The sequence below is a fragment of the Scyliorhinus canicula genome, chromosome 4 (genome assembly GCF_902713615.1).
Source record: "Scyliorhinus canicula chromosome 4, sScyCan1.1, whole genome shotgun sequence".
NCBI classification, from domain to species: domain Eukaryota; kingdom Metazoa; phylum Chordata; class Chondrichthyes; order Carcharhiniformes; family Scyliorhinidae; genus Scyliorhinus; species Scyliorhinus canicula.
This window is the reverse complement of record NC_052149.1, coordinates 162,937,136-163,080,030: the sequence shown is the minus strand read 5'-3', so window position 1 is coordinate 163,080,030 and position 142,895 is coordinate 162,937,136. Positions and strand designations below refer to the sequence as shown.

The window sequence follows — 142,895 nt, the reverse complement described above, 5'->3', positions numbered from 1 at the left end:
TTCCTTAATCAATTTAAGTGTTCCTCTTACCTCATGACCAAAATTTAGTTCAAAAGGACTGAATTTGGTTGACTCATTAGGTGCATCCCTAATTACAAACTGTACGAATGGAATTCCTTTATTCCAATCTTCTGGAAAATCTTGACAATAAGCCCTCAACATTGTCTTTAATGTCTGATGCCACCTTTCTAATGCTCCCTGCGATTCTGGATGGTATGCAGTGGATTTAAATTGTTTTATTCCTAAACTATCCATAATTTCTTTGAATAACCTTGATGTAAAATTTGATGCTTGATCTGATTATATTTCTGTGGGTAGTCCATATCGAGTAAAGAATTTAAGTAACTCCTCCACAATCTTTTTAGCTGTATTATTACGTACTGGAAGGGCCTCTGGAAACCTAGTGGACACATCCATTATCGTCAAAAGATATTGATTCCCACTCTTCGTTTTAGGAAGCGGTCCTACACAATCAATTAGGACCCTTGTAAAAGGTTCCTCAAATGCTGGAATGGGTATTAAGGGCGCTGGTTTTATCACTACTTGAGGTTTTCCTATCACTTGACATATGTGACGTGATTGACAAAATTTAACTACATCTTTATGTAGTCCAGGCCAATAAAAATATTTCTGAATTTTAGCTTGAATTTTCCTTATTCCCAAATGACCTCCCACTAGTACCTCATATGCAACTCGCAACACCTCCTTTCTATACCCTACCGGCAATACTACTTGATGAACGTCTGCCCACATTTCATCCGCCTGCATATGTAAAGGTCTCTATTTTCACATCAAGCCATCACTTTTATAGTAATAACACTCACATACACTCAGATTCCTCTTCTGTGTATGCTTTCTGATACATCCGTTTTATTTCTATATTATTTTGTTGTAACTCCGGCAATTTTCCTGAACTGAAAATATCAGCCTCATCCTCCACCTGTTCTTGTTGTTTTTCAACCATCTGATCAAAAATAGTCTCTGATAATTGCACTTCAACCTCATATTCACTCTTGATTTCTCCTCTTGACTTAACCTGTGACTTTGTGACCTTGTTACTGCTCAATCCGTAAAAATCCCAGGATAATAGTCCTTCAACAATTCAGTTGTCTGATTTTCCACTGGTTTATCCACCACAGTAGGCATCACTCCCAAATGCGATCCAGCTATATCATTACCCAAGATAAACTGTATTCCTGGACAAGATAGTATCTCTATTACTCCCACGATCACTTCACCACTCTTCACTGGACTTTCCAACCTTTCTTTATATAATGGAACACTACTCCTCTCACCCTGAATTCCACATATTACCACCTTTTCTGGTAACATTCTTCCCAAACTACATAACTCCACATCTCTTACCATTAAAGATTGACTAGCTCCCATATCTCTTAAAATTGTGACTTTATCTGCTCCGCCTGATACACATGAGTAAACTTTACCCACACAAGTAAATTCTTTAAAGAGATATGGCACCTTCTTATCAATCACCTCATGATCAGGCTGTACAGTCTTTTGCACCTCTTTCACTTCACTTGGGCTTTCCTTTACCACTTTAACAAACCCTACTGTCTTGTCCTGTTTTACCACATCCGCCTTCCCAGTGCTCTTCTTCAACCACCAACACTGTGACTTTACATGGTCTAGTTTATTACAGTGAAAACATTCTTTTCCACCCTCCTAGATTTATTTTTTAGTCTGAGGTACACTCTCGTTATTATCTCCCATCAGATCACCTTTACCTTTACCACATGGGTATTTCTCATGTCCCCAGTTTCTATCCCTCACAGGCTGAAACTGATGTCAGAAATCAAGCTTTCATTTATGAACTAATTTATAATCATCTGCCATTTCTGCTAACCTCGCAGTTTTAACCCTCTGCTCTTCCACCATGAGTTCTCACTACAGCAGGAATTGAATTTTTATACCCCTGCAAAAGTATAATTTCTCTGAGAGCTTCATATATGTTTGGTCTATTTTCAAAGTTCTTATCCACCTATCAAAATTACTCTGTTTGAGCCTTTCAAACTCCATGTTGGTTTGACCAAATTCTTTCCTTAAACTTCTAAACCTTTGTCTGTAAGCTTCAGGCACTAGTTCATATACACCCAAGATGGATTTTTTCACCTCCTCATATGACCCAGATACCTCCTCCAGTAGCGATGCCAACACTTCACTAGCCCTACCTATCAGCTTTGTTTGAATCAGTAATACCCACATGTCCTTTTGCCATTTCATTTGTTTAGCCATCTTCTCAAATGAAATGAAAAAGGCTTCTACCTCCTTCTCATCAAACCTTGACAATGCTTGGATATATTTAAATAGATCCCCACCAAGCCTTCGACTGTGACGCTCTTCTCACTATCAACCAACTGTACATTTGCCTTTATGTCTGCCAATTGTAACTGACTGTCATGTTTCATGGCCATTTTCTGAAGTTCAAACTCTCTCTTTATCTCTTTCCCTGATCTGTATCTCCTTTTCTCTTTCTTTTTGTTCTGCTAGGGCTATTCTTTCTGCTTTCCTTGCTTCTCTCTCTTTTTCCTCTCTCTCTCTTTCGTATTCAAGCTGCCTTAATTCTTTCTCATGTTCCATTTGTTTAATTTGTAACTTAATTTTTGCCATTTCCAATGAGTCAAACTGTATCTCAGGCAACTTTAAATGCTTAGCCACCGCCATAATAACCTCATCTTTTCTCATTTTGTCAGGTAATGTTAACTGCAATGTTTTTGCCAAATCTAACAATCTGCTTTTAGTCTCTGTCCGTAAGGTACTCCGTGTGACCGTCTCCACCCCCAAAAAATTTGGAGCCTCTGAAAGAGCCATTGTCCACAACACACTCCCCACTTAAACTAGAATACCACACCTGAAAAGCACCCAAAATATGCTCAGCTCTCACAGTCTTTAAGTTCACAAAGGCAATCCAATAAATAGACTTTTATCCCCCTCGAGCCCCCAATTTGTTATCGGCCAGGGTTTAGAGAACCCCAAAGTTTATCATGGAGTTCACCTGACCCACAACGTTTACTAGATTGTGGTATTTGGGAGCACACAGCCCACTCCACAGGTGTGGTACAGCAAAAATGGAAAAGTACATTTTAAACCAAAACAATGTTTATTCTATGAACTCGAATTAACCTTCTTAAAACATAGTGAACATTTTAGCATCCATTAATACAAATACAACCCCCGAAGTATATAACACGAAGTAATCCTTTAAGATTTCCTTTGAACATCCATAAGACTTAAAACACACTTCACCAGAAGCACATCAGGCTAAAGTCACTCCTGTTATTAGTTTTAAATCACCAGGATCGATTTACAGTCTTTAGATGACAGAGAGAGAAACTCTAATACACCTTCTGGCTGTGACTGCAGCTATCCAGCTCTGAAAATGAAACTAAAACACACCCTGCAGCAAACAGACAAAAACAAAAGTAAAAAGCTGATGAGACAGCCCAGCTCCACCCACTCTCTGACATCACTGCAGTAATAAATACCCATTTCTTAAAGGTACTCTCACTACAGATATTTATATACACACTCATTTCTTAAAGGTACTCTCACATGACAATATGAAAGAATAATGTTTTAAAAGGTAGGTGGCCACATGCCCCTTTTAATTTGCTCTACCGTTCAATAAGATCATGGTTAACTTTAATCTTATACACTTTCCTGCCTGAGCTCCATATCTCTCAATTCTCCTCGAGCCCAAAAGTCTCTTTTTCTCAACCTTATATGTATCCGACAGTCAAGCAGCCACAGCTCTTGGAAATAGACAGTTCCAAATATTCAAAAGTCACATATTCATTCAAAGTCTCTTCCACAGATGTTTAACTTTCTAAAAGAATTAAAAATAAAAACACAAATAATGCTGGAACTACTCAGTGTCACAATACACACCCAGGTATATGCTGGTGTGCAGACAGGCAATGATTGGCACACAGGATGACCAGTGGACACAGCAGCCAATCACCAGACAGGACCCAACCACAATAAAGCCAGAGGGCACTAGTTTTCCCGCTCTCTCGGGATCCAGCCTCGGAGACAGTCAGAGCTTGTGAGCAGCAACTAGAACACACACCATGTGGTAGTAAGATAGTCTGGTCAGGTTAGCCTCAGGTCTCCAGTCAAGTCAGCATAGTGTCAACCCACAGTTAAAGCATGTATTATAGTTAAGTGTTCAATAAAATCGAGTTGAATTTCTTCAAGTGTTGGAAGCCTGTCTCTCTCACTACTGCAGCAAACGCTGTCATCGTAGACCCAGCTTACCCAACATATCACTCAGATCAAGCAGCATCTGTGGAGAGAAATAGAGTTAACACTTCAGGTTGAAACAAATAGGTCTGGCGAAAGGGCATCTTGACCTTAAAACGCTAATTTTGTTTTTCTCTACAGATGGCCTGCTGAATATTTTCAGCATTTTTTTCTTTTCAAATTTATATTTCCAGAATCCATAGTTTTTTGCTTTTGTCACCAAAATAATTTTCATATGCAAATTGAATGTTGAATGTAACCAATCTTGGGTCTACAGCTCCTCCTAACATTTGATATTGAAATTAATTAGGTAAACTAATTACCCTACCTTATATAATTTATGTATTCCCTCTTAATTGTATTGTGCACCATTCCCCAGCCAGACAACCACTGACCTATTCAATGGGCTGCTGCTTAATGTTGCTGTATACCACCAAATGACCTCAGCTCAGGGTGTCATGACACTAAAATGTTCACTCGCTTCCATGAAAAATCCTCTCTTGAAAACTGGCGTGTGTCAGTTCTGGCTCAGTTGACAGCACTTTCTCCCTGACAGAAGGTTATGGTTTCAAATAACACGCCTGGACTTGAACTTTGTGCTCCTAACCCGTGCAATAATGAAGAAGCGTTGCACTGTCAGAGGGGCTGTTTTTTGGATGAGACATTAATGCAATATTTTCCCCCTCGGATGGGTGTAAAAGATTCCACAGCACTATTTCGATGAAGAGCATGGGAGTTATGCCCAGTGTCCCCAATATTAATCGCTCAATCAACATCAGAAAAAATGATTATCTGGTCATTTTGGAATGGATGTGCGGAGTACAGGAGTGACTATACATCTGCACCACGCCAGTATGTACAGCACTTGGCACATCATGGATTCCTGAGCCATTGTTCTTAAGCAAGTGACAATCTGAAGAATCAACCATTCAAATAGTGCAAATTGGAGTGGCAGTGTTTCCTAGGTGGCTCCGTAGTCAATTTTCTGTTGCTTTAAAGGGCAGGGTGTAACCACAAGTCTCTTCTTAAAAGAAAACAAATTTTATTTTGGAACCTATGTGGCGTGTGTAGGAGCAGGTACACATCCGCACAAAACCCGTCTTTCAAATAGCACCTGGCATATCATTGATTACTGCATCATTTTTGTTCTCATGCATGTGACAATGTTAATAATCAATCACTCAACAGATAATGGTTCAAACCCACTAAACAAACTAATCACTCCGATTCAAGTATGAGACGCTATGAATATATTAAAATATTTCCTTGTTTGAGTTCAAAGATCTGTTTTGGTTTCTATTAGCCTATGTTCTCACAAAATAAATATTGCCTTAGAAATCCAGCTGTGACATACAACGTCACATGTATGAGACACAGAAACTATTTAACCACATGGCTCCATAACCCTAAATCATTTGAAGGGAAGACAAGTATGGATTTTCCAGCATCTGTCAGCTCAAATGTCATCAGCAAACAGAGGGTGATGGTAGAAATATGTTTCTGTGGCTGGAAATTGGTTTCCAGTGGGGCCCTACAGGGCTCAATGCTGAGGGCCTTGCTATTTGTGGTGTACATATGTGATTAGGACTTAAATGATCAAGAAGTTCACAAATGACACAAAAATTGGTAGAGTGGTAAATAGGGAAGAGGATAGCCATAGACTGCAGGATAATATCAATGGACTGGCCAGGTGGGCAGAGTAGTGGCAAATGGAATTCAACCTGGACTTCTGGAGGGCTAAAAAGTCAAAGGATTACACTGTGAATGGTCGGACCCTGGAAAGTACTGAAGGTCAGAGGGATTTTGAGTGCATATCCCAGATCGTACACAAAGTCCAGGGTCCCAGATGCGATTCCCGGCTTGGGTCACTGTCTGTGCGGAGTCTGCACGTTCTCCCCATGTCTACGTGTGTTTCCTCTGGGTGCTCCGGTTTCCTCCCACACTCCAAAGATGTGCAGGTTAGGTAGATTGCAAAATTGCCCTTCGTGTCCAAAAAGGTTAGGTGGGATTACTGGGTTATGGGGATAGGGTGGAGGTGTGGGCTTAAATAGGGTGCTCTTTCCAAGAGCCGGTGTAGACTCAATGGGCCAAATGGTCTCCTTCTGCACTGCAGATTCTATGATCTATTTAAAAAAAAAATAATTTTAATTGAAATTTTTACAAAATATAAACATCTTAACTCTATTAACAAACAACCGCAGTAACACCCCAAGAACAACATCGCTGAAGGTGGCAGGGTCGGTAGATGAGGTGGTTAATAAGGCAAAAGGAATGCTTGCCCTTTCTAGCTGAGGCATGGAATACAAGAGCAGGGAGGTCATGCTGGAACTGTGTAAAATTGCTGGTCAGGACGCAGCTGGAGTACTGTGTGGAGTTCTGGGCACCACATTATAGGAAGGATGTGATTGCACTGCAGGTGATGCAGAGGAGATTTACCACGATGCAGCTTGGGCTGGAAGGACTGAGCAATGAAGAAAGATTAAATATGCTCGGGCCGTTTTCCTAGGAGCAGTGAAGGTTGAGAGGAGACCTGATAGAGCTGCAAAAGATTGAGGGGCATAGAAGGTACTTTTTCCATTAGTAGAGGGGCCAATAATCAGGGGGCATAGATTTAAGATGTAGAAGGCTAGGAGGGGGGTGGAGGAAAAAACTTTTCACCCAGAGGGTGGTGGGAATCTGGAACTCACTGCCTGAAAGGGTTGAAAGGATCAAAAATTCTCAAACATTTTTAGTATTTAGGTTTCCACGCGAGCTGCCATAACCTCCACGGTTATAAGACAAGTGCTTGAAAATGGGATTAGCATAGTCAGATTTTTGTTGACCAGCATGGACATGTTGGCCTCCTTCGATGCAGTCAATGTCTATGAATCATCAGGTTTGATGCTTTAATTTATTGGTGAGAATCTGAAAGAAGGTTTCCCCCCCACTGGAAGAACGCATTCTCTGCAATGACAATGAAAATCTACTTGACTGGCAGATCAGGAATAAAAAGGGTTGGTACCTGCAGTCCAGCATCCTCTGGCATGAAGGAATGCAAAAACATCACAATGATCTCCATTTTGCGCCTCTTGGGCAATTCAAGTGAATCTGTTCCTACAGTAATTCAGCAAATGCGACAGTGAATAAGCCAACCAAATGGAGATATTTTACTCAGTTTGGATGTGGTCACATGCATTGAAGAAGGAGAAATTCCAGGATTCGCTCTTCTCATTACTCTCCAGCAATTTCCAGGCATGTGCTCATGTAAACATCAGAAAAGAGTCATGCTTAGTTGTGCTGTCCTCCTCAATTAAACAAGACAACCTGCTAATTCTTCTCATGTTATCACGATAAAATGTGAACAATTCTGATGCATAATTCATGACTATAAAATATAATTAGCTTATAAAATACATCACGTCATGTACCTAATAAACATTTTGCAAATATTTTGCAAAGAAGCTTTGCAACAATGCAACAGTAAAAATAACAGCTGGGATTTCCAAAGATGCACAATTCACACATTTTAACAGGAACTTAAAATGAGAATAGATAAATAACTCAATTTATAGCCTCCGGCACTTCTGTCTCTGTTGACGTGCGAACATAATGGCAATAAAAGTTTGGGGAATGAAACCAATACTAGTAAATACAAAGACACATAACTGAATTTTCAATGCTCACTCCATTATGGATTGATGGTGTCCTTTAATTAGCTTTGCCAGATACCTATTTTTAAAATTATTTATGTTACACAGCTTGAAAAGAAAGGACTGATTGACAATGAATTAATACCCCCAACTGTGCAAGGGATTGCCCCTCATGAGATGACCTCTACAGCTACAACATTCAATCCAGAGGTGACATGCAAGTCCATCATCTCACAATGGATGGATGCCTGCTCTGTTACATATAACTTGGGAAGTTAGAATTTATTGACTCACATTCGATAATCCCCTGGACCTGTACAAATCATGATTGGTCCTTCCCAATTTGTAATTTGTCCTTCAAACATCATCCTTCCACCAGTTACACACACACGCACACACAGACACACACACCATATCCCTGACACTAGACAGAAATACCATGCTTGCTTCCTTAATCTCTCTGGATAAGGCATAATTAAAGAAACGGTCAGACCTAAAGCCCTTTCAAACTAAGCAGAAAACAAAATTAATTTAGGATCTTGCTCTTGTGGCTAACTAGTATTGTCATGAATATATGAATCTCAGATATGGTACTATAGGCATTTGGTGAAGTAATGGTATGATGTTCAAGATATTTTATGCTATGTTAGGAATAAAGTTTGTTATAATATACCATTGGTTGGATTCTCCGATTTTGAGGCTATGTCCGGAGGAAGTATCAAGTTTTACAATGAAAATGTTGTCGCCGCTCCCACACCAATGCTCCACGATTTGGGGGGGGGGGGGGGGGGGGGGGGGCGCGGTGAATAGCAGCCGTGCCACATAATTCCCTGACATAAACAGCTGGAGAATTGCCGGGTCCCTGGCCACACATGTGCACAGTGTCACAGCTGCACCTGCAGCGGTTGTGCCGTACAACATGGCACCGGCTGTGCGTGGACCTGGCCGGCCAAATAGTGTCCCCTTGGACAACACCCACCAGTCCCCCCCCCCCCCCCCCCCAGCCCTCACCGAAGACCTCCTTCCAGCAGCACGGCTCCTGCCCGACTGTGGTGGTGCTGGACACAGTCCGTAGCTGCCACCCTGGGTTTAGGAAAACTCAGACCACACGTGACACTCACGGTCAGGAACTCAGCCCATCGGGGGCGAGCCTCGAAGCAATGCACTGACGCCATTGCAATGGCGCGCGGCATGCGCTTCGATGATGCCGACTTGTAGGGGCCAGAGCTTCCGAAAAACAGCACCAACTCGATCGCAAACAGGGATCCTTTCCTCAGTCTTACAAAACTAAAATAAAATATTGGGGTTTCAGGACAGTATCCTAGTCACTGTCCTACCTTACATAACATTTTGCCTAAGCCAGACCTAAAGGAAGCTTGAACAGTTCAGCACCATTAAGCCATGATTGTAACGTAACCAGAGAAAGCAAAGAGCAAACAGCAAAAGGAAAGGCACTACATGCTTTCCAGACAAGTTTTGATATTTGTTTCTAGAATCGTGAAATTAGTGTGTTCATGCTGATGTTGGAGAGTTATTGCATTGTTTATTTTGCTTCTGTGAGACATACACGTTAAGTCAGACACTTACTGTAAAACCAACATGTCAACATCAAAACCCTTTCTACTGAACTCTTGACCCAGTTGCAGGGGTCTGACTGCTCTACCAATTTTTGACAGCAAGCAAGCCAAAACACTATGAAATTTCTTTTCACCATTTATTCTTCAAAGTCAATTTGCAAATATAAACCTTTGGAAAGAACACAGCTCCAATATCTGGACAATAAGGAGTTTAGTGAAAAGTTAACGGGCATGTAAATAAATGAATCCTGGAGTTCTCTGATGATTATGTTGTTCATGGCTGAACATTTTATTAGTCTAGTTACAAATTTAATTCTGCCTACCAGGGTAGATATAAATTTGCATACATATGTTCTCAGGTCCACTTGCAGGCAACAAATTTTAGATAAAATAATGAACATTTATGAATGTAAAAGGTTAAATTAAGGACAGTCAGCTGACTTTCTTAAAGATAAGTTTGGATTTGTTAAATTCATTTAGCTTTTTTTTGGAGACGTGGTTTTAGATATTGGATTTTCGAAGGTTGTCTAAAAAGCTGGTTAGAAAAAAATAAGCGTTCAAAGAAATGTAACATCACTAGAAAATTGGTTGATGGGTCGGACCAGAGAACTAGGGTAAATTGGTATCGCTTGTACTAATGAAGGATTGGAAGTTGTGGAAGTTGTGTTCCCAGAGGTCAATATGCCAGGTGTATATTGATAAGTAATTTGAACATCAACAGAAACCACAAGAGAAGGGGGGGGGGGGGAAGAGGAGGGGGGCGGGGGGGGAAGAGGAGGGGGAAGAGGAGGGGGGCAGGGGAAACGACGACACCCCCTCCCGGAAAATACAAGAAAAACAGCTGGGGGGGGGGGGGGGACTATAGACTGATCCAGAGGGCAGCGAAAATGTACATAGAGTCAGTTAAATGAAGGACAAAATAAACCTCTCTGTACAATAAAGTAAATTAACGCGGGCAAAAATCTAATGTGTATACACAACGGTTTATAAATGAGAAATGCCAAGAAAAAGATATCCCCCCCAAAAAAGTACAATCTCAAAATTTGCTGACACTCCAAAAGAAATGATTTGACAAACAGCAGAGAGGGGACAGAGCAGAACTTGGCAAACAGCAAATTGAGCTGAGTAGTCAGAGTATAACATTTAGGAGTAAAAGACAGAACCATATATATTGTACAAAATATAGGTTTAGGTCACAAAGGTTTGTGTGAACGTTTGAGCAACCATTGTAGAATGGGCTGAGAACGAAACTATAGGTTTGAGAGAGTTTCAACATCATAAATATTTCTACAGACACAGATCGCGCCAACAGTCGTTTTTTTCATAGCGTGGATTGACCACATAAAGAACAATTTCTTCTGCAAGCACGGGTAGGATTGTCAAAAAAAAAGAATCCAAACAAATTTAGGGGAATTTCTTTTCATGCAAAGAGCTTGAGATGGAACTGTTTATGGAAGACATGGAAAGGGATTCATTTGTCTTTCAACTGTCCAACATCGTGTCAGCAGCCACATAATCTCTTGTGTTGCTGATATTAATAGTTCATATAACAGCTTTCTTTAAATCACTCCATTTAAAATAAGAGTATAAAATACATTTATAATGGAACCAGCAGCCAACAAGTTGTATTTATAAAGTGCCTTTAATGTAGGAAAACATATTGAAGTGCTTCACAGACAAAAATAGATACCAAGCTAAAGGAGACCTCAAGAACTTGAACAGAGTGTAGACAGGCTAAACAATACAAGACCAGCTTGACACCACAATAAATTTCTATCCCATACAATTTCAAAGTCAAACAGTTGGTTGTAATCTCCTTTAAGGATTTCACATACCTACATTCTGGAGTGAGATTAAGAGTAGGCTCCATTGTGGTGCTCTCATTCTCGGTTGAGATACATGATTGTACCTTAAAAATCATACTGGGAATGTTTCTTTAAAAATTCAATGGGAATGGGCATGGAAAAATGAGATCAACTATTTCACAAAGACATCCAAGTTATATAACACAATGAATTTTGAGCGACAAGTATTACACTTTACTTCCGACTGATCCCCATTTATGGAACACATCTCAGGACGTTCTGTCGCATGTATTTTTGGCTGCGTTGTTCTTTGTAAACATCCCATCGAAAAGGCCATGAACAATTTCCCATGACGTTACACAATGTCCCCGCCATCCCCATAAAATAATGGCCAATTCTCCACAGATTTTAATTTGAGAAAAAGTAAACTATGCAATAAGTTTTAAAAAAAAAGAGAACTCTTTATTACAGTCAAACCACATTCAACAGCAGCTATGTCCGACAATCAAGTCATTTCCCGCTCCTTTTGCTGGTTGGGCTGTGGGGCGTCTGCGCGATTTGACGTGAAAGTGTGGCTAGCTGTGTATTCCGCCTGATGGTGGGGTCTGACAAATTGTTATTTTGGCAATCACTGGTCAATATCTTACAGCCCATTATCAGACAGAACGCTCGCCGGAAAGATTTATTGAAGAAAGCGTACAGCAAAGGATTGAACATTGAATTAATATAACCCAGCCACAAAAATACTTCAAGGAGGACATGGGGCATTGAGTAGCCAAGCAAAGGGTTAGCTATATTTGTGGTGAAGAACGGCAACCAGCAGAGGAGGAAACAGCCAATAATGATGCCAAGGGTTTTGGCCGCTTTCCTTTCTTTCTTCATGGAAGCACTTTGGCGCGTCCTCACAGAGTTTCCTTGGAAACCATTTCCAATGCTGTATATCTGTTTGGCTTGCATCCTGGCTACTTGGAAAATTTTTCCATATGCCACCAGCATCACTAACATGGGGAGGAAGAAGGAGACCAGGGAAGCAGAAACAGCATAAGGAATATTGACGATAAACGTACAGCTATGGGTATCAAGCTGTAAATCCAATCCCCTTAAATTGGCATCCAACAATAAGGGCACAACTGACACGGAAGCGGGCAGAATCCAACAGATCAGGAGGAGGATGGTCACTCTTCTCTGAGACATCCTGAATCGATACTTCAAAGGGTAGCACACGGCATAGAACCGATCGAAGGCAATGCAGCTGAGGTGGAGGATGGACGACGTGCAGAGCAGCACATCCATGATCGTGTGGACTTTACAAAAGGTCTTGCCAAAGTGCCACCCAAACACCACCTTGGCCATGCTGAAGGGCATCACGGTGACGCCAACCAGGAAATCTGCGGCAGCCAGGGACATTATAAAGGCGTTAGTTGGTGTCCGCAGTTTGGTGAAGTAAGCGATTGAAACAATTATCAAGAGGTTGCCAAAGATGGTCCCGACTGTGATTATGGCGAGAATGCTGAAGGTGGCAACGTGCTCCATGGTTTGCCATATTGTAAGCGGCGTGTGTCCTGAAGAGTTACCGTGTGTGCTACAATTGTAAAGATGCGCACTGTTCATCTCCTGTGATGAAATGCTAACTGGATAAACTCATGTTGCAATGATCATTTACTCCACTCATCTCTCCTCCCCGTCCCTCCACATTTCAAATACTTCTTGTTAAGTGATTCATTCTTCCTAGTGTTCCTTTTTTGAGCTCTTCTTATATCCGCTCAACATGGGATCCAGGAAAAAACCTGGAGTTTTCAAATAGTCAGCATTACCCAAAACACCAAGGATTACTGGTATCGTTACCGATCTGCTATCATCGCCTGTTTAACAGACCCGGCTGGGTGAAGCGAGGCTGTAAATCATTAGCCTTAGTGGCAATTAGTTCTCTCCCAGCCTACAACAACTGGTTTAGGAGATCATAAATGACTGTTGGCGTTATCCCTGCTATATAAATGGAACATCGAGAGTTAACAGTGGCCAACACACTAATCAACACACACACCATACAAGTCACCTGCACAATTCGTCCTCGAATAGTTTGCAAATCAATTATGTTGGGAAAATACTTAAAACGTGAGCTTGAAATGGCAGCTGGTTGAAATCAGCAGGGAAGCCAAAGTTAATATTTGTAAAGTTGTAAACTTGGTGTCGTTTATTCAGGTGCATCCTAATGAGTATGCATAAATTAAAAATCATCCACATTTCAATTTATAAGATTTAAAAGGGAAACATTTTCAACCACTGTTCAGGGGCTGGCAGCTGTTATAATCCCAAAGGAGGTCCAGGGAGAACCATATGGTTTCCCATAACTTCCCCAGAATATGAATTTAGCCAAGGGGCGGGGCTTCCCCTTAACAAAGAGAGCCCCAGGGTGTATACAAAAAGGCGCCTGGGCATAGGTTGAGGAAGGAGGCTTGGAGTGGGGTGGGATTGGATTTGAATCGTAATAAACTTTGTTTATTCATTTCTACTCATCAACTGTGATTATGGCGGCACGGTAGCATAGTGGTTAGCATCAATGCTTCACAGCTCCAGGGTCCCAGGTTCGATTCCCGGCTGGGTCACTGTCTGTGTGGAGTCTGCACGTCCTCCCCGTGTGGGCGTGGGTTTCCTCCGGGGGCTCCGGTTTACTCCCACAGTCCAAAGATGTGCGGGTTAGGTGGATTGGCCATGCTAAATTGCCCGTAGTGTCCTAAAAAGTAAGGTTAAGGGGGAGTTGTTGGGTTACGGGTATAGGGTGGATACGTGAGTTTGAGTAGGGTGATCATTGCTCGGCACAACATCGAGGGCCGAAGGGCCTGTTCTGTGCTGTACTGTTCTAAATTCTAAATTCTAAACTATGCATTCTTCTTACCGCAAATCCAACACTGGCGATGAGGATTCAGTGGAGCTCCCATTGATACTGGTTGCTGCGCGCCTGGTCCACCTTGTCTAGGTTTTGGGAGGCCCCACTATTAACCACTGAAATACCTCATATTGGAAACTTGGATCCTTTTAACGCAGGTACAGACGATTGGGGACAATACATAGAATGCAAAATATTTTTTTAAACAAATGTGATTACTGGTGATGAGAGATAAACTGTGGTATTGCTAATGGCTTGCGGAGGGCCTACCTACAATGTGATAAAGAGCCTGACTCCCCCCCCCCCACCCCCCATCCCCCAAATACCCGATCGTTCGCTGACCTGATGGCCCTAGTAGGGGAGCAATTGGACCCCAAACCACCGCTCATCATGCACTTCCGGTTCCACACGACTGCTCAGACCCAGGGTGAGTGACTTCTGATCCTCCTCCGAAAACTGGCTGAGTCTTGCGAATTCGGAGCAACATTAAATAAAAGACTCTAACACCGTTTGGTATGTGGACTCTACAAAGTGGCCACGCAGAGGAAATTACTAGCTGAGGCCCACCTGGATCTGCAACATACGGTGGAGGTAGCAAACTCCAGAGAAAGTGCCAAACAAGGAGTCCAGGAACTCCAGGGAATGGCAGTGCTCAGTCTGGGATGCCAAAGCGAGCACCAGTCTCACTCGGCTAGACCTGAGGAAGGCAGCAGCTCCTGCCTTTGTGACACCTACTGGAGGAACACTGTCCATAATAAAGACCAGGAACTCTGCCGGACGTTCTCCCCTGACTGTAAGGAACAGGAATACGATCTCCGACCAGCGGGGACTACAATAGGCTGCAAAGACCTGGGGAACAGGAGGCCCCGCGAGGATCTATACCCCCCCACAGAGCAACCATCCCCACATGATAGGACTATGTGGGAGACGGCGACAGCACCTACCAGCAGTTACACTGTGTGGCTACACCCAGCTTGGATTCCACCCAGATCTCTCTGCAAATGAATGGACACCCAATCTTCATGGAGCTCAGCACTGGGGCAACGGTGTCTGTAGTCAGTCTCCGTATGTTTGACTGCATCCAGTCTGGCCTTCAATAACTGACCCTGTTGGACATAAACACAAGGTTGGCCACCCATATGGGGGAGCCGCTGGCAATAGTGGGCACTTTGACTGTTCCGGTTGAGTGCAGTAAACAATCTGCAAATCTTCCTCTAGCGGTGCTCCACGGAAATGGTCAGATCTTGCTGGGGCGTGACTGGTTATGCCATCTGCTCTGGGGCCAAGATTTCCCATGCCGACGCCTTGAGCCGACCAGGCCACCTACACCAGTGGTGGCCGGTGAGGTCATTGCCACCCTCCATTTTATGGACTTGTTACGTGTCACAGCATCCCACATACGCAGGAGGACCCAAACTAACCCTCCACTATCCCGTGTCTGCCATATGGGGCAGTATGGGGTTCAACACTGGTCTTTATAGCAGGACCTGAAGGCCTAAACCACAAAGATGCAGAAGCTAAGTATAGAAGACAGCGTGCTCCTTTGGGGGGTCCGCATGGTAGACCCCGAACGTCGATGTGGCCCGTGGATGAAGGTCCTCAAGATACAGATGATGGCCCAGGCTACCATAGAGAAACTCCGGCACATTTTCAGCACGCACAGCATAGCCGAGGTGCTGGTATCAGACAATGGTACGGCATTTACGAGTGTCGAATTTGCGGCATTCATATCCGTCATGTGAGGAAAAGAAGAAAAAAGATGATAAAGGAAGGATCACCTAAATGCCCTCTAATCTTTGACAAAGAGTCATCCAGACTCAAAACGTTGGCTCCCTTCTCTCTCCACGGACGCTGTCCTGTATTTTCTGTTTTTGTTTTTTGCAAAATTAGTTCCATAATATCTGAACCTTTTCCTTCTCACAAACAAATGGTTCTAATCTGCAGCTGGGTCTGTATCTCACTCAAGGATTTAGTTCAAGAATGCCAAATAAGTGCCTCTATGAATCAGACATGGTGTCAGAAATCTTCTGCATCATCAAAACATCTGCATAGCCTATTGGAACTCCTGGCACAGGCTCATCCTGTTTAGCTATGCATCTTACATCCCCTCTTAATTTTTCAAATTCTTCTCCTCTCTTATTTTTGTTACTATGCCTGATTTCACATTTAATTCACCCACCATTTCACCCCTTCCTCTGTTTATGTCCCTAATACTTCAATCTTTTTAGTTAAGTGATATATTATTTGTCCCGTTGTTCACCCAGTCCCTGGTGCTACCCTGCCTTCGCAGCGCAGTTATAAGGTTACACTTGGGCAGAATTTTCAAAAACCCAGACATACATGACAAGCCTAACTATTGATGTGTTGGGCAGGCTGGGTCGATGTGGACTGCACTTGATGCAGTGTAGTGAGAGAAAGACCTCCAACACTTGTTAAAATACAACACGATTTTATTTAACGTCTCAACTATTATACATGTTCACTGTGGGTTGACACTATGCTGACTTGACTGGAGACCCAGTACTAGCCTGACCTGGCTCAATAGCTACTGCATGGTGTTTGCACTGGCTAGCTCTCGAACTCTGACTGTCTCAGTGGCTGGGTCCAGAGAGAGCGGGAAACCTGGAGCCCTCTGGCTTTATAGTGGTAGTGTCCTGTCTGGTGATTGGCTGCTCGGTTCTGTGTGCTTACTGGTCATCCTGTGTGTCAATCATTGCCTGTCTGCACTCCAATATATACATAGATGTATATTACAACATCTTCCCCCTTTTTTTTAGATAATAAATATTAAGGTGCGTGTGCGTGTGGATGTGTACATGTGCGTGACTATATACAGAATGTGCTAAAATGAAATTGTATACATAGGAAGGTGTCGCTAGTGCAGATATAGGGCAGATTAAACGGTAAAACGACATTTACAGAGGTCAAAACGATGAGATAACAAGATGTACAAAAGTTCAGCCTATAAAGTTAGTCTTTGTGGCGGGCGACAAATTCTGGTTGATCGCCGCAAGGGTGGATCAGGGGCCGCCTGCACTTGGATAGGCCGGACCGCCGCCAATGCGGTGGCCGCAGGGGTTGGCAGGATTGCTGGTGGATCGGTGGCCTCGTGGTAGGGCACGTCCGGAGGAAGCATCGTGTGTGGCGGGGCATCTCGGTCAGGTGGCGGGCGTGAAACTCTGCGCAGTGCCCTTCTGTTGCGTCGTAGGAAGGAGCCATCAGCCATGCGGACGAGGAACGATCTCTGGGCCACTTGCTTGACCACCACAGCTGTGGCTGACCAGCCGCTGCCAGGCAACTGTACACGAACACGATCAGTTGGGACAGCTCGGGGAGATCCGTGGCATGAGTGTCGTATGCTGATTTCTCTTGGGCCCGAGACGGCTGCATCTTTGGTATGACCGTGAGGTGGTCAAGGTCTGGAACATGGATGGCTGGAACCGTGGTTCGCAGAGTGCGATTCATGAGCATCTGCTCTGGAGACAACCCAGTGGACAGCGCGGTTACCCTGTATGCCAGCAGGGTCAGGTTGAAGTCGGAGCCTGAGTCTGCAGCCTTGCACAGCAATCTCTTAACAATATGGACCCACTTTTCGGCCTTCCCGTTTGACTGCGGGTAGGGGGGGCTGGAGGTCACATGACGGAAGTTGTATAAGCGTGCAAAATCAGACCAGTCCTGGCAGGAGAAACAGGGATCGTTGTCACTCATCACCGTAAGCGGTTTCCCATGCCTGCCGAACGTTTCTTTGCAGGCTTTAATCACTGCCTTAAACGTGATTTTGGACAGTTCCACCACTTCTGGGAACTGGAGAAGTAGTCGACCAGGAGGACATAGTCATGCCCCTTGGCATGGAAAAGGTCGACACTGACTTTGGACCATAGGAAGGTCACTATCTCATGTTGCTGCAAAGTTTCTTTGGGTTGAGCTGGCTGAAATTTCTGACATCTAGCAGTCTTTGGCGCACATAGTTAGATCTAAGGCCCGCTACGAAAACGTCCCGCACAGCAAGCTCCCTATGTTCAGTCATGGTAACGGCTTGATAATTACAGTCATTGGAAAGATTGTTCAGTTCCCATACAAACTCAGCAAGCGTTTCTGTAGGCCGCTGATGGCGAGTCGTAAACACGTGGCGTGCATAAACCTCGTTAATGGGCCTAACGTACATTTTGTCCAATATCGCCAGCGCTGCGGTGTAAGAACCGGCCGGATTTAGCTGTGTGGAGATTCTGTGGCTTACCCTCGTGTGCAGTAGGCTGAGTTTCTGTTCCTCCGTTGTTCCGGCGGTGCTGGCTTCTGCCAGGTAGGCTTTAAAACATCTCAGCCAGTGGGAAAAAATTTCCTTAGCCTCTGCATCCTGTGGGTCGAGTTCTAGGCGTCCGGGCTTGAAATTTTTGACATGTGGGGCAGTTGAGGACCGTGTTGGCAACGTCCTGGCTGCTGCCCGGCCAATAGACTGCTTTCCGAGCTTTTTCTCGATGCCCAGGTGACCCTCATGGATTTGGCCGAGCACCATAGCTCGCATGCTCTGAGGAATCACGATCCTGTCGAGCTTCATGAGGATGCCGTCCACCATCATCAGGTCGTCTTTGACGCTGTAGAACTGGGGACACTGTCCCTTCTGCCAGCCATTTGTAAGGTGCTGCATCACTCGCTGTAGCAGAGGATCCTTGGCCATTTCCTTCCGTATTTGGATGACCCTCTCATCAGAGGCCGGAAGGTTGGAAGCACACAATTGTACCTGCACCTCGATTTGGCAGATGAAGTCCGTTTGTTCACAGGGTGTGGTAATTGACCTGGAAAGGGCATCTGCAACAATGAGTTCTTTGCCTGGCGTGTAGACAAGTTCAAAATCATAGCGGCATAGCTTGAGAAGGATTCGCTGTAACCGAGGTGTCATGTCATTTAAATCCTTCTGGATTATGTGGACTAGTGGCCTGTGGTCCATCTCTACCGTGAATTTTGGGAGGCCATAAATATAGTCGTGAAACTTGTCAATTTCCGTTAGGAGGCCCAGGCATTCCTTCTCAATCTGAGCGTACCGTTGCTCAGTGGGCGTCATCGCTCTGGAGGCATACGCAACTGGAGCCCAGGACGAAGAGTCATCCCGTTGGAGGAGCACCGCCCCAATACCATCCTGGTTTGCGTCAGTGGAAATCATTGTCTCCTTGGTTGGGTCAAGAATGCCAGAACCTAGGCTGTGGTGAGCTTTGCCCTCAGCTCACACCATTCTTTTTCATGAGCCGGCAGCCACTGGAATTCCGTCGACTTTTTGACGAGATGGCGGAGGGCTGTGTTGTGGGACGCCATGTTGGGAATGAACTTCCCGAGGAAGTTGACCATCCCTAGAAAGTGGTAGACTGCTTTCGTGTCCTCTGGGGTCTTCATGGCTTTGATCACCAAACGTTGTCAGTATCTGGCCGCACGCCTTGCTGCGAGATGTGGTCACCGAGGAATTTGATGTCTGATTGATTGAACGAGCACTTGGCCCTGTTGAGCTGGAGACCATGCTCATGGATTCTGTCGAATACCTGCGTGAGGCGATCTATGTGTTCTTGGGGAGTTGTGGACCAGATTATGACATCGTCAACATACACTCGCACCCCCTCGATCCCCTCCATCATCTGTTCCATGATGCAGAGATGATGCCAAAAAGCATCCAGTTGTAGCAGTAGCGACCGAACGGGGTATTGAATGTGCACAGCTTGCGACTGGATGCGTCCAGCTGTATTTGCCAGAACCCCTTGGAGGCGTCCAGCTTCGTAAAGAATTTGGCATGAGCCATCTTGCTGGTCAACTCTTCTCGTTTTGGTATCGGATAATGTTCCCTCATGATGTTGCGGTTTAGATCCTTGGGGTCGATGCATATCCGAAGCTCCCCTGACGGCTTCTGGACGCAGACCATGGAGCTGACCCAGTCCGTGGGTTCTGTGACCTTTGATATGATGCTCTGGTCCTGGAGGTCCTGTAATTGCTGCTTGAGGCGATCCTTGAGAGGTGCCGGCACCCGACGTGGTGCGTGAATTACAGGAGTGGCGTTTGGTTTGAGCAGGATTTTGTATCGGTATGGGAGCGTGCCCATTCCGTCGAACACTCTGTGGTACTGTGTGATGATGTCATCAATTTCAGCCTGGAAGTTTTCATCAGGTGAGGCCGTTGCCTGTGACAATGACATGGTGTGGACTCGCTGAACCAGGTTCAGGAGGTTGCAGGCCCGAGCACCGAGCAGGGATGCTCTGTCAGGTCCTACGATCTCAAACCTCAGCGTCAATTTAATTGACTGATTGGACACTCCGAGTTGGCACGAGCCACTGGCAGCTATGGCATTGCCATTGTAGTCAAGGAGCTGGCAGGCCGGTGGAAGAATACTTGGTCTGAAGCGGATGGTGTCGAGATCGAATTTTGAGATGAGGTTCGCTGATTCGCTGGTGTCCAGTTTGAACCAGATGCGAGCCTTGTTAACTGTGAGAACAGCACACCACTCGCGTCGGGGTCCACGCTGAGGATCGAGAGGTGCCTCACTATCTTGGAGAGAGGCAGCGATGCTTCGTAATGATGCCCGCCCGGTATGGGGATTTGAAGCACTCAGCATCAGGATCTGTTGAACTGTCGGGATTGGAATCTAGCATGGCCTGCTGTATTGAACGGACGCTTCTGCGCCATGGCTGGGATTGCTGGTTGTTGGGCAGTGGAGCTGATCTGCAAAGGGCTGCGTAGTGGCCAAGCTTGCCACACTGTAGACACCGTCGTGATTTTGCTGGACATTGCCGCTTTAAATGGGCGGAGCCACAATTCGGACACATCATGACGGCAACGACAGCGCGTTCTGTGTGCCATCGCGCATGCGCAGTGCGGTCGAACGACGTATGCACCTGCGCAGTTGGGTCGTCTGTCTCGCTGTCCCCTCAGTCGTGGCGCACATGCACAGGGGCCCGGGAAAAGCACGCGAAATGGCCACTCTCGTCGATACTTAGGCCCTGCATTTGTGCGATAGCCTGCACCCGTTCCGCCTTGTGGGAGGTTAGCTTTGCAGTTTCTGCAGCCTTGATGTGGGAGTACCGATTGTTAGCATGTTCGTGAACAACGCACGTTTCAATGGCATTGGTGAGGGTGAGCTGCTTGACCTTCAGGAGCTGCTGGCAAAGGGAATCGAAGTGGACCCCGAAAACGATCTGATCCCAGATCATGGAATCAGTTGTCGTGTCATAGTTACATGACTGCGCGAGGATGCGGAGATGGGTCAAAAAGGACTGAAAAGGTTCATCCTTATCCTGAAGCCTCTGCTGGAAAACGCACCGTTTAAACCTCTCATTCACCTCAATGTCGCAGTGGCTGTCGAACTTCAGCAGGGCTGTTTTAAATTTTATCTTGTCTTCGCCTTCAGTGAATGTAAGGGAGTTGTAGATATGGATGGCGTGGTCCCCGGCTGTGGAGAGGAATAGTGCGATCTTCCTGGTGTCCGATTCGGCCTCGAGGTCGGTGGCTTCAAGATAAAGTTGGAACTTCTGTTTGAAGATCTTCCAATTTGCACCGAGGTTGCCGGCGATGCGGAGCTGCGGAGTAAGGTGGACGTTTTCCATGTCACCAGATGGCTGTTTGCTGGTCAACGCTGATTCACTCAAGGTAGGTCCATCAAATTTCAGCATCACTCACTGGTACCATGATGTGTTGGGCAGGCTGGGTCGATGTGGACTGCACTTGATGCAGTGTAGTGAGAGACAGACCCCCAACACTTGATAAGATGCAACACGATTTTATTTAACGTCTCAAGTATTATAGATGTTCAACTATGGGTTGACACTATGCTGACTTGACTGGAGACCTAGTACTTGCCTGACCAGACTTACTGACTACCGCATGGTGTTTGCATTGGCTAGCTCATGAACTCTGACTGTCTCAGAGGCTGGGTCCAGAGAGAGCGGGAAAATTAGTGCCCTCTGGCTTTATAGTGGTAGTCCTGTCTGGTGTTTGGCTGCTCTGTAATGTGTGCTTACTGGTCATCCTGTGTGTCAATCACTGCCTGTCTGCTCTCCATTATATACATGGATGTATATTATGACAACTACCAGCAAGCCTAAACATGCCCTGCTCTCCCAGTCTTTGCATCCATTTGTTTAGAATCAATCCCAATCTCCTTTCTTCTGTTGGCAGTGTAGTCTTCTGTTGTTTAATGAGCAAAGACGTGGAAAATTTCTGAGCAATATATTGGAGTAACACAACTGGCTACTCATTCATCTCATGCCATGCTTATGACATCATTTTGCTGGCTATAACTATGTGATTGTGGGGGTCATAGAATCCCTACAGTACAGTGCAGGGATATTTGACCCATTGAGTCCGCATTGATCCTCTGAAAGAGTACCCTACCTCGGCCCACTTGTCTGCCCTATCCCAAACCGCACATCTTTGGATACTTCAGGGGCAACTTTGCATGGTCAATCCGCCTAACCTGCACATCTTTGGACACTTAAGGGGCAACTTTGCATGGCCAATCCACCTAACCTGCACAACGTTGAACAGTGGGAGGAAAGCGGAGCATCGGCAGGATGTGGTGAATGTGATTCACACGGGATTATAATCTGTATATATACGTGTCTATATTGTAAGTGCAGTTGCACTACCTGACCACCAGGGGAGTAGCTCTGGGAATACTCGAGAGTTGTACTGGGCTTCTCCCTTGGCTCCGCCCAGGACTCCTCCCCCAGGAGCTGCTATATAAAGATCAGTGCCACAGGGTCAGCCGGCCAGTTCACCGAAAGTTCAACGGCTAACAGGCTGGCTCTGCTGTAAGTATATTAAAACCGCTATTCTAATCCTACAAGCACGTGTCCGTAGAATTGTTGGTTCCAACAGAGGAATCCCACCTAGACATGGAGAGAATGTTCAAACTCCACACAGACACCTCGGGCTGGAATTAAACTTGGGTCCCTGGTGCTGTGAGGCAGCAGTGCTAATCACTATGCTGTCATGCCACCCCATCAGGGAGCTTGTTCAACCTGGAGCCAATAGTTTCACATGCAAGCTAACCACAGAACACACAAGCTGGGAGCAGATGCCATAATTCAGCGAGAAGCATTACATAGAGGTGTAAATGAGCCACAACTTCTGAATTTGACTTAAATAACTTCAAAAAAGTTAATTTCAATTAAAGAACTTCATAAAATGGGTTACAAGAAATCTCTGGAGTCTGCCCAACCCCCCTTTACGTTGAGATGCTGCAAGAAGAATGTAAGAAAGGATCTATGTGCCCTCTTAGATGAGATGGAGTGTAGCGAAATTGGCTGCTGGGGACTGCAAAGGTGAGGGCCAGGATTCTCCCCAAACCGGCGGACGGGCCGTACCGGCGCCAAAGAGTGGCTTGAACCACTCTGGCATCGGGCTGTCTGGAAGTTGTGGAATCCACCGCACTTCCGGGGGCTAGGCCGGCGCTGGTGTGGTTCGTGCCGCGCCAACGACGGTTAAGGGCTTCCACTGGCCGGCGCGAGTTGGCGCGCGCGTTGTTGCGTCAGCCTATTCTGGCGCATGCGTAGAACCGCTGGCGTGATCCCTGCGCAGGGGATTTCATCTCTGCGCGGGCCATGGCGGAGCTTTACAGAGGGCGGCGTGGAGGGCAGGAGTGCTCCCATGGCACAGGCCCGCCCGCAGATCGGTGGGCCCCGATCATGGGCCAGGCCACCGTGGCGCCCCCCCCCCCCCCACCCAGGCCAGATCCCCCTGCGCCCTCCCGAGGACTCCGCAGGCCGCCCTCAGAGCCAGATCCCGGCGGTATGGACCTTCTGTATTTCATGCCAGCCGGACCGGCCGAAAACGGGCGGCCGCTCGGCCCATCGGGGCCCGGAGAATCGCCGGGGGGTCACTGCGGCCCCTGATCGGCGCAATTCTCCTGCCGGGGGTCGGAGAATCCCACCCGAGGTCTCCTACAAGATGAGTCTGATGGCAATGAGAGAGAGGAGACCAAAGCATGAAATAGGCAACCAGCACTGAAAACAATATGACAACTTGACTAGAGCAAGCAAGATAATGGCCGGGATTCTCCCCTACCCAGCGGGGTGGGGGATCCCGGCATCATGGAGTGGCGAGAACCACTCCGGCTTCGGGCCTCCCCAAAGATGCGGACTTCTCCACACCTTTAGGGGCTAGGCCCGTGCCGGAGTGGTTTCCGCTCCGCCGGCCGGCGCGAACGGCCTTTGGCGCCCCATCAGTCGGGGCCGAAAGGCCTTTGCCGGCCGGCGGATGTCCGCGCATGCGCCGGAGCGTCAGTGGCTGCTGATGTCATCCCAGCGCATGCGCGGGGGAGGGGGTCTCTTCTGCCTCCGCCATGGTGGAGACCGAGGTGGAAGAAAAAGAGTGCCCCCACGACACAGGCCCGCCTGCTGATCGGTGGGCCCCGATCGCGGGCCTGGCCACCGTGGGGTGCCCCACAGGACCAGATCACCCCACGCCCCCCCCTCGACCCTGGCGCCCGCCAATCCCGCCGGCACCAGACATGCTTTGATTCCCGGCGGCGGGAAAAGCTTGTCAGTGGTGGGACTTTGGCCCATCGCGGGCCGGAGAATTGCGGCAGGGGCCTGCCGACCGGCGCGGCGCAATTCCCGCCCCCGCCGATTCCTGAGTGGCGGAGAATTCGGGCCACGGCGGGGACGGGATTGACGCCGGCTGCGGGCGATTCTCCGACCTTGCGGGGGGTCAGAGAATTCCGCCCAAACATTCTATAGGCTTCAATTCAGAACTCATTGTTTTAATAGATGATCAAATGTTGTCTTCCTTTGTAAACTTGCAAATTTGTGACATACATCACACAAGTGCCAAGCAATGTCCTTCTCCAATAAGAGTGAATCTTTGACATTCTCCTGCAAACGCTGAATACGCATTATAGACATCCTGGGAGTTACCATTGACCAGACACTGAACTGGACCGCACATATAAATACCAAGGCTACAAGACCAGGTCAGAGGCTAGGAATTCTGAGGCGAGTAACTCGGTTTCTGACGTCTACTATTTACAAGTCAACAGGGTGATGGAATACTTTCCACTTGCCTGGATGGGTGCAGCGCCACCAACACTCCAGAAGATTGACACAATCCAGGACAAAGTATCCTGCTTGATTGACACCCTGTCCACCGACATAAACATTCACTCCCTCTACCACCAATGCATCGCAGCAACAGTGTGTACTATATACAAATGCATTGTAGCAACTCACCAATGCTTCATCGACAGCACCTTTCAAACTCACAACCTCTACCTAGAATGAGAAGGTCAGCAGACACATGAGAACACAACCACCCGTAAGTTCCACTCCAAGCCCCACCATCCTGACTTGGAATTGTATCATTGTTTCTTCACTGTTGCTGGATGTTGCTGTTGCTGGATCAAAATTCTGGAACACCCTCTCTTACAGGACTGTGAATGTACCCATGCCCCAAGAGTCGCAACGGTTCATCAAAGCAGCTCATCACCACCTTTCCAAGAGAGATTAATGATGAGTAACAAAAGCAGGGCTCACCCATATCCTGTGAAAGAATAATAATAAAGAAAGAAGGGCATATGTCAAAAGACATTCGTTCAAATTGAGTGTTTGTATAGTGAAGGGAGATTAGATTCCTTCAAGATGCAAACTTTCTGTTTGGTCAAATACAAATCATAAAAAGTCTGTTACTGTGGGCGACTGAGTTGAAACTGGCAGCTTCATATCTCTATTGTCACGTACTGTTTTAAGATGTTTCCTTTTATTGTCCGTGATTGAATAGACTTGTATATGGACCCTGTGCATTTTATTACCCTCAGTATGATTGAGTCAATTTAAGTACCTCACCAGCAAGCTTTTGTATTTAAAAAAATTAAGAATGTACATTCATTTCTCACACACTTGCCCTGGAGGTTAACAGAAGGCCTAATCATCCACACAATATTACACACGCAAAAACTAGATAAAACAGTAAAATGGAATTTAATTCAAGTCTCTGATGTTTCGTAGACTTTAGCTTAAGTAAAGGATTCAAAAATACTGAGATTTCTCAATAGTTATGCTGGTTCCTAGAGTTGATCTGCTTGGGAGTTGTTTTCACAGGTGGGCTTGAAGATGAAACACGCTGGAAGAGAGGAAGTTGTTGGTATTTGTTTTGATGCTTAATTGTCTGCAGCAGTCAATGGTCATGCCTGTCAGACCCTTTCTGTCTGCCTCTCCCTCCCTCTCTCTGATAGAATTTGTCTGCTCTCTGAAGATGCTTCTGAAAAGCATTTGAATTTCCTGTTATATCTTTAGCAGGGAGGCAAGATGGACACGGTTGTGTGACCTCATATCAGTGTCATGTCATGGTCCTAAATAATGAATTGTGGTAATTTAATTAACAGTCTGAAGCCTTCTTCCACCTCTGGTTTTCTTTAGGTGGCCAAAGCCTTGAGATTTGACAAGGCAAATTAAAATTTTTACAATGAAGGTTTTGATAGAGTTTAATTTATCTCCTAGCCAAAATCACGTGAGTCAATATTCAGAAAAGTATCTTTGTCCTCTTGAGAGGTAAAGTGGTTTAATCCACAAAAGGTGCCGGTCATCTTACAGAGTCATCTGAAGAGTCATCTTATATTTCAGTTTTATTTATTTTAAAATGTAGGGTGGAAGTTTCTACTCTGGAGTTTAAGAGTAATGGTGGGTGAGATTACAGTGAGTTTCCTGTTGGTGGGTCAAGTACTCATAACTATTGCAACTTTGTTAATTCTGAATAGGAGAGCTGCTCGCTGAATCACCAGGGCGGGCACTGATTCACCTGCCTGCCATTAACTTATGGAGTCCAAGATCCTGGTGCTGTATATTAAACATCACCTGAACACAGCTATTACTCTCTGCAGTCCAGCTGTGTGTCGGAAATTCCATAGATGGAACCAAGGAATGAAAGGATTGCATCAAGGTTTTGCCCTGGCTTCCCAGAGGCTTTTATTAGAGGTGTCTGCTGGCACTGGGAGGTTCATTTTTCCAAGAATGGATCCAGGCAGGCTAGTAATCTCACCTCACCGGCCATAGAGGCGGTTGCAAAGGAGGTCAGCTCCACAGGCAATCACCAGAGAAACGCCATCCAGTACTGGAAGAGGATGAATGATCTCATCCACTCTGCCAGGGTAAGTCGACCTTTAGCTCATTTCAATTTCACATTCTCATATTGGCATTACTCACTCAAGTGTCACAGAGCTCAGGAAACTCACGCAATATTAACAGGGGAGATATCAGTACTGAAAGCCTATTCACCAGCATCTCTTCTATCATCCTGCACAAACGGCTCTTGAACCCTTACTGGGGAGGGTTCAGTACACGCAATTGGCATGCATGCTTGTCAATCTCTGTTCCATCCCTTCTCGTCACACTCCATCCCTTTGTCTTCATGCAGGCCAAGCCTGCCTACAACAAGAGGGAGAGATTCCAGACTGCAGCAAGGATGGCCGACATCCAGAAGCTACCCAAATTCAAGGAGGTTGCCACTGAGTTGATAGGGGAGGACAGAGATTTCTCCTGTTGCGAAGGCAAGTATGGCTTCTCCCAGAAGGCAGTATGGATGAGCCCTCCATGTTGATCAGATCCTGACATCCACAGTGAGTGACATGCAATGTTGTATTGAGGCGGTTCGTGAACTAAATGTATTTTTTTATATCTTACAGGCAGTAGCAGGTATGGACAGACCACACATTCAACATAAGCCCCAGATCTGGGCCATCTCAGAGGATAATTCTGGAGATCCATTTGAAGAAATCCTGTCACTGCATTCATCTTCACTCTGCACCAGTGTAGAGACACACACTTCAGTGGATTACACATCTGAATTAGGCTTGGGGATACATTCTAGTCAACACCTCACTGACTCATCTCCCCAGCAGTCAGAGGCAGTGACAGCCCAGATCTCTGGCACTCAGAGGACTTCTGGGGAACAAACCCCTGCTGAGTCCGAGTCTGATGATGAATGTCTGGGAACAGCTGTGCCACAGATGCTGGAGATGCGAAAACAGGTGGCGAAAAATCAGTTGCAAGAGGCAGTCAACAGACTAGTGTGAAGGATGGAGGACTCTGTCCTTGTTCTATCTGATGTTTTTGCTCTAACATGCGAGCTCCTAGAGGTCTCCATGTGACGGTTGGTAGCCACCTTGGAGATCTTGGTCTCGCAGCTTCTGCTGGATTTGTGCTCGGGACCTGCGTTGCTTCACCCTAGACATTGTGGCATCTATCAGTGGCTCAGTGAGATGGAGCATGGGCACTTCAACCTCACTCTTGGTGCCCCTTCTTCTAAAGGAATCTGGCAGGGGCACCTTCAGGGAGGAGGACTATCAGCTGGACACCTGGGGCTTTCCACTCAGGTATCTCCAGGTATGTCCAGTTGAAACCCAAGCCCTTGCCAATGACCCGGTCACCTCCAGCTCTTTATGCTGAGGAAAGTGCACCTATCTCAAAGCAGGCCAGGGCCCTAAAGGCCTCGGCCATCCAGAGGACACCTGCCAAGGTCATCATAGATGTCAGAATATTGCAGCCAGCAGGCTGCCTCCACATTTGCAGCAGGTGTCAAGGATGCACCTAGACATAGCGGTAGGGTTAGAAAAATTAAAAAACATTGATCTCACTATCACGTGGGGCAGCACGGTAGCATGGTGGTTAGCATAAATGCTTCACAGCTCCAGGGTCCCAGGTTCGAATCCCGGCTTGGGTCACTGTCTGTGTGGAGTCTGCACATCCTCCCCGTGTGTGCGTGGGTTTCCTCCGGGTGCTCCGGTTTCCTCCCACAATCCAAAGATGTGCAGGTTAGGCTTCTGCTCCACAGTAGCAGAACCGCAATCAAGAACACAGCATTGAGCACAGCCTCCACTCTGCAATCCTCCTTCCTGTGCACAGAGAGATCCAACCGCTTAATGAGAAATGCCCAACTACAATAGACATCTCACACTCAACCGGAAATCCACTGTCATGCCCTGGCAATGCATCTGTTTACTCATCTTCCCCTGCCCCAGCTTGTAGCGGAGGTGCTACCACACAAATCCAGGTGCCTAAGAAGCCACCCCCAACAACAACACAGCTCAATCCCATTGAGGTTGAAAGAGCTAAAGCACAGCCATCCCATGTTCATCCTCACTGAAGGCAATGCAAGGTTGGTGTACTAATGATGCCAAACTTGCACTTTTAGAATGAGTGAAAGTCCTTTGGCCTCTGAAAGATGTCAATTGGACAAAACACTTCACAGGGTTTCAGTGATCACCATGCAGGTATCCAGCGGCCGTTCTCCTTTAGTGGTTTGCTGTCTTTTCCTTTAGGCGTTCCTCTCCTTAAATGCTCACTTTAATCACCTCTAATGTGACATAGATACATAGAAACAAAAAGAAACATATACAATTATGAAGGGAATAGATAGGATAGATGCGGGCAGGTTGTTTCCACTGGCAGGTGAAAGCAGAACTAGGGGGCATAGCCTCAAAATAAGGGGAACTAGATTTAGGACTGAGTTTAGGAGGAACTTCTTCACCCAAAGGGTTGTGAATCTATGGAATTCCTTGCCCAGTGAAGCAGTTGAGGCTCCTTCATTACATGTTTTTAAGGTAAAGATAGATAGTTTTTTGAAGAATAAAGGGATTAAGGGTTATGGTGTTCGGGCCGGAAAGTGGAGCTGAGTCCACAAAAGATCAGCCATGATCTCATTGAATGGCGGAGCAGGCCCGAGGGGCCATATGGCCTACTCCTGCTCCTAGTTCTTATGTTCTTATGTTCTTATGTGACCATCCTAAGATCATTATCCTTTTATTTTTATTTATATATTTTCTTTCCCTTTCCACCACTCTTTGGAGTTTGGAGCAAGTTAGGAAGGGGGATTGGGAAAGGGTAGTAGATAGTCAGTTACATTTTCTGTTCATTTAATTATAATAGTGTACATAATAAAACATTACTTGTATTTTGAAGCTACAAACCTGTGGGCTCAATCAAGGACCTCGGGTATTTTAAATAAAATATAATTTCACTTGTGTTGGGACTCCAGAACAAGTGGGGCTGAAATTGACAGCTCTCTAGCCTAGGGTTAGCATCATTTGGGGGCTCAGTCGTGAGATCTGTGGAACGGTAGACCGTGACAATTTGGGGTACGGTGGCACAGTGGTTAGCACTGCTGCCTATGGCTATGAGGACCCAGGTTCAAATCCCAGCCCTGGGTCACTGTCCATGTGTGGTTAGCAATTCTCCCCTTGTCTGCGTGGGTTTCACCTCCAGAACCCAAAGATGTGCAAGAGAGGGTGGATTGGCTACGCTAAAATTGCCCATTAATTGGAAAATAATAATTGGGTATTCTAAATTTGAAAAAAAAGACAAGTTAATTGAATTTGCAGGTGAATTAAAAGTAGAGGTTCTGGTGAAAGCTAAGAAGGCAGAGAAATAAGATGTATTAGTTGAGTACTTGGGTCTGTTAAAAACACAGGAGAGACGACGAGCAAGTAGTCCAGATAATATAGTATCAGAAGCACTTTCTGGTGAAAAAAATGATCTGGAGAGAATTCAGTTGCAGTTCAAGCATGAGAAGGAATTTTTAAAAATGGACATGCTACAAAGAGTTGGAGAAGTGGGAGAAATAAAAAGAAAGAGTTTTTCAAAAGGAAATTGAAATGAGGAAACTTGATGTGGAAATGGAAAGATTAGCAAGAGAAGAAAGGGAAAGGGGGAGAGAGAGATTATCAACTTAACATGTTTGAGTTAAAGACAGAAGTTGGGGAAAGTCAAGAGGGAGGGAATAATCCTTCCCAGTCCAAAACCTAGTGGGGATATGTTTAAATATGTAGAGGCTCTACCAAAATTTGAGGAAAAGGATTGAGGCATTCTTCATGGCATTTGAGAAATTAGCTACTCAAATGAAGTGGCTGAAGGAAAAGTAGGCATTACCCACGCAAAGTAAGCTGATGGGGCGGGTGCAGTAAGTTTATGTTTCCCTGTCAGAGGGGATATCTAAGGATTACAACAAGGTATAAAAGAATATTCTGAGTGCATCTGAATTAGTTCTGGAGGTGTATAGGCAAATATTTTGGAATTTTAGGGAACAGCAGGGACAGTTTATGTTGAATTTAAGAGGGTTAAGTAGAACAATTTTAATAGGTGGGTATGAACATTGGGAATTGAAATTATCTGAGTCTGAGATAAATCAATTTCTTGGAAGAATTTAAGAATTCACTACCTTCTGTGATAAGAACCCATATTGAAGACCTAAGGGCAATAACTGCGACACAAACAACAATAATGGCTAATGATTATGAGCTGATCCATAAATTTAACCCTTTGTTCTATCACTCCCATAATTTTGAAAATGATAGAAAGTGGGAGAGTGAAAGGAAGGCAGATAGCCAAGGTAAGGAATGGATAGCTGGGAATGATCTGACATCCTTCTTCAGACCAGGAAAGAATACACTGAGGGTGGAGGTGAGACTCGAAGGCCTAAGAGTTACAACTGCAATAAAGTGGGACACGTTCGTTCAGCAAGTTAGAAGTTGTGAGGAAAGCCCATGGGACTTCTTAGTGTTCATAAGGAGGATTCTGAAAAAAGAACAAAGGCAGAGAGTACTATAGGGTAGACTGTAGTTTTAGCTAGAACTAGTTTACCTAGCGGGAGCAGGTGTGGTAAATGAGGTAGATGAATTAAATGCAAGCTTTTTGTCGAAAATGATGTAGCCAACCCCATAACTATTTTAAGGGACACAACAGCTACACAAGCTCTCTTACTGGAGAGGGGTTTGGTTTTGCCTCCAGAGAGTTCAATGAAAGCTAAGGTGTTAGTGGATGGAATAAATGGGGATTATATCCCAGTTCCATTGTATAAAGTACAATGGAGAGTGATTTATTATCAGGTGCAGTTGGCAGAATGGTTAAGAAGTTACCAGTAGATTTACTTTTGGGGAATAATTTGGCAGGTGTGAAGGTTATAGCTTCACATACGACTATAGAGGGCCTGAGGTAAAATAAGGAGACAGAACAGTTACAGGAAGAGTTTCCAGATAGTTTTCCGTCATGTGCGGTGACCAGGGCAATGGCTAAACAATGTCCACCACCAGAAATTAAAGTCACACCACCATTGTATAATAGAAAAATAATAGAAAAACCGGAACTATCCTTGAGGACAAGTGTTTGGTAGGACTTCATTAATTGAGTTCTGTGGTAGTATGACTAGGGGTATTACGGTGCCTGGGAGTGTGAGCTGTGATTGGTGCAGAGGGCTCGCTGCCCATTGGCCCAAGTATTGTGTTCTCTGTATTCTTATTAGTCGAGGGGAAGGTAGCTCCACCTATAAGGCAGGGTATAAGAACCCGTGTTCCCCAACAGCCAGGCCATTTCTGTACTCCTGTTGCTGGGCTCACTTCTTGCTGATTAAAGCCACTTTTTTTTGTTCTTTGTTTTTTTCTTTGTTCTTTGTTCTTTTTTTCTTGGCTACCTAATATTTACAATCACTAGGTTTGTAAGTTGAATCACAATTACTGTTTATTCATAACTTGAACCATAATGGAATATGCAACAAAACAATGTTAACTATTGTCTAATTCCTAATTCCCCACTTTAACTTGTCCCCACCCTCTACACCCACACCCACACACTCAGACACACACCCACACACGAAACAGACACAGAGGGGAATAAAGGAGGTAACATAAACATAAGTAAAAGAGAAAAAGAGTTTTTGTGTCAAATGGTTGTTTCCAGAACCTTTGCTTTCAGTTCAAGGTTTTTACTGTGGATTCATTCAGGCCTCTGTAGTTTCAAGAATACAGCACTCACAGCTTTTCTAGAGAGATTGAGATAGAGAATTCTGGTCTTTGCTTGCAGCCTGTAATGGTTTTCCTGTAGATTCATTTATTCAGGCTCTCTGCAGATTCAGGAATATAACACGCAATGCCTTTCTGGAGAGGGAGAGAAAAGCAGGTCCTTCTCATTCTGTGTCTAAAAACTGAGCTTCTTGGGTCTCTGAAAACCATTCAACTCAGGCAGGATCCTGCCACCTCTGGTTACCAGGCAGAGTAGGACCTTTTGGTCAATCAATCAAACCGAGTCCCACTGCACCTCGCTCTCCATGCCAAAAAACCTGATGCTCCTGTTGAAACTAGCAGAGGTTAGTAGAGTATTGTCTCCTGTAACGTCTAATTCCTCATTTTCTCTGCTGCTTGACTTAAAGACATATGTCCATTATTCACCCATGGATAAAAAATGATTTTGTTTTTTTAGAAATTTAGAGGAGCCAATTATTTTTTTCCAATTAAGGGGCAATTTAGCGTGGCCAATCCACCTACCCTGCACATCTTTGGGTTGTGGGGGTGAGACCCATGACCCTTGTAGGCATCAGGGAGAATGATGAATAAAAAAAATGATAATGACAAAGGGGGAATAAGGAAATAAACAGAAAGGACTGTTACATGTATCAAGCAAATGAAGTCAACCATCTATCACCCACAAACTTAGGAGCTTTGGAGAGATATCATCAGACTCTCAAAATCATGATTAAGGCTATTGCTGTAAATTAAGTGCCTGTAATTAAAAGCTCATGATAAGATTATTTCCCCAGAAAGATAAACCTTAGCATATGCATCCCGGAACAATGATAACACAGATCTATGAACGTCCACATAAACAAACAAAACACAGAGGACGCGATTTAATGGCTTAGTCGCTCCCGACTTGGTGACGTGACAAGGCTGTTGAATCAAGCAAGAGGACTCTTACGTGATTCGCGATGCTCGATGCTCGAAACACCTCGTGAGATTTAACAAAATCCCTCCAGATGTCACGATCTGGCTCTTTCTCACGCTGCATGAGTTCCAGAATAACATATTTAAGTGAGCCATTAGGTTCATTTAAATAAGTCTGTGAAGTATTATCCCAGGGCCCGGGAACTAACGGCCCATGGACTAGGGGTAAAGGCACCTGGAGGGTTTTCCCAGGCCTTTAGAGATCCCTGGATGATTGAGCTCTGGCCATGGTGGTATCCTCGTACCCCCGCTGACACCAGGGCACCTTGGCACTGCCAGGTAGGCAGGGCAACGTCAGGGTGCCAGGCTGGCAGTGCCAAGATTCTCAGGTGCCAGCTGCTCATGTCAGGGATCGGGCATATAAAAATGGCCGCCCGATCCTCGAACACTCTTCCTGCACTGGCGAGCAGAGCCCATCAGTGCAGGAAATGATGTGAGTGTGGACTGGATGGGGCGTTTCTCACCAAGGGCCAAAGAAAATGGCAAAGAGCCGATAAATAGTGGCATCGTTCTTGGTGGTGCAGGTCAATTCTCAGCTATAACTTCTGAAAGAGACATAGCACTACAATCTCACAATATCTTGATTAAAATAAAAAAACAGGATCCTCCATTCACCTTCATTATAACATTTAAGCATTTGTTCCATTTAAGCTAATTTCCAATGCTTGATTTTATCACCTATTTTTTTGATTCAAAATCTCAAACGCATTCTCGCCCAAACACGTTATCACTTGCAACCATGGGCGGGACACTCCGGCCTCTCAGTCAAGTGTTTCCTAGCAATGGAAGGTGGCGTGCCGTTTGCAGGCAGTGAGGTTCTCCCTTCCCGCTGCTGCCAATGGGAATGCCCATTGAAGCCACCCCACACTGCCGGGAAATCGTGGACGGGGGTGCACTGCCGACGGGACCTGAGAATCCTGCTGCCAGCGAATATCCTGTGATTCCTGGCCCTGAACTATCAAAACCTTACTGCAACTTAATTTGCAAGAAGTTACATGCAAAAATACAAAAGCTGTTTGAAGATTTTAAAACAAATCAACTGTCTGCTGAAAGGGTTAACTTTGCTGCAGAACCTAAAGAGGCCGAGCGAAACATTCTTGGAGTTACACAGCCGCCGAACTCTACGTAACTTTCTTTTAACAAGTTCTAAACACCATATTGAACTCCACTTTCGGAAATGTTATATTTATCCCTCCTATTGTAATTTCAACATTTTTTTATGAATAGGGAATGAAGGCGGGGGTTCAGCGATGATACCTCTTAAAACTGAATCGTTAGCACGCCACTAGAGTAGTTTTACATAAGTTAGTTTATTAAGGATTGAGATGAATTATAGGACTGAGTAATCATTATTAACCATTAAACATGTATTTATAGGACATAGCAGTAATAAGTAATCAAATAGGATTTAGGATAGCTAACCTGACCAAAAGGACATTACTTCTGACAGCTTGGGCGGAATTCTCCGACCCCCCACAGGGTCGGGGAATCGCCCAGGGCCTTCGTAAATCCCACCACCGCCGTGGCCGGACTTCTCCACCACCTGGGAATCGGTGGGGGTGGGAATCGCGCCCCGCCGGTTGGCGGGCCCCCCGCGGCGATTCTCCGGTCCGTGATAGGCCGAAGTCCCGCCGCTGTCAGGCCTCTCCTGCCGACATGGTTTAAACCACTTCTGGTGCCGGCGGGAGCAGGTGGCGCGAGCGGGTACCGGGGTCCTGGGGGGGGGGGGGCACGGGCGATCATACCCCGAGGGGTGCCCCCACGGTGACCTGGCCTGCCATCGGGGCCCACCGATCGGCAGGCGGGCCTGTGCCATTGGGGCACTCTTTTTCTTCCGCCGCCACCACGGCCTCCACCATGGCGGAGGCGGAAGAGACCCCCTCCACCGCGCATGCGCCGGTGGTGATGTCAGCGGCTGCTGACGCTCCGGCACATGCGCGGACTCACGCCGACCAGCGAAGGCCTTTCGGTCAGCCCTGACGCCGGTTGGCGGGGCGCCAAAGGCCGTTGGCGCCAGTCGGTAGAGCGGGAGCCTAGTCCCTAAAGGTGCTGAGAATTCCGCACCTTTAGGGAGGCCCGACGCCGGAGTGGTTCTCGCCCCTCCGGTACGCCGGGACCCCCCGCGCCGCCGGGTAGGGGAGAATCCCGGCCCTTGTCTTTGTGAAACAATTCAGGGTGCTGGATCTGTTGTTCTATTCCTCACAAACAGTCAACAAGCTGCTGGGATTGTACACAGCTATCAGGATGAGGATCAATCATGCATTGCTTGCAATTCTATTGGGTGAAGTTTAAATACTGTTTGCGATTCTATTGGATAAGTTTAAAAGTAGCAGCTTCTGGGATTGGATCGCGTCCAACTGGGATGGGCTATTGGTTTTTGAACGTTGTAGAAGTACTGTGTTTTTTTATTATAAATTTAGAGTAGCCAATTATTTTGTTTTCCCAATTACGGGGCAATTTAAAGTGGCCAATCCACCTAATCTGCACATCTTTGGTTTGTGGGGGTGAAACCCACGCAGACATGGGGAGAATGTGCAAACTCCACCCAGCATGACCCAGGGCTGGGATTCGAACCTGGGTCCTCAGCATAAGTACCGTATTTTGATCTTTGTTCGGCAGAACAGGTCTTGGCTGATATCCAGACTGTTCTCTGTGTACAAGTAACAAGCTTGATTAAATAAGCCATCTTTGTCCAGGTTGTCGTGTTTTTTCCTCTCTGTACTGAGCTGAGCCACAGGGAATAACCCCATGTGGAAGCTGACTCAATACACAGGTTTTGAAACCGCTTCTACATCAGGGAACTAAACACAATGATGAAAGTCTTACTAGGTATTAACTCAAAAAGAAAACGATAAACTCATTTGTTACGTTTTAGCTACAACTGACTCAGCAATCACAGACATTTTCTATTTACTTCACATCCTTAACTGTTCCTGTAACTGATATGAGACCCAGAGAGACTTCACAAGTCGACTCAGAGCTGGATTCAAGAATTATTTCATTTACAGTTGGCCAACCTAATTTTTACATTTTATCAATCTACTGTATCCCAGGTCACCTGATCCACTTTCACTTGAAGTAGGCCACAAGCCTATTGCAGCTCATGTATTTTCTGCCAGAAATCTGTTTCCACTATTTTTCTTCGGGATGGGTAAGTCCTGTAATAATATTTGTCTCTCTGCAGTAGTAAAAGGCACTGTTACGACATTCCTTATCTGGGTCCTGTCATACCATGCCTTCACCACTGTTTGATAAGGGCCATCTGTACAAGGGGTGGGGGAACAGTAGGTTCATTACACAGAGGTGGATGCCCCCCTCTGTTTGTCAATTTTCCTATTGTTCTTCATACTTAGCTAAATCCCAATCAGTGTCAGCTATTTCTGGGACGAATTGGTCAGCTGCAACGACCTCACCGGCAGCTAGGGGAGCTTAAGTTCCCATATGCTTCTGAATGAGTTTTATTTGTTGTCAATACAAGCTCAAGATAAGCACATTGGTCTTCTCAGTTTTTATCACTTGTTTGAGCATTCTATAACTTTTTACTGTCCCATGGCACGTCTGTTGGAACCCATCCCTGTTTGTGCATTTTGCTGAATAATTTCCGACACTTGTGAGCGAGATGTAGTGACATAGTCCATCTGAGATTAGCTTTCTCAGCACATTTCGCCATTGTAAAATCTGGATTTCTGAGAATAATCTCATGATAAATGCCCCTTTTCAAAATAATGGCCGTGATTCTCTGGAAACATTTCTAAGTGTGGTAGCAAGCGGGAACTGCCGTGAGCTGCCCGGCGCTTGGCCCAGTGGGGCCAGCAACGCTATTCAACGTTAATTGGTCCATTTAACGAGGCCCCACAGGCTTCTCGCCGCATATGATAGCTCGCCAGCCGATTTGCCGGCACCGTGCTCGCCAGCCCCACGCTAACAAGTCAAAAAGCATTTAAGCTGCACTTGCTCAGCTAACCTTAGCTAGCTCGCAACAATGGCGCTGAGGACACTGGCCCCAAGATACAGGGATGCAGACTTGGGGAGGCTGCTAAACGCAGTGGAGGCAAGAGGGATGTCCTGTTTTCCCAGGGGGTCCCAGAGGATTGGCCATAGAACAGACAGAGCTGCCTGGGGCGAGCGGCAGCTATGAGCGCCGGGACTGTGATGAGGAGGACTCTGCAGGAAAAAGGTCAACGATTTACATTGGGCAGCAGGAGTGAGAAGGTACCAATGCCCCCCCCCCAGACCTTTCTGCACCCATGTGTGTATCCACCCACCTCTCCATGTGACCTCCAGTCCTCCCTTCATCCCCACTCTCCCTTCAAACCCCCCCGAACCCTTTTGTCCCAACAACGCCCCTCCCACAACTGTGAATGCCGCATGTGGCTAATGATGCCCTCTCTGTGTCCCCACAGGAAAAGTTCTCCCACAATTGCTGGGAGAGGGCCCAGACTAGCGGAGGCTTATCAGACATAAGAATCCTCCCCTGCTTTGAGGAGCGTGCCCTGGAGGTGACTGGTGTGGCTGAGGAATGTGGAACTGGCGGATGCCGCAGAGGTGAGGATCCACTGAGCCCAGCCAAAGCACCTGTCAAAAGTGAGTTGTTATTCCCTTGCTGACTGACCCACATGTCCATTCTCCCGCAGGTCCTCCAGCCGGTGGCGCCGGCCCCTCCCGGGTGGTCCCCTCACCAGCCTCCCAGGAGAACACCGCGGATGATAGCTCTGAAGGTGCCACCATTTTAGCCGCGTCACAGCTGTCATCTCCATCCTCCACCAATGCAGATAAACGCACCTCGGTGGGAAACGTTAGTGGTCAGGCATCTGTGGCACAATCTGGTGAGCACCTTACTGCTGTTGATACACATCAGGTGGTGACAGGAACCCTCAGTCTGCTGGATCCCAGGACCCAGCTGGGTCCTGGCCAGATGATGAGCCTGTGGAAGAGGTCACCCCAGAGCTGATGGGAACGTAAGGGTGCAGCCAGGACATTTAGAGAGAGGTGCCAGCACCTGTGGGCTGTGGCCTGTTAGATGCCACACAGGTCTCCGCTCGAGCCCTGGAATGATCCTGAGGCATAAAAGATCAGGGATGCAATGACCTTGACGGGCACTGGGAGTGGATGTCCATCTTCTCCACGTGGTGCCAAGCCCGCGAGGATATGGCACAGGTGTCGCACCATCTCCTTGTTGAGGTGGAGCCTCCTGCAGCACACGCTGTTCGTCATCTGTTCAAACAACCAGCGACGCCTGTACACCCTGGGCCATCGTGTTCTTTGCTTGTGAGAAAAGATAGCTACTCACCTCCTTGGCTCCCCACAGAAGCTCACTTTTTTCAAAAGAATGCTAATTGGCTCCAGCATGAGCACTTGCTGGGAAGGCCTACGAATGATCGGATTGGATATGGGGTGGCTCACGTTAATTGTATGGAAATAGCGCTTAAGTGGTGATAATTAGTTTCTCGCAAACTGTTTGGCGCCTGGCGCGGTTCTCGTTTTTGGCCTCTTCCGCTATTTACCGGCCACGTTTTGCTTGGATTGGATTTGTTTATTGTCACCGAGCTACAGTGAAAAGTATTTTTCTGTGAGCAGCTCAAACAGATCATTTAGTACGTGGAAAGAAAATAAATACATAATAGGGCAACACAAGGTACACAATGTAAATTCATAGACATCGGTATCGGGTGAAGCATACAGGAGTGTAGTATTAATCAGGTCAGTCCATAAGAGGGTCGTAGGTGTCTGGTAACAGCGGGGAAGAAGCTGTTTTTGAATCTGTTTGTGCGTGTTTTCAGACTTTTGTATCTCCTGCCCAATGGAAGACGTTGGAAGAATGAGTAAGCCGGATGGGTGGGGTCTTTGATTATGCTGCCCACTTTCCCCAGGCAGCGGAGGTGTAGATAGAGTCAATGGATGAAAGGCGGGTTAATGAGATGGACTGGGCGGTGTTGACGACTCTCTGAAGTTTCTTACGATCTTGGGCCGAGCAGTTGCCATACCAGGCTGTGATGCAGCCAGATAGGATGCTTTCTATGATGCATCTGTAAAAGTTGGTAAGAGTCAGTGTGGACATGCTGAATTTCCTTAGTTTCCGGAGGAAGTATAGGCTTTCTTGGTTGTAACATTGACGTGGGTGGACCAGGACATATTTTTGGTGATATGGAATTTGAAGCTGTCGACCATCTCCACCTCGGCCCCATTGATGCAAGCTGTACACAGTACTTTGCTTCCTGAAGTCAATGACCAGCTCTTTAGTTTTGCTGGCATTGAGGGATAGATTGTTGTTACACTACTCCATGAAGTTCTCTATCTCCATCCTTATTCTGACTCGTCGTTGTTCGAGATCTGGCCCACTATGGTCATTTCGTCAGCAACCTTGAAGATGGAGTTGGAACCAAATTTTGCCACGCAGTTGTGTGTGTATAGGGAGTATAGTAGGGGGCTACGTACGCAGCCTTGCGGGACCCTGGTGTTGAGGATTATCGTGGCGGAGGCTTGAGCAGGTGCGCAACAAGGCTGGAGAATCATGTACAATGGTTTTTCACCATGATCCCTGGGGGACACATCCCTCACTCTCTAGGTTGCCAGGCCCCTGGGTACTGATCCGCTTTTGACAAAGCTACTGATGTAGTCTGACAGCACTCGATCGGAGTGTATCGTTAAACAACAGGTAGTACTGATAAACCATAGCTCTGCCTTCACAACTAGCCTGGGAAGATCCCATCCTCATCGCCATTTGTTAGGGGAGTTTCACAGCTATTCAACTATAGTGTACCTCAGTCCCCTAACTGACCAGACAACACTTGGAGTATAGTAGGGGGCTACGTATCCATCAAGATCTTTATTCAAGCTATAGCAGGGAAGCCTATCTAAACTACGGTGGCTCACAGACATCCAGAACGATACATTATAACAATAATTAAATCCTTAGCTTATCTTACAAGTGATTTGCATTTACCAATCAAGAGTATACATTTGTTCCAAGATAATCAATATCCAATTAATAATAATAATTGCTTATTGCCACAAGTAGGCTTCAGTGAAGTTACTGTGAAAAGCCGCCAGTCGCCACATTTCGCCGCCCGTTCGGGGAGGCCGGTACGGAAATTGAACCCGCACTGCTGTCCTTGTTCTGCATTACAAGCCAGCTGTTTAGTCCACTGTGCTAAACCAGCTATTAATTACAGCTAATAGTTCTGATTAATTCATTAATATCATGTGAGTATACGTAACCAATTCCAATTTTTCCATGCTTACCTAATTACAAAATCCAATTACTAACAAGGCATGTTATAGATAGTTTATACTATCAGCAAATACACACGTAGTTCTTGACTCTGTTATTCTATGCAGGTGATTTATTGTGCTCTATCAAAACATGTCTGTAGTCCTTGACTATTATCTGAAGCAGAGATTCAACAATGGGGTGTCCCTGTGGTCGATCCAAATCCTCCCAGTCCCTTGTTTTTGTTGCTCCCATGGTGGTGTTAGTTTGTCAGCCTTCACAGTTTCATAGTAGAACTCTGCTAAACCCCTTCACATCCCTCAAACCCCACCATGAGTCAAACTGACAAACTGATTAATTGATGACTCTTTCAGCTTTGTATTGTTTACTAAACTGCTGTTAAATGAGAAACAGTCTTGATTTGGAGGCTACTCTTGCTCAGTGTGGCGCTAACAATTATACTCAAAGACGAGAGACAAGTACAATAGAGGCTTTATTGCTGTGCGATGCTATTCTTCCATCTGCAACTGTAGACTAGGGTCTGAGTGACTCACACGCATATTTATACACAAGCTTCCTGCGGGCGGAGCTAGCCGGCAGGGGCTTACCGGAGGAACCTGTATTACAGGTACAGGCATACATCCCCCTACTGCAAGTACACATCACTACAGTGGTTATATCACCATATTCACCCCCTGTAAAACAATGAGTCCGGCAGGGGTGACGTGTAACGATAATACAAAGGATGAGCTATTTACAAGAGGGTCCAAACAAAGAAAACCAAGAGTCCATCCGGTTAGCAGGTTACAGGTTGAGCCGAATCGGCGGTCGGATGTTCCGCTGTGATCGGCGTAGCTGTGGTGGCGACGTCGGCACAGGTGGTGATGGCAACGATGGTGCTGGCGGTGTGATGTACCATCAATTGAACGCGAGACGAGTTGCTGTACAAAAGTAAGGCTTTAATAAGCTAGATGTTAGCCCTGTGGTCGACTACAGTAAATGGACGACCGCTGGGCGTACTGGGTATTTATACCCCGCCCTGGAGGCGGGGTTAACTCAGCCTCTCGACCAATCGGGGAGCCGTCACATGACTGTTCTCAACCAATCGGTCGAGAGGCACATGACCGACCAGGGCCAATGGTAAGCCGGTGTTCTGCACCAATGGCAGGCAGCTATGTTAATCATACCACCACATTCACCCCTTGTGGAGAAAGAAGCCGGGTGGGGGGTATCAACGAGAGCTGGGGGGGAGGGGAGAACTGGTGGTATGAGTAGTAGCAAGGGAAGGAAAAAAATGTATCCTTGGCTTCCCACTGGCCCAGACATTTAACAATAGTACAGTAGTCCCCCGTTATAACGCAGGTGTTGGGGTCCAAGACAGCCACCCGCGTTGCATCTGAGCCGCGGATATCCACGATGGGGGTTTTTTGGCTCTGCAACTTTCTTTTGGACCGGAAGCATTGGATAAAACCTTCGATCAGAGTTCTGATAAGAACTTACTTTAGTTGACTGCAGAATTATTACATTATGCTACCATAAGTTAAATATAAGTTAAAGTAAGAAAGTAGCACTTCTAAATTTATTTAAAAATCTATGCATGCGCTTCCCATTGTGAGTCTACGGGGGGCGGGGGGAGAGATCAGACCCCCGTAGACTCACAATGGGAAGCGCATGGATAGATTTTTAAATAAATTTAGAAGTGCTACTTTCTAACTTTGACTTATATTTAACTTATGGTAGCATAATGTAATAATTCTGCAGTCAACTAAAGTAAGTTCTTATCAGAACTCTGATCGAAGGTTTTATCCAATGCTTCCGGTCCAAAAAAAAAGGTGCAGAGCCAATATGCAGCAGTGGCTGCAGGTTTGATTGCTATAATAAACTGACAGCATCAATTTCTCCTGGTCCTTGAAACTATATGAATAGAATCTGCATAACCCACCACCTAGTTCCCTTAGTTCATATTAGGAAACCCACAGAAACTTACCAGGAACGCTGCTCCTCTCTCACTGAATCTCCCTCCAAACAGCCGGCAGTGTCAATTTCAGCGGCTGGCTCACTTTGATCCGGAGAGGGAAGCTGACAGTTGGGGTCCATAAGCCCCCCCGCCGTATATCGCGAACCGCGGTATTGCGGAGCGTGGTATAACGGGGGACTACTGTACATAGTGTCCATACAAGGTCCATGGTGTTGTTGAAAGTTAAATAGACTCGATCAGCCTTTTCATTGCCCTTGACGTCCTGGCAGACCGCCGCAGTGGAGTTGGTGATGCTGGTTCAGCCGATGGTGGTGGTTCCGCTGATGTCCTGGAGTCTGGGAGCGATGGTCCTTGAACTGTCTCCGTCACCCGGGCTGGTGGTGGAGATGCCATGGATAGGGGAGGGGTGGCCTGGGTGGGGCGCTGGGGGAAAAAGAACAGTGGGGGGGGGGGGGGGGGGGTCTGTGGTGAAGGGGGGGAGGGCCGCATGCCGGCGGGTGCCAGGTCCCGGAGGGAGACCGTGTCCTGCCGACCATCGGGGTACTCCAGTACTCCACGTATGCATACTGCGGGTTAGCGTGGAGTAACTGGACTTGTTCCACCAACGGGCCGGACTTCTGCACCCGCACATGCTTCCGGAGCAAGATGGGTCCGGGGGCGGCCAACCACGTCGGGAGAGGGGATCCGGAGGACGACTTCCTGGGGAAAACAAGAAAACGTTCATGAGGTGTCTGATTTGTTGCGGTACAGAGGAGTGAGCGGATAGAATGTAGGGCATCGGGATAACCTCTTGCCATCGGGAAATAGGGAGATCTCTGGACCGGAGGGCCAGTAGTATGGTCTTCCAGATGGTACCATTCTCCCACTCGACCTGTCCGTTGCCCCGGGGGTTAGAGCTGGTCGTCCTGCTAGAGGCAATGCCGCTGTTGAGCAGGAATTGACGCAGCTCGTCGCTCATAAATGAGGACCCCCGATTGCTATGTATGTATGCGGGGTAGCCAAACAGGGAGAAGATGGAGAGGAGGGCCTTAATGATGGTTGATGTGGTCATGTCGGGGCAGGGAATGGCGAAGGGGAAGCAGGAGTATTCGTCGATTACCGTCAGGAAGTAAATGTTGCGGTTGCTAGAGGGAAGGGGCCCCTTGAAGTCAATGCTGAGACGATCGAAGGGGCGGGATGCTTTGATCAGATGTGCGCGCTCGGGGAGGTAGAAGTGCGGTTTGCACTCTGCGCAGATGTGGCAGTCATGGGTTACTGTCCTGACTTCCTCGATGGAGAAAGGCAGGTTGCGGGCCTTTATGAAATGGTAGAAATGGGTCACCCCTGGATGGCAGAGGTCCGCGTGGAGAGAGCGGAGGCGATCTATCTGCTCGCTGGTGCAGGTACCGCGGGACAGGGCATCAGGAGGCTCATTGAGCTTCCCAGGGCGATACAAGATCTCATAGTTGTATGTGGACAACTCGATCCGCCACCGTAAGATCTTGTCATTCTTAATCTTGCCCCTCTGTGCATTATCGAACATGAAGGCCACTGACCGTTGGTCTGTGAGGAGGGTAAACTTCCTACCGGCCAAATAATGCCTCCAATGTCGCACAGCTTCGACTATGGCCTGGGCTTCCTTTTCCACTGAGGAGTGGCGGAGTTCGGAAGCCTGGAGGGTTCTGGAGAAGAAGGCCACGGGTCTGCCCGCTTGGTTCAGGGTGGCCGCCAGAGCTACTTCTGATGTGTCGCTCTCGACCTGGAAGGGGAGGGACTCGTCGATGGCGCGCATCGTGGCCTTTGCGATGTCTGCTTTGATGCGGCTGAAGGCCTGGCAGGCCTCCGACGATGGCGGGTAGGTCGTGGTTTGAATGAGGGGACGGGCCTTGTCGGCGTAATTGGAAACCCATTGGGCGTAGTAAGCGAAGAAACCCAGGCAGCGTTTGAGGGTATTGGGGAGAGGGAGTTCCATCAGGGGACGCATGCGTCCAGGGTCGGGGCCTATCATTCCGTTATGCACTACGAAGCCGAGGATGGCTAGACGGTCGGTGCTATACACGCACTTATCCTTATTGTAAGTGAGGTTAAGGAGTTTTGCAGTTTGGAGAAATTTTCGGAGGTTGGCGTCATGGTCCTGCTGGTCGTGGCCGCAGATGGTGACATTATCGAGATACGGGAAGGTAGCCCGTAATCCGTACTTGTTGACCATTTGGTCCATCTCCCGTTGGAACACCGAGACCCCATTTGTGACACCGAATGGAACCCTGAGGAAGTGGTAGAGGTGCCCATCAGCCTCGAACGCGGTGTACTTGCGGTCACCCGCGCGGATGGGGAGCTGGTGATAGGCGGACTTGAGGTCCACAGTGGAGAAGACTTTGTATTTCGCGATCTCGTTTACCATGGCGGAAATACGGGGGAGAGGATACGCGTCCAGTTGCGTAAACTGGTTGATGGTCTGGCTATAGTCGATGACCATCCGGTTTTTCTCCCCAGTCTGTACCACCAGCACTTGGGCTCGCCAGGGACTGTTGCTGCCCTCGATGACCCCTTCCTTCAGCAACCTCTGGACCTCGGACCTGATGAAGGTCCGGTCCTGGGCACTGTACCGTCTGCTCCAGGTCGCGACGGGTTTGAAATCGGGGGTGAGATCAGCAAACAAGGAGGGGGGGGGTCCACTTTGAGGGACGCGAGGCTGCAGACAGTGAGGGGGGGTATAGGGCCGCCGAATTGGAAGGTCAAGCTCTGCAGGTTGCACTGGAAGTCCAGACCTAGGAGTGGCGGTGCGCAAAGGTCAGGGAGGACAAGGAGTTTATAATTTTTAAAAACCTTCCCTTGGACCGTGAGGTCCGCGATGCAGCAGCCGGTGATGCGGACGGAGTGCGGACCTGAGGCTAACCCAATTTTGTGTTTTACAGGATGGACAGGGAGCGCGCAGTGTCTTACCGTGGTAGGGTGAACGAAGCTTTCCGTGCTCCCGGAGTCCAGCAGGTAGCCTGTCTCGTGGCCATTGAGGTGGATCAGCGTCATTGTTTTGGCGAGCGTGCGTGGCCGTGACTGGTCGAGTTGAATGGCTGCTAGCCGTGGAGAAGATCCATCGTCGTAGTCGTCGTCGGCCGAGTAGGTGCTGGCAGGACCTTGTGTGCCAGTCCAGGATGGTGGTGCCCAGGATCCGCACGTGGAGTCGGGGCCCCAAGATGGCGGCGCCCAGGACCCGCACGTGGAGTCGAGTCTCCCAGATGGCGGCGCCCAGGACCCGCAAGTGGATTCGGCACCCCAAGATGGCGGCACCCAGGACCCGCACATGGTGTCCGGGGCCCAAGATGGCGGCACCTGTGGGGCCCTCGTGGTTGCTGGGGGCGGGGTTAGCGGTGCTGGCGGGCCGATCGGAGCGGCTGAGAGCGGGGGCAGAGAGGCGCGCAGGCCGGGCGCAGTGGCCCGGGGGCGGGGGGAAGAGATTTGCGTGGTGCACTGGAAGGGCCCGGAAAGGCCCGGAGTGGGGGATCCCCGGTCGCTGCGCGGTACAGCAGCGACTGATTTGGCCTGGCAGACCGTCGAAAAGTGGCCCTTCTTCCCACAACTCTTACAGAGGGCAGAGCGGGCCGGGCAACACGGGCGAGGGTGTTTTGCAGAAATAGCAGCGGGGCCCCGCGGACTTGTCGGGGCGTCCCGCGGAGCAGGCCTGAGGGGGGTCGGGAGCGGCGGATGGCGGTGGGGAAGCGTGCCAGGAGGCCCAGGGTGCTGCAGCGCGGCTGGGGACATAGGCGCGGGCGTTTAAGTCGGCGATCTCCAGGGAGGCTGAGGTCGTCTTTCTCCAGCATCTGCTGGCGGATAGTGGCAGACTGCATCCCAGCCATGTAAGCATCTCTAATCAGAAGTTCCATGTGCTCCATGGCTGAAACTTGGAGGAAGGTGCAATTCCTCCCCAGGACAGCGAGGGCCTGGTAAAAATCGTCTAATGACTCACCGGGGAGCTGTTGTCTGGTAGCCAGCAGATGTCGGGCGAATACTCTGTTTACCGGTTTAAGAAACTGTCCTTTCAGCTGTTCCATGGCCGTGTCGAAATCTTTTTCCTCCCCTATCATCGTGTAGGCCGCCATGCCCACGCTGGAGTGGAGGATATGAAGCTTCTGTGCCATGGTGGGGGGGCTGCTTGCGGACGCCAGGTAACCATCAAAACATGCCAGCCAATGTTTGAAGATTTCTGAAACGTTCTGAGTTTGCGGGCTGATGCGGAGGCCATCGGGCTTGATCCGGAGCTCCATCTTCAAAATTCTAGCTTATTAAATTGATGTACCATCAATTGAACACAAGACGAGTTGCTGTACAAAAGTAAGGCTTTAATAAGCTAGATGTTAGCCCTGCGGTCGACTACAGTAAATGGACGACCGCCGGGCGTACTGGGTATTTATACCCTGCCAACTCAGCCTCTCGACCAATCGGGGAGCCGTCACATGACTGGTCTCAACCAATCAGTCGAGAGGCACATGACCAACCAGGGCCAATGGTAAGCCGGAGTTCTGCCCCAATTGCAGGCAGCTATGTTAATCATACCACCACGCGGTGTTGGTGCTGGCTGCTGGTGGGATGACTCCGAGAGCGAGCCGAAATCTTCCGTGTCCTCCAGTGTGGGCAGGGGGACGAGGGATGGACCTGGTGGGGATGAATAGGGGGGCGCCGGGGAGAAGGAGGGTGGCGCGGGGGGAAAAAGGGGCGTGGGCATGGGATCGGCACCTGAGGGAGCCAGGTCCCGAAGCAAGACTGTGACCTGGCGGCCGTCGGGGAACTCCACGTAGGCATACTGAGGGTTGGCGTGGAGAAGGCGTACTTTGTCCACCAGGGGTTCCGCCTTGTGGTGCCGGATATGCCTACGGAGAAGGACTGTGTTCGGAGTCATGAGCCATGTCGGGAGCGACACCCCGGATGGCGACTTCCGAGGGAAGGCAAAAACACGTTCATGGGGTGTACTGTTAGTTGCGGTGCACAGTAGCGACCGAATGGAATGGAGCGCGTCAGGGAGGACCTGCTGCCAGCGAGCGGCTGGGAGGTTCCTGGACCGTAGGGCCAGCTGGACGGCCCTCCATACCGTCCCGTACTCCCTCTCTACCTGCCCGTTTCCCCGGGTTGTAGCTGGTCGTCGTGCTGGAGGCGATACCTCTGCTGAGCAGGAAATGACGCAGCTCATCGCTCATGAACGAGAATCCCCTGTCACTGTGGATGTAGTCGGGGAATCCGAACAGGGCGAAAATGGAATCCAGGGCCTTGATGACGGTGGCAGATGTCATATCCGTGCATGGGATGGCGAATGGGAACCTAGAAAATTCATCGACCACACTAAGGATGTAGGTGTTGCGGTTGGTGGAGGGGAGGGGCCCTTTGAAGTCCACGCTGAGGCGTTCAAAGGGGCGGGACACTTTCACCAGGCGCGCGCGATCTGGCCGGTAGAAGTGCGGCTTGCACTCCGCACAGACCTGGCAGTCTCTGGTGACTGTCCGTACTTCCTCGACGGAGTAGGGCAGATTGCGGGGTTTGATTAGATGGTACAAGCGAGTGACCCCCGGATGGCAAAGGCTCTCGTGCAAGGCACGGAGCTGGTTCACTTGTGCGCTGGCACATGTACCTCGGGAGAGGGCGTCTGGGGGCTTGTTGAGCTTGCCGGGGCAATACAAGATCTCGTAATTATAGGTGGAGAGCTCGATTCTCCACCGCAAGATTTTATCCTTTTTGATCTTGCCCCGCTGCGTGTTGCTAAACATGAAGGCTACCGACCGTTGGTCAGTGAGGAGAGTGAATCTCCTGCCGGCCTGGTAATGCCTCCAGTGCCGCACCACTTCAACGATTGCCAGGGCCTCCTTTTTAACAGAGGAATGTCGGATTTCGGAGGCATGGAGGGTGCGGGAAAAGAATGCCACGGGTCTGCCTGCCTGTTTTAGAGTGGCGACAAGGGCGACATCTGAAGCGTCGCTCTCTACTTGGAAGGGCAGTGTCTCATCTACTGTGTGCATCCCGGCCTTGGCTATGTCTGATCGAATGCGAGCGAAGGCCTGTTGTGCCTTGGCCGTGAGGGGAAATTGTGTTGACTGGATCAGTGGGCGGGCCTTGTCCGCGTATTGTGGGACCCACTGGGCGTAGTAAGAAAAGAACCCCAGGCATTGTTTGAGAGCCTTGGGGCAGTGGGGGAGGGGAAGCTCCATGAGGGGGCGCATGCGGTCGGGATCGGGCCCCAGTAGTCCGTTTTGGACTGCGTAGCCGAGGATGGCTAAACAGTCTGTGCTGAACACGCACTTCTCCTTGTAATAAGTGAGGTTGAGGAGAGATGCGGTGTGGAGAAATTTAGCAAGGTTGGCGTCATGGTCCTGCTGGTCGTGGCCGCAGATGGTGACATTGTCTAAGTACGGAAACGTGGCCCGCAGTCCGTACCGGTCAACCATTCGGTCCATTTCTCGCTGAAATACCGAGACCCCGTTAATGACGCCAAAGGGAACCCTAAGAAATTGATACAGTCGACCGTCCGCCTCGAAGGCAGTGTAGGGACGGTCCGATTTATGGATGGGGAGCTGGTGGTATGCGGATTTCAGGTCAATTGTTGAGAAGACCCGGTACTGTGCAATCTGATTGACCATATCAGATATGCGAGGTAGGGGGTACGCGTCGAGCTGCGTGTACCGGTTGATGGTCTGGCTGTAGTCCACGACCATCCTGTGTTTCTCACCAGTTTTAACCACCACCACTTGTGCTCTCCAGGGGCTATTGCTGGCCTTGATAATACCCTCCCGAAGCAGCCGCTGGACTTCGGACCTGATGAATGTCTTGTCCTGGGTGCTGTACCGTCTGCTCCTGGTGGCGACGGGCTTGCTATCAGCAGTCAGATTGGCAAAGAGGGAGGGAGGGTCACCCTTGAGGGTTGTGAGGCCGCAAACGGTGAGGGGAGGTAGGGGTCCGCCGAATTTGAGGTTGAGGCTCTGGAGGTTACATTGGAAGTCCAGGCCCAGTAAAAGTGTCGCACAGAGGTTGGGGAGAACGTACAGGCGGAAACGGTTGAATTCAACGCCCTGTACGGTGAGTTTGACCAGACAGAAGCCCCGGATCAGGACAGAGTGGGATCCGGAGGCCAGGGAGATCCGCTGGTTGGTGGGATGGACCACGAGGGAGCAGCGCCTTACCGTGTCCGGATGGATGAAGCTGTCCGTGCTCCCAGATTCAATGACGCAGGAGGTCGCGTGGCCGTTGACAAGCACCGTCGTAGAAGCGGTGGCCAGGGTGCGAGCACGGGATTGGTCGAGCGCATGGAGGTGAGTAGCGGCATCGACCCAGGTCCCGTGGTCCCGTTCTGAGGGAGGACAAAATGGCGGCATCTGGAGTACCTGCGGGGAAGAAGATGGCGGCGACCATGGAATGCACATGGAGTCGGAGGATTAAGATGGCGGCGCCCATGGTGCGCACATGGCGGGGGCAGCAAAAGATGGCGGCGCCCACTGATCGCACGTGGAGTCGGGAAGGAAGATGATGGCACCCACTGATCGCACGTGGCCCCGGGGGCAGCGGACAGCAGGGCCCATTACGCGATCGGCTGAGGCGAGGGGTGGAGTTCGGGCGCGATACCGGCAACTGCGCGTGACTGACACACCGCTGCAAAGTGGCCTTTCTTGCCACAAGATTTGCAGATCGCAGTGCGGGCCGGGCAGTGCTGACGGGGCTGCTTCTGCTGACCGCAGAAGTAACAGCAGGGATCCCCAGGGTGCGAGCAGCGCAGGCATACTGCGCGGGGCGGCCTCAGTCGGGGGGGTCGGTTTCAGGGTCCACGAGGGGTAGGATGGGTGGGCCGCACGGCTGGCGGGGTAGGAGTGCACATTACGGGGAGCAGCCGTCATTGAGCGCGCCAAGGTCTTTGTAGCCGCAAGATCGAGCGCGGTCCCTTCCAGCAGTCGTTGCCGGATGGGGTCCGATGCAATACCCGTTACAAATGCATCCCGCATGAGTAGATTCGAATGTTCTGTGACCGAGATGGCCTGGCAGTCGCAGTCCCGTACTAGAGGGATAAGGGCCCGCCAGAAGTCCTCAATCGACTCACCCGGTTGCTGAACGCGAGTGGCGAGTACATGTCTCGCAGAGTGTTCGTCGACTGAGCGTAATTCTCTTTGAGAAGTTCCATGGCCCGGGCATAGGTAGGCGCGTCCTGAATCAGCGGGAGCACGCTGGAGCTCAACCTTGAGTAAAGGGGTTGTATCTTCTGAGCTTCCGATGGTGCAGGGTCCGCTGAGGTGATGGAGGCCTCGAAAACAGTGGTTAAAGTCTTTCTTGGCGTGTGGCGACTGCGGATCCAGCTGCAGGCGATCAGGCTTAATTCTGATGTCCATGATGTTGGAAAATCTTACTGTAATAAATTGTGGCGCTAATAATTGCACACAAAGACTCGATTCGGTACAAAGAGGCTTTATTACAGTGAGATGCTATTCCTTCGGTTGCATCTGTAGAATGGCATCTCAGGGAAACTTATGAATTTTATACTGCTCCCTGTGGGCGGAGCTAGCTGGCAGGGGCTTACCGGAAAACCTGTAATACAGGTACTGTCATACATCCCCTAATGCAAGCACACACATATATATACAGTGGTAGAGCCCCACACTCCCGCATTAAAAGTGCTAGTTGAATGCAATGTATTTCATGTGATTCTATTCACAGAACAGCTGTACGAAGGATCCTAAGACTCACGTTAATCACAGCTTGTACCAAAATGAAGAAGAAAATTGTATTAGCAAAGTCTTTAGTATACTGGAAAAGCTATATATAAGATAGATATAGGCTAGCTGTTTACAAAGACTATGCGGGAACACTACTTTTTAAATGCTCTCTCCATGCATTCTCTTCCCTCAGCCATTTTATCAGCAGTGGGCAAGGGCAGTGGCTCAGTTGCCCGCTAACTAGAGGCAGGCAACCAATTAAGATAATTAAAGATCCATTTAAGGACTATACCACATGCAAAATGCTGGAGCCGGAGTGGCCCAACATTGCGTAAGGAGGCAGTCAGCTGCATGGAAGCACCCTCCCAATTGCTTCCCAGGGTGGGGAGAAGGGTGGAAACCTTGTTTCCTGGGAAACGGCCCCAGGAAGGGGGGGGGGCCTGGTCACAAAGGCTGCCCATGTGGTCCTATTGCCACTGCTGAAGAGATTTTGTCGTATTTTAAAGTACAGGCTTACAGACCACAAATGTACAAAAGAAATAAGATATTTATTAGAAAGGCGTTTCCTCACAGGCTGCTAGAATAGACTGACTGTTGTCCTGCCCAAACATGTTGATGGCTTCATCAGTACATCACGTGATAGAACTCTTAAAGTGACCTTGTTCCAACTGGGAACAAACATGAATGAACAACATTTTCCTCCCCCGTTACATCAGAGATTAGTACAATGAAACACAGTACAATGTTATCAGTCCAAATTTACAATTTGAACAATTGACAAACACAACAGTCAATAAGTTAGACATTTTGGATGACATTGATTCCTGTGTGATTTTTGGTGAATCTCAGGCGTCTGCTTTTTCGTGTTGACTGTAACCTCTGGTGTTTTTGGTTGCGTTTGAACGTCATCAACATTTGTCACAACCAGATCCAATGTAGGATATGGAGGTTGACTTGATGTTGAAATGTCCTCAACTGAGGTACTGCCTTCCACAGTTGTTTCAAGCATTGTCAGGTTCTCAGGTACGTACAGGTTCTCATTTGGTACAGTTGAAGACTCTCAGTTGACACTGTCTCCAGCAGCCTTGTTCTAGCTGCTAAAAGTTTGTTAGCATGTCTTCTCCACACTACATTGTCCCGAGTTTGAATGGTGTAGGACAGTCATTTTCAAACCCAGGGTTGCAACCCATGGGTGGGTCACGGGCAGGTGTCGGGGCCATGCATTGCGGCATTCTTGATCGCGGGAAGTGTAGTGATCTCTGTATATGTAAATACATGATTGGTTAATGCACAGTCAGTACAGTCAGATGATCACTAGATGGCAACACTAACAGGAACTATTTAAGGAGTTTCCCGCTCTTTCTTTAGGTTAGTGCGTGAGTATTGCAGATAGAGGATCGATGTGACCAGCTCAGAGTGTAGTGTATTATATCAATTGTTAATTTAATCTAATCTTAGTTAATTCTATTACTACTACTACTAATAATCATAATCACTTATTGTCACAAGTAGGCTTCAATGAAGTTACTGTGAAAAGCCCCTAGTTGTCACATTCCGGCGCCTGTTCGGGGAGGCCGGTACTAGTCAAAGTATTAAAGTAAAGGAACTCCCAAGTATATTATTTTGTTACTCAATAAATAATTTGTCATCAACCGGAAGACTTTGACTGTTTATCATCAAGTTAAATACAACTTGGCAAGACAAATATGTAGCATATATATTATATCTCTGTGATATAACAAGAAGTAGTGCCCAACAGCCGCGATCGGCTTTTAAAAATGCTGGCCGTGGCCAACTTTCAGAACGCCGGCTGTCCCGCGCAGGCGTGCCCCGTCAGCAGTGCGCAGGCCCGAAACCCAGCGGGGCAGACCACCTCCTCCTGACGTCAGTGCGCTGACCTAAGAGCAGATTTTTTAAAAAATCGATGCGGTCTCCTTGCCTGGAGCGGCGGCAGAGAGAAAGTCATGCGCCTTGATCACTGACGTCACGTGCTGTGGGCTGAAGAGAGACAACAGTCATTTTGTTAGCAACAAGCAAGCAACAGGACTGAAGAAATTAAACAAAGAAGAGAGGGCCAGAGACACAAAAAGGCCAGGATCTAACAACTAATTCTGCTGGAGAGAGCGGCTCAGGACAAAGGCAGTGGTGGTGTGAGCTCCATGGCCTCTGGTGAACAGCCCATTATGAAGAAGCTGAAATCAGCAATAAAGCATTATAAAGATTATTTTTTAAGGTATGGCTTTATTAATTATGCCAATGCAAAACTGGATGCAAAGCCCAAGTGTGTTATATGCAGGGACGTTTAAAACCTTCAAAACTTCAAAGGCATTTGAAGACTAAGGATGGCAGATGGATTTGTGGACAAACCTCTTGATTTATTTCAATGGAAGCAGTGGGAACTTAAATCATCAGCTGAAGACCTTAGCAGAAATGTAACATTGAATGGCAAAGCAAGTGAAATCATGAGGACCAAGCAGACTCACCTGTCATATTAAAGGTAAGTGAAAATGATGGGTCGCGAAGGTCAGCCGGCGTGGATCAGCAAAGGTCGGCAGGCATGGATCACGAAGGTCAGCCAGCATGGCTTCCAAAGGATGGACAGTTTGTAAATATGGGTCCCGGGCAAAAATGTTTGAAAAGCACTGGTGTAGGAGAACGGTCCAGTCTGTGCTAATAAGATGGCAGGTATCCACTTCTCACTGGTGGCATAGTTCCTTGCCAATACTTCCTGACCTTTATGAAAAATACTTCCTGACCTTTATGAAAAACACAATGTTTAGCCCTGTCGCAAAACCTGATTCAGTTGCTTTTTCAGACCTTTGACTTCAGTGACTATGAACCTTAATTCGCATTGCTGCATGTGATACGCAAGTCAGCAGCCCTTTTTTGAAAAGAATGTTCTTTTCGATGAACTTGAGAGTTTCCTTATGGTGAGGCATTTCATGATGCGCCTCAATTTCTTGTTCCTCTGTGGTTTGGAATTTACAACGAGAGCATTCTGGACATGCACTTCAACTTTTTCAATATACTTTTGACCTTCATTATTGTCAATGCATCCGTATGCATCTTCCGTCAGCTCTTCATCCTTTGTTTCTCAATACTGAACCACATTTGTTACAGTATGCTGAGCGTTTGTCATCTTGGTCTGAGCCTTGACCACAGCTGCTTTTAGAGCTTTTTCAGCAGCTGTTCCTTTCGGCTTTTCGTTGGGCCTGCTTCAGCACCTGATATGCAATTTACCTCGGCCCAGTTTAGCTTGATTCTCACCAGCCAGGTTGTCCCCATTAGGGCTGGATAATTACTTTTAACAATGTGCAGACACAAGTCTGTGGTCTGCCCATTTAGCTGCACATTTACGCCAATACGGCCCCTCAAAAGCATTACTTCCCCTGTATAGCTTTTAAGTGTTATCTTTGAGAGTTTTAAGGTGACATGTTGTAGTTTCTCTTGGTGAACAGTTTCTGTAACCAATGAAGCAGCTGTGCCTGTGTCCACCTCCATTTTCACCAGTTGTCCTCCCAGTAAAGGAGTAACCCAGTTAAGGCTCATTGTGCCCGCAATGGCCAGTATGTTCAATGAGAGGTCATCACCTGACTGTGACACTGATCCTTTTGAACGCCCTTTTCGTATCACATGGATACTCTTCCCTTGATTTGATTTTTCATTTGCTACACTTGGTTCTTGCTTTTTATAATCCTTGTTTGAAACTTGTTTGTTTCTTTCTCCAACATCCTCGTACGATGTGCCCCTTTTTACCACAATTCTTGTATTTTGCATCTTTACTCGAGCAGTCAGTTGCTGTGTGCTCAGTTTTTGCACATCAATGGAAATTTTGAACCTCTTGTCGATGTTTGGGACACCGCCGCCAATTTATGGATTTTTAGTGCTCAAGTTTAATTGTTGCTGTTCCTTAACTACTAGTTGCAAAGACATCACAACTTCAAAAGCCTTCTTTAGGCCTATGTTGCTTTCTGCCTTTTTTTGAATAGATTCACTTTTTAACTGTCACCACAAGTCTCTAACGGACATCTCCAAATTCATGTATTCGGCTAATTTCCTCAAAGTAGCTTCAAATCGTGTGATTGATTCGCCATCTTGTTGGTTATGTTTATGGAACCTAAATCTCTCGCAATAACCAAGGGTTTAGGTGAAACGTGGCCCTGCAATATCGCCACTATTTCACCATAGGCTTTCTAGCCTGGTTTTTAGTTGGACCAGGCTTGGCAGGAGGTTGAAAGGCCCCTCCCCACACCTCCCCCCATCAAGCTCAGGAAAGTTGGGACTACTATGTCTGCTGAAATGTTGTCCACCTGAACAAAGTATTTGATCTTTCAATGTATGAGCTCTGGCACTCAGTCCTTTCATCATATGGTCACATGGTGCCAAAAACACCTGCCATTTTGCTTTGGGAAGGCTTGCGTAAGCACAGATGTGCAGCAAAGTTTTTAGCACCATCTTGCTGCTTTTTTCCCCTTTTGAGCAAGAAAACCCCGAGCTCAGCCTGCTCATTTCCGAGTTTGGAACACCCCAGCTTGAAACTATTGTTCCAGGGTATCTGTTACGTTACTTGCTATTCACAGTAGAGGGAGCACTCTCCCTGAATTTTCTGTGCCAAGCACATGGCAAGCTTCTTTTGATGTTGTTTTCACCCAAGTCTTTGTTTAAATTTCTGTTCCTTTGATGGTTGCTGCTATTATTCAGCACCTGTCTGTTTCCAGCTTTGGTGTTGCAAAGTTTTTAGCTTCTTAATCTTTTTTGGATGGCAGCAGCATGAATCAATGATTTTTCTTACTCCTCTAGATTTCTGCAGTTGTTTCTTGGGTGCTTGCAGTGTGGAAACTATCCTCGTCGCCAGTCTCTTTGTGGTATTTTTAAAGTACAGGCTTGCAGACCGTAAAGGTACAAAACAAACAAGAGCTTTATTGGAAAGGTTTTCTCCCAGAATAGACTGACTCATCCAAACTGCCAATGACATCATCAGTAAGTTACCTGATCAAACTCTTAAAGTGGCCTTGTCCTACTAGGAACAAACATGAATACACAAAAAATTTCACCTCTAATGACAAGGCCAACCTACCTGGCCCCTTGCACAGAATCAAGTCTCCTACCTACCTTTTGAATGCTCCTCAATATGGATAAACCATTTATTTCCCCTTGCAGCCTCGCTGTGGTGGCTGTTTCTAATGATGGCATTGCCAAGGCTGTAGAACTGCTGACTGTCTGACTGGGTCAGCAATATGGAGAGTCAGCCCTCCATCCTTAATTTGATGACAGGCCAGGTGACAGGCTCTTATTTGACGCTGGTCTGGGACCTGCATTGCATTCCAAAGTCGGGATCAATCTTGTTCTGGGAAAATCCCAGACCATGATTGTAGTAGTGGACAAAAGCAAGTACAAAGTGGATGTCTCAAGTGAAATTAAGATAAAAATTCTCATAAGAGTATTAAATACAGAAAATAGCTACAGGGGAGGCAGCCAATGATAAGTCAGTTAGCTCCTTGGGAAAATAACTGGATACATAAATAACTCATCTCCTGATTTCTCAAAACAAGTTCACCATCCACAAAGCACAAGTTAGGCTGTGATGGAATGCTCTCCACTTACCTGAATGAATGCAGCCCCAACAACACTCAAGCAACTCGACACCATCCAGGACAAAGCAACCTGCTTGATCGGCATCCCATCCACCATCTTAAGAATTCACTCCTTCCATCACTGGTGCACATTGGCTGGAGTGTAATATTTACAAGATGCACCACAGCAATTTATTAAGCCTCCTTAGACAACACCTTTCAAACCCATGCCCTTTGCCACCTAAAAGTACAAGAGAAACAGGGACATGGAAACTCCAGCAGCTGTAAGTCTTGCTCTCACACCAAACCCCATCTTAGAACTATATCATCATTCCTTCATTGTCACTGGGTTCAAATCCTGGAACCACCTTCCTAACAGCACAATGGGTGTACTGGCTGGATTGCAGTAGTTTAAGGCGATAGTGCACCACCATTTTCTCATGGGGAACTGGGCATGGGAAACAAACTTTGCTCTTGCAAGCACCTCACATCTCATGAAAGAATAATAATAAAGCATAGACCATTTTATCAAAAGGTGTGTGTTGTTTGGGATGCTTTCCAGTATTGAAAGATCAAAAATTGTCATTAATTTAAACATGAAAATACAACTTTCTATGGTAAAGAATATCAATTGAAGGGTAAAATGGGCTGCTGATTGATTGTCATCCATTTTGCTCTATTACCTAGGACACATTTATACCCCATCCCCTTCACAGTTTGCTGACTGGCTTGCTGTGGGGTTCCAGTGTTTTCTGTTGTTGTTCTTGGTATCCTTCACCTTGATTAGTCGGAAAATATCCAAAACTATAAGCCATAAATAAGTAATATGCCAAACTATATTTTTACATAAATAAAGGGATTCATTTGATTGATAGTAACGCAAGAAAGGTCTTGATGACTTGCATTCTGCACTTTGTAGTTAATGATCTGGGTTTGGTACAACCTCAGCCTAAAGCAAATGATGTGTAAAAAGCAAATGAAGAGTAGAGCCATGTGGAACAGTGCACCACTTATGATTTGGTTGACCTTCCAGTTCACTTTTACCTCAGCCTGTAGCATTTGAGTTATTGAGCAGAGAGTGACTAAGAATGACGTTGTTCATGTAAGTGTTCCCAAATGTGCTCGTATTATAAAATTTTAATTTTTCAAACATATCATGGATTTTAAAAAGAATTCCTTGACAATTTACCTCTTTATTCATTGATCACGTTGCCTCAATAACTAGATAATAACAGCTGTTATTTAGTCCAATACAAGTAACATAAATAATTTGATAATTCATTTTGGACGAGCACTACTTTTTAAAATATTTATTTAGAGATTTTCACAGACAAAGAATGATGCATCATAAGCACAGCTTGCCACATTTTATGATGAAGAGCATTCTGTAAAATTAATGGTTAAAAAACTTAATTTGTTATAGTTCTCATTTTTGAAAAAACAATTTTGAATCATCCCTCTTTTTGGTCTTGACTCCCTGATCAAAAGGTTAGAACAGGTAACCCGTCTCCCCTAATCTATCTCTGCCATTGACAATCAGTAGACATCTACTGGGAACTGTGTTTCAATGCCTTTCCATCCTTTCTGGCCTTCCCGCTAAAATACATAGCATGGCTGCTTGAGAAATTCAAACTGATTTGGTGAAAGGAGGGATAATGCAAATGAATCATCATGGTCCAATACCACCCTGTTGTACAAAAGTATTTAAAAAAAGGTTTAATGACCAGGAAACCAGCAGTAGGAATGACAAAGGATTTATTTAACAGAACAAAGTCTGCCCATGGCACTAACTATTTACACTTCACAATCTTCATTGGGACAATCAAAGTGCCGGTCCCTGCTCGGGCCGGCTTTTATGCTCTATCTTATGAGCCCCAGCTGAGTGGGCCTCTGCTCCATAAAGGGGAAGCTTATATCCCACGAGCCCCACAGGGAGATCAATTGTGGTTTCCTCATGGGCCTCATGAGGGTTATTACAAAAAGTAAACCACTTTTTGGTCATCCTCTAAGAAAAAGTCTTTGCTTCATCCCAATTCTACAAAAGCATCTAATCCCAAATTGCAGGGAGACATTGTTTTGTTTAACAATGATTGAAACACTGACCTTTAAATGCAAACAAATTGCTTCTAGTTGAACTGCAAACTGTGCATTGTAGGCAGTAAACATCTTCCTGAGGATATGAGGTTCTCATAGTAACATATATACATCTGAAACAATAAATTATAATACATACAGAAATTGGAGTAAAATGTTTATGTAGCAATTATAGTATTGCGTGCATTTGTACCTTTGTAAACAATATAGCGTACAGCAATACAGCATTTTCACAACAAGTTGTTACAAATGGAAGTCTTGGTTCTTGTTTAAATATGTGTTTCAGGTACGTTAGGAGCCGTTTTACTTTGAACATTCTGTTGAAATTCCTCCAAGATTGTTTGATGTCCAAAAGTTGTGGTTCTTTTTGTAAGGATAGTTGAATCAGTACAGACTCCGTACTCTCCATTCATCTTTCTGGGAAACTCGCATTTTTCTTTTGGTCCATTGGCTAGAAAGGAAGAACTGCGAAAAGAAGGGAATAGCCTCCATCCCCGAAGGCTGCACATTTCCATGCTCTGCGTTGTGTTCTTGGCACTGTAGCAGGGACTAGGCATAGATGACAATCTCCTCTCATTGCCATTGAAAATAATAGAGCCATCATCCACTGAATCCTTCCTCTGTTGATCAAGAGAATTCATCTTCCAGTTGTAATTGTAAACTCGCCAGACTGGTCGCCTTCTGCGATGACACTGGCCTTTCAGGATCCGGATAAAAGCTCGTTTAAATTCTTTACTGGAGCAAGAGTAAATAATGGGATTTACACAACTGTTAGAGTAACCCAGCCAAAATACTACTTTGAAGACAGTTTCTGTTGGCCTTAAGTTGGGAAAGAGTGAACCTGCAAAGAAAAAAGGTCATAGGAGTTACATTCCTATATTTGTAAATAAACAGCTTAATAAAAAATATAGTTTCTTCAACTTTTAATATTTAGACTAGAGTGCTACAGCATCTGCTCTATAACCTGAATGTGTTACACATTTTTAACCTTGCATTCCCTTTTTAGCTTAATTTGCTTTTTAAAATAAGTTGCATTTTGCTGGTGAAATTTATTACATATATTCACTTTTGCCACCTATTTGCTGAAAGAGTCTACTGTTTTAAACTTGTTTGTGCTGTTTTGAGGTGGGACTTGCAGATCTCTTTGGACATGTATCCCAATTTAAAATGCACTGGAATTTCCTATATCTGACTTTGGTCAAAGTGAGAACATAATTTTAAAAGTATTAACGTCTACCTGTAGTATCTGTAGTGACATCGTGGTGGGCTTTCACAATGCTAAGTACTTGTCATTATAATGAACAAGTCATCATGTTTTTGGCCTGAGAATCAATCTTGCAATTCCACCATAGAGCCACTGGATGTCAGCACATAAATGCGATTGTGATTATCACAACCAGTCAACATATGACTGAAATAATATGCAAACAAATTCCCCTGAAATCTAAATATGTGTCACTGAAACATGTCTGTAAGACAATGTACACAAACTGATCCACTCATCAGTCAGATTAACAAAAAATTCACTCTCACTCCCACGCTCTCTACAGTCATTCAACCTGCAGTTCAGCAATCTCCTTAACCAAATGTCTTTACCTGGATGCTTAATTTTTCCAGGGCCAAGGAATGCATTGTCTGGACACCATTAATTGAAGCTCTCTCTTTTGTACCCAAAAGGAAGGTGCTGGGACACGATTGTTTGGAGATTCCTCTCCCAACCACATGTGGGATCTTTATACTTACTCACTCCCATCACCGCACCACCCTACTTCTCCCCGCCTTACTATTGTCCTGTTGACAGCTGCTAACATTCTGATTTATTATCCACTTTTAACATTGCATTCACTTAAAATGTAACCTTGGAGCCTAGGAGTGCTTGCTTACTGACCATGACCACCACACTTTCATGGACTTTGGTTCCCTGCACTCCTCCCATGCCCATGTTTTACACCGTCAATATCTCCCCTCTCCAATCACAACCTTGAAACAAACATTGAGGTCTGGTATCTGAAGGGGAAGTTCCCAACTGCTGAGACGGGGATGCAAGTGGTATTGTCACTGGACCAGTAATCAAGAGACCCAGGGTAATGCTCTAGGGACCCAGCTTTGAATCCCACCACTGCAGTGATGAAATTCAAATAAAAATCTGGATTTAAGACTCAAACGATGACCATGAAACACTTGTCGTCAAAATCTATCTGGTTCACTAATGGCCTTTAGGGAAGGAAATCTACCATCCTAATCTGGTCCAGATCCATAGCGATTGACTCTTAAATGCCCCCTCAAGGGTTAATAGGGATGCCAATAAATGCTGCTCCTGCTCTTAATCCTATCCTGGAGCAGGAAAAGGTAGCTTTCCAGACAATCCTCCTCACTGCCCCCCACCAACCCACTGATCGGGTTTGTTGCCCCCACCTTCACCGCTGAAGTAACTTCCTTGCCTTCCATGATTCCACCTTATCCACATTTCTTCTGTTTCCTGGACCTCCCCTTACTTCCTGCCCCTTAACTCTTCTTCCCCTCTGTATCTTCCTTGCCCCTCTCCTTTCCCTCTCTCTATAACTCGCTTACTCTCCCAATTCTCCCTTTTTTCTCCCTCCGATCTCTCTCCCATCCCTTTCTGCCTCCTTGTCCTCCTTGACCACCAGGATCCAGGTATATTCTTGACCTCTAACCTCGCCTGACCTGAATATTCCATTTAGTTTTAATTCCAGTTGCTAAAGTTTTAACTGGGCTTGTTGTAACAGGTCAAAATGGTAATCAGATCTTGGTGACCAATGCTAGCATTGCACCAGGGCTGGGAAAAAATAAAAAATAAACCCTACAGTGTTTCCTGTTAAAAGCAATTCCAATAGTTAAAATTACATTTTATCCATCATGGCCAGGCATTTCCCATGTGACAAAATCATTACCAACACAAGTGAATGTAACCAATAGATAGTCTCAAGATATTTATATAAATTTCTAAAATACATTGTGAACAGTCCATCAGACTCCGGGATTCTCTCGGAATTGGCAGGGCAGCCTGTACCGGCGCCAAGAGCAGGGTGAACCACACCGGCATCGGGCCGCCCGGAAGTTACGGAAGTTGCCTTGCACTTCCGGGGGCGAGGCCGGCGCTGGAGGGGTTGGCGCTGTGCCAAACGGCACCGAAGAGCCTCCGCTGGCCAGTGCGAGTTGTCGCATGTGCAAGACTGCCAGCGTGTTCTGGCGGATGTGCAGAACCGCCGGCGTGTTTCCTGCGCATGCGCAGGGAGTTTCTTCTCCGCGCCGGTCATCGCGGAGCCTTACAGAAGCCGGCGCGGAGGGACAGAGTGGCACCACGGCACAGGCCTTTCTGCAAATTGGTGGGCCCTGATTGCAGACCAGACCGCCGTGGGGCCCCCCAGGGCCGGATCTCCCCGCACACCCCCCCCCCCCCCCCCCGAGGACCCCGCTAGATGTCCGACAAGCCAGGTCCCGCCGTGATGGACCATGTCCATTTCACGCCAGCGGGACTGGCCAGGAACAGGTGGCCGCTCGGCCCATTGGAGCCCGGAGAAGAACCGGGGGGGACCGCTGCCAACGTCCCCCGACCGGCGTGGCGCAATCGCCGCCTGAAAACTGGCGCTGGAGAATTCGGCAGCCGGAGTCAGAGCGGCGGGGCGGGATTCACGCCGTTCCCGGCGATTCTCCGACCCGGCGTGGGCTCGGAGAATCAGATGTCATACACAGTCTAATGAAAATTTCTGTATCACAGTTAATACATAGATAGAAAAATCCATGCAGATTCTTAGTTGGTCTGCCAACGAGTAAAGCCATGGTTTCAGTTTTCAGACTAATCTATAACTCTCCTGAGCATTCATTTCAAGATCACAGAAATTTTACCTTCTGGCTTTAATAAGACAAAAGTCTACCCATGAGCAGCTGAACTATACATTACGGTGTACTTGGGTGTAGTGTTTCTATTATAAAATAATACACTTTCTAATTTACCGCATGCAACTACACAGGATGAATGAACCTTTGGCTTTACGCTAGCAGTGCTGCCTCCTGAATCAGGAGGCAAAGGGTTCAAGGCCCTATTCAGACAACCTTCATGATGGGAGACTAGAATAAGACAAGAATAAGATTTCCAAATACTAAGGTGACATCAAATAAATAATCACATCTGGCCAGCAGAACCACTGTTCAGTGTCAATATCTCTCCTTTGCTTTAGAAAGGCTGGACTTTTGGACCTTACTGCGACAGTGCAGTTTGGAACATTGGCTCTGTTCAGCAGAGGTACTTGTGTCCAGTGCCCAGCATCTCAATTAGCTATATTTCCATTTGGGGGAAGGGGAATACTCCATTGGGAACAATGTGTCCGTACAGTAAGTCCCTTCCCTGGGAGCCCCGAGTGAGGCACACCAGGTGCCTTGATCCCCACCGTGATCCACTGCAATTTGCATACCGGTCCACAGCAGGTGCCATTTCCCTGGCCCTACACTCATCCCTAGAGCATCTCGCCAACAAGAACTCCTACAGGGATTGACTACAGCTCCGCCTTCAACACCATAATCCCAGCCAAGCTCATATCAAAGCTCCAAAGCCTAGGACTTGGCTCTCCACTCTGCAACTGGATCCTCAATTTTCTGACCAACAGACCATAATCAGTAAGAATGAACAACACCACCTCCTCCAAAATAGTCCTCAATACCGGGGTCCCACAAGGCTGCGTACTTAGCCCCCTACTCTATTCTCGGTACACACATGACTGCGTGGCAAAATTTGGTTCCAACTCCATCTACAAGTTTGCTGATGATACAACATAGTGGGCCGATGAGTCAGAATACAGGAGGGAGATTGAGAACCTAGTGGAGTGGTGCAGTGACAACAATCTCTCCCTCAATGCCAGCAAAAATAAAGAGCTGGTCATTGACTTCAGGAAGCAAAGTACTGTACACACCCCTGTCAGCATCAATGGGGCCGAGGTGGAGGTGGTTAGCAGTTTCAAATTCCTAGGGGTGCACATCTCCAAAAATCTGTCCTGGTCGGGGTTTCCGGTGGCGTGGGTGAGCAGGGCGGCCGCAGTAAGAAAAGCTCCTGCTGGTGGCCAAGATTTGCAGCATCTTCAGGGGTTTCCCTGAGTCATCATTCACCCCCCCGACTATCATCGGCCTTTGGGGCCGTCACGGGGTCCCGCGCGGCGTGGAGGTCGGAGCAGCGGGGGTGGAGCTACAAGGAGGCCGAGGCGGCAGGCCCGAGGCCAGGGCACGATGTAGGTAGGCTGTCCCACATCGGATGGCTCCCACCTAGGATGAAGAAAGAAGGCTGAAGTCCTGTCCCAGGAGAGCTCTGGGGGAATGTAGAGGAGAAAGAAAGAAAGTTTAAAGAAGTTGGATGAAAGTTTTTTTTTCTCCCCTTTTTTCAAATAAATAGAATTCAAGTTGATGAAAGACAGGAGGGTGAAAGGGGAGAGAAGAGAAAAGAACGAAAAAACAATAAGCCGCTAAAGGATGCGAAGAGCAGCGTCGAAAAAAGGAGGAAACGCGGGTTCGCTGATGAATGAGAGGTTGAGCAAAAGTGCTGACAGGATGGAAGAAGCCGAACTGCAAGGCGGGGCTGCACTACTTACGGTGAAAAAGATGACGGAGGTGATGGCGGTGGAGCTGGAAAAACAGTTTGCGAGGCACATGGAGGCCTTCAGGAAGGAGACGGCGGTCACATTGAAGTAATTGGTGGAGGAGACATTCGCCCCGGTGACGGTGACGGTGCCAAAGGCATCGGCTGAGGTGAGAGAGCTGGGCGAGAAGATGAAGGAAGTGGAGAAGGCTGTGTCACGATACAGCGACCAGGTCACCTCGATGGGGGATGAGCTGCGGAGGGTGGTGGAGGTCAACAGAGGACTCAGAGCAAAGCTCGAGGACTTGGAGAACCACTCAAGGCGGCACAATTTGAGAATTGTGGGGTTGCCTGAAGGGACAGAGGACCCAAGGAACACAATACTTTGCTAAGAAGTTGGCGGAGCTGATGGGGAAAGGTGAGAACCCCTCCCGGTACGAACTAGTCCGAGTTCATCAGTCATTAAGGCTGAAGCCCAAAGTGAACAAGCCGCCAAGAGCTGTAATTATCTGCTTCCATAAGTTCTGCATGAAGGAGAAGGTATTAAGCTGGGCGAAATGGAAGCGTGAGTTGCTGTGGGATGGTCCTGCAGTTCGGATCTACCAGGACTTGACAGTAGAGTTGGCAAAAAGACGAGCGGCGTTTGTGCGAGTGAACGCTGCATTGTACAAGAAGGGGGTGCGATTTGGTATGGTATACCCGGCCAAGTTGAGGGTAACCAAATAACGCCAAAGACCTTTATTTTGAGACAGCGGAGGCGACTGAGGCGCTCGTGAGGGCAGAAGGCTTGGGACAGATGTGAGGAGTGGAACTGGAAGAGAGACTGTGGACTGTGTTTGAGCAGCTGGAAAATGCTACAACTTTATTTTTACTGATGTGTATTGTAATTTACTTCTCTTTGCATTGTTACAGAGGTCAAGTTAATAGTGAGTTGATTGGCGTTCTGTGTTGTGATGGTTAAATGTTATGTTAGTGAATTGTATGGGTTGGATCGTTGTTTTTCTTTGATTTTTCTTTCTCTGGGACTGTGGGGAAGGGGACGATTTATCTTGGCTGGGGGAGCCACCCGCGCTAGCTAACTAAAGTCAGCTAGTGAACAGAGGTGAGGTGAGAGGAGGGCTGCGGACGCTGGAGCCTGGATAGCAGGCTTCAATGGGCCTATGAGGCGAGTGAGAGGGGGGGGAAAGGGATGGATGTTGGGAGATGTTGTTTCAGGGGGAAATGTAGGGGGGGTTCTTAGGAGGGGGGTAAGAGGTTTGATGTTAACAATGGACAGGGGTGGGTCAAGCTTATAGGCAGGGCCCGGAGGTATGTTGATGGTGGATAAGAAAGGTGGGGGGGGTGAGAGATCCCCAGTAAGGATAGTCACGTGGAACATGAGAGGGCTAGGAGGTCCGGTCAAGAGGTCAAGGGTGCTCGCACATCTTAAAAGTTTGAAAGCCGATGTAGCAATGCTGCAGGAGACTCACTTGAGGGTGAAGGACCAGGTGAGACTTAAAAAGGGCTGGGTCAGTCAGGTGTTTCACACTGGATTTGACGGAAGGGCTCGAGGGGTAGCGGTGTTGGTCAGCAAAAGGGTACGCTTCCAGATGGAGAAGGTGGTGGCAGATCAGTGGGGTAGATATGAGATTGTGACAGGGGCGCTAGAGGGGGGATTAGTGGCGATGTTCACTGTATACGGTCCCAGTTGGGACGATGTGGGATTCACGAAGAAGGTGTTTGGGGCCATTCCCGACTTGAACACACATGAGCTGATTGTGGGGGGGGGGGACTGGAACTTGGTGCAGGAGCCAAGGTTGGACAGATCACGGCCGCGCTCGCTGGTCCCATCCCGGGGGGGGGGGGGGGGGGGGGGGGGGGGCGATGGCGCTGGCTGGGCTAATGGTGGAAATGGGAGGGGTGGACCCTTGGAGGTTCCTGCACCCAAGGGAACGGGAGTACTTGTTTTTCTCAGCAGTCCATAAGGTATACTCGCGGATCGACTTTTTTGTGGTGGGAAAGGCTTTGCTGGCTGGAGTCAGGGGTCGGAATGCTCTGCAATTGCAGTGTCAGATCATGCTCCGCATTGGATGGATATGGTGCTGGAGAAGGGGGTAGCGCAGAGGCCGGGGTGGAAACTGGATGTGGGGCTTTTGGGGAACCAAGTGTTCTGTGAGAAAATTGAAAAGGTAATTAAGGAATATGTAAGTTTCAACTGTACGGGCGAGGTGTCGAAGACAGTTGTCTGGGAGGCTCTAAAGGCGGTGGTGAGGGGGGAGATGATTTTTCTTTAGGCCAGGGTGGACAAAGAGGATAGGTTGGAGCGGCAGAGGGTAATAGATGAGATGTTGGAGGTAGATAGGAGTTATGCAGAAGATGGGGACCCAGCAAAGCTGGAAAAGAGGAAGGAACTACAGGCGGGCTTCGACCGACTGTCCACCAGGAATGCGGTGTGCCAACTGAGATGAGCAAGGGGTGCAGTTTATGAACATGGAGATAAGGCCTTATGGACTGCTGAGAAAAACAAGTACTCCTGTATGTTAGCAGGTCAGCTCCGGAGGGAGGCAGCAGCAAGGGAAATTCTTCAGGTGAGGGATAGGGCAGGGAAGTTGGTGGTGGCTCCGGAGCAGATTAACAAGGTTTCTGAGGAGTTTTATGAGAGGTTGTACAGATCAGAGCCACCCGGGGGAGACCGTGAGATGCAGGAATTTCTAGATGGGTTGGAAAACCCGAGGCTAGGGGAGGGGGACAGGGCTACATTAGAAGGAGCGATAGTGGAGCAGGAGATAAAGGATGCGATTGGGAGGATGCAGTCGGGGAAGGTGGCAGGCCCGGATGGGTTTCCGGTGGAATATTATAAAAAATTCAAGGATAAATTGGCACCCCTGATGGTGGGGATGTTTGAAGAGGCGTTAGGGAAGGGGGTGCTGCCATAAACCTGGGGGCAGGCATCGATTTCCCTGTTGCTAAAAAAAGATAAGGATCCAACAGAGTGTGGGTTGTATAGGCCCATATCACTTCTGAATGTGGACGCAAAGGTAATGGCGGGTAGGCTGGAGGAGTGCCTCCCGAAGGTGATAGGTGAGGATCAGATGGGGTTCGTGAAGGAGAGGCAGCTGTTTTCGAACATTAGGAGCGTTTTGAACATCGTTATGACACCGGCGGAAGGAAAGGAAACAGGTGGTTGTGGCATTGGATGCCGAGAAGGCATTTGACTGGGTAGAATGGGGGTACCTGATGGCAGTTCTGGAGCGATTTGGGATTGGACCAAGATTTGTGAACTGGGTAAAGCTATTATATAAGTGTCCGCTCAGACAATATCAGCTCGAGATACTTTTCTCTCCACCGGGGGACGAGGCAGGGATGTCCTATGTCCCCCCTGCTGTTTGCACTTACAATTGAGCCGTTGGCCATCGCATTAAGAAGTCCGGGAGCATGGAAAGGAATAGTGCGGGGGGAGGGGAATAGAGCATAGGATGTCCTTATATGCCGATGACTTGTTGCTGTATGTGTCGGAACCGAGTGTGTCAATAGGAGGAATATTGGAGCTACTGCGAGTATTTGGGTCTTTCGCGGGGTACAAGCTGAACCTGGACAAGAGTGAGTATTTTGTGGTGTCTCAGCCGGGGGTGGGGGCAGGGGTGGGGGGGGGGGGGGGTGGGCTGCCATTCCATAGGGCAGGTACTCACTTTAGGTATCTGGGGGTGCAGGTGGCCCGGGAGTGGGGAAGGCTTCGCAGGTACAACATCACTAGTTTGGTGGGGAGAGTGAAAGCCGATCTGGCAAGGTGGGATGGTCTCCCTCTGTCACTGGCGGGTCGGGTACAGGCGGTTAAAATGAATGTGTTGCCGCGATTTCTGTTTATTTTTCAATGCCTACCGATTTTCCTGCCAAAGGCTTTTTTCAGGGAAATTGAGGGAAGGATTACCTCGTTCATATGGGGATGGAAGGTGGCCAGAGTGAGAAAGGTGCTGCTACAGAGGAGAAGGCAGGCAGGGGTTTTGGGTCTCCCGAACCTGATGTATTACTACAGGGCGGCGAATGTGGAGAAGGTGCGGTGCTGGGTCAGAGGGGTTGATTCCCAATAGGTCAGAATGGAGGAGAGTCTGTGCAGGGGGCCGGGACTGAAAGCATTGGCAACAGCGCCTCTCCCGATAGCTCCGGGGAAATAATCAAGGAGTCCAGTAATAGTAGCTTCATTGAAAATCTCTAGGCAGTTTCGCCAACACTTCGGGTTGGGGGCAGGGTCAAGGGAAATGCTGATTCGGGGGAACCACAGATTTGAGCCAGGGAAGTGGGATGGAAGTTTTCGGAATTGGGAAGGGGATTAAGACGCTAAAAGATTTGTTTCTTACGGGTCGGTTTGCAGATTGAGGGAGCTGGAAGCGAAGTATGGGCTGGAGCAGGAAGAAATATTTAGATACATGCAGGTTTGGGATTTTTCCAGGAAGGAGATACCGAGCTTCCCGGATGGACCGGCCTCCACATTGCTGGAGGAGGTGCTGACGACGAGGGGACTGGAGAAGGGGGTCGTGTCAGCGGTGTACGGAGCTATTTTGGAAGGGATCAAAGCAAAGTTGGAGGAAGAGTTAGGAGAGGTTATAGAGGAGGGGGTCTGGTGTGAGGTGCTCCGGAGAGTAAATGCCTCCACCTCATGTGCGAGGTTGGGGCTGATACAGCTGAAGGTGGTATATAGAGCGCACCTCATGAGGGCGAGGATGAGCCAATTCTTCGAAGGAGTAGAAGATGTGTGCGAGCGTTGTGGGGGGGGGGGGGGGGGGGGGGTGGTTGCGGTGGGGCACTAATCACGCTCATATGTTTTGGTCCTGTCCAAAGCTAGAGGAGAACTGGAAGGAGGTTTTTAGGGTAATTTCCAAGGTGGTGCACGTGATACTGGCCCCAGGTCCCCGGGAGGCCATATTCGGGGTGTCGAACCATCCAGGGTTGGAAACAGGTGCGGAGGCAGATATCGTAGCCTTCGCCTCGTTGATCGCCCGAAGGCGGATCCTGATAGGATGGAGAGCGGCCTCTCCACCTTGTGCCCTGGCATGGCGGGGTGGACATGTTGGAATACTTGACCCTTGAGGAGGTTAATTTTGAACTGAGGGGAAGCTCGGAGGGGTTCTACAAGTCATGGGCACTATTTATTATGCACTTTCAAGAACTGGATAACATCGAACATTAGTTGGGGGTGGGGTGGGTGGGAGGGTTGGGGGGGAGGGCGGCTGTGTATATTAAGGATGACTATGGGTAATCTCTGATTCCTTTTTGTCATTTGTTTATGTAAACATGCGGGCTGATGTTTGGGGGTTGGTGGGAGGATGGGATCGTTGTTATTGTTATGGGGATTGACATATCTGTTGCTGATTATTATTTATTGTTGGTGGGTGTAAATTCAGGAGAAAATGTGAAAAAGGAGGTGAATAAAAATATTTATTAAAATCTGTCCTGGTTCACCCACATCGACGCTACCACCAAGAAAGTACAACAGCGCCTATACTTCCTCAGGAAAGTAAGAAAATTTGGCATGTCCACATTAACCCTTACCAACTTTTACAGATGCACCATAGAAAGCAGCCTATCGGGCTGCATCACAGCCTGGTATGGCAACTGCTCGGCCCAGGACCGCAAGGAACTTCAGAGAGTCGTGAATACCGCCCAGTCCATCACACGAATCTGCCTCCCATCCATTGACTCCATCTACACTTCCCACTGCCTGGGGAAAGCGGGCAGCATAATCAAAGACCTCTCCCACTGGCTTACTCAACTTCTTCCATCAGGCAGGAGATACAGAAGTCTGAGAATATGCATGAACAGACTTAAAAACAGCTTCTTCCCCACTGTTACCAGACTCCTAAATGACCTTCTTATGGATGCTTCGTCCGATGCCAGTGCTTATGTAGTTACATTGTATATCTTGTGTTGCCCTATCATGTATTTTCTTTTATTCCCCTTTCACTGCCGTGGCACTGCCGTGCCAATCGGGGCCCTGGATGCCCAGAAACGGCATGTTGTGGCCGTTTTTACGAGGCAGCAAGCAGGTGTGTTTGCTGCCATAAAAACGTCCGTAAAGGCCTGGGAACACGGCCCATCGGCCTGGGGAGAATCGCTGTTCACCGTAAAAAACGGCGAGCAGCGATTCGTGTCGTGGGGCGGCCGTGGGGGGGGGGGGGGGGGGGGGAGAGAATAGCGGGAGGGCGTGAAAAATGTCGGGGACGCCCTCCCGCTATTCTCAGACCCGTCGTGGGCAGCGGAGAATCGCGCCCATGGTGTTCGGGCCGGAAAGTGGAGCTGAGTCCACAACAGATCAGCCATGATCTCATTGAATGGCGGAGTAGGCTCGAGGGGCCAGATGGCCTACTCCTGCTCCTAGTTCTTATGTTCTTATGTTTGCATTGTAGGGATTCTTTGGAGCAATTTGTTTCTAATGATCCTCAGAGCTTATCCGATGGCAATTATATTTTTGCTGTTTCATTGGATGTGGGCATCGCTGGCTGGGCTAGCATTTGTTGCCCATCCCTAATTGCCCTGAGCTGAGTGGTTTGCTGAGCCATTTTAGAAAGTAGTTAAGAGACAATAATTATTACTGGAGTCACATGTAGGCCAGGCCGCGTAAGGACAGCAAATTTCCTTCCCTAAAGGACAGTAGTTAACCATTTGGAATTTTACCAACATCAAATAGTTTTATCATAGAATCCCTACAGTGCAGAAGGAGACCATTGGCCCATTGAGTCTGCAGCAACCCTCTGAAAGAGCACCCAACCTCAGCCCACTACCCTCAGCCAATCCCCATAACTTCACATAACCTGCATATCTTTGGACTGTGGGAGGAAACTGGAGCACCCGGAGGAAGCTCACGCAGACAAGTGGAGAATGTGGAAACTCCACCCAGACAGCCACCCAAGGTTGAAATGAACTCGGGGTCCCTGGTGCTGTGAGGCACTCGAGACGGGGTGTGAATTGATATTCCAGTTGTGCCACTGCCTCCTCGCCTATCCTCTCATTGATATCAGAATATATGTTTGGTTTAAGAAGTCATGTTGCACTGACGTGACACGAAAATTACAAACAACTCGATCTGAGCACAAAAATAATCCATTTTTTCTCTTTCCTGGCGTAGCGCATCTGACAGATCTTCTGACTAAAATTGCAATTTGCTTTTATGGAAAACTGTACTAAAAAATTGTAATTAATGGAGGTGAGATATGCAACATAACTGACTCAATGATCTGAGAAATAAAACCCAGGGTTAGGGTCACGTGTTTCATGATATTCATAAACTCATTGGGCTGGATTCTCCGCGCCCTGACGCCGAAATCGCCGGGGCAGGGAATCCACTTTTGTGCATGGAATCGGGACCAGCGGCAGTTCCCCAATTCTCTGGCCCCCAAACGCGGCGTACTTCCGCCGCGTATGCCCTACTGGCGGCCATTGTTGGAGGTCCACCCCGCCATTCACCGCACCTGACTGGCCGAAGTTCCGACATCGTGGATCTAATGTGGTCCTATCGTTCGGGATACTTACGTCAGCCGCCATGGTCGGGGTTGGGCTGATCGGACGGCAGGGGGAGGCCTCAAATGGGACCAGGCTATTTTTGAGTGTGCTGTCCGGGTCGGGTGCATGTCCGATTGGGTGCACTATTTAGGAGGTCCAGCTCCACAGTCTGAGTCCACCATGGAGCATGGCATGGCCGCTGGTGGCCGCCACCGTGCGCATGCAAGGCCCCTAACCCGGATGTGCGGGGGCCCATATCTGTAACTAAAGCTGCTAGCTCCCTGCAGGCAATGAACATGTGGCCTTATCACGGGCGGAATTCTCCGACGCCCCACAGGGTCGGGGAATCGCCCGGGGCCGGCATAAATCCCACCCCCACCGTGCCCGGAATTCTCCGCCACCCGGGAATCGGCGGGAGCGGGAATGTGCGTGCCCCCCGCACCGATCGGCGGGCCCCCCCATGGTGATTCTCCGACCCGCGATGGGCCGAAGTCCCGCCACTGACAGGTCTCTCCCGCTGGTGGGAATTGGAGCTCCTCTGGTGCCGGCGGGATTGGCGGCACGAGCGGGCCCCCGGGGTCCTGGGGGGGGGGAGGGGTGCAAGGCGATCGGATGCCCCCATGGTGGCCTGGCCTGCGATCGGGGCCCACCGATCGGCGGGCGGGCCAGTGCTGTGGGGGCACTCTTTTTCTTATGCCGCCGCCATGGCCTCCACCATGGCGGAGGCAGAAGAGACCCCCCTACTGTGCATGTGCCGGTGGTGACATCAGCGGCCGCCGACGCACTGGCGCATGCGCGAACCGGCGAAGGCCTTTCGGCCAGCCCCGACGCAGGGCGGCGGGCGTCAAAGGCCGTTGGAGCCGGTTTTGGCGCCAGTCGGCATGGCAGACGCCGGAGTGGTTGGCGCCACTCTGCTACGCCGGGACCCCCCGCTCCGCCGGGCAGGGGAGAATCCCGGCCCACGCCAGTTTTTCTGGCATGAAAGGCCACGATGGTATGGGGACATAGTCCCTGAAACGGAGAATCCAGCAGTCTGTATTCCACATCCAGTCACAGGCAAAATAATTTTTAGTTCTATAGCAAAGGTTATGGTCTAATACTGAATTCAAAGAATTTCCATTCAGTAATAATGGCGCTTGATGTAGGAAGTCATGTGATGGTATTAGTGCTAATATAACCCATTGACTTTCATGCTACACATGCAACACTAATACAGGATGTAACAAGATATGGAGTGCTTCTCCTGCCCCCCTCTGTCTTCTACTTGTGCCTAGAATGGCAAGTAGGTCTGCTTTCTGCTTGTGTGAGCAGTATGGACGAGCTCAACACATCACCATTTGAAACTGACATTTATACTGTACATTGATTTTTGAAGAAACATACTGAGGCATGTTAGATTTTGTGTGGAGCCCACTGATTTGTCCTTGAGTTTGCAAATAAAGGTTTTGTGTTCTGCCAACAGCTGGTTGCAGTGTCCCGTTGGAATGTGGAGCAGCTGCTTACAGTAACAACATATCTAAATAATACCACACACAGCAGTGCAAAGGCACGTAGGCAACCCACTATAAGTGAACAAGAGAAATTGTTGAACAATGCAGTCATAATCTCTGCTCCTCACCCAATTTAAATCCAGGTAAAGCATTGAATATTGACTATAATACATCCAAAAATAGAGGGGGGGGGGAAATAAAATCTTCTGCAATGATAAATTAGTGGGCAAGCATAATTTACAGCTCAGCCTCTGCATGGCTTAATACACCGGCATTTCTAATACTGCAGTAATAAATTATAATACATGGTCATCTGTGGACAGACTGCACAGTGTCATGTGCTCAATTACAGCGTTTGCTCAAAGGAGGAATTGTTGCAGTCAATTCAAGTGAATGTTAAGCATATTGATTTCCAGTGGAGGGTGCTGTTGCTTTAACAGCTAAAGCTCTGAGCAACTCTAGTCCAATGAATAATGCCTACAGCTCTGTTACCCGTGCCATCTATAGCAAAATGGCAAAGTTAAACATTGCCATTTAAAGTCATATACAAATGCTATGAATAGAGCCAGAATATATTTTTCAGTGAGAACATTACATACTAAAAGAAGCATACGGGCAGCACGGTAGCATTGTGGATAGCACAATTGCTTCACAGCTCCAGGGTCCCAAGTTCAATTTCGACTTGGGTCACCGTCTGTGTGGAGTCTGCACATCCTCCCCGTGTGTGCGTGGGTTTCCTCCGGGTGCTCCGGTTTCCTCCCACAGTCTAAAGATGTGCAGGTTGGGTGGATTGGCCATGCTAAATTGCCCTTAGTGTCCAAAATTCTATGACTAACCTAGGACAAAAGTTCGGCACAACATCGTGGGCCGAAGGGCCTGTTCTGTGCTGTATTTCTCTATAATAAGCCAAACTACCAGAGATGTCAGTTTCTAAGCCAACCTTTGAAGCTGGAAAAAGATCTCCTCCAAAAAACGGGGTCGACATATATGCTGAGTATCAAAACTAACTGCCAACGTAGCTGTGGGTGGTCACCATCTCTGCCATTTGCCAGGTAGGGTCTGCTCTGTGGGCGTGTTTTAAACTTCCATGCATTTTCTCAACACTGCCTGTTTCACCTACTTGATACCTTCTACCCAGTTATCCCATTTGTCAGGTGAAAAATTGAGGCTGACTTCTAATGTGAGTACAGCATGCAGTGTTGGACAGGGAGTCGATTTATACCTGAAATAAATACAAAAACATGCCGAAAAATGATGTTGTTTTACGTACTGGGTTGACTTATATGCCCCAATCTATGGTATTTGTTATTTTTTGCATTTGAAGTTAGAAATAAAAAGTTTAAACCATTTATTTTTATAGCTATAGAAATAGAGAATATATGCAACTTCATGGGCTCGATTCAACTAAATGAGAACAAAGTCCCATAGCGTGTGTGTTTAGCCACGTGTTTCCTGGTGCACACAGCGGCGCGTGATGCGACCATCAATTCACTCGAGACATGAGTAGAAGTAAACCGTGGCTTTAATCAACTTAGAACAGTGCCTGCCTGCGACTGAACCAATGCTGAGAACTGCCTACAGGTCGACTGCTCTTTATACCTCCCTTCAAGGGGAGGAGCCGTGGGCGGAGCCCATACATGTCCCAACATGTTCCCCTATGGATAATGCCATACAATGGCCCATAGGAGAAGCCCCCAAGGCCAACAGCATAGCACAGATACAAATACAAGTACAACAGCACAGATACAAATACACTGGTGGATTATTAGTGTAATACATTCACCACACCGAGAAACATAATGCGTTGTTTAATGGGCCTCAGTGTGGCATGCGTGGTCAAGTCCGAACATTGCCCCGATTTATACACGATCGGGATGCCATTTAAAAATGGCACCCGATCTCCGAGGTCGCTGAAGCAGTCAATGATACCTTCCAGTTCAAACACACTGTGGGAGCGTCCCCCCCCCCGCCGCAACCCCGGCCTGATTGCACATGGGCAGAAAATGCCAGCCTGGCACCTTGGCAATGACAACCTGGCAGTGCCCATGCCATCTGGCAATACCTTGTCACCTAGGCACCAGCAGTGTCAGGGTGCTACCCTGCCCAAAGGGCATGCAGCTGGGGGCCTCCGATCTTCTGGGAGACCCCCACGAATGCAGTTCTGTCGGTCCCCGTTGTGGGGACCAGTGCTCAACAGCACTCACCTGAGGTCTCCGAGGCAAAGCGGATGAATCCCAATGCCTCAGATACCTTGGCATTCAGTATATTAGAGTGAGACCAGGGGCGGGATTCTCTAATCCCGCGGCAGAGTGTCCACGCCGTCGTAAACGCTGTCGCGTTTTACGATGCGTGAATGAGCCGCTCCCATGACTAATTCTGGCCCCTCCAGAGGGCCAGCATGGTGCTGGAGCGGTTCGCGCCGCTCCAGCTGCAGATCCCGGCGTGAACTGTGCGCCGCGGGATCCGCACATGCGCAGTGGCACCGGCGCCAACACGCGCATGTGCAGTGGCCTCCTTCAACGCGCCGGACCCGACGCAACATGGCGCAGGACTACAGGGGCCGTCGGGTAGGAAAGGAGGTCCCCATCCACAGAGGCCGGCCCGCCAATTGGTGGGCCCCAATCACGGGCCAGGCCACATTGGAGGACCCCTCAGGGTTGGATCTCCCCTCCCCCACCGTATAGGCCGCCATCCGACTCTTACAGGCCGAGGTCCCGCTGGCCCAGAGCAGGTTAGAATGGCGCCGGTGGGACTTGGCTCTTTTCTTACGGCTGCTCGGCCCATCCGGGCAGGAGAGCGGCCTGCGACCGGCACCGCGCCAACCATGAACCACACCGATGGCACCGATTCTCCGCTCTACGGAGAATCGCGTGCCGGCATCGGAGCGGCGTGGCACAATTCACGCGGCGCGGGGTCGGAGAATCCCGCCCCAGCTGTCTCATTCTGATGTGCAGATTTGCCAAAAAGTGATACCGCCCACAATGGCCAGGATTTACATTGCAACATCCCGCGAGATCGCGTTGGATCTCGGGAGGCGGTGCGAGCCGGGTAGATCCCGGGAGAAGGGTCTCCCGGCTTCTATCGGCCTCGCTAAGCTGCGGCGATCTGCTTTTTGTGGACAGCATGGTCATTGGATCGTGCCTTATTACTGTTGGGAGCTTGAAGACAGCAGAAATCATCCTCAGTGCAAAGATCCAGCTCTGGGATGGGAGTGGGGGAAGGGGAAGACATTACATTTTCATCAGTGGGAAAATAAACAGAATATGACTGAAACTATGTCAATTTTTTCTCTAATATTCTATGTTAGAATTTGTTAAATAATATAGTGAGAATTGGTAGATATCACACAACTGACAGCAAAACAATACACTTCATACACAAATGGACTACATGTATGAGATGTGTTGGGAAGCATCTTCATTCGAAGGGGGAACACTAAATGTGCTCAGCCATGAAATAATTGGATTTTTTTTCTCCTTTCTGATTTCATTAGCTTAGTTATAAAGTTAGCATTGATTTTTAGGTTAAAGTACTTAAAGTGTTAGACGCTGCTTATTTTAAATTACAGTAATCTGTACCGTAGGCAGCGTGGAGCTATTTACATTCCTGCCTCATATTCTCACTTCATGTCTTAACAACTTGGGATTGCTCAATGAAACTTAGAATGCTTTTGTTTGAATTAGGGTTGATCTCAGCTATTGATTTTAAACTTGTTCTATTAGCATGTGCTTTGATGATAGATTAAAATGGCAGCATCCATTTGCCACAAAATTATTCAGCATTTTCAGGTCTGGTTTATTGACACAATATGAACCAAACATGAGACTCTTTGAGGAATAATCATAAAGTTATTGAATTTTTCAGCACGGAAGGAGGTTAGTCAGCCCATCATGCTTATCTTTACACAGTTCTTTCTGCGGGGCGGAATCTTGTTGAAGTGTTGAGGTCTCACCTGCTAGGTGAGTGTCATTGAGAGACCCACGCTGCCTCCTTTTGAGAAAGCATTCTGAACCACACACCAATTAGGCAGTGGCAATGCCAGTGGCAGACCTCCCCTGGGATCAGGACCCTGGTGGAGGTGGTGGGGAAGTCTCACCTACAGAGAGCTGCTAGTCAATCAGGGGAGGGAGGGATTTGGGGGGGGGGGGGGGGGGGTCGGGCACGTTGTACGGTGGCGATTGCGGGGACAGGGGTTCAGGGAGGTGGCAGCAAGGCCATGCGGAGTGACAATTAGCCTTAGCAAGCCACCCCCTTCCCGATGCCCAATCCCTCCATCAGGCACTGAGTGCCTTTAATCGAGGGGTCCCATCCCCACCCCAGAGATGACAAGCTGGCTGCACAGTTTTATGTGCATGTGGTGCACGCCGCATGGCGACAAGCTCACCTACAGCTAGTATAATATCAGCAGCAGCAAAATGAGGCCCTTAAGAGGTCACTGCGTGGCAACCTAAAGGCCTCAAGTGGTGGCAGAGCAGGAGGTTTGATCATGGGCCTTGCTGCTCAAAACTTAATTCTGGCACAGACGGGAAGCCGGCATGTTTCTGCTGCGACACCAACCTGCCAAATTAGTTGCCCTTCTTGCCTCCAAGTTTGCTATTAACGTGAGCACAAGATTTTAGCCACTGTGTCAAAACAAATCTCCTCACCTTACCTCTTCTTTTACCAACTATTTTAAACCTGTGCCTTCTAGTTTTTGGGCGGGATCACTTGGCCTTGCCCGGTGATCGCAAATTCCTGCCCGAGGCCAACGGAACTTTACATGATCCCCATCCCGTCAGTGGTGATCTTGCAGTGGCATGGCCAAAAGATTCAGGGCCCATTGTTTCTCCTACCAACAAAACAGTTCCTCCCTATCTATTTCATCGAAACAATTCAAAACTTTATAATTTTTGAACATGTCCATTAAATCGCTTCTTAACTATTCAAACATGGAGAATAATCCCAGCGTCTCCAGTCCTTCCACATAATTAAAGCATCCCTCAGCTTTAGTATCCACTGAGTAAATCTCCCCTCAACCCTCTTTGAGGTCTGGACATTAAACTTTGCAAGATTGTTAATACAGGAACTTCCCAATCTCAGTTTGAATACCAGTGTTACTGGAGTCACTACCATTTACAAGTCAAAACTCAATTGAGGACGATTGAGCCTCCTCAGCAAGGGACCGGTGTGTGGGGATGAATTAACCTAACAAGAGGGGAAAAAATAGCTGGAACATGAGATAAGAAAGCAATGATTTGTACATGCCTCTAATTCTATTTTATATTCTTCATATTGTAATCCAAAATGTAGCCATGTAAAAATGGCCACCTGCAAAGGATCATGGGAATTGTGGTCAATTTGGGAGACAGACAGGTACACAGCCTCTGTGTATTGTGCAAAGAAACCAGACTTGACTGAAACTTGCATCCATTAAGAATCAATTACCATTTTCCCCAAGACAAAAGCATTCGCATGAAGGACCATCAATGATAGCAGACTAACCGGCACCAACCCCTTATTTGGAAAGTCCTCCGTGCCTGGGACAATGATACCCAGGATCCGCCCAGCCATCGAGGTGTCTGCCCCCTAATTGGCTAAGATCGATGAGGGTGATCGAAACCCTATCGATCCATTGGACCTGGAGTAAGGACTGCCCAAAAGGGCGTGAAAGAGACGAAGGATAAAAAACCTTGTGCACTAACGATCGGTCTCTTTTGGGACTGGCCTGTGCCCGACCAACTGTAGCAGAACAACCAAGTTCAAGGACCCGCGACCATTCCTGAAGGATGAGCCCAGCTGAGATGAACCCAACAACTTCCAACCGACCACATGGACCCGGATAAAGGCCTTATCTCGCACAGTGCCGGTCACTCAAAGTTAAGTAAAGGTCATCTGAGTCGTTAGGTGTAGTTTAGCACGGAGCCGCGTGTATTATTGCATAGAGATACAACTCTTATGTTATTAATAAACTGTGTTTTTGAGCTAACATACTGGTTGTGTGGTCATTTGGTCAATATAAAAAACAGCTTATGGTTCAAATAAAGGGTAAAAAGGCACCAAACAGAAATTCCCATTTATAAATGTAATGTGACAAATTAAAAATGTTTACATGAAAAGATGCAATATCTTTCTATGCTGAAAAAAGTAAAACTGTTAGGTAGCTTAAGGTAACAATATACAGATAAATGAATTTTAGGGTAGAATTAAATTTACCTTTCTCTCGATTTGGCATCCTGCAACAAAGGTGTTAATTGACTCAGTCGTATCATTCTTGCCTGTGCATTAGTTGATCATGGGTTCAAGCCCCCGTCCAATCTTCAGTATATAATCTGTACTGATTTTACAGTGCAATACCAAGGGAATGCTTCGCTTCACACACATGCTAATTCTACAGACCCTTCTCTGAGAACGACAATCCAGAAAGTGTCCATTCATTAAAGCAATGAAAGAATCGTCCACGTATTTCTAAGATCAGTGAGTGAAATTTGAATGGCATTGTAATTTCGCACCAAGTGCATTCATTCAGTTTTTCTATATTGACTGGGTTAGCACTCATTCCACTAACTATCTTTGCCCTCAATGCCGATCAGAATTTGCTTTCAAGTTGATGCGAGAACCACGCTTCATTATTGTTCCCTCATAAAAAACAGAAAAAAACTCAACAGGTCTGGCAGCATTGGTAGAGGGAGAGAAGCAGAGCAAACTTGTCCAATATGCCATTTCTTTGGAATATCCTTTTGTTCCTTCAATTGCTTAGTCCAGATAATTTATGTATATTGTAAGTAAGAATGGCCCCAACAAAAACCCTGTGACCTTTCCAATTTGAAAAACTTTCAGTTAACCTTATCCTTTGCTCTCTGTCCTCCATCCATCTCTCTATCCAGCTGACTACACTGCCCTTAATCTCATGTGAAATGATCTTTCCCATAAGTTTCATTTGAAGCCTCATCTTAAAAGGCTCATGAAAATCAATGGATTCTCAATCTGATATGATGGTAGAAGCAACATAATCAGAAGGAATGCAAAAGTTCAAAACATTCCACCATCAATTCTTCCAGGAAAACTAGAGAAGGCAATAAATGCTTCATTGCATAGATTATTGACAGAGAGAGAGGCACAACTGCATTCACTTATCCTCTTGCCGGCTGTCTGTAAACAGGGGTGCTTTTGATTGTTTAAACAGTGTTGTGTTTCCCCAAACCCTCAGTTTGTGAAATCCAATTTTTAAAATGACTCACAGCAAACTGTCTTTATGATTAAATCAAAAGGTTAGTTTATTCTCACATTCAAACCCAAGGGAATGATCACACACACACTCACAAATATACAGTAAGGGGATAGGAAGGGGAGTTTTAAAACTATGAACAAATTAACAGTAAATGGTCACAGAAATGGATAACAGTTCATGTGATTTCCAGAGTCCATGAGGTCAAAGTCCACAGGAGGATTCCTTCCTGGAGAAGTTGTAGTTTTGGTGGGTTCCTGGCAGAAAACAGTAGTGTAGAATCCCTTTCAAGTGAATTGTGTTACAGCAAGATGAGATTGCTTCTGCAACGACTTGGTCTGCTTGACAGCTGATGGTCTGAGGATTCCAGATGAATAGATTTTGAGGAATGAGACTTGGTGCAGGCTGCTGAGTCAGCCTGGAGTCTTACTGTTGGTCTTGCAGGTTGGAAATAGTTAACAGATGGCTTATTTCTGAGTTCCCAACTGAACATTGAGCATTGAAAATCAAATCACTAGAGTCACTCCTTTCTCCACAATAACTTCATAAATAGATGCTTTCTGGTGTCTAGACCTGGATTTCGTTTAATGGCTTAAAATGTCCCAGTAATTAGCCTCTGAACGAGTCATTACACATGTTAATGACCCTATTCTCAGCAGCTTTTGTCTTGGTTGACCCTTAGTCTCTGCTAGAGGGATAAGTTTATAACAATGCAAATAACTTAAATTTTGATTCAATAGCTCCTTTTTGACATGGATCCTGACAGTCCCAGATGTGCGATTCTATGAGCAACATGTCAGGGTTTATTTCCAGTACAATCATATAAGGTCTTTTTGGTCACCTTACAATTCCAGATTATCAGGTGACTTGTGACAGCCACCATTTGCTTCAGCAAAGCTAATTTTTAAATAAGCAAAACAGAATAAAAATTGATTTACATAGTTTATGATTTCTTTCATGTTTTAGGGACATGTCACATATATCCCAAGAACAAAACAAAATATAGAATGTATCGAATCGTAAGGCTGGATTTAACACTTCCTGGTGGGTTGGGGAGGCAGAAGGTGAAGCTTGTGCTCTGTTTGTTCCCAACCCCCTCAGTAATTCTGGTTCAATAAAACAGCTGGCCTGGGGGAATGCTGACCAATTAGTAGCCGACTGTGGGGCTTTGCAGAAAATCACAGGCTTAAGGTGGGGCGTCCTGCTGGAGAGGGGTCAAGCTGTGAACTGGAGGACAGTTCCAATTTTCAAATTAAAAGGCCCTTGGCTCTTGGGAGAGGCATCCACCTTTGGGAGAGCAGAAAAAATTATAGTTGAGAATTAAGCAGTGGAAAAGCACCACGGTAGAGCAGCTGTTGTCATCTTGGAGGCTCTTGTGACATTTTTATCTCTGCCAACCCTGTTGCCAATGAAGAAATTTCATCCCGAGCACCAACACAGCTGAAAGGAACGGCTCATTCCCCTCCATGTGTCTGCCAGTCACAATGGGGGAATCAAAGGCTTGAATTGCCCCACAGTTTGATGATGACTTTCCGTTTTTCCCCCTCCTGAATGAACAGTGGCAGGTTCAAATACCTCAAGATGGGAAGAGGAGACTTCTCCATCAGAGGAAGTAATTTTGGCTGGAAGTGGCAGAGAAGGTCAACAGCCATGGGGTCATTTGGGGGGCATGGTTGCAGCACCTCAAGAGGCTGAATGATTTTTTTCTATCTTGCAAACCTTTCCGCTGAAGTGTGTGCACAACAAAAGGAGGATGTGAGTGTGTTTTACATGGCAAGTAGGAATAGACTAATGTTTGGGCTGTGGCTAGAATATGAAAGCCAGCAACCATGCCAACATACATGATGCTGGGGGCTTAAGAAAGGGTCAAAAAGAGCATTGGTACGTGGTACTGTCAGGTAGTTTACATGGTGGGCTCAAACATAAAGGCTTGATCTTTCCAGAAATGAGACCTAACAATCTTCCATTATCTTGGCAGGAGAAGAGGCCCCTTAATGCCCTTGGGAGAATTAGGGATGAGCCCAATCTAGCAGTCATAATGCCAGTGGAGGAGGAGAGTCTGCAGCTGGCTGGTCACTAACATTGCAGATCTGTTGGCTGTGAAGAGGCTGGAGTTCAGCCTGAGGTGAGGGGGGGGGGTCAGATGCGGGTGTGGTATGTGCTGGGGATTGGGATGGTGATGGTGATGGTGAGAATATGAGGGGTAATAGCTCATTCCTGAAAGAGACAGGAGCAGTGAGGTGGTGCAAGGCTGTAGCTTGCAGCATTGGAGGAGAGAGAAACATGGATGTCTCAATTGAAAGATGGGAGGTGCGACTCTGTTTTAAGGATTCTATGCAAGGGCGTGTTTCTGATGAGTGGCAATTTCTTAAATAATTGTATTTGAAGATTCAACTGTTGCTAGTCTTTATTTGTTCCGCAAAAGGTCAACCATCTGCTCTGCAACCACCCATCTGAGAGATTGTCATTGACCCCTGTGGAAGAGGAGGACATCTCAGAGGTCGCATGGCATTGTGACAGACCTCCCACCATTTCATATACTCGCACCTCAGCTGCACATATCAGCTGAAAGGAACCATACACTGGTCAGAGTACTTCACAACCTCCATACTAGCTAGTGGAGGCTGAGATAGTCCAGATCTCTGATACTTGGAGGAGTGGTGGAGGCCAGCTACATGCTGAACCCCAGGCAGGTGATGAGCACCTGGAGTCGTCTGGAAGGTGACAGCTGCTGGACATATGGTTAGAGATCCATGAACATCTGACAAAGATTCCAGAGGGTATGTGCATCCTGGCATGAACAGCAAAGAAGTCCATGCAGACCAAAGGCACTGCGATTACAGTCACTTCAGAAATCACGGCACATTGCTCACCGCCGGATTAGAAAAGTCAGTCGCAAATCAATTGACTTTACAAAAGCCTGCGCCGCAATGATATTACACTGTGGGTGGCCTTAGCAAGCAGAAACTGGGGCTCCCATCTCTCAGTGGAAAGAAGTCCCGCCTTCAAGAGCTGCTGGCAAATCCGATTCTCCAGCAGCTCCTTCAGTCCCAGAAGCAGCACCAGAATTCAGAGGTAGACTCTGCTGGGACCCTGGCAGGGGGAGGGCTTACGTTTTGGAGCCTGGCAGGGAAACACATAGGGTGAGTATGATCTGGGATGGAGGGGGAGGGGGGTGGAGGGGCAGGGGGCACCCTTGATGCACAGAGGGCACGGATGCACCCTCTACTCACCCCCCACCCCACCAAAGATGTATTAGAACATAGAACAGTAGAACAGTACAGCACAGAACAGGCCCTTCGGCCCTCGATGTTGTGCCGAGCAATGATCACCCTACTCAAACCCACGTATCCACCCCATACCCGTAACCCAACAACCCCCCCCCTTAACCTTGCTTTTTAGGACACTACGGGCAATTTAGCATGGCCAATCCACCTAACCCGCACATCTTTGGACTGTGGGAGGAAACCGGAGCACCCGGAGGAAACCCACGCACACACGGGGAGGACGTGCAGACTCCGCACAGACAGTGACCCAGCCGGGAATCGAACCTGGGACCCTGGAGCTGTGAAGCATTGATGCTAACCACCATGCTACCATGCTCTTTCTTCTCATCCTTCACCGACTTCGGTGACCAACACCTTTCCACTCTCCCTGCCTTCCATTGCCCAATGAATTATGGCAGTGGAGACATCAATTGGCTAATTGAGGGCCTCAGTAGGCCCAAGGTTGGGCTGGCTAGTTGGTGCCTTAACTACTCCCATAATCTTGGGACTGAGTCAGGGGTGAGCGGGTGTGGTAGCCACCCATCATATTTAAATGCCCCCCACTTCTGAAAACACAATCAGAGGGGGCCGTAAAATACAACCCATTAAGTTAACACAGCATAGCAGAGATATGTGCTCGACTGAATGCCCTCATCACATTATTACTTTGCTTCTATGTGAGAGATTGTACTGATAATCTTTATTAAATGATTGAGTGTAAGCATGGACATGTCTTTATTATTGGTGTATTTAATGTGAGGGGTTTTCTGGTTACATGTTGGCTTGAAAGACTGTAATCCGGACAATTATTGGTCATGTGCATCCTGGCAGTTGTCTTTGCTGTGTGCCTTACCATTGACATATGTTTACCAGCCGAGGTGTAACGACTTGGAGTAACAGATCGGTGGGCTGCAAGGCAATGAATTCTTCCACACTCAAGCGTGAAGCTTCTCATTATGAGAGTCTCCTGCATCTCTCTGGCACCCACTTAATGTTGTCGCTCAGGTTCTGTAACTGGCTGACCTGGTTCCTCTTAATCGTTATCTGAATCCTCCTCAAGGCTCGTCATCAGCAGATGTAGGCAAATCAATTCCATCCTCCTGTGCCAGGGCCTCTCCTCTCTCAAGCACCAGGTTTTGAAGGGAGTGCAGACCACAACAATTAGTGAGAACTGAGCTGAGGCTCATTGCAATGCGCCACCTTATTAATTTAGACATCTGAATATAATTTTGAGCAAAGCAGGTTGGTCTCTGTTGGTGAAATCTCATAAGTGTCGTAACCATCTCTTCAGCCGATGACCCTTATCTCCAAGATTTCATCACTGCAATTGCTATGCTGGGTAGATGAGCTGTGGCACTTGGGAATACCTAAGGATGTATGAGCTGTCACAACTCCCAGGATAGCACTACAGACTTGCATGATACTTTCATGATGGTCACATAGTAGTTGGACACTCAGGGAACAAATATTTTATGGTTGGTAAATGCCCCTGACTGACCATTTGTAGTCTTTTTTTTTCTTTATTTTTAAATTTAGTTTTACCCAATTAATTTTTTCCAATTAAGGGGCAATTTAGCGTGGCCAATCCACCGAGCCTGCACATCTTTGGGTTGTGGGGACGAAACCGACGCAAACACGAGGAGAATGTGCAAACTCCACACGGACAGTGACCCAGAGCCGGGATCGAACCTGGCACCTCGGCACCGTGAGGCTGCAGGGCTAACCCACTGCGTCAACGTGCTGCCCTCATTTGTAGTCTTGATGGCCACATATGTGCAGTCTCTACCAACATGAAGTTTTGAGAAACCCACAATGCACTCTCTAGTTTTCTCAGTCTGACTAACCTCATCTGTGCTGAAGGTGGTGAACATCAGTCTGTAATAGACCACAAAGTTCTCTGGCTGATGCCTAGATAAAAGTTCAAGGCCACGGTCACCTTGAGAGTGTCAGGTATCAGTTACTCTCCCATATAAATACAGCTGATCCCTCCAGCAAGCATGTTGCAATGGGACGTCACTACCTTTCTGGAGTGATACAGTGTTCAAGGATACTGGTGCTCTGAAAGTTAGAGATAATTCATCCTCTGCATGTGCACCTTTTCCATAGGGTATACTCTTCTTCTAAGTCTGCTTTTGGTCTCCGTGTTCGTCTACTGGGCTTTTCGCACATCAAGTTTGCATGGTGCACTTCCTGCTGGCCATCTCTCCCCTTGAACCTCCTTCTCCTGACTTGCTCCTCACTGGAGGACCATCCTCCAGAGTGTCAATGGGCACAGTGACCTCTGGATTTCCTGATGGAGTCTTCACTCTCAAGGATACTCCCATATCTAGGTTCCCTGCCAACTCATTCTCCTCTGCATGCTTGTTTTAACCTGTTGCACATCAGAAAAATTTAACAGATTAACACTTTCACCTTCAGCAGCAGACTCAGCTGGTACATTCATCCTCTCAGATCAGCCTGGTTTTCAGACCTTTTCAACAAGTATTATGCAACCCACACAGAGGGCGTGATTCTCCGCTGCCCAGGCCGGGTGGGAGAATCGCGGGATGGCCGCTCTGGCACCCCCGCGATTCTCCCACCCCCCCCCAAAATGGTGTGTCGCGTTTTGCAACATGCCGCTCGGAGAATCGCGGGTCGCCGTTTTTCACGGCGACCCGCGATTCTCTGGCCCGGATGGGCCGAGCGGCCTGCCGTTCCCGACCTGTTCACGCCGGCGGCAACCATACCTGGTCGTGCCGGCGTGAACATAGCGCGAAAGGTGAGTTTGGGGCCTGTGGAGGGCAGAGAGGGGATCGAGCACCACGGTCGTGCTCGGGAGGGGACAGGCCCGCGATCGGTGCCCACCGATCGTTGGGCCGGCGTCTCCAACCCGCGCATGCGCGGTTGCCATCACTAAGGCGCCGCCGGCCACGTCATATCGGCGCGCCGCCTTGACGCCAGCGTCAAGGCCCGGCGGCCGAGTTCCATGAAACGCCGCTCCTAGCCCCCCCCCCCCCCCCCCCCCCCCCCGGGGGGGGGGGGGGGGGAATAGGGGGCAAGGAGCGGCCTCCGACGCCGTTGTGAAACTCTCCGTTGCAGAGAATTCTGCCCATAGCTGCTGGAAAATGCTAATCCTATTTGGCAATACGCTTTCAGTAAAATAGACCGAGGCCCATTAAATTGCTGACAATTAGGTCTTAAATGGCTTTAATGTCCATTTAGTTGTTTGTTTTCCGAAGGTGGGTGGGGTTCTGATTTTAGGTCCCGCTTGCCTTCTACATTAGCAGGAACTGTCATCGAGCTGTCCACCCAAAATCATAATACCCACATAATACCTCTGTTAAATCCAGGCCATGGAATGGTTGCAACACATGAGGCCATTGGATCCATCATATCCATGCTGGCTCTCTGAAAAGCTACTCAGCTGGCTTCCTTTTCTGATGGAAAGTTACAGACCTGAAATAATAGCTCTGTTTCTCACTCTATAGATGCTGCCAGGACTGCTGAATATTTCCAGCACTCTTTCTCTTCATGATTTCCAACAACTGCGATAATCTGCTTATGCATGAGTTTAGTAGAATGTTTTCACACGATCTTCCTATAACAATATGTCATGGAGCCAACTAGGCCAAATTATTTTAGATATAATATTGTGTCATGAGACAAGTTTAATTTTTAATTACAAGGTAAAACATCTTTTTGGGAGAAAATATGATCATTATACAATTGAATTCCATATTAATTTTAAAAGCAACATACTCAAGTATACTTAAGATCCTGAGGGGTATTGACAGGGTGGATGTGGAGAGGATGTTTCCTCTTGTTGCAAAATCTAGAACTAGGGGTCACTGTTTAAAAACAAGGGGTCACTCATTTAAGACAGATGAGAATTTGTTTTCGCCAGAGGGCCTTGAGTCTCTGGAACTCTCTTCATCAAAAGGCAGTGGAAGCAGAACCTTTGAATATTTTTAAGGCAGAGCTCGGTGGATTCTTGATTAACAAGGGGGTGAATGGTCATCGGGTGCAGGCAGAAATGAGGGTTGAGATACAATCAGATCATTCACAATCTTATTAAATGGTGGATCAGGCTCAAGGGGCCAAGTGGCCGACTCCTGCTCCTAATCCATATGTTTGCATGTCCAGATCAAGAATCTTTAACTTAAGAAAGCATATTACAGCAGCAAGAGAGGAGAGTTGGCTATGGTTCATTGGATGAATAAACTAAAAATTAAATAACAGCAAATAACCAATTGGAAACATTTAAAGAGATGATTCAAAACGGTCACCAAAAAGACATAAGTAACAAAATTTCAGCAAGAAAGATCCATCTGTTGTTTACCAGAGGAGTTAAAGGCAGTATTAGATTGAAAAAAGAGGCTGAGAATGTTGCAAATAACAGTAGTACATCTGAGGATTGGGAGAGTTTTGTAAAGCTGCAAAGGGTAAGCAAAATTTGATTTTAAGAAAGGAAAAAACAGAATAAGAGCTAACTGGCTAGGAATATAAAAGTGGATTGCAAGAGCTTTAACAATGTACCAACAGGAGGAGAGTAGCTAAAGCAAACATTGGTCCCTTAGAAGCAGATAGAGGAGTAATTATCATGGAGAAATGAAGAAATGGCATAGACATTCAACAATTGTGTCTGTCATCACAGTAGAAGACACAGATTACATACAAGAAATAGAGAGTAACCAAATGACGAGTAAGAATGAGGAATCTAAAGTAATTAATATAAGCAGAGAAAAGGTATTGAGAAACTTAAGGGACCAAAGGCTGACAAATACCCAGCACCCGATGGCTTACACCGCAAGGTTCTAAAACAGATAGCTGCCAAAATAATGGATGTCCCGGCTATAATCTTCTAGAATTCTGCAATCTAGAATGGCTCCAGTGGATTGAAAGTTAGCAAATGTTATGATGCCACTCAAAAAGCGGGGTGAGAGAAAACAGGGAGCTACAGGTCTGTTAACCTGATGTCAGTTGTTGAGAAATGTTGGAATCTAGTCTGAAGGGAATCTTAACAATACCCTTAGAAAATCATACAAGAATCAAACATCGTCAAAATGGTTTTAGGAAGGAGAAATGATGTTTGACTAATTTATTCCGGCTTTTTGACGATCTAACCAAAAGGGTAGACAAAGTGGAGCTGATGATTGTACTATAGTTGACTTTCCAAAAAACATTTGATTAGGGCCTCACTGAAGGTGGCAAATGCAAGATGAGGTTAAAGGAGATGGGGATAATGTATCAACACAGGTAACTGATTGATGAACAAAACACCTAATAGGGATAAAAAGGGCATTTTTAGGTTTCAGGCTCTAACTAGTGCAGTGCCACAAGCATCAATGCGGGTCGGAAGCAATTTCTAAACTACATTAATGACTTAGACAAAGACACCAAGAGAAATGTATCCACGTTTTCCCATGATACAAAGCCAGGTGGGAATGTAAACTGTGAGGCTACAAAAAGATGGAGCCAAGTTTGTGGGAAACAAGGGGGTATTATGTGGTGAAGTGTGAATAAGTGCAAAAAAGAGCAGAAAAACAGAATATTGTTTAAAAGATTACAATTTGAAAGTTGCTGTTCAGAGAGATTTGGATCATACATGGAACAGAGAAAGTCAGCATTTTTTAGAAATAAATTTAAAGTATCCAATTCTTTTTTTTCCAATTAAGGGGCAATTGTAGCATGGCCAATTCACTTATCTTGCACATCTTTTTGGGTTGTGGGGGTGAGGCCCATTCGGATACAGGGAGAATGTACAAACGCCACACGGAGAGTGACTCGGGGCTGGGATTAAATCCAGGTCCTTGTCGCCGTGAGGCAGCAGTGCTAACCACTGCGCCACCGAGCTGCCCCGAAAGTCAGCATTTTAAAAATGTGTCCATAGGATGTGAGCTGCACTGACAAGCTGCCATTTATTGCCAATCCAGCGTGCCCTAATTGCAAGTGCAGTTTGCACATCGGGTATCGGACCGGGTACCCTGGAGCTGTAAAGCAACAGTGCTAACCACTGTGCTACCGTGCTGCCCTTGTGTGGCCCTATTACGTATTTTCTTTTTCTTTTATTTAGTTTTCGTGTACTAAATAATCTGTTTGAGCTGCTCGCAGAAAAATACTTTTCACTGTACCTTGGTACACGTGACAATAAACAAATCCAATCCAATAGGAATTTGTGCCTATCATTGCATGCTAATCAAACATTCAAGAAATAAAATTCTTCTTGGTTTAGAAAATAGTTTCTGTTCACAATATATATATGCACACAGACCTCAAGTGTGATCAATTGTTTCCAGCACTGATGGAAAACTCAATCAATTAATTAAAAATAAAGTAATTTGTCTTTGCATTAAAGTGTAATTAGCTGAGCTAACCTGGCAAATAGGGGATTCATTATTTACCTATAGCACGACTGCATCGCAAATTGTCTGACCTTTGGGATGATTTTAGTGGTGAGAAAATGAATTATTATTGTTACTTTCTCAGCCAAAGTAAATATTCTAAATGCAATGGTTGAAGGGTGTGCTATTTTGTCAGCCTATCCTCAATTTTGGGGCGGGTGATATGGGGGGTGGGGGGTGGTGTAGGGGGTGGGGTGGGTGGGTAGTTGGGGGCGGGGGTGATGGAGGGGTGGTGGTTGGGGGCGGGGGTGTGGGGGTGTTGGGGGGATTGGGGATGGGAGGTTGGGGGAGGGGTATTCAGGATGGGGGTGGTGGGGGTCTCGGCACCACGGGGAGGCTTCAATGGGAACTCCCATTGACAAGCGGTGGGAAAAGAGAATCCTGCCACCAACAAATGGCGCGCTGTCAGGAAACATGCGGCTGGGGGCCAAGTGAATCTCGCCTGATGTGTCAATGCGAAGAGTCAACCCTGAACATTGTTCACTTGAATGAGATACAAAAATGTCACCAGCTCTCAAAAAGCTTGACACCAGCCAGGACAAAGCGCCTTCTATAATCGGCATCCCATCCACCAACTTCAACATTCACGTCCTCCACCACCAGCTTCTGAAAGGCAATTAGGGATGGGCAACAAATTCTGGCATTGCCAGCAATGCCCACATCCCATTAAAGAATTCAAAAAAACGCACACTATTTTAAGGTATTACCCCCAACCACACAGACACAGGGAGAACGTGCAACTCTGCACAGACAGTGACCCAAGTTAGGAATCGAACCTGGGCCCTGGCGCTGTGAAGCAACAATGTTAACCACTGTGCTACTGTGCAAACAAAGGCTATGAAGATTAAAGAAATGCCCCTTGCAAAATACAAGGAAAATGCACATCAGAGCTCCATTGGACAGTTAAATATTTATCTGACATCTTACAACAAGAATTCAGCTGTTTGTTTGAGTAACAACACACAGTGGTTAGCACAGTTGCTTCACAGTTCCAGGGTCCCAGGTTTGATTCCCAGCTTGGATCACTGTCTGCGTGCCGTTTGTACATTTTCCCCGTGTCTGTGTGGGTTTCCTCCCACAGTCCAAAGATGTGCAGGTTAGGTGGATTGGCCATGATAAATTGCCCTTAGTGTTCAAATAGGTGAGGTGGGGTTACTGGGTTAAGGGGATAGGATGGAGGCGCGGGCTTAAGTAGGGTGCTTTTTCTAAGAGCCGGTGTAGACTCGATGGGCCCGAATGGCCTCCTTCTGCACTCTAAATTCTATGAATCTATGAAACATAATTAGTGGGTGACAATCAATTAGTGGATGAAGGTGGAGCCTAGATTATTGAAAGTTTAATATAGTAACTAAGCCTTTCATAAAAGTAAGGAAAATCATATTGGACTATAATTTCAGTCAAGACCATTCTCAATGATTCACATTTACACATTTACAAATGCTTTTAGTTTTAATAATAAATATTCACTATTGCCTTTGTTAGTTACAGTCTATATGGTCGACACCTGCAGGATCAGTGATATATATTCATAAACTACCTACTGTTACGGGAGAACCGCTGTGATGTTCTTTGCTTTCAGAATTAGGATGGCTTCAAAGTGTAGTGTCTCACAAAGAGCGTCAAGCTAAGTTTTGAACAAAGCTAATTTATTTACACTACAACTAAATAGATTTGACTTTCCTGCTAAAATATAAAAGATTACAGATTGATTCAACTATGATTCTAACTACAGAGCTTCTGATAATACAACTATTCTTTACCTCGCCTAACAACCTTCTCCCTGAATCAAGAGTGCCACATGACCCACGTGTATGTGCTTGATCGCCATCTAGTGGTTGGATGTAGTTACAATAAATTGTTAACCCTTCATTATTCTTGCAATCTACATATTGTCACATTATATAAACTGGTCTGTGATTAATACACCCATGCCCCACTGTAAATTTCAGAAATATATGGAGCAGTTAACACAACATAATGAAACAGAATTTGCTGTCAAAATAACAGCAAGTTTAATTCTATTTGCTATTAATTATATGTATTTTGCAAAGCAAAATCAGATGAGGACAGATAGATAAACATGAAAATCATGGCACAAATGCACCACTACACCGTTAGTTTCTCAAAAAGGCATCTTTCTGTTTGATTCAACATTAAAAATATTAAATAGTCTAATGTTCCTGTACTCGCATTGAAGACAAACAAAATTCACCGGAGAACATTCAACCGTATCCATTTTGATCTAAGTACCTTTTTAAAGGTGTGATAAATCGGAATTATTACCAAAAAAACTGTCTGGCACCTAATTCTTACCAATGTACAGTCACATTTGGTCAGATTTTAATCGTTTGGAGTTTTTTACTATTTGAATTCCTTTTTTACTTTTTTTTCTACTCTCACATCAAATCCTTTCTTTCCTCCTTATTTCACTTTCCGAATTTGATTTGATATTTAAATTCATTATTCTAAACACTTCCTGGTTCAGTCTCTGTCTTACTCGGCAACTATGTTTTAATCTGATTGGTCAGGCAAATAGACAGGTGTCATCCTGTCCACACAATTTCCAGATAACTTGTAGACGCTGTCACACTGTTTCCACCCCCCATCCACCTACACACACTTTCAGCAACTGACTGTGCAGAGGTTCAATGCAAATTAAATGTGCAACGGTACAGCTAAGTTCATTTGCTGGCTGAAGCAACTTCTAGCCTCATTAACACATAATGTAATGTACATTTATGCACAAATATACTGTTCTATTGTTACAGTAAACACATCAAGAAAGGTTCACATTTGTTTATTGTCGATATTCTACTATTTCAGGAACACATATTGTGCACGGAGGCACAATGATTAACACAGCGGCCTCACGGTGCCAAGGACCCGGGTTCGATTCTGGCCTTGGGTCACTGTCTATGTAGAGTTTGTACTTTCTCCTGTAGTCTGCAAGGGTTTCCTCCAAGGTTCTCCGGTTTCCTCCCTTAGTCCAAAGATGTGCAGGTTAGATGGATTGGCCATGCTAAATTCCACCTTAGTGTCCAAAGGTTGGGTGGGTCAATAGGCCTGGGTGGGGCCGTCTTTCAAAAGGTTCATCGAATCTCTACAGTGCAGAAAGAGGCCATTCGGCTTATTGAGTCTGCACCAAACGTCTGAAAGAGCATGGGCTACCCAGGCCCACTCCCCCGCCCACCTCACTTAACCTGAACTTTGTGCAGACTCGATGAGTTGAATGGCCTCCTTCTGCACTGTAGGGATTTTATGATTTTATGCTATACTGCAATGACTTTGATCTGAAAGCAATAACACTAAGGAAATTTTGTAATTATGTTAAAATGTTTGAGAAAAATAATTTTTAAGAAATAGCCTGGAAACTATTTTCAGAAGCAATTGTAATTAATTAAATGGACAGTAAGACATACTTGTCTCTGTGACCTGGTGACCCTTGACCTGGAAGCAGTACCAACAGGTTAAGGAAAATAAAATATGGAGGTTATATGGCAGACTCAGAAAAAGAGACACTAAGCGAACAGAAGAGCAGCTGATGCCTGTGGAGAATCAATTAGGTCCTTCAAGGAAAGGGACTTGAATTTTGCTTGGAAGAGCTATGTGGCTGAAACTGGGATGATGCAGGTAGAGTGGACCGCATATTGATGCCATGAGATAGTTTTTGTTACATTCTCTGTACAATTTATTAACTCCAATTTGCCTGTTAATTCATGTTTAATTTCCGTTATGATTCCATGTTAAAAGTAAAAGGCCATTTCTTCATTCATAATAATAATAATACTAATCACTTATTGTCACAAGTAGGCTTCAATGAAGTTACTGTGAAAAGCCCCTAGTCTCCACATTCCTGCGCCTGTTCGGGGAGGCTGGTACGGGAATTGAACCTGTGCTGCCGGCATTGTTCTGCATTGCAAGCCAGCTATTTAGCCAAGTGTGCTAAACCAGCCCCAGATCGAATTATTCGTGGGTCACACAGTAAATTTGGTTATTTTGGCTTTCTGGTCCCCTTGAGGGATCAGAACAAAATACATGTGGGGGAGTAGGAGGGGTTGACTTGCTGTGACCGCAGTGTTATTCTCTATTCTGTTTTACTTGGTTTACCTGCTTTACCTGGATGGCTCAGATGCGTAGTGTTGAATAAAGAACACAAAGCTTTGTTACCAAACTATAAATTACTACTAACTAAGATTCGTTCACATTCCTAAAGTAGAAGGATATTGTATAAAACTATGCTATCTCTAACTTACAGAACTCTCAAGTATACAACTGCTCTCTATGCCTGACACTCTTCCAGCTCTCTCCTAACTTTTAACTCCTAATCATTTCATCATTTTCTAATCTAATCCCAGAATCCCCTAGTCACATGATATTTATATGACTGTTCTGTGGTTCCCCCTCATGGTGTGAATCATTATCATTAACTTGTTAACTCTTTACATCTCAGTCAATATACATATTATTACATGCAGGAATGGCTGCATTTTCGTGAGCTTTGGCTCTGCTCGTCTTTCAATCCTTTATTTTATCTGAGTGCAGATAATTTCGGAATTTTCTTTTTTTGTGGGGATATATGTCTTGTACTATGTCCCTGGCTTATCCTGATTGGAGTTTTGTGATGAGGAGCCGAGTTTAATCGTAGAGAACCCTTGTTTAACCATGGTGGTCAGAGTTGTGTGCGGTGGGGTCCAGTAGCAGTAGCGTTGTTACTGGTGAGCTGGCTTCGCCTTGGCAGTGCATTGGGATGATGGCTGCCATTGGGAATGTTGTTCAAGATGAGGATCTCAGCTCTGTGTGCATGTCTTTGGAGCTCACTTTGAGGAACTGCAAGTTATCATTGGGGGGAAAAGTGGAAGCACAGGAGAGAATCCTTGCATTCGATAGAGCAATTTCCCTGGCAAGGGCCCTCCTTTGATTCGTTGAGATTCTGCTTCATGCTGTGTCATCTCTCCGGACAAGTTCGAGAGGTAGGGGCCGGACCAGGGAGTCTGGTTGTTGGCAAGATGCGGGATACGAGTTCCCGGTTGAGTTTGAAAATTGGTTGCCATGTTTTTGTAATCTTTATCTGGAGGTTGGGCATATTGGGTTCAACAGAGCACATTGCATCCAGTCTCGATGCCTGTAGTCAGTTAGAGCCCCTGACCACCGGTCCTATGTTATCCTATTCTAAATGCTCGGTGTGAGGGATTAGGGGTGGCCGATCATGTTGAGTCATTCACCCCGGTCAAGGCCTAGGCTATGCATCGTTTGGACATCAGGGTAGTGACATGGTGGAAGTGAAGGTACTTTGTACATTGGTATCTCGCAAGAAATCCTGAGGAGTGTTCGATGATTCTTTCATGATCTTGGCCTTTTCGAGCAACATAGATGGTGTTATTATCCTGCAGTTCTTCAATAACCCTGGATGTTACTCCCTTGTGATTATGTTGTTGATTATTTGTTGTCGTCTTTTCTCCTGCAAGGATGTGTGAGATGTGAGCACAAGGGTGAATGTCGGCTGTTATCCTACTCTAACAAAAGCCATATGAGTCAATTAGGTGAAATGTGGTCTGTGCACAATTTTACTCCTTTCTTTTATCATATGGTGTAATCATTATGGTTATGGGAAGTTGGTGCATTTTGCAAGCTCTTTATCTTGTTTGTAATGAAGATGAGTAGAAGAACGGTGAGGTGATGGTGGTTGATTGGTGTGGAGTTGGGTGGTAGGGTTAGGTAAGTCGTCATTGAGATTGAGGATAGCCCCTCAGTTAGAACTAACCATATAGGGTCTTTATTTTGTTTTTTGTTTTGAATTTAAGAGCCCATGCTTGTCTCCTTTGAGGGCCCAAGCAGACTATGTATCCTGGGTATGACTGTGTTCCTTCTGACTTTTCCTTGAGGTTGGAGTGGGGTTGTTGGAATCTTTTTTTCTTTGGAGCTATCAGAATAAGAGGAATTCAATGACGGCGGCATCAAGTTGGGTTTGGTTAATCCTTGACTGATTTGTTGAGGAGAAATACTGTTTGTCATGCCTCTACATTGTTGGAGACCTTCTCTCGTGTGCAGGTAGGTTTTATCAGGAGGTTTGGCGCACTCCTCCAAGTTGTCTTATATGGTGGTTTCTTGAGTATCCTCCTCGTTGTTGTTGGGTTTTCCATGTGGAAGCAGTGTTTGTGTCTCTGTTGAGATAGCACTGTCATTTCCCTTGGTGTCCTTTTTGTGATGGTGTGCAGTGCAGAATGGTGGCTAATATTCCTAGGTCAGCTCGGGCATTCTTCTCTTAAGATTTTTCTTCTCTTCATCTGGGTGAGTAGTGTGTTGTTATAAATCCTGCTCCGGTTCGATGGTCTATGGATGTTCCCTTTATTGTACCGGAGGGGGAGAGATTTGGCCTCCCCTCCCAGGGTGCCCAATTATTAGGTGTCTTGATCGTTCTTCTTCTCTTCAGTGAGGCGCCCCAATTGAGGAGTTCTTCCAGTTGGGGCTGGTATAATTTGTTTTTGGTGAAGGTGTGGGTGATCCATTGCCCTGGGTGTGGTTGGTAAGGTGCATGATCAGCTGGTGTGTCGGTTTGGGGTGTGCTGGAGGTCCTGGGGGTACTGATTCCTGTGTGTCAGAATCTGCTGGGCTAGGCCAGGTCCAATGTTGTGGTTGGTATCCTGTTTCCCCCTGGAACTTGGGATGTCCATTCACAGCGACCCTTATTAGGGACGTCCTGAGAGGCTAGGTTTTTCTTCCTCTGTACACCTGGGATTGAGCCAAGTCCTGTACTTTGGTTGGTATTCGGTTTCCCCTAATGGCCGGGACACTTTCTTGCTTGAATGAGCAGCTTATTCTCTTCTTCATAAGTGGGTAATGGGTGTGTACCGGGGGGAATATGGACTCATGGTGGGGTCTTGATTCTTTGTTTCCTGTGAACCATTCCTGGTAGTTCTAGTTCTCCTACCTTATTTTTTCTTGGGAGGTGTTGACAACACTAATAATTAAGGGCAGCACGGTAGCATAGTGGTTAGCACAATTGCTTCACAGCTCCAGGGTCCCAGGTTCGATTCCCGGCTTGGGTCACTGTCTGTGCAGAGTCTGCACGTTCTCCCCGTGTGTGCGTTGGTTTCCTCCGGGTACTCCGGTTACCTCCCACAGTCCAAAGATGTGAAGGTTAGGCTTCTGCTCCTCAGTAGCAGAACCGCAATCAAGAACACAGCATTGAGCACAGCCTCCAGGGAGGCCCGGCTAACCACACCCACATGCTCTTGTCTTGCCCCAGACTTGTTAGATACTTGGTGTTCTTCTTCAAAGTCATGTCCAGGGTTGTGGGGGTGAGGGTAGAGCCTTGCCCGTTGGTGGTGGCTTTCAGGATATCAGGGCAGCCAGAGCTTTTCATGGGGAGAGGAGCCAACAACATAGCCTTTGCCTCCCTGATCACCTGCCATAGACGCCTGCTCAGCTGGTGATCAGCAGCACCACCCCAGAATTTCTCAAGTTTGAGAAAATAAAGTATATCATTAGAGGATGGCTTACACAAAACATGGAGGCTGTTCTCCAACTTGTTACAGGACCAGTTTGTAACCAGCATCCAGTAAAGTGGGGAGAAAGGGCAGGACCCAGAATAGGCCACATAATAAGGAAGAGAAAGGGGCAGGTAGAAGAGAAGAGAGCAGCAAAGGACACAGGGTAACAAAAGAGTGCATTCAGTGGACACGCCCCTTCCCCCAACATGACTAAGTGCCAGGAGCAACCAGGGTGGGGGGGGGCAGGTCTCACAACAGTAATGGGTGACCAATGGGGCACCCAAACAGGGACCCCCCACCAAACTATATAAAAGCTCCCTCTCAGGGAAGCACAGCCAGCTACGGGCTCCACACGATTGCATGGGCATACCATGCCATGGCCTGGCCCAGCAAGCGCTCAGCAGCAATTTCTTTGTCAAGAACCTCTGTCTGTATTTTGGTCGATTAACTTATGACCATAGCCAGCACACCCTGTATGACAAGTTCCACATATACCCATCATATATAAAATAGCTAAAACTACAGTTGCTGTAAATTCTTGAACATACATGTTTTGATTTTATCTTGTTGTACGGTAGCATTGTGGCTCCAGGGTCCCAGGTTCGGTTCCGGTTTGGGTCACTGTCTGTGCGGAGTCTGCACATCCTCCCCGTCTGTGCGTGGGTTTCCTCCGGGTGCTCCGGTTTCCTCCCACAGACCAAAGATCTGCAGGTTAGGTGGATTGGCCATGATAAACTGCCCTTAGTGTCCAAAATTTCCCTTAGTGTTGGGTGGGGTTACTGGGTTATGGGGATAGGGTGGAGATGTTAACCTTGGGTAGGGTGCTCTTTCTAGGAGCCGGTGCAGACTCGATGGGCCAAATGGCCTCCTTCTGCACTGTAAATTCTATGCTCTATGATCTATAATCCAAACATGTTGCTGCTAGTCATCTCTGTGTAACTTTATGGTTATGTTGCACTGTGTTATATATTTGTAACACCCTTTTAGAATTGGGATTCTCACATATTTTTGTTGTATGTTTCCTCTTAAGGGTGGGTATAAAGAATCCATGATTGTTTCCTGAATAGATGCAGATGGGTCTGGTATCAATGAAAATGAAATGCAAATTGCTTATTGTCACAAGTAGGCTTCAATGCAGTTACTGTGAAAAGCCCCTAGTTGTCACATTCCGGCGCCTGTTCGGGGAGGCTGTTACGGGAATTGAACCGTGCTGCTGACCTGCCTTGGTCTGCTTTCAAAGCCAGCAACTTAGCCCTGTGCTAAACAGGGAAACTGCTTATCAGAGGCGATAAGGTAGAGGTGTGTCTTTGGTGCCTATGGCAGTACTGAGATTGAGGGATATATATGTTGGTGTGCGCCTGAATAAGGCATGAAAAACTTATTCTGAACTCTCGTGACAATTGTGAGCAATTGCTGCGTGTGAAGATGTGCACCATTTTACCATGTTCTTATGGCCTCATCGTGTTTGTCCCTTGTTCCCCAGTTGGGTGTATGGAGGCACCAAGTTATGTCATATGATTGTATCGAGCTAGTTAGACTGCTGTTCTCCTGTCCCCGTCTGTATTCATGTATGCTGAGCCTTTTTGTTACTTGGTGTGCTGTATTATTCTTGTGGTTTTGTTGCAATGTTTTTTAAAATGCAAAAAATTAATAAATATACTTTTAAAAAATTCATGCTTCGACATGGAAGTAAATTTTACAGGCTGCCCGCCCACTGCAGGAATCATCGCAGGCTGGATGTACAATTTAACAGACAATTGAAAGGTGCATTGACCTCAGGTGGGAATTTCAAATGGGCAGGACTGGAAAATCATGTCCATGGGCAGGACTGGAAAATCATGTCCATAGTTACAGTAATATATATTTCTATTAGAAACTGATCTAGCTAATACACCTCACAAACTGATCTAGCTGCACAGTGCCATTTGTTCACATATTCAGATTCACACAATATTCCGAAGGAACACTCATTGATTCAGTCAATGCTTCACAATATCACTATTACATCTCTACAATTTTGTTCTATAATTATAGGAATTCACTCTCACATCGACAGTTCTACTACTCTATTGTTAGAAATAGAGTATACTGGGGTTCGGGGCCTACCGATCGGGGCCTACCGATGGTTCCTAATAAATAAATCTTGCTGCTGCTTTTGCATATTTAAGCTGTGCAAGTAAACAGTATCACAAGATGCTCCCAAGCTCATAAGTTCATAAAATATAGGAGCAGAATTAGGGCATTTGACCCATCGAGTCTGCTCCACCATTTGATCAGGCTGATCTCATCCTGGCCTTAACTCCACTGTCCTGCCTGTTCCCCGTAACCCTTCAACCCATTACTAATTAAAAATCGAACTAACTCCTCGGGCGGGATTTTCTCAGCTAACGGCAGGCTGGAGAATCGCTGGGCCGGGCGCGAATCGCGCAACGATGCCCCGACACAGGTCCGCTGATTCTCCGGAGAGCGGAGAATCGGCGGCATCGGCGCCGCCGCAGCGCCGGTCATGGTCCGCTCTACGCGGCCCCACCTGGCGATTCTCCGTCAGGGATGGGCTGAGTGGCCGCAAGAAAATCTGAGTCCCACCGGTACCGTCCACGTGTGGTCTTACCCGACGGGACCTCGGCATGCATCCGTCCGGGGCGCCCTCTGCTGTGGCCTGGCCCGCGATCGGGGCCTACCGATTGGTGGGCCGACCTCCGGGTGCTGGGGGCCTCTTTCACTCCACGCCGACCCCTGCAGCCCTACGCTATGTTGAATCGGGGCTGGCACGGAGAAGGAAGCCACCGCGCATGCTCGCAATCACGTTGGTTGCACAGCGCATAATCGCGCCGGTCGCACTGTGCATGCGTGCTTTGGTGTCAGTCGCAGGCGCATGCGCAGACCAGCGGCGCCCATGTGACGCCGGTATCAGCAGCTGGAGCAGTGTGGGTCGCTCCAGTGCCGTGCTGGTCTACTGAGGGGCTCCGAATCGCTGCTCCTGGGGACCTGTTGATGGCGTTTATGATGCCGTTTACGACGGCGTCAACACTTAGCCTCAGGATCAGAGAATCCCGTCCCTTATATTTACTCACTACCCCAGCATCCACAACACTCTTGGGGTAATGAATTCCACAGATTCACAAGCTTTTGGAGAAGCAGTTTCTCTTCAACTCCGTTTTAAATTTGCTGCCTCTTATCTTAAAACTATGACCTCTCATTCTAAAGTGCCCCACAAGTGGAAACATCCACTCCATGACTTTATCAAAACCTTTTTATCAACTTATCTACCTCATTTCAACTGATCTACCTCAATTTGATCTCCCCTCATTCTTCTAAACTCTCGAGAGTATCGGCCTAAACTGTTCAATTTCTCGTCATGCAACAAATCCCTCATCTCTGGAATCAACCTAGCGAACCTCCTCTGAACTGCCTCCAATACCACTACATCTTTCCTCATCTGTCATCACTACTCTGAAGGATGTAATAGTTAGGATTTACTGCCAAAAGGGAATAGTTTTTGCAACAGTTACAAACTCAGAAATCTCATAATTTATCTTGATATTTTAATCTTATTTATGATTTCATATTGGCACATATATAACTAAAGTAACAAAGAACTATAGTTATGGTTGCAGATACACTGCTTTATCATAACAGTAATACATATTAACGGAAACAACTCTATAGTTACACATGTACATTACTACAGTAATACATAATCACAGATATATATTTACAAATTTACAATAACAGACGTAATATTTTGCAATACACATACAATTATAGCAACTGCACTCTAGTGACAGTATAGTATGTTGATAGACACTGTTCTCTTACAGCAATGTATATTGACCCATTCTGCTCTACAGTTATGGAAATATATGCGTTGTTCTCATTACATTATTATATATTTGAAGACAAAATTCTACAATAACAGATTGCTCTACAGTTGTGTATTTTCACGCATAGTGAAACAGTAAATGTATTTATGGAAATTTCCTCCCTTGAGTATTCATAGACAAATAGTAAATATGTTATTTTAAAGCAGGCCCATGTTTTCCTAAGGATACTGAAAAAACAATATCTGACCAATTTACAATATTTCTATGCAAGCTGACAGAGAAATTCATATCTTCCTATGATTCAGTGTGGTGATGTGTGCTCCTACGCATCTCGTTTTATGACACAATGCATAAATAATGGCATGTGGTGAGCAACTTGTTAACCTGTCATCTGAATACATGAAATGATTTAGAATGGTTCAGCTTGTATTACAACTGATGTTGCCACCTAATTCCAAGATACAATTAACTTTCCAATGATGTATATTTAGGTAGGTAAATGTCAGGGTGATTACTGGACTTTAGTTCTTTGAATGCTTATCTTTCTCCACTTTGACAAAAGTAGTTTTGGCTTCTTTTCCAAGAAGAACTTCCCAATCTGCCTGCATGGCATCATGCCAATGAAATCATGTTTGTGAAGATAATTTTAATTTCAATTATTTCTATTAAATTGTCCACCAACTGCAGACACAAAATAAACTAAAGATGACAACGTAAGTGCAGGGAAACAATAAAATACATGCCTGGAATGTGAAGATATAAGTAAGACAATCATAAAATAAACGTATTGGACCAAGGTAACATTTTTAATACATTTAATGCAGTTGCTAGTAAACAGTTTCAGATGTTGCTTAAAATTATTTCAATGGAATACTACAGAAAACAGGGAAAGAAAAAACAGAAATTATACGTAGTACTGACCAAAAGTCCATTGTTACAAAGCAGACTTATATTTGTACGAAGTAAACGCTGCCTCTATGAGTGCAATTTACTTCCGAAATAAATTTTTCACAAGTTGCGCCTTGTTAATTATGGTTTATTCTGAACATAACCCTGTTTCTCTTTAACAGCTGAATGCTATTTCTGTACCATAACTGTATACGTTTCAAGCATTTACTGTCATCACTTAACGGTCATTCGAAACAGGCTTCACTCTGACCTAAATGAATTGCTTCTACTAAAACTCAAAAATTAAACATAAAGTTCAGTGAATTAATTAATCAATGAATATGTTGCCCATGTGACACCTACTTTCAGATCGATTATTGTAAGGCTAATGTTTATTTCCTGGCTTTAAAAAATGTGCGGTTCATGTGATGATGGCGCGGGAGCGGCTGCATTTTCGAGAGCTCCGGCTCTGCTCATCCTTTAAACAGTCTTTTCATCCTAGTGCACATTTCATATTTGTCTTTTCTTGGCTTACATGGCTTGTGCTACATCCCGCAAAGTGTTTGGTTGCCATCTTTGCGAGAAAGAGCAGAGAAAGAATTCCAGGCAGCTGGAGTTGGCTGGAATGAGGCCCTGCTTGCACTGGCACAGTTGCTGTTGTGCGGGCTCTCACCATGGCAATGCTGTGTGCATCGGCTGATGGCTGCCAATGGAGATGTTTGATCCATCGGCCATGTTACACCTGAAAAGCAGCTCGTCCGTGATGCAGTGTGGCCAATAAAAGCAGGGAGATACCACTCCTGGGATCTACCCAGCTTGCAAAGCGTCACAAGGTGCAACACGATCTCATGAGATGTTGCAATGTACATCCCACCCATAATGGGCAGGATCACTTTTTGGCAGATCTGCATTGTAGTGTAAGACAATTAGTCTCAATCTAATGTGCAGATTCCCGAGGTACCTGAGGCTTTGGGATTCAGAGACCTCAGGCAAGCGCAGTTCAGCACTGGTCCCCACAAATGGGGACAAGACAGAATGGCACTCGTGGGGGTCTCCCAGGCGATCGGAGGTCCCCATCTGCATGTCCTTTGGGCAGGGGTGTATCCTGGCAATGCTGGTGCCACCTGGGTATCCTGGCAGTGCCACCTGGGTGCAGGCCTGGCACTGCCAAGGTGCCCAGGTGACATTTCCAGCTGGCATGGACAATGCCATGGTGCCAGGTTGGCATTATTTGTGCGCATGTGATCGGGCTAGGGTGCCCTGCGTGAGTGTTGGGTTGGGGCGGGGGACCCTCCCTTGGTGCAGGCATTTTCAAAGTGGAGGTCGTGACTCACAGGTGGGTTGCGGACAGGAGTCGGGGGCAGGGGGGGGGGGGTCGCGGAGTCGTCCATCGCGCCGTTCCCAATCGTGGAAATTCACGTGTAACAGCCGAAGCAGCTGGCTTTTAACAATGCTGGCTGCGAGCGGCTTAAAAAATGGCGGCCACCACCAGCTAAAAGAATGCAGGCACACTGCGCATGCATGCCCCCTCATCCAGTGCGCATGTGGCCTGGGAGTATTGGGACCTGAACCGGGATCAAAGTGTGATCGCGGCATGCGGGCAGCTGACTGCGTGGTGATCACCGATGATGAACAAGGCTATGACCTTGATCTGTTTTGCATCCCTAAACATTACTCAAATGATCTGGAGAGAGTATATATCCCTCTTGGTTTAATCATGGACAGAACTGAATGTCTGGCAAGGGATATAATGAAAGCCATGGGAAATCATCACATCGTCACCCTCTGTGTACTGAAGGCTGGCTATAAGTTTTTTGCTGACCTTTTAGACTACATTAAAGCATTGAATCGAAACAGTGAGCAGTCAATCCCAATGATGGTGGAATTCATACGCTTCAAGAGTTAGTGCAATGATCAGTCAACAGGGGAGCTACTCAGAGTTTACGAACTGAGTTACGAAACCCACGCTTTCCTCCTTGAGAAATTGTCCTCTGGCTGATTTGTTTCCTGATGAAACTTGGATGCTAACTATGTCTTACCTTGCAGACATTTTTTCAATTCTAAATGAACTGAACCTCAAATGGCAAGGGAAGGATGATGATTGCTTTCAACATTGTGAAGAAATCGCAGTTTTCCAAAACTCATTGAAAGCCAAAATTACTGTATGTTAAACACACTGCTCTGACACATTGAAGAAAACATTAGTAAAGAAACTGTAAATGGACTGGCAAGCCAGACTCCAAATGAAGCTGACTGAACTTCTGTGCCTCAGTTTAACAGCACATTAAAAACACGGTACAAGTCAATGAAATTGTCAGCATTCTGGAGTAACGTCTCTGAGGAGTATCCGGAGTTGAGTAAAAGAAGCATTTTGTTTCTTTTGTCCTTCACAATGACCTACATGTGCGCGGTTGGATTTTCCGTCCTCACAAAGCTGAAGAAGGCATAAAGGAACAGACTGAATCCTGCACCCATTTTGTGCATAGCCTTCTCCTCCTGTGAACCTGATTGGAGTGAGATTGTGTGGACCAAGCAGGCTTACCTCTCACATTAAAGGTAAGAGAAAATAGTGGGTAGCGAATGTCGGCGGACGTAGGTCAAAGGTCGGCTCGCTTTGGCCGCATAAATCGGCCAGCATGGGTCCCAAAGGTTGGCCAATTGGTAAAAATGGGTCTTTGATCCCATTTTGTTGAATCGAGCATGCTGTCTTAGCAGACAATCTTGGCTCTGTGGTGCAGGTCATCAGGGTTCACTTCCAAGAGTTGCAGGGTTCTTTTAAGGAGGCAATGGAGGTGCTCGAGGAGGCATGGCAGAAGTAATGATGTCTTTTGCTTCAATCGTCGGAATTCAAGAGACGTCCTGAAGTATGCTTGTTAATCCTGCTTTATCCTTGTCTTTTACTTTCTTTGTGTGACTGGGCAGGCATCTTTATCCTGAGGACTGCCCTACAGATCGTCTCTTATGCTGAACATTACTCCCTGCTGATCATGTTGTTTTTTTGTTGCTGTCCATTTTTCCAACAGGGGAGTGTGAAATATGGGTGTGGATTGGATTGGATTGGATTTGTTTATTGTCACGTGTACCGAAGTACAGTGAAAAGTATTTTTCTGCAAGCAGCTCAACAGATCATTCAGTACATGGAAGAAAAGGGAATTAAACAATTCAAGAAAATACATGAGAATACATAATAGGGCAACACAAGATATACAATGTAACTACATACGCATTGGCATCGGTTGAAGCATACAGGGTGTAGTGTTAATGAGGTCAGTCAATAAGAGGGTCATTTAGGAGTCTGGTGACAGTGGGGTAGAAGCTGTTTTTGAGTCTGTTCGTGCGTGTTCTCAGACTTCTGAATCTCCTGCCCGATGGAAGAAGTTGGAAAAGTGGGTGTGATGTCCTGTACCGTTGGTTATCCTGATTTAACAAATGGGATTTGCAAAATTTCCTAATTGCAACTGTGCCTTGTAATGTTCGTAATCCTTGTGACTGGGGGTTCTTCATTATCATCCTCTATCTCATTTAAAAGGAATATGTGTGGAGCGGGGAGAGGGGTGGAAAGGTGGGGTTGGTAGGGTTAGTTTGCCCTCACTGTGATTGATGATAGCCCTCCCCCGTTAGAGCTAATCCATATTGGGTTTTTCTTTTGTTCTTTTTAGATTTATGTTTAGAAATCCGTGCTTTTATGCTTCGACGGCCTATATAGACTTCTTGTAATCCCAGGAAGGACAAGGTTCCTTCCGACTCTTTCCTTGGGTCGGGTTTATCTTTTCTATTAGTCTGGGTCTCCATCTCTAGTTGTTTTAGGTACTATTGGAACCAATAGAGAATCTTGTCTGTCGGTTATTGGAGCAGGCTGAAGTGGCATTGGTATTTGTGGCTGAGGATTGGGGATGAGGGTAGCCCTGGCTAGTATTTTATATTACGGTGGTTACCATGATCTGTTTGGGTGCCCCTCCCTGGGATTGATCTAGGTGAGCATTGTGCTGGTTCTGGTCTTGCCTGGAGTGGATGGGGTCTCTCGGATGGGAGGGGGGGGGGGGGGGGGGGGAGGAGGGCCACAAGCACTCTTCCCCAATTTGTCCTATTGATTAGTGTCTTGACGATGCTTCTTCTCCTGGACTTGGGCCCCCTCGTGGCTAGGGTTACAGTGATTAGCCATTCCCTCCTTGTGGTGGGAATGGCTAATCACTGACGATTGGGGATGAGGGTAGCCCTGGGTGGTGAATTGCCCTGGATGGGGTTGGACAGGTGCAGGCGCAGTGGGGTGTGGGTTTTGGGGCTGTGTGGAAAGTCCTAGGGACATAACATCCTGAGTTTTCTTTGGGACGGTGCTGGGCTATGCCAGGCCTGGAAAATTGGCTGGTATCCTGTTGTCCACAAGGATTGGAGGAATCCCCTTTGAGGGCACCTGTGGAGGAGGGGAGGGGGCTGGAGAGATTGGGTTTTGTTCCCGGATACATGGAGGTTTGGGGATGGGCTGAGAACTGTACTTAGTAGATATCCTGTTTTTTCCTCCTGCGCAGTGATGCCCCCCCCCCCCCCCTCATTTGCTGAATGGTGGTTAGCTCTCCTCCTCATTGATGTCCCTCAGGAAACTGCCTACAAAATTGGGAGTGCGGGTTGGATACTGATTCCCTGTTGAGTGATAAGTTTTGATGATTCTTGCTCTTTCTTTCTTCTTTTACTTTCCTGACCAGCCCCGAAGCTTGAGTCCTCCACTCAGTCTCTCACTTAGCCTTTGCCTTTCCCCTGAGCTCATTCGAAGTGAAGTTTAGTCTTGGTGTACATTGAGGCTTGTTGTGTCTTGGTGTCCTGTTCATTAAGGAATGGGTCCACTTTGAGTGTTCATTTTACGTTGGCACTGTCCTTTCTCCTGGGTGGGCCCAGTTGGTGGCGTGGGTCCCATGGTGCCGGGGAAGAGGGGGTTGGCCTATCAGGTGCTGTCTTGATGAAACCTTTCTTCGGGAGCAGGGCCCCCTTCGATTGGGACCGGAAAGATTATCCTTACTCAGGTTTTATGCCTTGAACGTTATCCTATTGTTCCCCATGGGGGTGTGTTGTCTTCCTGTAGGTTGAGTGGTCTATTTCCTTTTTGTTGATGGATACCTCACGACTGCTGTGGTGAGTCAGGGCCTAGGTCCTGAGCACTTGTTATCCGATGTGTTAGCTCTGGTAGCTCTAGTCTTTCCTTTCTTCTTCTCTTCCTATGGGTGCCCGAGAACAACTCAGAATTGATGCTGCTGATCCTCTCTTTGTAATTTTGTAATTATATGAATGATATTAATTCTGTTCTGAGCCTGGAAGAGGGTTAGGTTGCATTGTGGGGTATGTATGTCATTTCCCCATAAAACTGGGGTTTTCGAGGATATTATTTTGTTTTGTTTTTTGCAGAGTTGGGTATGATGAATCCTCTCTTGGCTTCTGCATGGGAGCAGTTGGGTTTGATATCTGAAGGAGACGGCTATATCGGATCACTGATGCCTGTGGAGCTGCTGGGGCCGAGGGAATTGTATATTGGTATGCACCCGAACTGGCTGAGGGAGCTGACTTCTTATACTGGTTGTGGCGTAGGAGGGTGCGCACCATTTTCCCATGTTCTTTTTATGACCTTATCCGATTCTTCCGTTTGGTTCTTCATGGGGTCATGAGAGCATTCAGTTTTGCCTAATGATTGTACCCAGCCAGTTATGATGTCGTTCTCCTGTGCCCTTGTATATTGAGCTGTCTTTTCGCTTCTTTTTATGTATGGCATTATGTTGTAACTCTGTTGCATCAATTTCTAAAATGTAGAATCCTAATAAATATACTTTTAAAAAGTTTTGTGAAAGAAGTGTTGAGCATACATGACAAAGAAAATACATTTGATTATGGCATGGAGTGCGTTTTTACAGTGAGTCCAATCTTTACAATGTGTATTAACCATGTACAGATGAAATACAGAAGAAAGCAAGAGTCTGGGGCAGGAAATAGGACTATTAAGGTTTACTTAGCTGCCACCAGCTGTTGAAAGTATACTATGCTCTTTAATAGAGGTTTGTCTGCCAACATCTTACTCATGGTCCTAGTTACTTTTTTATATAGAATTATATTGGGCCTATGGTACAGAAGCAGACTATTAGGCCCAACTGTTCCACATCAGTGTTTACCTATTTTATTTCTGCATAACCTTATATTCCTTTCTCCCTCATGTATATACCCAACTTGCTCTTAAATGCACCTTATCTAGTTGCCTCAAATGCTCCAAGTGGTTGTGAGTCACACATTCTAATCACTTTCTGTGGAAAGAATTCCTTATTTTAATGGAAGAATCATCCCCAGATGTGCCATAAATGAGCTGCTATTACCCAAATAGGCTTTCTTTGTTGGCTCATCCTGATTCGACCTAAAGGCTTTGCACATTTAATGAGAAATAATCACCGAGCGAATATTGCCTGGTTAAAATAGCCATGGAAACGTTTTGGCATGCTTTATAATAACATGACATGTAACAGCATATGTAGGGCGGATCTGGATGTTTTTTAGTTCATGGGTGAAAGGTCAGTGAAGACATGCCTTGCAAACATACAGTGTTTCCCATATTCTGATACACAGAGGTTGCGGGGATCCTGGCTGCTGTCCCTTTCACTAACTGAAGACGAAAGTATCCTGTGGGTGGGTCCTGACATAGAACTGTACAGCACAGTACGGGCCCTTCGGCATGCAACATCTGTAAAAATCATTGCCACAACTGACAAGATACAGTACGAAGGAACTAGTCATTCACTGGGTGGAATCTTAATAACACTGAATTAAAAAATAACATTTTCGTATTGTGCTGCTGATATTCCAATCCAGCTCTCGAATTTTTAAAGTGATATTTTCTGCTTATTTTTCTTTCCCGGGAAATTGTCAAATTATAAAACAGCCGGGAATTTATTCGTTATTTTATGAATTACTTTGATTTTTAAAAAAATCCGGAACCATGTTTTTAAACTTGGGAAGCCGTTTTCACAGAAATACTGAATGCAAGAGTAATGGGAAACTGTTGCTTAAGAAGCTACAGCTGCGGGGACGTGGCGGGATAGTTCATATCAGCAATAATGAAACAGTATGAAAGAAAATATTAGCTTTCAATGTTTTTGATCTCTTGCTATTCACACAGCCAAAGCGCCCTTAAGGGTTTTCGAGGTCGAAAGTCGGTGGAACGATGTGCGAAGATGTTTTGAAGTACCCAATGTGTCCTGTGTTAGTGCCCAAATCCTCACTTTCATTAAAAAAACTCCCCTCCCCCCACTCAATAAAAGGTTGTTTTCTTCAGAGTTAAAGGGAGGTTGTGAAATGTCCTCGTCCTGTTTGTAACATAAAGCCAGATATAAACAAACAAATCGCTGCTGGAAAGTGAATTGGATAACTGATTATCCCCATGGTAACAATAAAGTATTCAATTTCTCTCACCAAATGCACGAGAAAGCCTTGTTGGGTGGGATGAGGTGTAACAGATCGTATACACTGAATTTTCCCTCGCTGCTTCCTCATTGAAGCTGCTAGGTCTGTGAAATTCCTTTCAGGGTCTCACCGGACAACTGCTTGGTAATAAACAATCAAAATCTCGACAGTTTATGAAATAATTGGCATATCGACCATCGGAATGAAATGCTAATGCAAAAGCACAGGAATGTATGCACACTTTTCAAATATTTTGTATTAATTAAATGGGATTTTTAACATCCTCGTGGAAATGTTCCATGACCAGTGCTGGTCTGGTGTTAGCCAACTGTAGCAAATGGTTATGTCTTCCTTCTCAAGTTCTAAAATGACCCCATCAGATCCAACAGTAATTCAATAAATTCATTGTCTATGCTCTCTACACAAGGACTCAAATATATAAATAGTCTAGATTTCCCATTTACCATCGCAATCATCTCTCCTTACAACATTTTACTTTCCTCCTGTGCTATTTGGTGGGATGTTTTTGAGGGATGGCCTTCTCATGATTAAACATACGTCCCAAAAAAACTTGAAATAGAAGCAACAAAATATAATGACGTCAAATAATCGACATCTGGGTATACCTTGGGACCAGTGAAAAGCCATTCAATTTTCTCCCAAATGAATGACTTAACTAAATGTTAACATTTTTCTTTCTTCTGAATGTCCCCACCAGAGGAAATAATCCCTCTGCATTTCCTCCATTGAATCATTTCATCGTTTTAAACGCCTCCTAAATCACCGAGTTAAATGAGCCTTTGACATCTTCACTTTGTAAACCCAAAGGAATACAGAGTACTTCGCGGGCTATAAGAGTAAACCTGTCATTTGAACAATTTACATTTTCTTACAGGGTGGTGGAGAACATAGAACATACAGTGCAGAAGGTGGCCATTCAGCCCATCGAGTCTGCACCGACCCACTTAAGCCCTCACTGCCACCCTATCCCCGTAACCCAATAACCCCTCCTAACCTTTTTGGACACCAAAGGCACTTCAGCACGGCCAATCCACCGAACCTGCTTGTCTTTGGACTGTGGCACGTGAACAGTCAGCAGAGGAGAGAAAAGGAGTAGCGACTTGGAATCAAACTGGATAATAAAAAACAATGAACTTTTGTTGATTTTTCAAAAGATTCCGAGACAGGGAGTTCTCAGAAAAGACTGCTCATGATGGAGCGGGAGATGAAAGCTAGGCTTGTGTAGGAGGAGGAGTGTGTAACAGGGCCACATATCTGGAGGATATTTTAGCGGTATATTAGGCAACTTCAATGTAAAGATGAGAATCATTCAGTTAGTCCTCTCGGGCATGAGCTGCAAGTAGAGCTGGGTAAGATTGAGCGATGGTAATGCAGACCTTAGTGTAGACGCAGTTGTTGTGCAGGCTATCTTTCTAGTTTATAAAACAAGTAAGTGGGGCAGGTGAGAAAAAGTGTAATTGAATATGTATGTATTATATATATTGAACAGATCATCTTTTGGTACAATCTGCCTTGCAATGTGTATGCAAATAAAAAGCACAACCACTTTCATTCATGTAGCTTCATTAATGTTGAGCATCAAAACAGAGACGTGTTTTTAAGCAGGATTTTGAAATTGAGGAACAGAGTTTGGGGCGCTTGTAGCAGTGTGGGGGGTTACAGATATAGGGAGAAGTAAAGTTCTGGAGGACTATTAACACAAGAAGGGAAATTCTGAGTTTGTATGTCAGGTAAACTGGAGCGTTGAACAAGTGGGACTTGGTGTTAGATTGGGGACAAGCACTGGAGTTTTAGATATACTCAAATTAATGAAGAGTGGAAAATGGGACAGCAGCCAGAAGGCTTTGAAGTAAATAAGTCGAGAGGTAATAAAGGCATATCGACCACAGGATTCAAATGCTAATGTAAAAACACAGGAATTTAGACATTCTTATTAAACATTTTTATTAGTTAAATGGGAATTTGGCATCCTCACGGAAATTTTCACATACGCTGCTGATATTGATCAAGCGGACTATTAATCAATGCAAAACGATGTCGTCAACAATGCCTTCGTTGGAATTTAGCTCAATATTTGCATTGGAAATGAGACTGAAGCTACAATCTGAAGTGGGTACATTACTGTAATTTAGCACATTCTAAAGATTAGACGTTGGTCAGTTTCACGAAAGTAACACTTGCAAGTTTATTTGTTTCAATCGGGTACTATGTGATGAATCAGTTAAATACTGCAATCATGAGATGCTAAGTGACGAGATTCAGGGTTAAACTATTCAGCCACCGAAATCTTTCCTCCCTCTTTCAGCCATCTCTCATTGCGCCGCCTATTCCTTTGTGTTTATATCAGCTCTGCCATTTCACCATCTCCGCTCAAGCCTATGTTATTAATTCCTTATTCGGTGTGTATGCATTGTGCTCCTACCTCTCTCTCAACCCCCACCCCACACTTTCATAAAACATAGAACATACAGTGCAGAAGGAGGCCATTCGGCCCATCGAGTCTGCACCTAACCACTTAAGCCCTCACTTCCACCCTATCCCCAATAACCACTCCTAACCTTCAGCATGGCCAATGCACCTAACCTGCACATATTTGGACTATGGGAGGAAACCGGAGCACCCAGAGGGAACCCACGCAGACATGGGAGAACGTGCAGACTCCGCACAGACAGTGACCCAGCAGGGAATTGGACCTGGGACACTGGCGCTGTGAAGACACAGTGCTAACTGCTGTGCTACCGTGCTGCCCTAATTTAGAATACCCAATTCATTTTTTTCCAATTAAGGGGCAATTTAGCCCAGCCAACCCACCTAGCCTGCACATCTTTGGGTTGAGGGGGGCGAAACCCTCGCAAACACGGGAAGAATGTGCAAACTCCACACGGACAGTGACCCAGAGCCGGGATTGAACCTGGGACCTTGGTACCGTGAGGCAGCAATGCTATCCACTGCACCACCGTGCAGCGCTTCCTTTGCTCTACTCCAGTTTTAGTGCTGTCAAAGCCAAATAGAGTTCAGTATTGACAAGCATTATTCACAAATGTTATCGCCTCTGTCGGTGCAGTGGCAAATGTCAGCTGACTTGCAACCCAGAAGCACAGACGAATATTCTGTGGACACCAGGGCAGCTGGTCAAAATGAAGAAGCTACTCTTAGCTTAACTATTCCTTCACTGATGCTAGATCAACGTCCCACCCTAACAGCACTGTGGTTCCTCCAACACATGAACGGTTCATGAAGGTGGTGTTCTGACCACAGGTAGAGCAAAGTACTGAGCAGACCACATCCCAGGGAGAAACCTGGTTTATGGGAAGCTTTAAAATTGGACGATATGGCGGTGTTGTGATAATAATATGATGTGGAGATGCCAGCGTTGGACTGGGGTGAGCACAGTAAGAGGTCGTACAACACCAGGTTTCAAACACTAACTTTCGGAGCACTGCTCCTTCCTCAGGTGACCTGGTGTTGTAAGACTTCTTTTTGTGATAATAATAAGAACCTTTTTATTGTCACAAGTATGAAGTTACTGTGAAAAGCCCCTGGTCGACACATTCGGGTAAGCTGGCACGGGAATTGAACCTGCTCTGCTGGTCTTGTTCTGTATCACAAATCAGCTGTCTAGCTCACTGAGCTAAACCAACCCTTAATGTTCCGAGGCCCAGTTTAATCATCCTGAGGTCCATGTTCATTATCTGGGTGACATGGGTTCACACACAGCAACTAGTGGAATTTAAATTCGATCAGTAACATCTGCAATTGAACGCTAGCCTCAAACTAGCATCGAATTACATGAGAAATAATGTGCGGGGGCGAAGGAGGCGGGGGAAAGTCACTAAATCCTGAAGCTGGTTTGGAGAGCTGGTGCAGACACGATGGGCCAAATGGCCTCCTTCTGAGCTGTAACAATTCTGTGCCTCTGCTGTCTGAGATGCTGATTTTTTCTCCTGATTATGTTTCAGATTTCCGGCATGCAGAGTGTTTTTTAAACTCCATAAATATACGAATTTCATCACTCTTGCCAGTTCCGAGTAATTTTCGAAAGGGTAAAGGCTGTGCCCATTGTTATGGCGGTAAAGAAAACGCGGCGCGGGTCAAATTCAAGATAATGGTTGCATCAAAAACTGACGGAGATTAGTGCAAACTGCTTCTTATGTTAGCCTCTCGCAGCTGAAACGAACCGGATTGGGAAATGTCTGAGCTGGCGTTGCACGGTGCTGGGGTGCCCGAACAGGCGTAGTGAAAGGGAACACGTAAAGAAGAGAAGCTTTTGGATAGAGTTTGCCGGGATCAATCCTGCTTCGGGCCCGGGGCAAAACCTAAATTAGCATTTACCAGCTTGCGAAGATCCATTTGGAATTGTACATATTTAAGTGGAGGCTGTAACTGAAGGGAGTGCCCCTTGAACATCAACAGTTAGACATTATTTTACTCACTTTCGCCTGCCACACAATCCCTACAGTGCAGGAGGCCATTCGGCCCATCCAGTCTGCACCGGCCGACTAAAAGAGCATCTTGGCTTGGCCCCCTGTGAATCGTCTAATCTGTCACGATCCCACATTAACCGTTAATATTAATTCAAACCCTTCTCACGGGCATTATCGGTTACCATGTGAAAATATATTTTCACTGTGTTAAGAATATATATTAAAAAAACCACGGCCGTTGGGAACCGGGAGCAGGGGCCTGTCGTGAAGGTGAGTGAGTGCCTATAAATTTGCTTACCTTTCAGCGGGAGCAGGATTTGAGGGAATATCAGGTAAACTCTTCCTTTCTTTTTCTTGTTTTTTTTAAATCTAGAGGTGATGTCAGGGAAGGCAGTACAATGCTCCTCCTGCAGAATGTTTGAGGTGAGGGACGCCGTCAGTGTCCCTGCTGATTTCATCTGTGGGAAGTGCACCCAACTCCACCTCCTCAAAAACTGTGTTAGGGACCTGGAGCTGGATGAACTTCGGATCATTCGGGAGGCAGAGGGGTCATAGATAGAAGCTTCAGGGAGGTAGTTACGCCAAAGAATAAAGATAGATGGGTGACGGTGAGAGGGGCTGGGAGGAAGCAGTCAGTACAGGGATCCCCTGTGGTCGTTCCCCTTAGTAACAGGTATACCACTTTGGATACTGTTGGGGGGGACGACTTACCAGGGGTCAGCCATGGGGTACAGGTCTCTGGCACAGAGTCTGTCCCTGTTGCTCAGAAGGGAAGGGGGGAAAGGAGTAGAACATTAGTCATTGGAGACTCCATAGTTAGGGGGATAGATAGGAGATTCTGTGGGAATGAGAGAGACATGTGGTTGGTGTGTTGCTTCCCAGGTGCCAGGGTCCGCGATGTCTCAGATCATGTTTTCGGGATCTTTAAGGGGGAGGGGAAGCAGCCCCAAGTCGTGGTCCACATAGGTACCAACGACATAGGTAGGAAAAAGGATAGGGATGTAAGGCAGGAATTCAGGGAGCTAGGGTGGAAACTTGGAGCTAAAACAAACAGAGTTATTATCTCTGGGTTGTTACCCGTGCCACGTGCTAGCGAGTCGAGGAATAGGGAGAGAGATCAGTTGAACACGTGGCTGCAGGGATGGTGCAGGAGGGAGGGTTTCAGATTCCTGGACAATTGGGGCTCATTCTAGGGTAGGTGGGACCTCTACAAACGGGATGGTCTACACCTGGACCAGAGGGGTACTAATATCCTCGGGGGGAGGTTTGCTAATGCTCTTCGGGAGGGTTTAAACTAGTTCAGCAGGGGATTGGGAACCTGAATTGTAGCTCCAGGACACAAGAAGCTGAGAGTAGTGAGGTCATGAGTAAGGTTTCAAAGTTGCAGGAGTGTACCAGCAGGAAGGAAGGTGGTCTAAAGTGCATCTACTTCAATGCCAGGAGCATCCAGAATAAGGTGGGTGAGCTTGCAGCATGGGTTAGTACCTGGGACTTCGATGTCGTGGCTATTTCGGAGACATGAATAGAGCAGGGCGAGGAATGGTTGTTGCAGGTGCCGGGGTTTAGATATTTCAGTAAGTTCAGGGAAGGTGGTAAGAGAGGGGGAGGGGTGGCATTGTTAGTCAAGGACAGTATTACGGTGGCTGAGAGGACATTTGATGAGGACTCGAATACTGAGGTAATATGGGCTGAGTTAAGAAACAGGAAAGGAGAGGTCACCCTGTTAGGGCTTTTCTATAGGCCTCCGAAAAGTTCCAGAGATGGAGAGGAAAGGATTGCAAAGATGATTCTGGGTAGGAGCGAAAATAACAGGGTAGTTGTTATGGGGGACTTTAACTTTCCAAATATTGACTGGAAACACTATAGTTCGAGTACTTTAGATGGATCCGTTTTTGTTCAATGTGTGCAGGAGGGTTTCCTGATGCAGTATGTAGATAGACCAACAAGAGGCGAGGCCGTATTGGATTTGGTACTGGGTAATGAACCAGGACAGGTGTTAGATTTGGAGGTAGGTGAGCATTTTGGTGATAGTGACCACAATTCGATTACGTTTACTTTAGCGATGGAAAGGGATAGGTATAAACCGCAGGGCAAGAGTTATTGCTGGGGGAAAGGCAATTATGATGCGATGAGGCAAGACTTAGGATGCATCGCCTGGAGAGGAAAACTGCAGGGGATGGACACAATGGAAATGTGGAGCATGTTCAAGAAACAGCTACTGCATGTCCTTGATAAGTATGTACCTGTCAGGCAGGGAGGAAGTGGTCGAGTGAGGGAACCATGGGTTACTAAAGCAGTTGAATCACTTGTCAAGAGGAAGAAGGAGGCTTATGTGAAGATGAGACGTGATGGTTCAGTTGGGTCGCTTGAGAGTTACACGTTAGCTAGGAAGGCTCTAAAGAGAGAGCTAAGAAGAGCCAAGCGAGGACATGAGAAGTCTTTGGCAGTTAGGATCAAGGATAACCCTAAAGCTTTCTATAGGTATGTCAGGAATAAAAGAATGACTAAGGTAAGAGTAGGGCCAGTCAAGGACAGTAGTGGGAAGTTGTGCATAGAGTCCGAGGAGATAGGAGAGGTGCTAAATGAATATTTTTCGTCAGTATTCACACAGGAAAAAGACAAAGTTGTCGAGGAGAATACTGAGATACAGGCTACTAGACTAGAAGGGCTTGAGGTTCATAAGGAGGAGGTGTTAGCGATTCTGGAAAGTGTGAAAATAGATAAGTCCCCTGGGCCAGATGGGATTTATCCTAGGATTCTCTGGGAAGCTAGGGAGGAGATTGCTGAGCCTTTGGCTTTGATCTTTAAGTCATCTTTGTCTACAGGAATAGTGCCAGAAGACTGGAGGATAGCAAATGTTGTCCCCTTGTACAAGAAGGGGAGTAGAGATAACCCCGGTAACTATAGGCCAGTGAGCCTTACTTATGTTGTGGGAAAAGTCTTGGAAAGGTTTATAAGAGATAGGATGTATAATCATCTGCAAAGGAATAATTTGATTAGAGATAGTCAACATGGTTTGTGAAGGGTAGGTCGTGCCTCACAAACCTTATAGAGTTCTTCGAGATGGTGACCAAACAGGTGGATGAGGGTAAAGCAGTTGATGTGGTGTATATGGATTTCAGTAAAGCGTTTGATAAGGTTCCCCACGGTAGGCTATTGCAGAAAATACAGAGGCATGGGATTCAGGGTGATTTAGCAGTTTGGATCAGAAATTGGCTAGCTGATAGAAGACAAAGAGTGGTGGTTGATGGGAAATGCTCTGACTGGTGTCCAGTTACTAGTGGTGTGCCACAAGGATCTGTTCTGGGGCCGTTGCTGTTTGTCATTTTTATAAATGACCTGGAGGAGGGCATAGAAGGATGGGTGAGTAAATTTGCAGATGACACTGAAGTCGGTGGAGTTGTGGACAGTGCAGAAGGATGTTACAAGTTACAGAGGGACATAGATAAGCTACAGAGCTGGGCTGACAGGTGGCAAATGGAGTTTAATGCAGAAAAGTGTGAGGTGATTCATTTTGGAAGGAATAACAGAAAGGCAGAGTACTGGGCTAATGGTAAGATTCTTGGTAGTGTGGACGAGCAGAGAGATCTCGGTGTCCATGTCCATAGATCCCTGAAAGTTGCCACCCAGGTTGAGAGGGTTGTTAAGAAGGCGTACGGTGTGTTAGCTTTTATTGGTAGAGGAATTGTGTTTCGGAGCCATGTGGTCATGTTGCAGTTGTACAAAACTCTGGTGCGGCCGCATTTGGAGTATTGTGTACAGTTCTGGTCGCAACATTATAGGAAGGATGTGGAAGCATTGGAAAGGGTACAGAGGAGATTTACAAGAATGTTGCCTGGTATGGAGGGAAGATCATATGAGGAAAGGCTGAAGGATTTGAGACTGCTTTCGTTAGAGAGAAGAAGGTTAAGAGGTGACTTAATTGAGGCATACAAGATGATCAAAGGATTAGATAGAGTGGACAGTGAGAGCCTTTTTCCTCAGATGGTGATGTCCAGCACGAGGGGACATAGCTTTAAATTGAGGGGAGATAGATATAGGACAGATGTCAGAGGTAGGTTCTTTACTCAGAGAGTAGTAAGGGCGTGGAATGCCCTGCCTGCAACAGTAGTGGACTCGCCAACACTAAAGGCATTCAAATGGTCATTGGATAGGCATATGGACGATAAGGGAATAGTGTAGAGGGACTTTAGAGGGGTTTCACAGGATGGCGCAACATCGTGGGCCGAAGGGCCTGTACTGCGCTGTAATGTTTTATGTTCTTTGTTCTTTTTTTAAAATAATGTTTTTATGGAGAGTAAAGAACAAAATGATATTTAATGAAGATCAAAATTTTGCGCATGTATTTTGAAATGGGTCCTGTTGAAATGGACACCTTCAATGAGAGTCATTTTCAGAATGCATTAGTATTCTGGATTGATTTAGCCTCCATGCAGAAATAGTTACTGCAACTCCCAATCTTCCTACATCACAATGAAAGTGCCTTTCCAATCAAAATCAACTCTGTGGCATACGTCCCGGGACTTAGCATAATAATATAACTGTTCACAAACTGACCACAATAATATAACTGTTCACACAATAGCCACAGTAATATAACTGTTCACAAACTGACCACAATAATATAACTGTTCATAACTGTCCACAATAATATAACTGTTCACACAATGGCCACAGTAATATAACTTCCACACACAGCCCACAGTAATATCACTGTACACACACTGGCCACAGTAATATCACTGTACACACACTGGCCACAGTAATGTAACTGTTCACACACTGGCCACAGTAATATCACTGTACACACGCTGGCCACAGTAATATCACTGTACACACACTGGCCACAGTAATATCACTGTACACACACTGGCCACAGTAATGTACCTGTTCACACACTGGCCACAGTAATATAACTGTTCACACATTGGCCACAGTAATATAACTGTACACACACTGGCCACAGTAATATCACTGTTCACTCAAGGCCACAGTAATATAACTGTTCACACACTGGCCACAGTAATATAACTGTTCACACACTGGCCACAATAATATAACTGTTCACACACTGACCACAGTAATATAACTGTTCACACACTGACCACAGTAATATAACTGTTCACACACTGGCCACAGTAATATAACTGTTCACACACTGGCCACAATAATATAACTGTTCACACACTGACCACAGTAATATCACTGTTCACTCAAGGCCACAGTAATATCACTGTACACACACTGGCCACAGTAATGTAACTGTTCACACACAGCCCACAGTAATATCACTGTACACACACTGGCCACAGTAATATCACTGTACACACACTGGCCACAGTAATGTACCTGTTCACACACTGACCACAGTAATATCACTGTACACACATTGGCCACAGTAATATAACTGTACACACACTGGCCACAGTCATATAACTGTACACACACTGGCCACAGTAATATAACTGTACACACACTGGCCACAGTAATATCACTGTGCACACACTGGTCACAGTAATATCACTGTTCACTCAAGGCCACAGTAATATAACTGTTCACACACAGCCCACAGTAATATAACTGTTCACACACTGGCCACAGTAATATAACTGTTCACACACTGGCCACAGTAATATAACTGCTCACACACTGGCCACAGTAATATAACTGTTCGCACACTGACCACAGTAATATAACTGCTCGCACACTGACCACAGTAATATCACTGTTCACACACTGGCCACAGTAATATCACTGTTCACTCAAGGCCACAGTAATATAACTGTTCACACACTGGCCACAGTAATATAACTGTACACACACTGGCCACAGTAATATGACTGTTCACACACTGACCACAGTAATATAACTGTACACACATTGGCCACAGTAATATCACTGTACACACACTGGCCACAGTAATATAACTGTTCACACACTGACACAGTAATATCACTGTTCACTCAAGGCCACAGTAATATAACTGTACACACACTGACACAGTAATATAACTGTTCACACACTGGCCACAGCAATATCACTCTTCACACACTGGCCACAGTAATATAACTGTTCACACACTGACCACAATGATATAACTGCTCACACACTGACCATTTTAATATCACTCTTCACACACTGGCCACAATAATATCACTGTACACACACTGGCCACAGTAATATAACTGTTCACACACTGACACAGTAATATCACTGTTCACTCAAGGCCACAGTAATATAACTGTACACACACTGACACAGTAATATAACTGTTCACACACTGGCCACAGCAATATCACTCTTCACACACTGGCCACAGTAATATAACTGTTCACACACTGACCACAATGATATAACTGCTCACACACTGACCATTTTAATATCACTCTTCACACACTGGCCACAATAATATCACTGTACACACACTGGCCACAGTAATATAACTGTACACACACTGGCCACAGTAATATAACTGTACACACACTGGCCACAGTAATATAACTGTTCACACACTGACCACAGTAATATAACTGTACACACATTGGCCACAGTAATATCACTGTACACACACTGGCCACAGTAATATAACTGTTCACACACTGACACAGTAATATCACTGTTCACTCAAGGCCACAGTAATATAACTGTACACACACTGACACAGTAATATAACTGTTCACACACTGGCCACAGCAATATCACTCTTCACACACTGGCTACAGTAATATAACTGTTCACACACTGACCACAATGATATAACTGCTCACACACTGACCATTTTAATATCACTCTTCACACACTGGCCACAATAATATCACTGTACACACACTGGTCACAATAAAATCACTGTTCGCACACTGACCACAGTAATATAACTGTACACACACTGGCCACAGTAATATAACTGTACAAACATTGGCCACAGCAATATAACTGTACAAACATTGGCCACAGTAATATAACTGTTCACACACTGACCACAGTAATATAACTGCTCACACACTGGCCACAGTAATATAACTGTACACACATTGGCCACAGTAATATAACTGCTCACACACAGGCCACAGTAATATAACTGTTCACACACTGACCACAGTAATATAACTGTACAAACATTGGCCACAGTAATATAACTGTACAAACATTGGCCACAGTAATATAACTGTTCACACACTGACCACAGTAATATAACTGTACAAACATTGGCCACAGTAATATAACTGTACAAACATTGGCCACAGTAATATAACTGTACAAACATTGGCCACAGTAATATAACTGTTCACACACTGACCACAGTAATATAACTGTACAAACATTGGCCACAGTAATATAACTGTTCACACACTGACCACAGTAATATAACTGTACACACACTGGCCACAGTAATATAACTGTACAAACATTGGCCACAGTAATATAACTGTACAAACATTGGCCACAGTAATATAACTGTTCACACACTGACCACAGTAATATAACTGTTCACACACTGACCACAGTAATATAACTGTACAAACATTGGCCACAGTAATATAACTGTTCGCACACTGACCACAGTAATATAACTGCTCACACAATGGCCACAGTAATATAACTGTTCACACACTGACCACAGTAATATAACTGCTCACACAATGGCCACAGTAATATCACTGTACACACACTGGTCACAATAATATCACTGTTCACACACTGGCCATAGTAATATCACTGTACACACACTGACCACAGTAATATCACTGTACACACACAGACACAGTAATATCACTGTTCACTCACGGCCACAGTAATATAACTGTTCGCACACTGACCACAGTAATATCACTGTTCACTCACGGCCACAGTAATATAACTGTTCACACACAGGCCACAGTAATATAACTGTACACACACAGGCCACAGTAATATAACAGTACACACACTGACCACAGTAATATCACTGTTCACTCACAGCCACAGTAATATAACTGTACACACACTGACCACAGTAATATCACTGTTCACTCACGGCCACAGTAATATAACTGCTCACACAATGGCCACAGTAATATCACTGTTCACACAATGGCCACAGTAATATAACGGTTCTCACACTGGCCACAGTAATATCACTGTACACACACTGACCATATGACTGAATAACATTTACATGCCAATCATTCAATGATGTCGGGAAACTTCGGCTGAAAGTCCCGTAAGTTCCAACCGTAAAGAGTTATTCCTTAAAACATGTTTTTATCCTGATGAAACTATCGAATTGAAGATTAGGGGGGGAAGGCGTATGTGTGTGTGTAGCCTCCCGCAAAACAGGCATAACACCCGCAGCTGAACCAATTGCAAAAAGGCAGAAAGAAACTGACATCTTTACAGCGATGGCAGCAGTTACTTGTTGATGGATCAGAATACTTTGTCTCTGTCCTGTTGGCCCAAATTAAACGTTGATCCCAATAGCTCACAAGACCTGGGAACGGAGCAAAGTGTGAACTTCTCAATGCAAAGAGTGGGGGCATAAATTAGATCAAAATCGAGGAAATCCACTAGGTGTATTCACTGTCGGACAGTGGCTGATCGAGCGAAGCTCGGAATTGGCGGAATTCTGCGTTAAAAGTTAATGTTGAACAATAATTTCTTCCCCTCTGTCTGGAGGAGCGTTAGTAAGACACACACTGCTGATACCGTTATCACCAAGGTCCCTTTGAAAGATACTATTTTAAAATATTAAATGTTAAGAAACGTATTGGTGCGTTTGTCCCGCGGGCTGATCTTTCGTTACAATATCCAGGAGATGAGGGACAATAATGAATCCTAAAATAAAAGCAAATTACTGCGGGTGCTGCAATCTGAAACAAAAACAGCAAATACTGGACCATCTCAGCAGTTCTGACCATATCTGTGGAGAGAGAAGGGAGCTAACGTTTCAAATCTGAATGCCTCTTTGTCAAAGCTCTAATAGTCAATCCGAGTTTTCAAATGGTGCTTCCGGAGAATGGGAACCTTTACGGTAACTTCTACTTACCAATGGGGAGAGCGATGAAAAACGGCAGCCAGCAAAGAATGAACATGCCCACGACGATGCCCAGGGTCTTCGCTGCCTTCTTCTCTCTGGAGAATTTCAGCAGGCGGACAGACAGAGAACTCCTCGCATGGTGCCCTTTGGATCGGGAGACGATGGGATCGTCCTGAATGTTCCGGCAATGGATGCGCAAAGTCAACTCACTGGAGTCCGATGTCTCCTTCATCACCCCTGCCTCCAGGTTCTTGGTAGTCCTTTTGGCCACGATGTAAACCCTGCAGTACATGACCAAGATGACAGTCAGGGGGATGTAAAAGGAGCCCAGGGAGGAGAAGAGAGCATACCCGGGTTCCTCCGTGATCTGGCACTCCCGTTCATTCAGGGGTGCCGGCTGCTTCCAGCCCAACAGCGGGCCGATGGAGATCACTATAGACAAGAGCCACACCCCGACCACAGCCAACACTGCCTTCTTCTCGGTTACAATGGAGGGGTAGCGCAGCGAGTAGCGAACCCCGATGTAGCGGTCTATTGAAATGGCACACAGGCTCATGATGGAGGCAGTGCAGCACAGCACATCGACCGCTGCCCAAATATCACAAAAAATCCTCCCAAAAATCCAATAGCCTGTAATCTCCCATGTGGCTGAGAAAGGCAACACTGTGGTACTCAGGAGCAAGTCTGCGATCGCCAGGTTGATGATAAAGTAGTTGGTGGCTGTCTGTAAGTGGCGGTTGAACACTACGGAAAGGATGACTAAAATGTTGCCGACCAGCGCGATTAGTATGAAGAGGACCAGGACCAGCCCCAGGACGGCTCCATTCCCTGGGCTCACAGCCGAGCTGCTGTTGTGCAAGGTCCCGTTTGAGATGTTGCTAAAGTTCACACCAGAGAAGAGCAGGGTTGCAGAGGAGCGGTTCTCGCCCACACCTCCGGCAGGGTGCTCGGAATTCATGTTAAATATCATTCTCCATCTCAGCTGCTGTGCCAGCCCAGCGGCTAGGTCCCGGCACAAACACACATCCCGGGGTCAGCACCGGGCGGGGGGAGGGCAAAGTTGCTCGGCGGAGAGGCGAAACTTTCTTCAATTCCACTCTCATCGGGGGAGTTTGCAGCAACCGTGTCCGGGCGAGCGGCAAAGAATGTCCAATGTGTTAGTGAGCAGAGCTGAGAGAGTGTGAGCCAGGGCCAGCGCTGGGCTCTGTTACCTGGTGCATGGGCCGCCGCTCCGCTGTGTGGCTGCCTCCCTGCCGCTCTCCGCTTTTATACAAACTGCTCCATGCACAAAAACAAAATGTCAAAGGTGCTGGATCAGAGTGACGTCAGGGTCCGCCTGAAGTGGATCTGAACGTTTTGTGAAACATCAGAGCGACTGAGCATGGGGGGGGGGGGGGGGGGGGGGTGAATACTGACAGCGGGCTAGACACTGAGGGTGTACAACACTGACAGGGGGATAGACACTGAGGGTGTACAACACTGACAGGATATACAACACTGACAGGGGGATAGACACTGAGGGTGTACAACACTGACAGGATATACAGCATTGACAGGGGATAGACACTGAGGGTGTTCAACACTGACAGGATATACAGCATTGACAGGGGGATAGACACTGAGGGTGTACAACACTGACAGGATATACAACACTGACAGGGGGATAGACACTGAGAGTGTACAACACTGACAGGATATACAGCATTGACAGGGGATAGACACTGAGGGTGTTCAACACTGGCAGGATATACAACACTGACAGGGGGATAGACACTGAGGGTGTTCAACACTGACAGGATATACAACATTGACAGGGGGATAGACACTGAGGGTGTACAACACTGACAGGATATACAACACTGACAGGGGATAGACACTGAGGGTGTTCAACACTGACGGGATATACAACACTGACAGGAGGATAGACACTGAAGGTGTTCAACACTGACAGGATATACAGCATTGACAGGGGATAGACACTGAGGGTGTTCAACACTGACAGGATATACAACACGGACAGGGGGATAGACACTGAGGGTGTACAACGCTGACAGGATATACAGCATTGACAGGGCATAGACACTGAGGGTGTACAACACTGACAGGATATACAGCATTGACAGGGCATAGACACTGAGGGGGTACAACACTGACAGGATATACAACACTGACAGGGGGATAGACACTGAGGGTGTACAACACTGACAGGATATACAGCATTGACAGGGGATAGACACTGAGGGTGTACAACACTGACAGGATATACAATACTGACAGGATATACAGCATTGGCAGGGGGATAGACACTGAGGGGGTACAACACTGACAGGATATACAATACTGACACGATAAACAGCATTGACAGGGGGATAGACACTGAGAGAGTACAACACTGACAGGATATACAGCATTGACAGGGGGATAGACACTGAGGTTGTTCAACACTGACAGGATATACAGCATTGACAGGGGGATAGACACTGAGGTTGTTCAACACTGACAGGATATACAGCATTGACAGGGGGATAGACACTGAGGGTGTACAACACTGACAGGATATACAGCATTGACGGGGGATAGACACTGAGAGAGTACAACACTGACAGGATATACAGCATTGACAGGGGGATAGACACTGAGGGTGTTCAACACTGACAGGATATACAGCATTGACAGGGCATAGACACTGAGGGGGTACAACATTGACAGGATATACAGCATTGACAGGGCATAGACACTGAGGGGGTACAACATTGACAGGATATACACAGGGGGGTGGACACTACGGGTGTACAACACCGACAGGATATACAACACTGACAGGGCTACAGACACTGAGGGTGTAGAACACTGACAGCTTATACAACACTGACATGATGTACAACACTGAGAGGATATACAACACTGACGGACACAGATACTGAGGGTGTACACCACTGACAGGATATACAACACTGACAGGGACATCGGCACTGCTGGTGTAGAACACTGACAGGATATACAATACTGACAGGGGGATAGACACTGTTGGTGTAGAACACCGACAGGATATACAACACTGACAGGATATACAACACGGACAGGGGGATAGACACTGAGGGTGTACAACACTGACAGGATATACAACACTGACAGGGGGATAGACACTGAGGGTGTACAACACTGACAGGATATACAGCATTGACAGGGGATAGACACTGAGGGTGTTCAACACTGACAGGATATACAGCATTGACAGGGGGATAGACACTGAGGGTGTACAACACTGACAGGATATACAACACTGACAGGGGGATAGACACTGAGGGTGTACAACACTGACAGGATATACAGCATTGACAGGGGATAGACACTGAGGGTGTTCAACACTGGCAGGATATACAACACTGACAGGGGGATAGACACTGAGGGTGTTCAACACTGACAGGATATACAACATTGACAGGGGGATAGACACTGAGGGTGTACAACACTGACAGGATATACAACACTGACAGGGGGATAGACACTGAGGGTGTACAACACTGACAGGATATACAACACTGACAGGGGGATAGACACTGAGGGTGTTCAACACTGGCAGGATATACAGCATTGACAGGGGATAGACACTGAGGGTGTTCAACACTGGCAGGATATACAACACTGACAGGGGATAGACACTGAGGGTGTTCAACACTGACGGGATATACAACACTGACAGGAGGATAGACACTGAAGGTGTTCAACACTGACAGGATATACAGCATTGACAGGGGATAGACACTGAGGGTGTTCAACACTGACAGGATATACAACACGGACAGGGGGATAGACACTGAGGGTGTACAACGCTGACAGGATATACAGCATTGACAGGGCATAGACACTGAGGGTGTACAACACTGACAGGATATACAACACTGACAGGGGGATAGACACTGAGGGTGTACAACACTGACAGGATATACAGCATTGACAGGGGATAGACACTGAGGGTGTACAACACTGACAGGATATACAATACTGACAGGATATACAGCATTGGCAGGGGGATAGACACTGAGGGGGTACAACACTGACAGGATATACAATACTGACACGATAAACAGCATTGACAGGGGGATAGACACTGAGAGAGTACAACACTGACAGGATATACAGCATTGACAGGGGGATAGACACTGAGGTTGTTCAACACTGACAGGATATACAGCATTGACAGGGGGATAGACACTGAGGTTGTTCAACACTGACAGGATATACAGCATTGACAGGGGGATAGACACTGAGGGTGTACAACACTGACAGGATATACAGCATTGATGGGGGATAGACACTGAGAGGGTACAACACTGACAGGATATACAGCATTGACAGGGGGATAGACACTGAGGGTGTACAACACTGACAGGATATACAGTAAGAAGTCTTACAACACCAGGTTAAAGTCCAACAGGTTTGTTTCAAACACGAGCTTTCGGAGCACGGCTCCTTCTTCAGAAGGAGCCGTGCTCCGAAAGCTCGTGTTTGAAACAAACCTGTTGGACTTTAACCTGGTGTTGTAAGACTTCTTACTGTGCTCACCCCAGTCCAACGCCGGCATCTCCACATCATGACAGGATATACAGCATTGACGGGGGATAGACACTGAGAGAGTACAACACTGACAGGATATACAGCATTGACAGGGGGATAGACACTGAGGGTGTTCAACACTGACAGGATATACAGCATTGACAGGGCATAGACACTGAGGGGGTACAACATTGACAGGATATACAGCATTGACAGGGCATAGACACTGAGGGGGTACAACATTGACAGGATATACACAGGGGGGTGGACACTACGGGTGTACAACACCGACAGGATATACAACACTGACAGGGCTACAGACACTGAGGGTGTAGAACACTGACAGCTTATACAACACTGACATGATGTACAACACTGAGAGGATATACAACACTGACGGACACAGATACTGAGGGTGTACACCACTGACAGGATATACAACACTGACAGGGACATCGGCACTGCTGGTGTAGAACACTGACAGGATATACAATACTGACAGGGGGATAGACACTGTTGGTGTAGAACACCGACAGGATATACAACACTGACAGGATATACAACACGGACAGGGGGATAGACACTGAGGGTGTACAACGCTGACAGGATATACAGCATTGACAGGGGGATAGACACTGAGGGTGTACAACACTGACAGGATATACAGCATTGAGTGGGACATAGGCACTGCGGGTGTAGAACACTGACAGGATATACAATACTGACAGGGGGATAGACACTGAGGGTGTACACGACTGACAGGATATACAACACTGACAGGGACATAGGCAGTGCGGGTGTAGAACACTGACAGGATATACAATACTGACAGGGGGATAGACACTGTTGGTGTACAACACTGACAGGGTATACAACACGGGCAGGGGGATAGACACTGAGAGAGTACAACACATAAAGGATATACAACACTGACAGAGGGATAGACACTGAGGGTGTACAACACTGGCGGGGTATTAGTGAGTGCTGAGATAGGTTGTCGTTGCAGATTTGATGGGCGGAATGGCCTCCTGTGGCACTTTAGAGATTCTTTCGAGTCTCAGAATACCAGTGTAAAGCGCAGCACTCGGATGGACCCCTCACCAATGCTGACACATTAGTTAAGCGAAGGTACATTGTTAAAAAGAAAGGGTTGTGGCATTAACATTCTAATAATTTAACTTTGTGGGATAAAATCCTTGGTATTGGGCAACTAAAAAAATGTGCAAGAACCCGACAGAAACGTAAAGGGATGTAACGGCAGAAACAATACATTCCCCCAAAATCCCCTCATCCTTCAATTCTGACAGTGATTTAACATATCCTTAATCTGCAGAAAAATCTTCTGTTCGCCCGTCGAGACTGCAACCCAACTTGTTGCAATAAACACAAACTTTACATTTAAAGAGATTCACATATGTTTAAACAAACACGGTTAAGTGCGCCGAGTACAGAACTCGCAGCGCAGCGTTGGATGAAGGGTGTCTCTATCCCAGATTAAGTCACGAAATCCAACAATCTTTATCACGTTAACCCATGCTTGCTTTCACGCAGCCGCCAATATTTTGGCATTTGAATCCGAAAAATCAACGAGCCAGTCTCTAATTGGAAGATAATATTAAATATATCCTCACGTCTTTAACTGTTTGCTGGACAGTTTGGGCATGAGGCAGTGCCTTTGACCCAGTGAAGAAACGGTTCACCGCCGCACCCATGGGCGCCACTTCCTGCAATTAACAATTTGTGTACATTTCCCCCACTCCTTTCATCAGGCCTAGCAGTAATGATCACCCTGAATTAAAACTGACGATGTCTTTGACTAACTAATTGTTCGCAGCAGTCTTTCCACGCTGGATATAGTCGGAGATTTGTAATGTGTTGGGTAGGATGTATATATAGTATTAGGTTGCAGCTAAGCAGTGAACTGGAATTCGACTGGGACTGGAAGTGAACATGGACAGGCGAACAAAGTTAGGATCCTGGTCCTTCAATGCGAAATATTTTGTGAACATGAAATGGAATATGGGGCATTCTCAAACTATATCGGACAGACTAGAAATCTTATACCTCCAGGGACTTTCAATCAGCCCAATATGACTCCTGTGGTCACATTTTCGTCAGACTTTAAAGGGCTCAGATCCGCGCAGCTGGAGGGAGGGGTCGGGGGCAACGGGGTAGTCAACATTGGCGGGCAATCTGCGGAAGTCCCGGGCGGAGGCAGCATCCGCGCCAATTTTGAAGTTCCGAGATGATTCCTTCCCCTCTTTAAAAACCGCGGGGCGGTCAGTGAAAAGGACAATAAACGCGGAGATGCCTCCCGTTACCACGGCAATTAGAAGGATGTGTTGCGTTATTTCCACACACGACCTGATACCAGCGGAAAGAGGCGCCAGCTGCATCGGAGCACAGGTGAAGGTGGGTGAAAACTACTCTTTGATGTTTAATATATGCCCAATGATCTGTAACTCTGCGGCAGAATGGTTAAAAAAGACAGAATTATGAAGTTTCAATGCAATCTGGGAGTTTGGAATGCCTTTTAAAAGTGCTTTGTTTATGCCGCATGACATATTTAAATTTGAAGAGTGCCTTTAATGCAATGTTGATCTTCACATTAATTGCAAAATTAAATATGATCTATGTCATATACGTCTGTAGCATTTTATAACTCTCTATTACATGTTATTTATGCAATTTGGCTTTTTAGAATGTCTTATAAAAGAGACGGAAATTCTAATGCAGCACGGTCGCATAGTGGTTAGCATAAATGCTTCACAGCTCCAGGTCCCAGGTTCGATTCCTGGCTGGGTCACTGTCTGTGCGGAGTCTGCACGTCCTCCCTGTGTGTGCGTGGGTTTCCTCCGGGTGCTCCGGTTTCCTCCCACAGTCCAAAGATGTGCGGGTTAGGTGGATTGGCCATGCTAAATTGCCCGTAGTGTCCTAAAAAAGTAAGGTTGGGTTACGGGTATAGGGTGGATATGTGGGTTTGAGTAGGGTGATCATTGCTTGGCACAACATCAAGGGCCTGTTCTGTGCTGTACTGTTCTTCTAATGCGTATAGAATCATAGAATTTACACTGCAGAAGGAGGCCATTCGGCCCATTGAGTCTGCACCGGCTCTTGGAAAGAGCACTCCACTTAAGCCCAGACCTCCCCCCTATCTCCATAAACCAGTAACCCCACCTAACCTAAGGACAATTTAGCATGGCCAATCGACCTAACTACATATTTGGACTGTGGGAGGAAACTGGAGCACCCGGAGGAAACCCACGCAGACACGGGGAGAACGTGGAGACTCTGCACAGACAGTGACCCAAGCCGGGAATCGAACCTGGGACCCTGGAGCTGTGTAACAACTGTGCTACCAAGGCAGATAGAGAAATAAAAATAGAGATAAAGGCAGGTAGGTACTTTCGTTCCTCATTCTAATTTGACTTTCTTTTAAATTAAAAAAAAACATTGAAAATAACCAGTGCCTCTTGGAAGGAAATTTAAAAAAGGATTGGGGTGACGGGAGGAATACAACTGGTTGATGGTGTCTTGCTGCCCAGCTTTGTCGAGAGTGGATGGAGGGTTAGTAATGGGATAGGGATGTAATTGGGAGACACATGTAGAGTAAGGAGCAAGAGAGAATAGGCATTGAGGCATGTCATTAAAAAAAAGATGGAGATATTAGATTGCCCTGACAGACAGTCAGAATGAGAATGGTTCATGGGAAGGTAAAGAACCAGGAAATATGGGGGGGGGGGGGGGGGGGGGGAGTGAATATTTGCAGGGTGGTATGGGAAGGGAGATGTTAAGGGATACATATGTCCCCGATTAATACTGTCCCAAATGTATGCACCTCACACTCTATTCGAAAGGAAAGCAAAGGAGAAAAAGATAAAGAAGAAATTCTATAAAACAGAAACATGAAAATATCACAGGCGGAAAAGTAACTATATTCCGGAATATGTTATATGCAGTGTGGGCCAGTTATCTGAGATGTCTTGAGTGGTTTAGGATAATGACAACAGCATTTGTTCAATTCCTGTTCTAGCTGAGGTGGACTTTGTCTAGTTATCGTGTCCTTGAAAATGGAAGACAATGGCAAACAACGATAGACAAAAAAAACACCAAGAAAGTCCCACCGAATGAAGCAGAAGCAGCCAATGTGACTTTGGGCAATTTCACAAGGGTTCTTCAGGTGGTGGCAACCATTTCTAGACTTCCTGGTGAAGTGTTAGGTGATGGTCAGCAACAGCAGCAACCCGGGGGGAAAAGGGGTAGGGGGAGTGGGGGGAGTTTGGGGTGGTACGGGGGGAGGGGGAGGGTTGTTCTTATTTCTTTGTGTTGGTGAAATTTTTTGAAAACCTGAATAAAAATTATTAAAAAAAAAAAAGACTTTGGGCAACTCCATGGGGAAATCCATGGTAACATGATAAACAAATCCTACATCGTTTCAAACATTATTTCCTGTTGCTATAGTTTTGTGTCATGTTTGCTTGATGTTTTTGCATTGTAATTTCCTAAGTATCCATTCACCTTACCATCTGAATTTTTGTGTTCATTGTCTTTTTAAAAAATATTTTTTATTGGAGTTTTGACATTTCATATCATATTTTCATAGAATTTACAGTGCAGAAGGAGGCCATTCGGCCCATCGAGTATGCACCAGCTCTTTTGAAAGAGCACCCTACCCAAGCTCACACCTCCACCCTATCCCCATAACCCAGTAACCCCACCCAACACTAAGGGCAATTTTGGACACTAAGGGCAGTTTATCATGGCCAATCCACCTAACCTGCAGATCTTTGGTCTGTGGGAGGAAACCGGAGCACCTGGAGAAAACCCACGCACAGACGGGGAGGATGTGCAGACTCCGCACAGACAGTGACCCAAGCCGGAATCGAACCTGGGACCCTGGAGCCACAATGCTACCGTACAACAAGATAAAATCAAAACATGTATGTACAAGAATTTACAGCAACTGTAGTTTTAGCTATTTTATATATGATGGGTATATGTGGAACTTGTCATACAGGGTGTGCTGGCTATGGTCATAAGTTAATCGACCAAAATACAGACAGAGTTTCTTGACAAAGAAATTGCTGCTGAGCGCTTGCTGGGCCAGGCCATGGCATGGTATGCCCATTCAATCGTGTTGAGCCCGTAGCTGGCTGTGCTTCCCTGAGAGGGAGCTTTTATATAGTTTGGTGGGGGGTCCCTGTTTGGGTGCCCCATTGGTCGCCCATTACTGTTGTGAGGCCTGCCCCCCCACCCTGGTTGCTCCTGGCACTTAGTCATGTTGGGGGAGGGGGCGTGTCCACTGAATTCACTCTTTTGTTACCCTGTGTCCTTTGCTGCTCTCTTCTCTTCTACCTGCCCCTTTCTCTTCCTTATTATGTGGCCTATTCTGGGTCCTGCCCTTTCTCCCCACTTTACTGGATGCTGGTTACAAACTGGTCCTGTAACAAGTTGGAGAACAGCCTCCATGTTTTGTGTAAGCCATCCTCTAATGATATACTTTATTTTCTCAAACTTGAGAAATTCTGGGGTGGTGCTGCTGATCACCAGCTGAGCAGGAGTCTTTGGCAGGTGGTCAGGGAGGCAAAGGCTATGTTGTTGGCTCCTCTTCCCATGAAAAGCTCAGGCTGCCCTGATATCCTGAAAGCCACCACCAACGGGCAAGGCTCTACCCTCACCCCCACAACCCTGGACATGACTTCGAAGAAGAACACCAAGTATCTAACAAGTCTGGGGCAAGACAAGAACATGTGGGTGTGGTTAGTCGGGCCTCCCTGGCACCATTCTCATTTGTCCTCCATCTCTGGGAAGGACCCGCTCATTGTCGTCCTGGTTAGGCGCGCCCTGTGTATCATCTTTAGTTGTGTTAGGCTCAGCCATGCGGACGTGGAGGTGACATTTGTCCTGTGCAGTGGTTCAATCTAGAGTCCTTCCCATATAATCCCTGCCTTGTTCTTCCTCCCATTTCTCCCTTCTCTCATCCAGGGATAGTGTACCGCCTCCAGTAGCCATCCCTACATGTCTGCACAGTTCCCGTCCTCTAACTTGTACACAGTCAGTCGTCTGACCAATAGTGATTGTCCTGGTATCTGGGGAAATGTCGTCATTTCCTTGCAGTGGATGTTTTTGACTTGGTTATATTTTAGGTCGTTTCCTTTCGGGAGCTGAAACTTGTCCGTTAGCTCCCCTAGGGTTGCTACCCTGTTTTCTATGTACATGTCTCTAACCCTCAAAGTCCCTTCATCCTGTCTCCACCTTTCGGAAGGAGGCATCCATTTTCGCAGGGATGAACTTGTGAGTTTTGCAGATGGCTGCCATGGTGGACATCTTGTTCAAACTTGATGTCGCACTTGATTCCACATTTGAAGATTTGTTGCTACCACTGGGATTTTTGATTATCTGGCCGGGGAGATGAGAATGTTGTTGTGGCCAGTGCTCAGAGGGATTTCCCTTTGCAGGAACTCTCCTCCACCTTGACATATTCTGCTCCCGGTTCCTTGACCCTTTCCTGTACTCTTTCTGCAGTGGCTGCCCAGTGGTGGAACTGGAGGATCGGAAGAGCCAGGCCTCCCATGTTTTGCTTTCTTTATCGGACCTTCTTACTAATCCTTGGGCTCTTTTCCCCCACCCCACATACAAATGACATGATTAATTTATCGACTGTGGTGAAAAAGGCTTGCATTCTCGTTGTACAGAAGTTTCACCCATGAGGTGAACCGTGTCCCAAACCCAATCCATTTCAGTACCTCCATTCGACCCTGCCGAAGGCCTTTCTGCATCGAGTGAGATGATCACCTCTGGTTGTCTCTCCCTTGATGGGGTCATGATTAGTGTTGTTGTTTTTGACCTTTCATGCAAGGGATGCTAATTCACAGTGAGTGGATTGCAATGAAGTAATTGCATCAGCTTTGTCAAGTACCAGCTGTGCCTCAGGTAGTAGCCCTCTTGTCTCTGAATCAGAAGGTTGAGGATTTAAATCCCACTCCAGGATTTGAGCACAGCAATTTAGGCCAATGCTGTACATTAAAGCAGAGTCCCGTTTGCTGCCTCAGATCAACATAAAAATTCCTTTGAAAATATTTTGAAGAGCAAGAAGTTCATCCCATCACTTTTTAAATCCCTTTAATAACATCAACAAAGGCAACTGGAGCAGATCTTCTGATCAGCAACACGAGAGTCGAAGCCAAGCCTTATTATTTTCCGCTTTTGATATATTTATGCCTTCAATTAAGTGTGCATGGTGCATTTCACAGGTATTCACTGTTTCCAGCTAAAATTTGGTATCTTTTTTCCATTATTACAAACGTTTTACATGAACACTTGAACTTCACCTTCTTCAGCAATAACTATCTCAAAAGTCGTTCAAGTGTTTGGTACTAAATTAAAGTCATTTATTTTTCAGTAAAACAACAGTTTACTGTCTTATTTTGGGAGGCACAAAGGGAGAGAGGGACAGGGAATTTGCAAATTTCAGTGTTCAAAGGCAGTGGCGACCAGGTGATCTCTAGCTGTCCTGAGGGTGGCTGTAGACGGGGCTTCCTCATGTGCTCCAGGAGGCATGACCACATCTGGGTCCACATTCTGCTCCTCCAGTTCCTCCAGTTCCTCCATTTCTGGCACTAAATCATGCTCAGTCCTTCCTGGAGAGCTACATTGTTCAATACACAACATGCTACTACAATCTTGGAATCTTTCACAGGTGACTACTGTAAAGCTGCTCCTGACTTGTCCAGGCAAAGGAAATGTGACTTCAATATTTCTATTGCCCTCTCCACCACTTGATACATTGCTTGGTGTGTATGGTTGTAACGTGATTCCTTCTTTGCTGGTTATTCAGTACGGTGTCATTAGCCGTATTCGTGATGGCTATCCCTTATCAGCCTGTAGCCATTCTGTCATTCCCAGTGATGCACTTATGGACTTGTGCAATCTTGAGTCCACCAGGATGAATGAATGACCTGCACTTCCCCAGCTATCTGCATTTACATTCAGGATCTTCATTCGGGCATCACCGACAATCCTCTCATTCAAAGAATGGAAGCCCTTCCTATTGATAAAGGAAAAAGATCATATTGCAGTGTCTTCAGTAGAATGTGTGTTCCATCAGTAGCCCAATCACTTTCAGGAAACCAGTAATCTTGCAGAATGCGAGAAATCTCGCTCTTCCTTCTGTGTTAAAATCAACAAAGTCTGAAACCATATGACACAATGCCTCAAGTACCTGGTGAATGCAGGCATTCCGAGCACCTTGGGAAGTGTTGCACATGTCACCAGAATGAAATGACCTATGTGCAAATAAAAATCACAGTGGTGTATTGACGTCTATTGGCACTGTTAAGGCAGAACGATATTTTGAGGTTGGCTTCAGATGATCGTTTAAGGTTTCACAGAGGTATCCTAACCCTGCTAAAGTGTAATAATAACAATCTTATTGGTGTCACAAGTAGGCTTACGTTAACACTGCAATGAAGTCACTGTGAAAATCCCTTAGTCGACACACTCCGGCACCTGTTCGGGTACACTGAGGGAGAATTCAGAATGTCTAATTCGCTTAACAAGCATGTCTTTTGGAACTTGTGGGGGGAAACCCATAAAGATACAGGGAAAACGTGCAGACTTCACACAGACAGTGACTCCAGCCGGGAATCGACCTCGGGTCCCTGGCGCATCAAAGCAACAGCGCTAACCATTGTGCTACTGTGTGTAGTCGCCTGATGTCCAACTCCTCCAACATCATTCCACAGGGCATCCTCTGCCTGTACACTCTTTGCTGTGGGTAGTATATCTTCTTGGTCAGCAAGTACACATGATGCCTTACTCTTCTCTTATATTCTATCTGTTTCATGTCCTCAACAAAGTAGCACAGTTGCACGCACAATTCATAATTTCTGAAGTGCCAGGAGGTGAGCATGTCTTTAGCTCAATGTTTGATTCTCTAATAATAGATTCTGGAATACCTATTAACGTGGTAGCTTGCAGATGGTTTCTTTATGTCATTTATATAACATTGCATTTTTATATTCTAAAAAGTCATTATCACATTGGCTGCTGTCTTTCCTATGCTAAAACACCAACTTCACTTCAAAACTATTTATTGGCTGTAAAGCACTTTGGGTGCCCAGATGTCTTTAAAGGTGCTGTTTCAATACAAGTTTTTAAGAGTAAAATGATGAAAAGGAACTTCCGCACACTGAGTCAACAGTATGTGATCTTTCTGCTTCAACCTACACCATGGCCACTACTTTCTTGCAGCTATCGAAGGAGAATAATATTGGCCCACCTGGATTATTTCATTCTTTTTGGATGGTAGATCAAAAATAAGTAATTGTTCGCCATACAAAATATAGAATACTGTGAATATTTTTAAATGGGTTTAACATTTATCTTTTGTAGTAACCCAGGAGACACAAAGAAAAAGGCTAAACAGGCTTGACACCTGAGGTAAAGCTGAGGCATACAACACAAATATCTCAGCCTGGGACACCCAGTCTGGGAGCAGCATTCAAAGGGCCCAGTAATGAGTCCCAGCCTTTGCCCTCTACCACGGGAACCTGTAATCTACGAGCCCCATGGGGAGTTTGATTAGTGATTCCCCCCATGGTCCTCATGAGGATTTCTAGTGATTTCCCCGTGGTCCTCGTAAGGATTATCACAGTGTTATAATCTTTTTATTATCTCTGTGAGATTGGTAGTTTATGTAAGATCCAGGTACAGATGCAATGTTGGGCATACTTTATGGAATTTTGAGAATGCATAAACTGGGCAATAAAATTCAGGCTCACTAAAGCATAGGGGCAATTCCTTTCTTTTTTATAAATTTAGTGTACCCAATTAATTTTTTCCAATTAAGGAGTAATTCAGCGTGGCCAATCCACCTAGCCTGCACATCTTTGGGTTGTGGGGGCAATACCCACACAAACACGGGGCAAATGTGCAAATTTCACACGGACAGTGACCCAGAGCTGGGATCGAACCTGGGGCCTCGGCGCCATGAGGCTGCAGGGCTAACCCACTGCGCCATTGTGCCGCTCAGCAATTTTTTTCTGATGTATTGGTCTTAACTTGATTCTTTTCCATTTATTGACTCACAATACAGGGCAACTTCTGTCCCACAAGAAAAGTAGAAAAATCCAAACCTTGACTTCACATCAACTATCAATACTGTTCTGTGGTCATCTACCAGGAGTTGAAGGCATTCTTTCTACAATTGTTCCATCAAAGCAACAAAACTATAGCATTAACAGATGTAATCAAAATTTCAGCAACATTGAAATCTGTAACTATTTGGTTGATACACTTTTCTATTTCTTCTACCATACTGTTGTGTTCACCTGATTGTGATTGACAATTTAGGACACATTACAATCATTCTTCGTGCCATAGGCAAATTATTTTCATCAGATCAGAAGACCAAAAAAATGTTGAAATGATTTATCAGAGGTTTTATAGTCAACGTTGTCTTCTGGAATCCCATCATTACAATAACTGTAAACACCCACAGAAGGCCATTAATCCGTATTTATCACTGCAGATCAACCTCTTATGCCCTTCACATCTATCTGCCTTCATAGTACTTGATATAGTACATTAAATGTTAATATGACATGCAAAAGTTCATTAACAAAATGAGGCCGTAAGGTTTGTGTGCCAGAGAAAGCATTACTTCAAGCAAAGAATTCAGGCTTTACTCAAACAAAAACAAAATTTCACTAAAACAATGAAGGGCCACTTTCTGCAATAATTCCTAATTATGATGAACTGGGTTATGTACACAAGACTTGTTTTCAATGAATTGGATTGAATAAGAAGCATAGTAATGCAGAATAATATTTCTGACATTAGTTCCTTCACGCAAATGAAGAATTGCTTACCCACTTCATACATTAATACCCAATTAACCACTCTAAAAACTGTTTGGCCAGCATAATTCTATTGAGCATAACATGCCACAGCTGCTAAAATGAAACCAACTCAACAAATCATGGATCACAACCGCAGAGCCATTGCCCCCAAGACTAACTAACTCCCAGAAACAAAGGTCAAACAAGCTGCCTTGGCCCGACCTGCATTGCTCCCAGTACAAACGCATTCGTGCCAAGAAGTCTAAATGTGAAGATACATTTCTCCCACAGGCACCATGCAGTCAGGATGTGCAATGATTTCATGAACCATAGTCAAGAATGTACACACGTTTAAAATGTGTGTGCGTGTGTACAACTGGATACATAATGACCTCAGATGTGAATGTACTCTAGGTCACACAGTGCCTTGACAGAATACATATGTGAAGATATAACAGCAATGTAAAATCTGAATATATCTTCTCAAACCCCATAGATAAGTGAAGGAAAATGAAATTACAGTGAGCAATTAACAAAGAGCAATTTAAAAATAACCATTAGCTGTAAACATGTATGTCCAATGTACAAATTCGGGCAGCAGTCTAGCCAGCTGGATCATTAGTAGCAGTTAACTAGTGCCAACTATTTGATGGTTTGACTGTACTGTTAGTCTGGTAACTTAATTGTGTTGTCCACTGTGTTTTTTAAAACAAAATACATACTGGCATAAAAATATATCCAAGGGACATTCGGATAGGTTCTGGGACAAGAGAGACCTGGCCAAGCCAGAGAGGCTGTTCCATGGTCTGGAAACAAATCCCTTATCAGAGATTAACATCAAGGAATTAAGGAGGGACAGACAGAATAAAGAATTGTGTAGAAAGAGCAGAAATTGGATGGGGGACATATGCAAAGCTAAAGAGCATGATGCTGGAACGTATACATGTTTGTAAGATCCCTACAATGCTGAAGGAGGCTATTCAACCCATTGAGTCTACACCGACTCTCTGAAAGAGCACCATATCTAGGCCCATGCCGCCATCTTATCTCCGTAACCCACTGAAACTTTTGGACACTGAGGGGGATTTAGCATAGCCAATCCACCGAACCTCCACATCTTTGGACTGTGGTAGGAAACTGGAGCACCCGAAGGAAACCCACATAGACATGGGGAGAATGTGCAACCTCCAGAAACCCACACCCTTGGTTGGAATTGAATCCAGGTCCCTGGGCTTGTGAGGCAGCAGTGCTAACCACTGAGCCACCATGCCACCCATGCCGTTAATTTATAAATAACATTGAGTTACTGGTGCACATTTCTACATCCGGTTAAGGTATAATGACTACAATGGGCACACAAACGGACTATAGCAGGCTTAAATATGGATAACATTGGGAACTAAAATTCCTGACCATAATGTACAGTACTTTAGGAATGATAAGGAAATTAAAAAATATATATACATTTAGAGTACCCAATTCATTTTTCCCAGCAGTGCTAACCACTGTGCCAAATTGAAAGCCTTAGAGAAATATAAAAATAAAAGAGTAATACCAGGAGACTTCAATTACCCAAATGTAGACTGGGAAGGGCAAAGAGAGTGGAGAACTCCAAAATAAATGTGTACAAGAGAACTGCTGAATCTAGTTCTGGGGTTTGAAGGAAGGAAAGGGGAAAGTATTGCAGAGGGAGTATGGGGAAAATAATGGCTGTCATAAAGGGATACTCAAAAATGTTTTCTCAAATATAAAATGTGAAAGGACAGGTGAAGGAATGGTAGTACAATTTAGGGAAAAATAAAGGAAATCATTTGTGGGGTAGAGGACATGATAGAGGGTGTTAATACATAAAATATGAGGATGAATTTGGTGTTACAGTAGAGGAGGAGGGAGTAGAGTTATGGGATTGGATCAAAATAGATTGACAAGAAGTGCTGAAGTGCTGAATAGTTTGGTGCTGCTCAAAATGAATACTTCATCCTCCCAGATGGTTGCTGTGGGAAGCCAGGATGGAGATGGAAGAAGCTCTGATCACAATCCTGCAATCCCCCTTGGAGATGGGAGTTGTGCAGAGATTGGAGGATTGCAAATGTTACATCCACGTTCTTCAAAAATGATGACACGGATAAACTTGGCAACTACAGGCAGTGGTGGGAAAACAACATGAGATTATTGAAGAAAGCTAATTTCCGACACATCCCCTTAACCCAGTAACACCAATTAACCTTTTTGGACACTAAGGGCAATTTAGTATGGCCAATCCACCTAACCCGCACACCTTTGGATTGTGGGAGGAAACCGGAGCACCCGGAGGAAACCAACGAACATGCTGACTCCACACAAACAGTGACCCAGGCCGGGAATTGAACCTGGAGCTGTGAAGCAACTGTGCTACCCACTATGCTACCGTGCTGCCCATAAGTTGATACGGCAAGTCAGAAAGCTTATTGAATACATGGCTTTGTAACCAGGGACATTGAATGCAAACACAAGGAAGTCATCCTAAACCTCTAGGAATCAGTGGTTAGTAGGCCTCAGTTGGGCAATTGCGTACAATTCTCGGCACTGTATTGTAGAAAGGATGTCAAGACCCTGGAGAAGATAGAGTGGTGATTTACTAGGATGAAAGCAAGGAGAGGGAAATGCAGATATCTGGTGGGTAGGGGGCGATATCTAACATAGATTTTCAAAATCATGAGGAGTTTTGACACCGCAATATAAAAGTACTGTGATGGTGTAGTCCAAAGCCAACCTTCTAGGATCAGAGCTGTTTGCATTCATTCTGCAAGGCCATCACTGCCACTGAAAGTTGCCAGCCTTCCAAACTGATGTCTGGTGTGGCTGACACCAGAAGCATGCATGCAAAGTGCAGATGCTGCTTTCAGTGCTAAAACAGCATCTGTATCACCAGTAATATGGCCACTATTCAACCAAACTTAGTAGCTATGTCTGTGCTTGCTGTCTGTGGAAAAATGTTCTAAATAGGTAAACACTAATGCCAATTGGAAGCTATTTCTATTGCTCCTGTCTGACATGAGTGGTCAAGTTATCACTGTAATCGGGGCAGCACGGTGGCGCAGTGGTAGCACTGAAGTCTCACGGTGCCGAAGTCCTAGGTTCGATCCCGGCTCTGGGTCACTGTCCGTGTGGAGTTCTCCCCATGTTTGCGTGGGTTTCGCCCCCACAACACGAAGATGTGCAAAGGTAGGTGGATTGAACATGCTAAATTGCCCCTTAATTGGAAAAACTGAATTGGGTGCTCTAAATTTATTAAAAAAAGGAGTTATCACAGTAATCAGAAATCAGCAAGAAATGACTCTTTGCATTTTATTTTAAAATAAAACTTTCCATTTGTGATTAGTTTCTGTTCTGGATATTGAATTAATTAGTTTGAAGTGTGACGCACATGCTTTGCGTACGCGATATTCTTAACTTTAAAAATAGACATTTGTTGAATGAAAGATGAGGGAATTAAAAGTAAAGTTATAAGATTCTGAAAGACCGTTTCTAAACATTCAAATCGTGAGCATGCAAATAAATGACAATTATTTCTGTCTTAAGTAAATATGGTTTATTAATGCCTAAATCCAGTCATAAATTCTGAGCAAAG

At 46.3% G+C, this 142,895-nt stretch overlaps 2 protein-coding genes across 3 annotated transcripts; both read right to left on the bottom strand.

Annotated features, from left to right (window-relative positions):
- Window positions 1-11,089: 11,089 nt before the first annotated feature.
- Window positions 11,090-13,202, bottom strand: LOC119965126 (trace amine-associated receptor 1-like). The gene has a single exon (XM_038795457.1). The coding sequence runs from the start codon at window positions 12,880-12,882 to the stop codon at window positions 11,782-11,784; it is 1,101 nt and encodes a 366-aa protein (XP_038651385.1). The 5' UTR covers window positions 12,883-13,202; the 3' UTR covers window positions 11,090-11,781.
- Window positions 13,203-58,603: 45,401 nt separating this feature from the next.
- LOC119965125 (alpha-1B adrenergic receptor-like) lies at window positions 58,604-125,099 on the bottom strand. 2 transcript variants are annotated; one of them, XM_038795455.1, is made up of 2 exons: window positions 123,897-125,099; window positions 58,604-60,243 (listed from the first exon to the last, which is right to left on the bottom strand). In XM_038795455.1, exons 1-2 carry the CDS (start codon window positions 124,855-124,857, stop codon window positions 59,672-59,674), a joined length of 1,533 nt encoding a protein of 510 aa, XP_038651383.1. In that variant the 5' UTR covers window positions 124,858-125,099; the 3' UTR covers window positions 58,604-59,671. The 2 variants fall into 2 exon arrangements, with proteins under 2 accessions (XP_038651383.1, XP_038651384.1); XM_038795456.1 differs by lacking the exon at window positions 58,604-60,243 and adding an exon at window positions 86,217-86,790.
- Between the last annotated feature and the right edge of the window lie 17,796 nt (window positions 125,100-142,895).

Coding starts and splice junctions, on each gene's coding strand:
- LOC119965126 (XM_038795457.1), bottom strand. CDS start 12,882: ATGAACAGTGCGCATCTTTACAATTGTAGCACACACGGTAACTCTTCA.
- LOC119965125 (XM_038795455.1), bottom strand. CDS start 124,857: ATGATATTTAACATGAATTCCGAGCACCCTGCCGGAGGTGTGGGCGAG. Junction 60,244..123,896: donor TTTCATCGCTCTCCCCATTG/GTAAGTAGAAGT, acceptor TTTTCTTTGCAG/GTTCACTCTTTCCCAACTTA.